The sequence below is a fragment of the Mya arenaria genome, chromosome 11 (genome assembly GCF_026914265.1).
Source record: "Mya arenaria isolate MELC-2E11 chromosome 11, ASM2691426v1".
Taxonomy (NCBI): Eukaryota; Metazoa; Mollusca; class Bivalvia; order Myida; family Myidae; genus Mya; species Mya arenaria.
The window spans coordinates 37,747,238-37,888,300 of NC_069132.1; the positions used below are offsets into that span (position 1 = coordinate 37,747,238).

A 141,063-nucleotide genomic window follows, 5' to 3' on the forward strand; every position below is an offset into this window, starting at 1 on the left:
AAAAGATATCCTTTTTAAAATAAAACGTCCAGTAGCCTATATGGTAAAAGATATCCTGCCTAAAGGGACAGGTCCAGTAGCCTGTATGGTAAAATATATCTTGCCTAAAAGGACAGGTCCAGTAGCCTATATGGTAAAATATATCCTGTCTAAAGAGACAGGTCCAGTAGCCTATCTGGTACAAAATATCCTGCCTAAAGGGACAGGTCCCGTAGCCTGTATGGTAAAATATATCTTGCCTAAAAGGACAGGTCCAGTAGCCTATATGGTAAAATATATCCTATCTAAAGAGACAGGTCCAGTAGCCTATCTGGTACAAAAATATCCTGCCTAAAGGGACAGGTCCAGTAACCCATATGGTAAAATATATCCTGCCCAAAGGGACAGGTCCAGTAGCCTATATGGTAAAATATATCCTATCTAAAGAGACAGGTCCAGTAGCCCATATGGTAAAATATATCCTGCCCAAAGGGACAGGTCCAGTAGCCTATATGGTAAAATATATCCTGCCCAAAGGGACAGGTCCAGTAGCCTATATGGTAAAATATATCCTATCTAAAGAGACAGGTCCAGTAGCCTATCTGGTACAAAAATATCCTGCCCAAAGGGACAGGTCCAGTAGCCTATATGGTAAAATATATCCTGCCCAAAGGGACAGGTCCAGTAACCCATATGGTAAAATATATCCTGCCCAAAGGGACAGGTCCAGTAGCCTGTATGGTAAAATATATCCTATCTAAAGAGACAGGTCCAGTAGCCCATATGGTAAAATATATCCTGCCCAAAGGGACAGGTCCAGTAGCCTATATTGTAAAATATATCCTATCTAAAGAGACAGGTCCAGTAGCCTATCTGGTACAAAAATATCCTGCCCAAAGGGACAGGTCCAGTAACCCATATGGTAAAATATATCTTGCCTAAAAGGACAGGTCCAGTAGCCTATATGGTAAAATATATCCTGTCAAAAGGGACAGGTCCAGTAACCCATATGGTAAAATATATCTTGCCTAAAAGGACAGGTCCAGTAGCCTATATGGTAAAATATATCCTGTCAAAAGGGACAGGTCCAGTAGCCTATCTGGTAAAAATATAATGCTTAAAATGACAGGTCAAGAAGCCTGTATGGTAAAATATATCCTGCCAAAAGAGACAGGTCCAGTAGCATTCATGGTAAAATATGCCCTGCTTAAAGGGACAGGTCCAGTAGCCTATATTGTAAACAATATCCTTCCTAAATTGACAAAGCCCATAAGCCTATATACAGTAATTCTCAATAAGCAGGTGCAAATCGGCGGGGCAAATAACTAAATTTCAAATATGTTCTTATAATTTTATTATATCAAGAATTTATAACTTTGAACCTTTGTCAACAAGAAAATAACAATAAACACATCAAGACAAAATTGTGTTACCTCAATTTAAGGATCGGAAACAAGTGACCATGATAATCAATATTTCATTATAGAATGTTCGTTACATGACACTCTCTTTTTTTAAATATGTTTAAATTTGATTTGTTACGGTTAAATACAAGCTAAAACATAGTCTTTAAGCAGATAATGCCTTGAGCGTATGTTTGACATAAAATGTAATTGAAATAACGCATTATTTTCAAAAATTGGAAGCCTCAAACTTGCAGCTAAATACAACGCCGTTTCTGTTATAAAATGTGAAAAGGATTTTAATTATCTAAATGGTGAAACCAAACATGAACTCTATATATCTCACTACATTCGCGAGAAAAAATACAAATGTAACATAAATGAGTGGTTGGCATGTAACTGTGAAACCAATGGTTCAAAGTTTGGTTTATAAAGCTTTTTATTAACATAAGGCAAAAAGTAACGAACATTTCGTAAAATGTGTTAATTGAACATTGCGGAACACAATTAAACAACACTTGCAAGGGGAATACAACATATTTAAATACATTTGGTTAGTTCACAAAGCTTTAATACCATGATTTTGATTTACTTTATCAGTTGACATACTTTGCAAATTTGAACATCCAACATAAATGCTTCTATCTTCTATAACAGTCCCTATTTCTGTATATGTTGAAGATTATTCAAACATGAGAGGATATAGTAAAGCAGCTTACGGTCCCTACCAGAAAAACAACATTGAACTAAATTAACTGATAACTTATTTAAATCAAATACGTCATATATGACATAATATGGTTCCAACTATATATTGATATGTCCGTTACCGTTTCCAAGGTAATATGCAATATGTAATTCATGCAAACCAACACTATATACAGTGTCCCTTAGAGTATTGCTCAAACATTGTACTTGTCTGTAATTGTTAATAAAGGCAAAATGTTCAAGTAAACAATTATAAATGATTTCATAGCACATAGTCACATCGTCGTAACGAACATTTCCGTTCAGTAACACATGTTAAGTTTTACTTTTCGCTTTGTTCATTAAAAAGTTGTTCAACATCCATTTTTTCTTCATCGGATAGTTTGAATAGCCTCTTTGTCTTTCCGGTTGGAACTGGTTCATTTAATGTTGTGATGATATCTGAACATTTTATCCAGATAATGTCAGGACGGCTTGGCCACTGGAACAAACCTTTTTTCCTTTCCATAAAGGATATTTCTACTTCCATATCTTTTTCATCTGTGTCTGTTATTTTACCTATATACCAATTTGAACCATACTTTGCAGCTACATAGCAATCTATTTCAAACGGTACTGTATCCGGTCCATTTGTTGAGTTTTCAGGTGTGTTTTCTCCAAGTCCAACTACAACACTTTCACTAGTTTCAGTTGCACTAGTGACCTTACTTTTCACCTTCTCTATGGTTTCTCTTCTCCATGATCCGCATGTTAACTCCTCGGACATGCAAACTGAACAATAACAACTGGTATCGCGAACAGATACTTCAGAATTACCCCGACCTGTAATTGCATGAATTTTCATTGTCCCACTTATTGCTTTTATGTCTCTCTTCTGGTTCAGTTGAACAGCCTTCGCCTCACATTCTCCCTTTGCAACGTAAAGAAACTTTATGTTCTGCAAATTACATATCTCTGACTGTGTCCATGCATAGAAGTCCTGGGGATTTTGAATTGTTGCTTTCCCAGTGTTAACAGCATCGTCTGCCATCCTCTTAGTTACTCCTCCAAGGCCGTCGCAAGGTCCTTTCCCGTGGCCGGACTCAAAATAGTTCCATTTTGCGTCACAGCCATGAAACTCCTTGTGGTTTGCAACTTCCAGAAAGATGTACTTGTTCCTGTACTGGGAAGTAGGACTATCTGTCCAGTAGTGAATACATGACACATCCGAGCAGATAAGTCTTACTTCCCTTAGGATAGATTCTATGAACGTTAATACAGTATTGGAGGAATGAGCAAGTTCATCAGACACTATGACAAAACTCTTGTGTTTCAGGTCAGTTGTTCCAGATGGTCGATAATAGATGACAAATGGGTGCAATGTTACACTTGTCATGTTCCAGTATGCTGATTGGATCTCATTCAGCGTTTTGCAGCTATAATTTTCAGCAAAATCCATTTGCACGATTACATTGTTTTCAGGCAAGTTGTCTTTCAAACGTCTGATTTCCTCGTATTGTACTCTAACTCGATTTACATGGGCTTCAAAGTCTTCTGTTTGAGCTTCTGTATGAGCTACAAAGTCCTTCTTTGTCATTTTTTGTTCCACTATCCTCATAACCATTTTCTTCTTTCCCTTTTCTTCAACTGCAATGCGTTTCCACTGACTCACAACTATTTCGTCATTGTTCACTGTATCATTTATGTCTTTAATGAAGCTTTCTTTAGTGTCAAGCATTTTTTCTGCATTCACTGATACTTTAACATTCTCGTTTCTGGCCGCTTTCAATGTGAGAGACATATTCTGATATCGAGTACACAGACATGTCGATCTGTTTATAAAGGAAGCTAGTAATATGTTTTTGGTCGAATTCTGCAAAAAGAGGCAAGCGACAATTTGGTCGTTGGGTTTTCCGCTAAAAACTTTTGGTGCACATTCGACATGTAATCAAGACTCGTCAAGACTCGTGATTGTTTCTTCTCATTATCAGCCTTTTTAAAATCTTTCTTCCCAGGCATCATTCGACTATTGTCATCTCTTTCCATAAAAGAAATTACCTTCTCTTTGTTCTTATAAATTTCTCTTCGTCGTCTTAGCCGTTCGTTTGATATGCGTTTAGTCGAAACACGACCTAATTTGTTTCTGCATAATCCGGTTCGTTTACTCGCCATCTTCACACATCTGTACTTCTTCAGAATCTTACCCCCAATAAGACTATACAAAGTATGTCTACGGTGTTTCTGTGCCTGCTCTCTCGCAATCTCAACCTCTTTACAAAGGACATTGCTAAACAACAGTTGTTTTCTAACTGCCTTGGATTGAGTTTCATTCAACCCAAGATGTCTTACTTGCATGTTTGTCTTTGATCTTGGAGTGAGTTGATTTCCATGAACCTTTTTAGATCTCTGTAATGTTCTCAGTCTGTTTCTGTACTTCTTTTGAAGGTTCTCGTATTTCTGTTCTAAGGATTTAACCTTTTGTTTGTATTTATTGAGATTGTTTTGCATTCTAACTCGTGACCCACGAGCACGTGCAGGAAAGTTCATTTGTACCACAAATCGACTGGGTCCTGCTTCAGGTGTCACTATAGACGATGAGCTGTCGTACCCGCTAGTACTTAGAACGTCATGTTCATTGACGTTATTGTTTACCTCTGCTTGTTCCAGCACCTTCTTCTTCTGTCTGTATGTTTTCAAATAGTCTCTATTCTTTTTGTTTCTCTTAGCACGTTCTGCTCGGCTGAGTAGACTGCTTTGTATATACGTTGCCTTTCTTCTTTGTCTTTCCTTCGATAGATACGTCTCATTGTTTTTTTCTTTTAACCTTTGCCTATAGGCCTTCTGAATTTCGGCTCTGGACTTCCCCATTATGTCTGAAAAAGAATTTTTTTTTTTTGAAATGTTCGTTACTGACATTGAAATGTTCGTTACTCATCTTAAGAAGAAAATGTAGCCATTGTAACAACATGAAACCATGCCGTTGTACTGCACAGTAATTAAAAATACATCGTTCAACGACATCAGATAAAAAATAAGTGGACTTAAGAGGGTTAATGTACAAACGATCCATCAATATAAAAAGGAATGTAGCATATGCGTTTTTTTTTAATAGCATCGGCCAACTGCTGATATTTTATTTATATATGGCAGGTATAATTAGGGTTTTTTTCTATCTAAAACCACCTTATAAAAGGGTTAAGAAAAAGAAAACATAGTTGTATTGTATGAGCATAGTTCACTACATATTTGATTAACAAAGTAGCAACAGCAAAATATTTGAAATGTTCGTTACCATGCGGTAACGAACATTTCACTATAAAGCACATGCTTTAACCAGTATTTACGTACATGCACTTCCATGGTAAATCTAAAAGCGGTACAAATGAAGATTTCCATGACCATTAAAAAGAAAAAATGTTTAGGATCACAAGTAACAAATGCCATTAGATGTATGTAAATGAACCTACCTTTGCACCAGCAAACAATCTCGTGTAAAAACTTGTTTACGACAAGAACACAGAAGCGTCGGCCATATTTCCCGCTCGAATGACGAAAGTATGACGTCATAATGAATCATCATGATCGTACAAAAAAAATACACCCATTTATTTACATTTGAGTAACGAATATTTCAGTAACGAACATTTCAAACGATTGTATGACATAAAGTTTTGAGAGAGTTGAAAGCTTCACCATGTTAACTTTTAAATATGTAAAACTTCATGCACAAGGCTCAGCGTCAACGAGTTAAAAAGCAGTACTGCTAGACTGTAAAGTTATGTAAAGTACGATAACGAACATGTCAGTTTGATATGGAATTCTTCAGTCGGCATTGTGCAAAACAACATGTAACAAACACTTTTTTCGCTAAATAACTGATATGTTGCATATGACTTGAACGATGTTTGATTAAGATAAATATGTGAAAAGTGTAAATCTGTAATAGATTACCAGGATCATTTAACCTTATTAATTTATAGTAACGAACATGTCAGTAAATTCGGCGACATTGTTTTTTCTACATTTAAAGGGCAGCATTTGACTTCAGTCCTGGCGCACTGACGTAATTTAACCGAGCAAAGTGGTTGTGTCAATGTATTATATGAGAATAAACACTTTATTTCCTTATGTGTTTTAATAATATGAAGTTAATATGTAGGAACGTTGAGCCTTTTGCTCTGGCGACAGTAACGAACATGTCATTTAAGCACATATAAAATCTTTTTTTTTCACTAACTTTAAAGCTTCAAATCATTTTCTTTGCCCATGTTCTTAACAAACATTAAGCACATTACATGCATACATTAACGATTCTGGAATCTGATAAATCGCGCCCAAAACCGCCGGCGACACTAATTGCACCTTCTTATTGAGAATTACTGTATAGTGTAAACAATATCCAGCTGAAAAGGACAAGCCCAGAGGCCTATGTTGTACACAATGTCCTGTTTAGAGGGATGAGCTCAGTAGCCTATATTTTAAACGATATCCTGTTTAAAGGGACAAGCCCATTAGCCTATATTGTTAAGAATATTCTACTTAAAGGTCTAGTAGCCTATATTGTTAAGGGTGCATGGTCAAGGTCACTGTTACTTAAATAAGAAAAGAAATGAGACTGATTAATTTAGTTAGGGTTGACATATTGTGACCAACCGTAGTGTATAGGATCAGTTTCTGGAGACCTTTCATGGGATTTCGTTTTGGTCCCATTGGGCATGGTCACTTTTTCACTCGTTAAAAAGATAGAGATTGTAGAAATTTCATGGGTTTGCGTTTGAGGACCTTACGGTAAAGGTCAAGATCACTCTTACTAAAATAGAAATAGAATAGCCATATGGCGACTAAACGTGGTATGGACGAAGAGTTTATGGAGGATAGGACAAAGCGGCGTATCTTCGAGCGTGCTCTCCGATGACAGCTCTTGTTTAATACAGTTGTCTGTTTTAAATTGGAGCATCCGTGCAGCCAAGCGGGACTGATGTCAGTCGTTGGCACCTATAACTTACAATCGTTCAGGTGATTTCCTTACAAAATGTGCTATATTACATTCCCAAAAGACATACATATTACAATTAACTACACGAAAGCTGTTGGGACATTATATCGGAAAGAACTTGATGTCCGTTGCATAATGCCAAGATTAATTTTAGCTAGGTACGCGACATTTCAATGAGCATTCAATATAAATTTACTTCTTAGTGGGTGATCCAAACAATCGGAAGAGCCATAATATGTTGGTTAAATCTTAAGTCCCGAAAAGCGAATAGCATGTTCTAAGTACCGATAAACTGCTAAACTGAGTCATGAATAAGATTTAACACAAACTAGTTCATATTTAAACCTGTTTAATCGGGCATTCTTGGTTGCTTATTTTGGTATTGCATCCCAAACCCTTTTATTTGTCATCTTACTAAATATATACTAGATAAGCATCTTAAATGTTGTTTTCTGTTCTAATATATTGAGGATCACATTATTAACTCAATTTGTCACATAAAATGATAATGGCACCTCGTGTTATAAAAGAAATTGATAATTTTTCTTAGCACCAAGGAGGAAAAAATGCTTCATATATTTTACAAAATGTAATGAATGGATGCAGTTGGGCTGGTTAAAGTGTGTGGAGGCCGTACATTGAATGGATACACTCGTGGTATGTTGTTTGTCTAAGGTTATATGCGACAAGTATTTCAGATGAACTTGTTTATATTAAAATATCTGAGAACATCATCATCTTTAACGTTAACAATCTAACCAACAATCTACCACTGGGTATACCTCCCAACAGTAATTGCAGAAGGACATGTGCTGGTTACAATGTTTACGATTACTTGCCCTTATGTTTGATCAACATACTCCATTTGACATCTTTTAAGTTACCGTTGTACAAAATCTGCAAAAAATGTTTGAAGCTTCAGGGCTGGAACGGTATCCGAAAGAAATTGCTCTTATGAGTAAAAACAGTGGTATTTGGAATTTTGTCCGATGTTCAATATGAGATTTGTCAAAAAAGATGATGTCACGCAGATTAGAAAGTGTTGTTATAATTGTAGTTAGTAATGTGTCTGGTTACAAAAATGCAAATATATCTCACAAAGTACCGGTATTCACACAAAGCCGCAAACAAATATTGATCGGGCAGTCCTGTCTTTTTTGTACAAAACAGTTTAATTTTGTATAGAGACATTTTCGTAAGAATGTAAATGCTTTTTGATCGAAAATCAACATTTACCATACAAGTTGCTCAACTCCTACACATGTTGCAACGGATGTATGTATTATGCTTGCAAAAGATTGAATTTCAAACCTATTGTTTTGAAACATTTATTGTTTGGTCCTTCAAACTAACGTTTGCATTGTGGAAGGCCCTTAAAGAATTGCAAAGGTAGCTATACCTATTCACGGGAAAACCCCCTGTAAACTGTAACAAAAACATCACTGTTCATGTCGAGATGATGTTCTGTAGTCGCAGTCGAGTCCGAGCATAGACCATTATGAACTTCAAGTATTCCACTTCACATTAGTAGTACAACAATTGTATTATGTTTTGTTTTAAAAACAACATGAAGGTGTGCTGATAATTTAAAGATCTGATGGACGGATGTGTTTATTTTAAACCTTTGCATGAACATACTCTTAATGTACATAATTTATATATATATATATATATATAATTTTATTATGATATATGGCCTCCGGCCCAATCATTTACATAAACATATATATATAAATCAATACAACAGGTATGACAGGTCATGAAAATCATGCAATTCAATATTCATTATTCATAACGTAATTTAGATATTATAGATTGGTTCTATTTTACAAACATATCAGTTTAAGTACATAGCCATATTTAACAATGTGCATCATTTCTTATAATTCAACACATATGAAGGTAATTTATACAAATACAAACAATTAACAGCACAATATGACACCATTATATGCACCATTAGTTAATTTAAAAGCTTCATGTGTAAGGTCATTAATATGATTTGGAAAACAAATTAATAGATAAAGAAAAACATATTGGTTCGGGATAATCATAGTGTAAGTGTATCATCGATATAACGTAATGTACATGCTGTTTATAATGCATCTTTTTTAAATATGTCATTTCTATTAAATGATTGAATTAAACTCAATCAACATAAGATACTGATCATAACATTCATCGCATACAATGCAACAATTACACTATTAGTGGTAGTTATAAATGTATTAGCGATCCCGGTTACCGACCTTTACATTCGAATCACATGTTACTATGTATTTCCGGCCTTTTATAATCAAGTGCGTTGGTCGAATGAAATATGTTTATGATGTGGGTAATCAATAACCATTTTCAATGTGTTCGCGTACACAATACTAGGAAAACTAAGTGAAGACGTCGTTTACTCAACAGGCGTTCGGCAATAAAAGTTCAGACTCTGCCCGTTTCAATATTTGTTAGAATAAGTACATTGTTAATACATGTCTCGAACCTTTAAACAACAATTAAAGGTGATTATAATTTGCGACGACTTCTGCATAAGGCGGTGGCTCCGCCATGTTGTTGCTGAGGGGAGAGCTCTGTACCATATTTCCGGTTTGAAGGGATAGCTCGTTAGAATAATTATATCTCCCTAGTTCATAAGGTGGTGGCTTCCCTATGCTGTTTCCCGCGTCAAAGATCGACTGCATATTAACGACTTGGTGGAATGACTCGCTAGAGTAATTTGCTCCCAATAGCTCATATGGTGGTGGATCCTGAAACGCTATGTCGTTTCTAACGACATTGCCTGAAATGACCTGAAGGGGGTGGAGAGGCAGGGCCCGGTTAGGCTGCTGACATACGGACGCTGTTTCCGTTTGGTCTGAAAAGCATCGTCAGAGAATCATATTAAAACTTCGCCCATACATTCAAATGTCCAGTGAGACAAGGCACTTTGAAAATTGTAGAAAAAAACAATCCAGGATTTCTACCAGATGAACATTCACATCATAAACATACATCACTAAGCAACGCAATAATTCACCTATCAACACATGTAAGGATACCTACGTTAAATCAATTTCTATATAAACTCCAAACATTAAACCATCTGTAAATGACAATTCTTTTCAAATGGACTGTTATCTTGAATTAAGGACTGTCAACCGCCGAGGGGACGGTTAAGGGGTTAAATCAACCTTAATCAACATTTTGGTACTCATTGTTCAGCGCCGTTATAGGTACAGTGTCTGTGCACTGTACCCTGAAAATAAACCAGTTGGTATTCGGTAGATAAACTACTTATTGAAGCATTTCAAACGGGATGTAGTGTCCAATCCATTCGCAAAAAAATATGAAATAGTTAGTTAGGTATTTGCATTTATTTGGTTGTGCTTGTCCCAGTAGTTATTTTCATTGTTTTCATAATATCGTCAACCATGTACTTTCAACTAATGCCACAGGAGTCTAAATTGATCTCATCCAAAACAATTATATTCTTGTACCAGACAAAATATTCATGTCTAGGAGTGTGTTCAACAAGATATGTTTGTTCAACAGTTATTAATTGTGAATATCATGCATTCTTTAAATGTCCTTAATTCGATATTATTCGTGGACAGTAATATTTGAATTGGTTTTCATCTATTATTGATTTAAGTGACTTCTACTCTTAAATGTCTACTGAAAATGATAATACAATATCAAAGTGAACAATCTATGTATACCATCTGTTAAACAATAATAATATGTAAGTCTTATGTTGCAACTATATACTATGTTGTCGTTTTTGGAGTTTTTGTGTACATTGGTGCGGTAGCAAGAGAAGAAACTAAAACAATCAACGAATCATACTGTGTGTTATGTAACTTGCTTTATATCAATATTATGAGCAGATTTCGATAGTATTACTCATTAGTTGTAGTTTACAGTTTTCCTCTTATTATCAATAGAATAGACTACGGCACAAAATGCTGTGATCAAAATCTGAAATAACCTTCATGTTTCAAACAGTACCATCATCAATTTGTACCGGTGCAAATGTACTCTTGTATTAACTGTTCGGAATGAAGTGACCATCAAAAGACACTCAATTCTCCGAAAACTGTTTTAATAGGTTCCAGTATGTGCTAACATGTATTCGGGAATCGGTTAAAACAAATAAAATGTATGTAGGACGAGTTTATATTAAATAGCACAACGATACTCAATCGGGTGGGATTATACTCACCGGTGTGTGCTTGTGTTCTACGTAACTTCTTCATACAGCATATACAACAGCAAATGAAGACGAATATAATGACCAGAAGCCCGCCGATGCCGCTTCCTATTTCAATGAACACAGGCCTAGTTCTAGGTGGGTTGAAGTTATAATATCTGAAAATAAATACAATAATGTCTAAGTCCCATCTGACACTTGGTGTCCCTTAAAATGGTATGAATATACTTGAATTGCTATTATTCTTCAGGGATATACAATTAATTTTCTAAACTTATAAAACAAAATTATACAAAGTCATCAATTAATTGCTTTTACATTTAGCAAACAATCATTAGAGTCGGTCAATCGACTTTAATGGGAAAGGGCCGTAATTGATGTTTGAAAAAACTCTAGACTAATATTTTCGCATTTCTTAGTGATATGAAAGTAAACGTTGTTACAGTTCACTGTTTCTATCTCACTGTCCTGTTTGTCTTCATCATATACAGTACTGCGTTAAAGCATCGCCATGCAATAAAATATAATTATGTCACAGTTTAGATTGTAACATAGTTATCTGAAATCCTTTACTGTCTGTCATTTCTTCGTTTCTATGCCTTTTCTAAAACTTCATATGTCAGTCTTCATTTCATCGCATCACCCCTCATTTAACTACCTGCATGCATTTCCTATAGTTAATTTACTGCACTGTGACCGTTTAACACCCGATTTGGTTCTTAGGCACTCACACACAAATCATATTATTCCATCTGATAGGCGCGACCTGTCCATTGTTCATGGACAATAAATGTTCTTATAATCAAATAGTCTGTGTTTCCAGCCCATATTACTAAAGATAACCCAGTAGAAGTCGTAACGAACTCTGGCAACATGTATACCGAGTTTCATTTGAATATCTTGAACGCTTTTTCATTTATGGCCAAAGTAGAAAAAAATGTTGCACAACAACACTGTTGATAACACTAAGGCTATGATAGTACCTCATTTGGACTGACACCAAATGTATGATTCTATCTAAACCTGGCCGACACCATGTCAATGACAAGTCCTTGTCTTATCGAACACCAAGGCAATAACAAAATTCCTTGTCTTGGCCGACACCATGGCAATGACAATTCCTTGTCTTGACCGACACGATGGCAATGGTAATATCTTGACTTGGCTAACACCATGGCAATGTCCGACACCATGGCAATGACAATACCTAGACTTGGCCAACACCATGGCAATGACAATTCCTTGTCCTGGTCGACACCATGTCAATGACAATACCTTGTCATGGCCGACACCATTGCAAATTACAATACCTCGGCTTGGCCGACACCATGACAATGACAATACCTTGACTTGGCCCACACCATGGCAATGACAATACCTCGACTTGGTCGACACAAAGGCAATGACAATACCTCGACTTGGCCGACACAAAGGCAATGGCCGACACCATGGCAGTGTCAATTCCTTGATTTGGCCAACACCATGGCAATGACAATACCTCGACTTGACCGACACCATATGGCAATACCTTGACTTGGCCCACACCATGGCAATGACAATACCTTGACTTGGCCGTCAACTTGTCAACGACATACCTTGATTTGGCCAGCACCATGGCAATGGGAATACCTTGACTTGGCCTACACCATAGCTATGACAATACTTTGAATAAAACTTTCATGCAAAAAGTTTAAATGTTTAAACAGGAGGTAGCCTCAATTCTGATTTCCTGTTATTCACTCAATTATTAAGGATTTCAGAGTTCGACTTATAATGGTATGCTATTTAATACAGAAACACTATATAATCAAGAATACTTTCTTTATCATTGACAGCGAGAACGCAGTTTATTTTAAATACCCTCGGAACAATATATATATTTTTTTAAAAAGAATCAAAAGGAAACAACCTCTCACAACATTTCCAAAAGCCTGGGAAGTCGTTGTCATAGCAACAACCTGCAGAGCACTTTACTCCATTCAATGATCCATCTTCGCACGTGCCATATGCGCTCACTGAAAGCAAAAACACGTTCTCCCTCATTACCAATGTTAGAAAAAAGGAATCATAGAATTTCCTCCATCTAATTTTGTATTAATAATATCTGTCATGTGTTCCCGTTCCGGATAGAAAAATCTGACCCGAGGGCACCTGCGTTGCCTGGTAACAAGGCTTGCCGAGTTACCGGCTACGCAGCGTGCCCGAGGGTCGGATTTTTCTATCCGGAACGGATACACATGATAGATATTTTTTCTATCATACCTTAATTATTTTGTTTGTGAAGAAACTGCATAAACAAAGCTCTTTTTTGTACATTTCACCAAAAAGTGCGTGTGATAATGTTTACTGACGTCATGACGCGCAGTAATTTTTATTCACTGTCAACGTCAATAAGTTCCTTCGATATCAAGTCTTCGAAGGGTTATTTCGTTTTGGTGTGAAGATATATTTTTGCAAAGTTAATGTTTATGAAACTCATCTATTGAAATCTCATAATTATGGTTACTTAAAGTATATAATAAAAGAAATAAAAAGTATAACGTCACAGCGCGTGACTCATCTTGGGGGATGCCAGATGGGATTTTCCAGCACGGCTGACGTCACCGGAAATGCCTATCCGGTGTGCTAGAATAATCTGTATATCAGAAATGTGTTGTTATTAGACAAAATATTTCCAATAAAAGATAGTACATGAATAGTGTATGTTTAAACTTATTTTAGATCGGTAGAACGGGTACCTCATAATTTTAACCATATTGATTAGTGGCAGAACCAAAACTGATATTGTAATGAAATACATGTATTAGCATGACGTAGCATGCAACGAAAAAGCTTGTTGACTTTTTTGTATGTTTTTGAGAGGGGAAATGGAAAGGGGTCAGAAGGGAGGCAAGTTAATGCCGCTTTGTGAATATTATGAATTTCCTGACTATATTGAACTGTCTTTGTGGAATTCATTTGAAATTATATAACGAAGTGCTATGGTTTTCTTTATATAATCCAAATGGTGTTTCAACAAAATAATTTGCAAGGTTACTTCAGCAGTGAGTGCAACCCAGTTCCAAATAAATAGCTAGTATCGAATATTACTATTTCCATTCGGGCTTTGCACAGAAAAAAATGAACTGTAAACACGTGGGCTTCTTTGAGGTTGGGACAAAACCGTTCCTACTATTTTTTTATTAATTGAATCCTTTCTTTTTCGAATAATGATATTTTGATTTGATAACGCTGCCTTAAAAAGGCCTAATAGATCAGCAAATTCTCCAAAAATAGAAATATTTATATGAAAAACTACAGAAACAAGAACAGAAGTTGAAAGTTTATACAAACACCCCGTTTAATGACACAGCGTCAATGCCAAAGACCATATAACACAAAACAAACATTCACAAACCAGAAACATGGAACAACATTGCAACACTCCACAAACAACGCACTACATATATAATATATAAAAAACTAGGGGTGTTTATCAAGGATTGTTAGGTACCGCGTTTGAACGGTCAATAAAATGTAAATTTACCGGGTATTTAGACAAGTTTGAGTGTACAACCTCACTCTTTTCCGAACAATCGCAAATATAATGAAAACATAAATGGTAAATCTTATCAAAGTATGTATGAACTTGAGGAAATTTAACAATAAAAGAAATAATAATAAACTCATCGGAAAACCCCATGTACTTTTATAATAAGGGACCCCAACTATATTTGCAGACGAACGAACACAAGTCATGTTCTTGCAGTTATAATAAAACATGACCCTTAAATAATGCAAATATTATTGGCATTGACTGCTCCTTCACCAAAACATAATAGATTTATTAAAATGTTCCTTCCTTTAATTTAAATATTATTATTTTTTCATTTAATTATCTTACCAAAATGGACCATCAACGCGATCCATATTGTAAAATATAAACAATCCACCATTTTGTTTAAACATTCACCAAACGATGTACATCGTATCTGTCATAACTTTCTGAATACTACCTGACTGTGAAATACCTTTTGCAGTCATTATAAAACCATTTGGAATAGAAACTTATTGTCCCATTTTATATAAATACAATAAGCGTAAATCGATTTAAGTATCTTATTTCATTTTTCGAAATGGTTCAATGAAATAAGTTTGCTCCAAAATAGTTTATCGCGATTATTTTGAAAATGAAGTTTCTTTACACTCTCAAAACCTTTTTAAATTGGAAATTTTGCGTAATTTATGAGAAATCAGAAGAGAAGTGTCCTTATATTGATTATGTTATAAGGTAAAAAGTAAAATGTACTGCAGGTTTAAATCAGTTTGTGTGCATAACCTCACTCTTTCCCCAAATACTCCGAATAAATTAAAAATGTAAATGGTAAATCGTATCAAAGTATGCATTTAATTGCGGAAACATTATAATAAAACAACAGTAATAATAAACTAATAGATAAACCCCAAGTACTTCTATGATAAGGGGTCCCAACTCTATCTGCAGACGAAGGAATACAATTCTGAGTTCTTGAAGTTATGATAAAGCATGACCTTTAAATAATGCAAATAATAATTGATTTCTCCTTCACCAAAACATGATAGATTGATAAAATGTTCCTTTATTTAATTTAAATCATATTATTTTTTCAATTAATTATCTTACTAAAAGGAACTATCAACGCGATCCCTATTGTAAAATATAAACAATCCATCATTTTGTTAAAACATTCACCAAACGCATGTACATCGTATCTGTCATAACTTCCTGAATACCACCTGACTGTGAACTATCTAATGCAGTCAATATAAAACATTTTAGAATAACAACTTATTGTCCCTTTTTAGGAAAATACAATAAGCGTTAGGCGATTTAAATTTCTTATTTCATTTTTCTAAATGGTTAGCTAAAATAAGATTGCTCCGTAATAGTTTATCGCGATCATTTGGAAAAAAATGTTTCTTTAAAATCTGCAAACCTTTTTATATTGGAAATATTGCGTAATTTATACGAAAGCAGAAAAGAAGTGTTCTTATAAAAACCCTTCTACTTCTTATGATAGCTGCAGTACGTTTTGATCTTTTATATACAGTCTTAAGTACATGTTGAAATGAGAATCATCCCTTAGCAATAAATTTTGTGTTGCATCTTTATCATTTTAAGGATTCAGGTCTAAATATTGACCTCTATGGCATGGAGGTGCAACATCCCTCTTTATGCGATAGAGATGCACCGCTTCTCATAAAGATATACCTTTATTTTATTATTTAGATCTTCACATCTAAAATAGAGATGCACCTATATTTTATTATTTAAATCTGCACTTCTTAATAATGAGATGCACCTCTAATTTATTATTTAGATCTGCTCTTTCTTATAAAGAGATGCACTTCTTCCTTGAGGAGAGATGAACCTCTATATTTAGAGGTGCACCTTTAGGTTATACATATCAACCAGTAGATGAGGACATTTGACCCAAATGGTACGTCATACTTTTAAGTTAATATTTTACTTCCCTCTGAGTCACAAATAAACTGAGGGAGTTTGTAAAATTTTTATACAACTGGTACGAATTAGTTAGGGTAGGTTGTATTGTTTAAGATAAATGTATTTTCGAATAGATTTCATGCGGAAGCGAAAACTATATAGCCATTATAAAGTTTGATTGAGATTCTGATTAACACTAAAGACATGTGAATCATCGCCAACGCCCTTTGCAAAGACTTACTAGGTATATTTATCGTCGGGTAATAAAATGATCCTACCAAATGATCCAAACGGACCAGGCCCCGATTTCTCGAAACTTCTTAAACTGCTTAGATTAGCAACGAGTTTAAACCCGTTATTCGGTTTAACTAAACCGCTTTGTTAAACCGAATTTCACGAAAGCGTTTAACAACCGGTTTAACTAATCGAGTACAACGCGATTATCTTTTTGGTAGTTTGGGTTAAAAGCATGGATACTCTTCAAATAGAGGTAAAGCTCGACCAAACATCATAAAACTGTCAAGTCGTCTGTTTACAACGATGGCGTCCTGCAATAAAATAGCGAAAAAAAGGTGTGCAAACTGGACGGACAAGGAAAAGGCAACGGCTATTGGTCTGATTGTGGAAGAGGAGGGCAGAGGACTGTTCTCAACGTTCCGTGGGGCCTCTCAAGGTGCACACGAGAAAAAACAAATGTGGGAGAACATCTGCCAACGCCTTAACGCGTACGTACATGCATCTTTTAATGACTATTTTTTCCATGTTGAAATTGGCTTAAAACTCTTGTTTTGTAAACAACCAATGCTACATATTTCGATCCAGTTAATCAATAATTTTAGGATAATAGTATGTTAAATCTCGAGGTACGATAACATGTATTTTTGGTCCAAGGGCAAACAGGATGAATCAAACTGGGTTTGTGTTTTAATTTCAGATCAGGACTTTGTGTCGAAAGAAGGTATGTGGAGGACATCAAAAGTATGTTCAAAAACAGTAAATCTCTCGGTATGTATAAATGTCAAGTTCTTTGAATAATGTCTCATTAAAGTCTTGAAAAAACGCTTGTTCAAACAAATATCATGAATGATTGAAAGATCATAACACAACTTCTGATTTAAACTGATGTAATTAATTATGTTATAACAACTGAAATCAGTCCGCTGTATGTTTGCACCACATGAATAATTATGTCTTTTTTCCAGTAAAAGGCAAATTAGATGCAGCGAAAAAAACAGGGAGTGGTGCTATCAAACTCTCACCAGCTGAAGAGGTCTTGGCAGACCACCTAAGGGATGTCAACCCGCGACAAATAGACGGCATCCCTGGGGGTGTTGAAACGTATGTTACAGGTATAGAACACCCTACTTCTTGAAAATAATTCAATAAAACATTTTAAGCTGCAGAACATATCTTCAACCATAACTGCAGCAATTAAACTGTTATATCTATTCAATCACCTTTTTCAGGATTTAAATGAGAAATACAATATCCCTCCTTTTTACAAAATGTATATGTTAGCATAACAAGTCATGTATTTGTACTAAACAACTATGTATTTAAAAAAAAAAACAAAAAAAAACATGTATTGCAGTTTCATCGGTGCCAGAAGTTAACATGCCTTATACTCCAACGGAGGATGTTACTGTTATGCCATTGGGTAAAATTGTACTTTATTCCTTTGTTCAACATACACCTTATCACATCTTATCCACGCAGAACATGCTTTAATATTTACAATCGATTTCAACATTAAATTGATTTTACATCTTATAACACATGCTTGTTTATACTGTACAATCAGCCATTTTGTACTCTTGTTGTACTGGTACCTACTTCTGAAGCTAATTATAAATATTTCACTGACAACGTGTACACAAATACTATATGCAGCAAATGAACAACGTAATATTCCAATTTTGCACACAATGACCAAGTATAGCACCCACAAAATTTCTCTTGCAGTGTTCTCTGTATCAGCTGTACTTGAAACTGCGTCACCTGACCAATCACAGCCACCAGTTTCTTGTCCTGGTACCAGTCAAGAATGTGACCCTGCAGAGGCTCTTGAGAACAGTTTTGTCTATGATTCCCCAAGTAACACGTGAGTTACATTTGAATCTTGAATATACTTTAATTGTTTATTAATGTAAATTTAGAGACAAAGGATTCTGATCATATCTTGTATGCATGCTCAGTCATTTAAATTAGAATTTCGGATGAACAAGCCCGGATTCTTTTACTATTGCATGAAATCATATTTATGAACAAGCCCTGCTATATAAAATTCAGAATTTGAGCAAGTCCGGAAGACATTTTACCAGTGCAGGGCTTGTAGGCTTGTGTTAACTGTGCATGCTTAATTGGTTTGACTGCATTTTGGGAGAGAAGCATAGTTTCACTGAAAGTGAGTTATTCTGTGGCAAGTGTTGAAGAGGGTATGTGTATCTGTTATCTTTATGTTAGTAATTGTAATAATTTTAAAAATATTTCAGGTATCAGATTGTCATGGACGGTGCAAGTGGAAGTACAGTCGAAAAAACAGACTTCCAGAAAGGTAACAAAATATACCTTTTAAACCTTTTGTTTGTTATGCAACAATAAATTGTTTGTTTGTAAAAAAGAAGTATTTTGGTATTAATAAGACTTTTAAATATATTTAATAAAGCCAGCATCTCTTTTATCAAAATAAAATAAGGAAAGACAATGAAATTCATGAGCTAAACAAAAAAAACCCTTCTTAAAAGAATAAATGAAGAATAAATGTGTTCAATTTGATTGCTAGACGCCAATATCTTGAAACTTCTTAAGTCTCTTATATTATAAACAGAACTAAGCTAATCACACTGTTTTTGTTGTTCGATAAGATGCATTATATTTAATTCTTAAAGAGTTTTAAGAAATTATGTAGAAATAACCTATATAATATCAGAATAAACCATTTTTCAAAATCCATTTTCAGTACGTTTGAAGGCTTATTGAAATAAGAGACTTAAGCTTGTTAAGCCTAAGATGTTTCGAGAAATTTGGGCCTGAATATTTGAATTAACAGTTGTACTCTATCCAATTTAGATATCATTTAATTTGGTAATTTAAGAAATATAAGAAAAAGTTGATTTGGCCATTTATGCATACAATTCAATTTTAAATATTAACTCACAATATAACATATCTCAAATATTCAGAAGCTGACAAATTTTGTATTTGTTTCAAATTTCTATTTGATATTTTGTTAAAAGGGTTCTGTCACTTATTTAAAAACGTACAAGCAAAAATTTGTATTAAATTTGTCTGATGCGAGAAATAGAAAGTTGACTAATCAGTACTTTGGTGAAACTACAACTTAAAATTAAGACTGCAATATCATAATTTGATGTGATGTCTTATGTAAAAGAAATGGAGAATGTTTGTTAAATTCAGTTTAAGATAGTATTTTATTTCACTTGTGTCAGAAAAAAACATATTTTCACACTGGTGAATTAAGTTACTATGAAAAGTATCATATACCTTTGTCATAACTTAAGGTATTAAGTGTGTCCCACATACAACAACAGAAGTTATAAAGAAGCTTGTCGTACATACATTTACATTTCGAAATTATTGTCGAAATGAATCTCATTACAAATATTTGCATTGTAGTAAGAAATAAGAAAGTAGCTCAAATCTGTAAGTTGCAACCATCTATGTTACAAATACATGGTTTTAATGGATTGTCACAATTATGGAATTTATTAAATATAAAAGATTATTTTATAGTTTAATTACATGTAGTAAGACCTATTTCAAAAACAATGTAAAGTAAAAAAAATACACATCATTAACTCATTTTCTGAATTGCTGTCATGTATCGGTGTGTGACTTTCATTTTCAAATAATGTTGGAAAAATTAATTTCTTTTTTTTAAATTAATTTACTTTTCCATATCAATTTTTTACGAAGACTTTCGTTAGTCATTCTAATTTTGATTGAGTGTTTTGCGTCTTCTTCTTAATCATAATCAATTCAATTATCTTAGATCTTATAAATAAACCTTACTCTTTGAGATTTGACACTTCTCAATTATATCTAACTTAATCTTTTGTAAATTTACTTTTGACAATAGTTATTTTTGAGTAGCACTTCATTAGCTTTTTATCACTTTTTTTCTCAGTGGTAACTACTACTCCTTGAAATAAGTATATATATATATATATATATATATATATATATCACATGGGCTTTTTGGGCATATTAATTACACTTAAAGTTGTTAATCAAAGTCATAGATTGAACTTAAATGACCTGATTAGCCTTGAATATTGGTATAAGAGATTAAGGTGAAGGTATTGATTTGAATGATTTTGAAATTTTATTTTGCTTAATTGCTTGTCAGAATAGAAACACTTCAGATTTAATTGAATTGATTTGTTCCATCTGGTCATTATAATCATCTTTTATGTGAAAACACAAATGCGAAAAAAATATTTTTTTGTTTAAAATGTTATGTGATTCACATTCAAACCCATTAAGTTATCATTTTATATATGTATAATTGAATGTAATGAGGAATACGAATCAAATTACTTAAAAAATGTATTGAATCTCTAATATCTTGTTGTTTATAACCAAAAGCCATATTTGATACCCAAGAAGAAATACACTTCTTTAAAAAATATCATCATGATTGAATGGTTAATGTCCCAAAATGGTTTAAATATAGACTAAAATAATCAGTGTTCAAATGTTTATTTCATTTTCTCATGTCATTTCTTAAACACTTTAAATGACTCATTATATCAAACATTCACAAACCATCCCAAGCTCTACAAGTATATGGTTTACACAATTTCTGAAAAATGTGTCATACTTTTTGAACATGAAACGCCTTCAACATGAAACAACATTCATGGCACAAATAGAGAACAAAAGAGTGTGTGATTTTTAAATAAAATTTTACATTTTGCAAAGACATTTATTTGCAAACCAGTTCAATTGGAAGAGGATCATAGTTTAATACCGGTAATTAAAGAATTACTTCAGATTTGAAAGAACCATGTGAAAACAGCACTTATAAATTTAAGAAAAAAATCATGAACATGTCTCTAAGTATTACAAAAAAACAACTGGTTTCTAGAGTATTTAGAGAATCATTTAAACAACAAAAATGAAATATGACACTACTGCTACTATGGGAGAACGCAGCTTTAAGACTTCAGAATTCTTTAACAATAATTACTGATAACAAGATTGAAACCAAGTATTATATAGCTAAAACCTACAAATATCAATTGACTAGGGAGTCCAAAAATATTTAAGTGATTAACTATTGTCTAATAAGTTAGAAAAATGCAACAGTGTTTTTTTTAAATTTTTCTTCCACATTAAAAATGATATCCTGCATAAGAACCATTGGTTTTGACATGCATTCATCCTTCAATATTTAATATTCATTAAACATAAATTTTAAGTGACACATCTTGAACAACTTACCAGGTAATGAATTTTTTTGAAAATATCAATTACTAGTAACAATATTGTAACAGTGTATTGAGTCGTTGAAAACTTTAAAAAGAAATCAATTGATTGGTAAATGCTAAAAGATTTTAGAGATCTACTATAGTCTCATAAGGTAGAAGTTCTGTTCATTCTGAATATTTTTTTCAAACTGAACAAATCCTCCATTAGAACCATTGTTTTATACATAGATTCTTCTTTTTGGGTATGTTTAAACACATGTATAAATTGTGGTACATATTTTTTGGGAGTTATAGTGCATCTTTAAGAAGTATAATATTTACAGTACATCTTAGGTGGAAGTCAAGAGTTCATCTTTTAGGCAAGCATATCCCAAATTCAAAAGTACTGCTCTGCTAGAATGTCTCTGTACAGCAGACCATTTCTTGTTCCTTCAAAGTTCAATTGGACCTCTGGCTGGTCATCATTAAAGTCATCATTTGAGTCCAAGGTGTCCCCATTACTCAATCCGAAATTGTGCAGAAACACACATGCCACTATGATTGTGCAACAAATCTCAGGCTCCACTCTAAGTCCATAAGACAGACAGGGAAACCTCCTCTTCAGGATCCCAAAGGACTGCTCAATCACCACATGCGTTCGTACTTGTGCTCTGTTGTACCTTTAAAAGTATATATGTTAAATAAAATAAGCCGTTTTCAACATGTGAATACAAATTGAAATGAACAATTTTAAGCATTTAGTTGATTATTACATTGCAATTGTTCACACACATTTGTAAAAATTTCCATATCAATAAGCAAAATGGTTTCACATTTAAATATAAATTTTCAAGACTATCCATATTTTACTACTTTTTCATGTCTAGAATTACTGAATTGGAGGCACTGTTGCCAAAATCAGCTCTGACATAATTTAATTTCTTATGACAAATGTCATAATGTGAAAGTGCAGCTCAAAGAGCATACCACTAACATACATGTTTGGAGAGTAGGTCTTAATTTAATTCAAGGGTTCTTGTCTAAACTAGATTGATATCTGTCAAGTTGAGATCATAAATAAAAAAAAAAGATGTGACATTTGATTCAAGTAAATATTACCTCTCCTGTTTTTGGCTTCTGGTTGCCAGGTATGGTGTCAACAGGTACGGCTTTGAGGGGTAGCCGCTGTCACCCAAAATATATCCATTCAAAGCACCTGAAAATGTGGAAACAAGATAATATTTGGAATGTTAAGATAATATTTGGAATGTTAAGAAAACACTGGAATTGCTCTTTCAGTTAAATAATAAGTTATTTTTACATAAAGAGGTTGAATCCCAGCCAAAATTCCTCAAGATGGCATATAAAAAGGAGATGGAACAGACATGTTTGTGTACATTATTTTTCAATGTACCAGCTTAAGTTTCCTTCCAAATAAAATATAACTATAATATAGTTATATTTTATTATATCTTCATTTCATTCTTTCATTCATTTTCATTATCAAGAAGTGAACTATTTAGAATGATATGTTGTGAACTACCGCACTGAAAAAATATGACTGATTCCCTAACTACAACACTTTCTATTAAAGCTGAACTCTTACAGATTTACCAGATTTACAACTTTTTTATGTTTTGTCTTAGAAGGAACTAATGTTTGCACAATTATCTGCAAACCAGTGATAAAAGACTACTGACAAAATAATAGATCGCTGATCTCATGTATCCATTCCAAAATTAAGGTTTTATGGCTTCTTAAACCATTTCTAACAATTAAAGAAAACGCATAATTTTTTTTTTAACTTCAATATAAAAATCTGCAATCTTATTTTATTTGTCACCCGTCTTATGTGACTGGTTTTATTTTAGCATAAATTGGCTCATTCCAAGTAAAAAAGAAGTTGTCACAACGTTCAATCTATGAGAGTGCAGCTTTACGGATAATAGTAAAATGTTTCACTCCGTTAAGGGGTGCTAACTGAAAAATAAAACGGACTGTTATATTCAAAATTAGGAACATTAAGTAGATATGTATACCTGACTCAAGTTGTTGGCAAAGTTCCGACTCTCTAAAAATCCTGGCATCATGGACACTTCCCGGCCATTTTGCAACAACATTCAAGAACCGAAAGCTCGAGTCACAAACCATCTACAAAATTCATAGATGAAAATTATGCTTTATAGATGGGAGTTAATTCTGCAAAGTTCTTTGAAGAATGATACATTGATGAATATCAAACAGCAAATTATAAACACAATGTGATATAAACTTTGTTAAATATGATTTGCAGTATTGAAGATTAAATATTGCAAGCACCTCCAATTGCATAATAACCAATGTAAATCTGGTATTATTGATAGTACATTGCATGTACGTCATAATTCCGGTCATTAGTTCCTGATTCATGTGTTATTTCATCTCCACATAAAAGTGTTTGATGTTTTTGAAACAGCTACGGTACTTTAGTAAGAATAATTATGAATTTTAGACTAACTACTTACTTGAACATTGATGGAGTGGTACCCTTTCCGATTAACATAATCCCCTTCATATTCCTGCGGAGCCTGAACCCTGATATGTGTCCCGTCGATAACTCCTATCACATTCGGGAACGCTGGAAAATGTAATTATATCCATCGGTTTGTTTATTTAAATCATGTCTTAACGATTAGAAAAATGGCTCTATGACACTTGGTTACCATTGGGTTAAGAAGATTTACGCTTTGTCTTTCTATTATGCGCCAATCAATTGTAATCGCCCTCCACCCCTGGGTTTGAACCCGGAATGCAGACGCATTTGGCAGTGATTTTATCCGGGACAAAACGTAAGAATTACTGCTATTACCCAAACCTGGGGGGGGGGGGGGGGGGCGTCGGACAGCACGCTGGAGAGATATTGGCACCAATGGTTGGATACAAGGAAGTTCAAGTGCGTTACCCTAGCTTTTTTTTCAAAGCCTTAGTTCTTATCCATGCTTGCTGTAAAGCACCGATGCAGGGAAGGGGTTACCGATACAAGGGGTACAACTTTCCTGGGTTAGACCAGTACTGAGTTGAGTACACCACTTTTCAAATTCAATGACATTTTTGTTTAGGAATGAATACAATACTGTATACTGTATACAATGTTTACATACAGTACCTGGTATAGGCTAGAAGAAATGAAAATAATTTGTTTCCGCCCCATCTAGTATGCCATTGTATTGTTTTCTGGCTAAAATGTATACCACAGTATTGACAAAATGAATAATTCATACCAAGGTCAATATTGTGACAGCTCGACTACTTCCGGAGCTATATCCGCTTGCATTTACCCATTCGATTTAACAGCAAGAAAATACATTGGCCGTCTCTAAGGTGACATACTACCTAGATAATTGACAAGTATAAAAATATAGATTTCAAATGAATACATGCCTGCTATTCGATAAAATTCTGCTTTGCATGCTGCCACATCCGATCTAAATCCTATGGTCCTGCTACCGATCTCGGCGAACAACTTGATGACACCTTTCACCGCCCGGCATACTGAAGAAGGCGAAATCCCATGGACAGCACCCACTACTATATAGTGGGTGCCTGTGGCCAAAAACTGCAGTGTAACAAGCACACTTAGAAGTGGCGGGAGTGGATTTGACCGACTCGTCGGCCGGACCATTGATTGGTACGCCCTGTCAACAAGCTGTATGATAGAGGGTGGCCGGAATCTGTACCGGTTGAAAACCTCTAATTCTGACATCACTTCCAGCGGGTTGGTTCGGTCCTGGAAAACTCGCGGAATCGGCAAACCAGCGATGCGGTTACGAATACGCCGAATTCGGCGTCTGATGTCGGCCATTTTTAATCCATCTATAACGCGTTTAAACCAACAATAAAGCAGGTTTAGCTAACGGGTTTAAGTCAATCGGATTAAGCGCGTTATTTGTTTCGAGAAATGCAACGGAATTACGGAATGGGTTTAAGCCAGTTACTAATCGGTTTTGGCTTAGTAAGAGGTTTAAGAAGTTTCGAGAAATCGGGGCCAGCGAATAAATAAATACACTGTTTAAGAAAACACCTTTAGGAATCACGGGATTATTACGGTGGGGGTAAAATTGGAAATGTTATCGCATAATTTGAATGCCGGGAGGATTTAAAAAAGATCCTAACCGTTTACGTTATTCCAAAATCTTTAACCTCACAATATGCATTGTACAGAACACGCTGTTCATAGGAGTGACACAGACGGGTTCCTTTATCAACAAGACAATTGATGCAAATTTATGATGAAATATATGCAATGACAATACTTTTATGAAAAACTACAGAAACAAGCTCAGTCAACTTTTTTTAATATAAACCCGTTAAATGGCACTGGGTAAACGCCAAAGTCATAGAACACAAAAACAAATTTTGAAAGGAAATCTGCTACGGCACAACGCCAGCCAGTCCAGCCAGATATCAGCAAAATGTACTGTGTAAAATTTGCTGTTGACATTATCATGAGACTGTAACACAACATCGCTATCATGGCAACACAAATAACCATACACGAAATAGAAATACAGCCTTAAATATTTTTATCGTTACATGAAACTAAACTCATACCATTGCCTACTAACGCAAGAAGTGTTCATGCAAATCGCCTGCCAAGCAATGTACCATGATAACATGCATGATGGCAACTGTTCACTCTCACTGAAAGTAATTAAACTGAAGACATCCCCAAACACAAATATAGGATGAAACGTTCTGGACCACAAATGCGCTCAAATACCTCTTTGGACTTGACTAATATGTACTGACAGATATTTTTATGATATGTTGTTTTCCCATATGCAATCCAACGTTAGAACCATTTCCTGGGCGCAAGCAATATGCAGCCCGAAGTTATCTAATGATTGGTTCATGACAAAGGCTTGTGTTCTATGGCAAATTTCATATTTGCAATGACGTTTGTATGAATACTTTATATTGTATATTTTTCAAGTGTTCTTATTATTATCCAAAACCATACTTGCACGAGGAAACTAACCGATACTCTGGTATAACTAAGCATATACATGATACAGAGATTTTCAATTATGATTATAATCTAGAACTGCTAAATGATTATATTAACGTTTTATGAAAATTATCATTCAATTTTTTGCAGTGCATAACTCTTTCATTTTTATTCATCTTATATATATACTTGGAAGCAAGGCAGCTTAATGTACATAATCGATATGTTTAAATGTTTTATATAACGATACCTAGGTGTTACTTATTTATTTGGCATATTTATTTTGTAATTTCGATTTTGTTTATATGTAAATTGTTTGTATTTATCGCTAATTTGTACAACAATACACAACATACCGCTTTCTGATAAATACATGTTGGTTGTGTTCTGTTACTGTGTTGCACCAATAATAAATGCATTCACATTCTGGTGGTTTAACAAAACGCTCATGTGACATTGAAATTGTAATTGTGTAACGGGGGTGGTGGAGTAGTTTGTGCAAAACAGTAAGCATTAACCCAGAACGTCTAATGATGCCTAAGGATTCATTAAAACCCTTCAAGGTGAAAATGATTGGTTTAATCCAGGTAAATATCAACACTCATACTAATTGTTTGCTACATGGCTACTCCGTTAAGGATCTTCCACAATGCAAAAGTGGGTGGGGAAGGCCAAAAATTAAAACCTTTGAAAAGTTCATGTTCAACCTATTTTTAGGAACAATCTTTTTCAGGAGTAGAACAAACTTCCTTTGCAACATGTTTTGGGGTAATAAGGAGTTGAGCAAATTTTACGAAAGAAAGATTTTATAAGATTTTGGTTCAAAGCGCATTTGCATTTTATTCAGAAATATATTTGTGAAAAAAGCTCCAGACAATCTACAATGTCTTGATGATATATTTTCAAATAAGAAGGACATTCAAGAAAATAATGCAAAATAGTGCATTAAACTCATTTTCTGGTTACAAAAAAAGAATGTAAATGCTTTTTGATTGAAAATCGGATACACCATTTACGATAAAAGTTACTCAACTCCTACACATGTTGCAGCGGATGCATGTTTTATGCTTGCTAAATATTGAACCTCATAACTATATATATATATAGATTTTTATTAAACATTAATTGTTTTGTCCTTCAAACTAAGTTTTGCAATGTGGAAGGCCCTTAAAGAATTGCAAAGGCGGCTAAACCGGCTCATGGGAAAAAAGCATAGATGCCAAGAAACTTTAAACTGTAACAAAACAAGTCACTGTACATGTCAAGATGATGTTCTGTTCGCAGTTGAGTCCACGTAGAGAACATTCACGAAGTCCACTCCACTTTAGTAGTACAACAGTTGTAGTACGTTTTTTAAAAAACAACATGAAACCATGCTGACAATTTAAAGATCTGATGGACGGATGTGTTTATTTTAAACCTTTACATGAGCATACTCTTAATATACATAATTTATACAAATACAAACAATTAACAACATATTTTGACACCATTAATTAATTCATAAGCTTCATGTGTAAGGTGATTAAAATGATCTGGAAAGTAAATTAATAAAAAATGAAAGAGAAAAAAATATTGATTTGGGATAAACATGTAGTGTTAGTATAAAAACGATATAACGTAAGGTACATGCTGTTTATAATGCATTTGTTTTTAAATATGTCATATTTCTATTTTAAATTAATGAATTTAATTAACTCAATCAACATTGGATACTGACCATAACGTCATAACCGATCCCGGTTACCGACCTTTACATTCGAATCGCATGTTACTATGTACTTTCGGCCTTTTAATAATCAAGTGCGTTTGTCGAATGATATATTTTTTTAGATGTGGATAATCAATAACCATTTTCAATGTGTTCGCGTACACAATACTAGGAAAACTAAGGGAATACTTCGTTTACTCAACAGACGTTCGGCAATAAAAATGGAGTCTCTCCCCGTTTCAATGTTTGTTAGAATAAATACATTGTTAATACATGTCTCGAACCTTTAACCAACAATTAAAGGTGATTATAATTTGCGACGACTTCTGCATAAGGCGGTGGCTCCGCCACGTTGTTGCTGAGGGAAGAGCTCTGGACCATATTTCCGGTTTGAAGGGATGGCTCGTTAGAATAATTATCTCTCCCTAGTTCATAAGGTGGTGGCTTCCCTATTCTGTTTCCAGCGTCAATGACCGACTGCATATGAACGACTTGGTGGAATGACTCGCTAGAATAATTAGCTCCCGATAGCTCATATGGTGGTGGATCCTGAAACGCTATGTCGTTTCTAACGACATTGCCTGAAATGGCCTGAAGGGGCTGGAGAGGCTGGGCTCGGTTAGACTGCTGACATACGGACGCTGTTTCCGTTTGGTCTGAAAAGAATCATCAGAGAAGCATATTCGGTTTAAATAGGTGCCAGTATGTGTTATAATGTATTCAAGAATCGGTTAAAACAAATAAAATGTATGTAGGACGAGTTTATATTAAATAGCACAACGATACTCAATCGGGTGGGATTATACTCACCGGTGTGTGCTTGTGTTCTACGTAACTTCATACAGCATATACAACAGCAAATGAAGACGAATATAATGACCAGAAGCCCGCCGATGACTCCTCCTATTTCAATGAACACAGGCCTAGTTGAATGTGGGTTGAAGTCATAATATCTGAAAATAAATACATTTATGTCTTTAAACATCCAAGACACTTGGTGTCTCTTAGACTGGCATTAATGTATTTTACATACACTTATTTTGCTATTGTTCTTAGGATATACAATTTTATTTTCGAAATTATAAACACAATTATACAACCTCATAAATTAATTACTTTTACATTTAGCAAACAATCATTAGAGTCGGCTTAACCGACTTAAATGGGAAAGGGTCGTAACTGATGTTTGAAAACCTCTAGCCTAATCATTTCGCATTTCTTAGTGATATGAAACTAAACGTTGTTACAGTTCACTGTTTCTGTCTTACTGTCCTGTTTTTTTTATCTTATACAGTACTGCGTTAATGCATCGCCATGCAATAAAATATAATTATGTGACAGGTTGGATTGTAACATAGTCATCTGAAATGCTTTACTGTCTGTCATGTCTTTGTTTCTATACCTTTTCTATAACTTCATGTCAGTTTTCATTTCATCGCATCACCCCGCAATTACCTACCCCCATGCATTTCCTATATTTAATTTACTGCACTGTGACCGTTTAAACACCCGTTTTGGTTCTTAGGCACTCACACGCAGATCATATTATTACATCTGATAGGCGCGAGCTGTCAATTGTTTATAGACAATAAATGTTATTATAATCACATATTCTGTGTTTCCAGCTATTACTTAAGATATCCCAGTAGAAGTCGTAACAATCTCTGGCAACATGTGTACCAAGTTTCATTTGAATATCTTATAGGCTTTTTCATTTATGGCAAAGTAAACTTTGACAACACTAAGGCTATGATAATACCTCATTTTGACTGACACCAAAGATATGATCTCAACCTTGCCGACACCATGACAATGACAATTCCTTGACTTTGCCGACACCATGACAATGACAATATCTTGATTCGGCTGACATCATGGCAATGACAATACCTTGATTTGTCCCACAACATGGCAATGACAATATCTTGACTTGGCCAACACCAAGGCAGTGGCACTACCTTGACTTGGCCAACACAAAGACAATAACACTATCTTGACTTGGCCGACACCATGGCTATGACAATTCATCGACTTGGTCGACACCGTGGCAATAACAATGCCTTTTCTCGGCAAATACAAAGGCAATGGCAATTCCTTAACTTGGCCGACACCAAGGGTATGACAATACCTTGACTTGGCCGACACCATGGCAATGACAATTCCTTGACTTGGCCGACACCATGACAATCACAACTCATTGTCTTATCGAACACCAAGGCAATTGCAATTTCGTGAATTGGCGAACACCAAGGCAATAACTATTCCTTGTCTTGGCCGACACCATGGCAATGAAAATTCCTTGTCTTAACCGACACGATGGCAATGGTAATATCTTGACCTGGCCAACACCATGGCAATGGCCGACACTATGGCAATGACAATTCCTTTTCTTGGCAGACATAATGTCAATGGCAATACCTTGTTTTGGCCGACACTATGACAATGATAAAACCTCGGCTTGGCCGGCACCATGACAATGAAAAAACCTTGACTTGGCCCACACCATGGCAATGACAATACATCGACTGGGCCGACACAAAGGCAATGACAATACCTCGACTTGGCCGACAAAAAGGCAATTGCCGACACCATGGCAATGACAATACCTTGACTTGGCCGACACCATGGCAATGACAATACCTTGACTTGGCCGACACCATGGCAATGACAATACCTTGACTTGGTCCACACCATGGCAATAACAATACCTTGACTTTGCCGTCACCTTGACAACGACATACCTTGATTTGGCCGATACCATGTCGATATCAATACCTTGTATTGGCCTACACCATGGCAATGACAATACTTTGACTAAAAATCATTTATGCAAAAAGTTCAAATGTTTAAAGGTAGCCTCAATTCTGATTTCCAGTTATTCACTGAATTATCAAAAAAAATCAGAGGACTACTTATAATGGAATGCTATGTAATACAGTAAAACTATATAATTAGATAGTCTTTCTTTATCATTAATAGCGCGAACGCATGTTATTCTAAATATCCTCGGAACAACATATACGATTATTTTAAAAGAATCAAACTGAAACAACCTCTCACAACATTTCCAAAAGCCTGGGAAATCGTTGTCATAGCAACAACCAGTAGGGCACTTTACTCCATTCAATGATCCATCTTCGCACGTGTCATACGCACTCACTGAAAGCAAAAATACGTTCTCCCTCATTCCAAATGTTAGAACAAAGGAATCATAGAATTTCCTCCATATAATTTTGTATTAATAATATCTGTCATGTGTTCCCGTTCAGGATAGAAAAATACGACCCGAGGGCACCTGCGTTGCCTGGTAACGAGGCTTGCCGAGTTACCGGCTACGCAGCGTGCCCGAGGGTCGGATTTTTCTATCCGGAACGGATACACATGATAGATATTTTTTCTAGCATACCTTATTTATTTTTTTGTGAAGAAACTGCATAACAAAAGCTCATTTTTTGTACATTTCACCAAATAGCGCGTGCGATAATGTTTACTGACGTCATGACGCGCAGTAATTTTTATTCACTGTCAACGTCAATAAGTTCCTACGATATCAAGTCTTCGAAGGTTTATTTCGGTTTGTTGTGAAGATATATTTTTGCAAAGTTAATGTTTATGAAACTCATCTATTGAAATCTCATAATTATGGTTACTTAAAGTATATAATAAAATATATAAAAAGTATAACGTCACAGCGCGTGACTCATCTGGCATGGGGGGATGCCAGATGGGATTTTCCAGCACGGCTGACGTCAGCGAAAATTCCTATCCGGTGTGCTAGAATAATCTGTATATCAGAAATGTGTTGTTATTAAACAAAATATTTCCAATAAAAGATAGTATATGAATAGTGTATGTTTAAACTTATTTTAGATCGGTAGAACTGGTACCTCATAATTTTAACCATATTGATTAGTGACATAACCAAAACTGATATTGTAATGAAATACATGTATTAGCATGACGTAGCATGCCACGAAAAAGCTTGTTGACTTTTTTTGTATGTTTTTGAGAGGGGAAATGGAAAGGGGTTAGAAGGGAGGCAAGTTAATGCCGCTTTGTAAATATTATGAATTTCATGACTATATTGAACTGTCTTTGTGGAATTCTTTTGAAATTATATAACGAAGTGCTATGGCTTCCTTTATATAATCCTTTCCACCAAATGGTGTGTTGCTTTTCAACAAAATAATGTGCAAGGTTACTTCAGCAGTGAGTGCAACCCAGTTTCGAATAAAAAACTAGAAACGAATAGTACTATTTTCATTCGGGCGTTGCACAGAAAAATAATGAACTGTAAACACGTGGGCTTCTTTGAGGTTTGGGCAAAACCGTTCCTACAATTTTTGAATTAATGATTTCTTTCTTTTCCGGATACTGATATTTTGATTTGATAAAGAGGGTTCTTATGAGGTATCTGCAGATAACGCTGCATAACAAAGGCTTATTGGTCAAGCAAATTCTCAAAAAAAAAGAAATATTTATATGAGTAACTACAGAAACAATGTCAGACTCGGTTAAATGACTAAGGATCAACGCTTAAGACATTTAACACAAAAAAAACAAACCAGAAACAAACCAGAAACAAAACATGGAACAACATCACAAAACTCCACAAACAACACACTAAATATATAATATATAATAAACTAGGGGTGTTTACCAATGAGTGTTAGGTACCGCTTTGGAACGGTCAATAGAATGTAAATTTACCGGGATTTACATTACTTTCAGTTTATATTAGTTTGAGGGCACAACAAGGAATACAATTCAAAGCCCTTGAAGTTTGAATAAACATGACCCTTAAATAATGCAAATATTAATTACATTGATTTCTCCTTCACCAAAACATAATAGATTGATAAAATGTTCCTTCCCTTAATTTAAATCATATTATTTTTTCAATGAATGATCTTACCAAAAGGAAACAAAACATGACCCTAAAATAATGCAATTTTTAATCACATTGATTTCTCCTTCATTAAAATCATAATAGATTAAAAAATGTTCCTTCCTTTAATTTAAATTATTTTATTTTTTCAAGTAATGATCTTACCAAAAGGAAACAAACATGAACCTTAAATAATTCAAATTTTAAATACATTGATTTCTCCTTCACGAAAACATAATAGATTGATAAAATGTTCATTCCTTTAATTTAATTTATATTATATTTTTAATTAATTATCTTACCAATAGGAACCATCACCGCGATCCATATTGTAAAATATAAACAATCCACCATTTTGTTTAAACATTCACCAAACGATGTACATGTACGTCGTATCTATCATAACTTCCTGAATACTACCTGACTGTGAAAGACCTTTTGCAGTCATTATAAAACAATTTGGAATAAAAACTTATTGTCCCATTTTATAAAAATACAAAAAGCGTAAATCGATTTAAGTATCTTATTTCATTTTACTTAATGGTTCAATGAAAAAAGATTGCTCCAAAATAGTTGATCGCGATTATTTGGAATATGAAGTTTCTTTACACTCTCTTAACCTTTTTAAATTGGGAACTTTGGGTAATTTATGAGAAAGCAGAAGAGAAGTGTCCTTATATTGACTATGTTATTAGGACTCAAAACATAAGTTTTGCCCTGTTTAAAGGCGCAATGCCAAGGCTCTGTTTAAATGTACAAATCAAAGTCCCTGTTCGAGGCACAAGTCAAAGGTTCTGTTGAAAGACACAAGACCAAGCCCTTTATGAAGGCACCATTCAAAGTCCCTGTTTAACGATGCAAGGCTTAGGCTATGTTTAAAAGAACAAGCCAGAGGCCATTTATAAAGGCACACGACCAAACCCTTTATAAAGGCACCATTCAAAGTCCCTGTTTAAAGGCGCAATACAAAGGCTCTGTTAAGATGCACAATAAAAAAAAACTGTTTAAAGGTACGAGCAAAAGGTCCTGTTAATAGACACAAACCAACAATTCTGTTAATAGGCACCAGACAAAAGTCCTGTTTTAAGGCACAAGACAAAACCACTATTTACAATTCACTAGACAAACGCTCTGTTTTAGTCAAATGACAAAGCCCTAATTGAAGGCACAACATCCAACTCTAAGTCTATACAAACGTTAAAAGTTGAAGTGCCTTATTTAAGTGTATAAACAGTATACCGGTTTTATCAATTAGCGCACCAGTGGTTAGTACACACGCTTCTCTCAAAGGCAATCTGGGTTCGATTCTCGGCCTGGGCTCAGTGAGTTTGGTTAGTGGTCAACAAGCCGGACAAGTGGTTTGTTTACGGGAACTTTTTGCCCGCCGACCACACAAGGCCACACTCTCGCGCAATTGGTAATCGAACCACCGAGAGTGACTTAGTATAAGTTATCATAACTTTAATCACAATCGTTGTAAATTATATGATATTTAAACTAAACAAAGACGAGGTTGCAAACGCTATTTCAGACTAGGTTTCACGGCTCATATAGTGTGAGGATGCCTAAGGGAAAAACTTTGAGAGACTATACAAGACATTTTTGCCAAACAAAGCTATCACGGTCTCGCGATGTTTTTCACTATTCAAGTTAAATATCGTCGTGTATCGAAAGCAATAGAAAACTTAAACATGTTTTTCTTTATCCATTTGTATTATGGCTTACTGCCAATTTTTCCAGTAGTAATCTATTATTTAAAGAAGCTTTCAATACACAGGCATAGATAATTGCTATGTTTATGAATAACTTGAATATATTGAACTGTCTTTATGTATTTGTTTTAAAATGTTATGACTAAGTGTTTTGACTTCTTTTTTATAATGTGAGATAATATTTGGAAATGTATCCACCAAATATCTTTTGCTATTTAGCCAAATAATGTGCAACGGCACTTCAGCAGTAAGCGCAAACCAGGTCCAAATAACTTGTAGCGAATGTTACTATTTAAATTCGGGTCGTTGCACAGAAAGATCCCACATTTTTATCACGTGGGCTACTTTGAGGTTGGGGTAAAACTGTTTCTACAAATTTTGTATTAGTTAACTTATTTCTTTCTTTTCCGGATAGCGCTATTTTGATTTGATACATAGAGGATATTTGTTTATTTCAGTGTAAGATCGAATTTTATTTCACGAGTGTCATAGAAAAACATATTTCGGTCGACAATTGCGGATAATCATCATATAGTTTTTCTATTATCACGAATGGAATAAAATACGATCTGTTTCTTTTATGCTTGTTTTCCTAGTTTTATAGAATATTAATTTATTTTCTAAATTACCTCTTTTTTTAAAAAAAGAGTGTAATTACGCTGCTACCCGTGGGGCACCCCTCATGCAAAATTTTAGCTGTCAATTTTCTATTTCCTGTTTGTTGAGACAGAGTTCTCTGATAATCTGTTTTATAGTTTATCATTCCCTCGTTTTTAGTGCAAAGATTTTATAACCAGTTAAAAATGAAGTTTTATAAGTGCATCCTTGTTCCAAAAATAACGAAAACAATATTATTTTAAGCATGGTATGAATACATAACCAAATTACTACGCCGCCAAAACAATTGCAGATAATCATTGGATATAAAAGAATTTTCTTAGTTTAAGAGTGTGTTTCATGATACATGGATATTCAGTCATATTACTGGCAGAGACAAGTCTGTTTGCTTCCAGACAGGTCTATTTCCAGGTGATAATGAGGACCACGCTAGTCTGTTGACAAATTTTTAGGCGCGGGTGGTGTGAAAATAACAGTAAATCTGTTTTGTGAATTTTCCGGGGAGTTCGTATTACGTATTACAACGACAAACAGTTAAAAATACATTTGAACGATGATATAACATTATATTAATTTTCGAACAGTTGTTTTTGTATGTAATTTGTTTGGTATGAAAGCAAACGTTCAAACATTCAGCTTCAAGATCAAGAGAACGTTTAAAAAACGGGTAACCATTTTTCTAATAAACAGTAAGTTATTAATTGCCAAATATATCTATATATAAAATGATTTAACTTTTCTTTAAATTTCAAATACTTTATTTGCAAACATTTCTGTTTCAAAAGGGAAGTGTTCAGAACAGAACGTCTGTTTTAATCAAGAAGAAGTAACTACAATGGATTCAAAAAGTAATGATGAAAGTTGATATTTGCACTTCTTATTTTGCACTGAAAATATTAAATTGATATTTTCACTGTTGTTTTTTTCACTGAAAACCTCCATATTTTATCGAAAAGCATGAAAGAAAGAAGGTTCTTATGTGGTATATTCAAATAACGCTGCCTTACAAAGGCTTATTGATCCAGCAAAATCTCCTAAAATATTTTTTATGAAAAACTAAAGAAACAAGAACAGTAGTTGAAAGATAAAACATAACATCCGTTTTATGACACAGGGTAAACTCCAAACACAAATCAGGACCAGGGAACACCATCACGAAACCTCACATACAACCTACTATACACATAATATACAATAACACTAGATGTGCTTATCAAGTATTATTAGGTTCCGTGTTGGAACGGTAAAAAGTAGATTTACTGCAGGTCATTATAAAACATTTTAGAATAACAACTTATTGTCCCTTTTTATGAAAATACAATGAGCGTTAGGCGATTTAAATATCTTATTTCATTTTTCTAAATGGTTCACTAAAATAAGATAGCTCCGTAACAGTTTATCGCGATCATTTGGAAAAAAAATGTTTCTTTAAAATCTGCAAACCTTTTTAAATTGGAAATATTGCGTAATTTATACGAAAGCAGCAAAGAAGTGTTCTTATAAAACCCCTTCTTCTTCTTATAATAGCTGCAGTACGTTTTGATCTTTTATATACAGTCTTAAGTACATGTTGAAATAAGAATCATCCCCAAGCAATAAATTTTTAGGTGTATCTTTATCATTTCAATGATTCAGGTCTTAATATAGACCTCTATGACAGGGGGGTGCAACACAACTCTTTATGAGGGAGAGGTGTACCTCTTAACATAGAGATATACCTCTAATTGATTATTTAGATCTTCACATCTAAATATAGGGATGCACCTCTAATTGATTATTTGAATCTGCACTTCTTAATACAGAGATGCACCTTTAATTGATTATTAAGATCTGCACTTCTTAATAAAGAGATGCACCTCTTCATTGAGGAGAGATGAATCTCTACATTTAGAGGTGCACCTTTAGTTTATACATATCAGCCAGTAAATGGGGACATTTGACCAGTACGTCTTCCTTTAAAGTTAATATTTTATTTCCCTTATCAACGCTTAAGACACTGAACACAAAAAACAAACCAGAAACAAACCAGAAACAAAACATGGAACAACATCACAAAACTCCACAAACAACACACTAAATATATAATATATAATAAACTAGGGGTGTTTATCAATGAGTGTTAGGTACCGCTTTGGAACGGTCAATAGAATGTAAATTTACCGGGATTTACATTACTTTCAGTTTATATTAGTTTGAGGGCACAACAAGGAATACAATTCAAAGCCCTTGAAGTTTGAATAAACATGACCCTTAAATAATGCAAATATTAATTACATTGATTTCTCCTTCACCAAACATAATAGATTGATAAAATGTTCCTTCCCTTAATTTAAATCATATTATTTTTTCAATGAATGATCTTACCAAAAGGAAACAAAACATGACCCTAAAATAATGCAATTTTTAATCACATTGATTTCTCCTTCATTAAAATCATAATAGATTAAAAAATGTTCCTTCCTTTAATTTAAATTATTTTATTTTTTCAAGTAATGATCTTACCAAAAGGAAACAAAACATGACCCTTAAATAATTCAAATTTTAAATACATTGATTTCTCCTTCACGAAAACATAATAGATTGATAAAATGTTCATTCCTTTAATTTAATTTATATTATATTTTTAATTAATTATCTTACCAATAGGAACCATCACCGCGATCCATATTGTAAAATATAAACAATCCACCATTTTGTTTAAACATTCACCAAACGATGTACATGTACGTCGTATCTATCATAACTTCCTGCATACTACCTGACTGTGAAATACCTATTGCAGTCATTATAAAACAATTTGGAATAAAAACTTATTGTCCCATTTTATAAAAATACAAAAAGCGTAAATCGATTTAAGTATCTTATTTCATTTTACTTAATGGTTCAATGAAAAGAGATTGCTCCAAAATAGTTGATCGCGATTATTTGGAATATGAAGTTTCTTTACACTCTCTTAACCTTTTTAAATTGGAAACTTTGGGTAATTTATGAGAAAGCAGAAGAGAAGTGTCCTTATATTGACTATGTTATTAGGACTCAAAACATAAGTTTTGCCCTGTTTAAAGGCGCAATGCCAAGGCTCTGTTTAAAGGTACAAATCAAAGGCCCTGTTCGAGGCACAAGCCAAAGGTTCTGTTGAAAGACACAAGACCAAACCCTTTATGAAGGCACCATTCAAAGTCCCTGTTTAACGATGCAAGGCTTAGGCTATGTTTAAAAGAACAAGCCAGGGGCCCTTTATAAAGGCACACGACCAAACCCTTTATAAAAGCACCATTCAAAGTCCCTGTTTAAAGGCGCAATGCAAAGGCTCTGTTAAGATGCACAATAAAAAAAACTGTTTAAAGGTACGAGCAAAAGGTCCTGTTTATAGACACAAACCAAAAATTCTGTTAATAGGCACCAGACAAAAGCCCTGTTTTAAGGCACAAGACAAAACCACTATTTACAATTCACTAGACAAACGCCCTGTTTTAGTCAAATGACAAAGCCCTAATTGAAGGCACAACATCCAACTCTAAGTCTATACAAACGTTAAAAGTTGAAGTGCCTTATTTAAGTGTATAAACAGTATACCGGTTTTATCAATTAGCGCAACAGTGGTTAGTACACACGCTTCTCTCAAAGGCAATCTGGGTTCGATTCTCGGCCTGGGCTCAGTGAGTTTGGTTAGTGGTCAACAAGCCGGACAAGTGGTTTGTTTACGGGAACTTTTTGCCCGCCGACCACACAAGGCCACACTCTCGCGCAATTGGTAATCGAACCACCGAGAGTGACTTAGTATAAGTTATCATAACTTTAATCACAATCGTTGTAAATTATATGATATTTAAACTAAACAAAGACGAGGTTGCAAACGCTATTTTAGACTAGGTTTCACGGCTCATATAGTGTGAGGATGCCTAAGGGAAAAACTTTGAGAGACTATACAAGACATTTTTGCCAAACAAAGCTATCACGGTCTCGCGATGTTTTTCACTATTCAAGTTAAATATCGTCGTGTATCGAAAGCAATAGAAAACTTAAACATGTTTTTCTTTATCCATTTGTATTATTGCTTACTGCCAATTTTTCCAGTAGTAATCTATTATTTAAAGAAGCTTTCAATACACAGGCATAGATAATTGCTATGTTTATGAATAACTTGACTATATTGAACTGTCTTTATGTATTTGTTTTAAAATGTTATGACTAAGTGTTTTGGCTTCTTTTTTATAATGTGAGATAATATTTGGAAATGTATCCACCAAATATCTTTTGCTATTTAGCCAAATAATGTGCAACGGCACTTCAGCAGTAAGCGCAAACCAGGTCCAAATAACTTGTAGCGAATGTTACTATTTAAATTCGGGTCGTTGCACAGAAAGATCCCACATTTTTATCACGTGGGCTACTTTGAGGTTGGGGTAAAACTGTTTCTACAAATTTTGTATTAGTTAACTTATTTCTTTCTTTTCCGGATAGCGCTATTTTGATTTGATACATAGAGGATATTTGTTTATTTCAGTGTAAGATCGAATTTTATTTCACGAGTGTCATAGAAAAACATATTTCGGTCGACAATTGCGGATAATCATCATATAGTTTTTCTATTATCACGAGTGGAATAAAATACGATCTGTTTCTTTTATGCTTGTTTTCCTAGTTTTATAGAATATTAATTTATTTTCTAAATTACCTCTTTTTTTTAAAAAAAAGAGTGTAATTACTCTGCTACCCGTGGGGCACCCCTCATGCAAAATTTTAGCTGTCAATTTTCTATTTCCTGTTTGTTGAGACAGAGTTCTCTGATAATCTGTTTTATAGTTTATCATTCCCTCGTTTTTAGTGCAAAGATTTTATAACCAGTTAAAAATGAAGTTTTATAAGTGCATCCTTGTTCCAAAAATAACGAAAACAATATTATTTTAAGCATGGTATGAATACATAACCAAATTACTACGCCGCCAAAACAATTGCAGATAATCATTGGATATAAAAGAATTTTCTTAGTTTAAGAGTGTGTTTCATGATACATGGATATTCAGTCATATTACTGGCAGAGACATGTCTGTTTGCTTCAAGACAGGTCTATTTCCAGGTGATAATGAGGACCACGCTAGTTTGTTGACAAATTTTTAGGCGTGGGTGGGGTGAAAATAACAGTAAATCTGTTTTGTGAATTTTCCGGGGAGTTCGTATTACGTATTACAACGACAAACAGTTAAAAATACATTTGAACGATGATAAAACATTATATTAATTTTCGAACAGTTGTTTTTGTATGTAATTTGTTTGGTATGAAAGCAAACGTTCAAACATTCAGCTTCAAGATCAAGAGAACGTTTAAAAAACGGGTAACCATTTTTCTAATAAACAGTAAGTTATTAATTGCCAAATATATCTATATATAAAATGATTTAACTTTTCTTTAAATTTCAAATACTTTATTTGCAAACATTTCTGTTTCAAAAGGGAAGTGTTCAGAACAGAACGTCTGTTTTAATCAAGAAGAAGTAACTACAATGGATTCAAAAAGTAATTATGAAAGTTGATATTTGCACTTCTTATTTTGCACTGAAAATATTAAATTGATATTTTCACTGTTGTTTTTTCACTGAAAACCTCCATATTTTATCGAAAAGCATGAAAGAAAGAAGGTTCTTATGTGGTATATTCAAATAACGCTGCCTTACAAAGGCTTATTGATCCAGCAAAATCTCCTAAAATATTTTTTTATGAAAAACTAAAGAAACAAGAACAGTAGTTGAAAGATAAAACATAACATCAGTTTTATGACACAGGGTAAACTCCGAACACAAATCAGGACCAGGGAACACCATCACGAAACCTCACATACAACCTACTATACACATAATATACAATAACACTAGATGTGCTTATCAAGTATTGTTAGGTACCGCGTTGGAACGGTAAAAAGTAGATTTACTGCAGGTCATTATAAAACATTTTAGAATAACAACTTATTGTCCCTTTTTATGAAAATACAATGAGCGTTAGGCGATTTAAATATCTTATTTCATTTTTCTAAATGGTTCACTAAAATAAGATAGCTCCGTAACAGTTTATCGCGATCATTTGGAAAAAAATGTTTCTTTGAAATCTGCAAACCTTTTTAAATTGGAAATATAGCGTAATTTATACGAAAGCAGCAAAGAAGTGTTCTTATAAAACCCCTTATACTTCTTATGATAGCTGCAGTACGAATTGATATTTTATATACAGTCTTAAGTACATGTTGAAATAAGAATCATCCCCTAGCAATAAATTTTTAGGTGTATCTTTATCATTTCAATGATTCAGGTCTAAATATAGACCTCTATGACAGGGGGGTGCAACACAACTCTTTATGAGGTAGAGGTGCACCTCTTAACATAGTGATATACCTCTAATTAATTATTTAGATCTTCACATCTAAAAATAGGGATGCACCTCTCATTGATTATTTGAATCTGCACTTCTTAATACAGACATGCACCTTTAATTGATTATTAAGATCTGCACTTCTTAATAAAGAGATGCACCTCTTCCTTGAGGAGAGATGAATCTCTACATTTAGAGGTGCACCTTTAGTTTATACATATCAGCCAGTAAATGGGGACATTTGACCAGTACGTCTTCCTTTAAAGTTAATATTTTATTTCCCTCTGAATTACAAATAAACTGAGGGAGTTTGTAAACATTTTAAACGACTGACACACATTACTTAGCATAGGTTGTATTGTATAGCATTTTCGAATAGATTTCATTCGGAAGCGAAAACTATATAGCCATAATGATGTCTAATTAAGTTTGTGATTAACACTAAAGACATGTGAAACATCGCCAACGCCCTTTGAAACGACATACGCGGTGTTTTTGTCCTAGGGAAACAAAATTATCCTGTCAATTGATCTAAACGGACTAGCGAATTAATAAATACAGTGTTAAAGAAAACATGTGACTATCAACTTTAGGAATCACGGGATTATTACGGTGGGGGTAATATTGGAAATGTAATCGCATTATTTGAATGACGGGAGGATTTAAAAAAGATCCTAACCGTTAACGTTATTCCAAAATCTTTAACCTCACAATATGCATTGTTCATAGGAGTGCCACAGACTGGTTCTTTTATCAACAAGACAATTGATGAAAATTTATGATAAAATATATGCAATGACAATACTTATATGAAAAACTACAGAAACAAGCTCAATCATTTTTTTTTTTAAAAATAAACCGGTTAAATGGCACTGGGTAAACGCCAAAGTCATAGAACACAAAAACAAATTTTGAAAGGAAACGCTTTCGAAAATTACCGGTCTGCTACGGCACAACGCCAACCAGTCCAGCCAGATATCAACAACATGTGCTGTGTAAAATTTGCTGTTGACATTATCATGAGACTGTAACACAACATCGCTAACATGGCAACACAAATAACCATACACGAAATAGAAATACAGCCTTATATATTTTTATCGTTATATGAAATTGAACTCATAACATTGCCTACTAACGCAAGAAGTGTTCATGCTAATTGCCTGCCAAGCAATGTACCATGATAACATGCATGATGGCAACTGTTCACTCTCACTGAAAGTAATTAAACTAAAGACATCCCCAAACACAAATATATGATGAAACGTTCTGGACCACAAATGCGCTCAAATATCTCTTTGGACTTGACTAATATGTACTGACAGGTATTTTTTTTTATAATATGTTGTTTGCCCATATGCAGTCTACGTTAGAACCATTTTCCGGACGCAAGCAACATGCAGCCCGAAGTTATCTAATGATTGCTTCATGACAAAGGCTTGTGTTCTATGGCAAATTTCATACTTGCAATGACGTTTGAATATTTTACATTTTTCAAGTGTTCTTATTATTATCCAAAACCATACTTGCAAGAGGAAATAAACCGATACTCTGGTAAAACCAAGCATATACATGATACAGGGATTTTCAATTATGATAATAATCTTTTTATGATTAGAACTGCTAAATGATTATATTAACGTTTTATGAAAATTATCATTCACTTTTTTCAGTACATAACTTTTTAATTTTTATTCATCTTATATATATACTTGGGAGCAAGGTAGCTTAATGTACATAATCGATATGTTTAAGTGTTTTATATAACGATACCTAGGTGTTACTTATTTATTTGGCATAAATATTTTGTAATTTTGATTTAATGTATAATTGTTTGAATTTATTGCCAACTTGTACAATACTACACAACATTGATCTATCGTTTTCTTATTAATAAATGTTGTGTTCTGTTCTGTACCTGTGTTGCACCAATAATAAATGTATTCACATGCTTTCTGGAGGTTTAACAATACGCTCATGTGACATTGAAATTGGAATTGTGTAAAGGGGGTGGTGGAGTAGTTTGTGCAAAATAATAAGCATTAACCCAAAATGTCTAATGATGACGCAGGATTCAGTAAAGCCCTTAAATGTGCTTCACTGAAAAGTTAAAAAACAATCGAGGTGAAATATTTGGTTTAATCTCGGACGTACATACAATTCTGTGTAAATATCAACATACATACTAATTGTGTGCTACGTGGCTTCTCTGTTAAGGACCTTCCACAATGTAAAACTGGGTGGGGAAGGCCAACAATTAAAAACGTTTGAAAAGTTCATGTTCAACCTATTTTTGAGTAACAGCTTTTTTCAGGTAATAGAACAAACTTCTTTTGCAATATGTTTTGGGGTAATAAGGAGTTGAGCAAATTTTACGAAAGAAAGATTTTATCTCATTTTATCAGATTTTGGTTCAAGAAAAGTCTGTCGACAATATAAATATATATTTTGTGTGAAAAAAAGCTCCAGACTACCTTATTAACAATGTCTTATGGGTTCTTGATGATATCTTTTCAAATAAGAAAGACATTCAAGAAAATAATAAAAAAAGTGCATTTAACTGATTTTCTGGTTACAAAAATGCAAATATCTTTCTCAAAATACATACGTCACCAAAAAGCCGCAAAGACATTGTTGATCGGGTAGTGCTGTTTTTTTATACAAAAACAGTGTAATTTTGTATAAAGACAATTAAATGCTTTTTTATTGAAAATCTGATTCATCATATACCATGTAAGTTGCTCAACTTCTACACATGTTGCAGCGATGTATGTATTATGCGTGCTAAATATTGAACCTCAAAACTTAATAAAAAAGGATTTATTGTTCGGTCCTTCAAACTAACTTTTTCATTGTGGAAGGCCCTTAAAAAATTGCAGACGTGGCTAAACCTGTTCACGGGAAAAATAAGACTACATGCCAAGAAACTTTTAGCTGTAACAAAACAAATCACTGTCAAGATGATGTTCTGTTCGCAATCGAGTCCACGTAGGAACATTATGAACGCACTGACGGACGGAAGTGTTTATTTTAAACCTGTGCACGTACATACTCTAAATATTCATACTTTATAGAAATACAAAATAATAAAATCACATTATGGCACATTAACCAATTTATACGCTTCATGTGTAAGGTTATTAAAATGATTTGGAAAATAAATTATTAAAGAAAAATATTTGTTTGGGATAAACATAGTATTAGTGTAACAAGGATATAAGGGAATGAACATGCTATTTAAAATGCATTTTTAGCTCGACTATTCGAAGAATAGGTGGGATATACTACTCGCCCCAGCGTCGGCGTTGGCGTCGGCGTCTGGTTAAAGTTTTAGCGCAAGTTGGGATTTTCACTTATAAGTCCAATACCCTACATTCAATTGACTTAATACTTCACGCAGTTGTTCAGGGCCATCACATGATGAGGTTAGATAACTCCATATTATTCTTTACACAGATAATGGCCCCTGATTGACTATGGAACTTACGTTAAAGTTTTAGGGCAAGTTGGAATATTTATTAATAACTTCTATACCCTTTGTTCAATTGACTTAATACTTCACACATTGTTCAGGACCATCACACAATGAGGTTACATAACTCCATATTATCCTAAATAGAAGTTATGGCCCCTATTTGACTTAGGTTAAAGTTTTAGGGCAGGTTAAAGTTTTAGGGAAAGTTGGGATTTTCACTTAAAACTCCAAAACCATTCATTCAATTGACTTAATACTTCACACAGATGTTCAGAGTCATCACATAATGAGGTTAGATAACTCCATATTATCTTTTATACAAATTATGGCCCCTGATTGACTATGGAACTTAGGTTAATGTTCATTCAATTGACTTAATACTTCACACAATTGTTCAGGACCATCACCCAATGAGGTTACATAACTCCATATCTTAAATTCAAGTTATGGCCCCTAATTGACTTAGGTTAAAGTTTTTGGCAAGTAAACGTTAAGCGCAAGTTGGGATTTTAATAAAAAAAACTTCTATACCGTTCATCAAATGCACTTGATAATTAAAAATTTATAACGACCATCTTACAACAAGAAACGTAACTCCGTTTTAAGCCTAAATATTAATTATGGCCCTTGATTTTTTTTAAAATTTCATTTTAAAGGCTTTGTTGTATATTCTTAACCACACTCTACAAGATTTTTACAAAATAAACAAAATCTGTTTCAATAGTCAGGTGGTGCGAAGAGCATCTAAAATTAGCGATTCATCTTAGAAACTTGTTCACATTAATACAGTTCACATATTTATTTACACTTAAGCACGATTTTACATGCACATAAAAATTATTAAGTTTCATGTTTTCTGCACACTTATGACTCCATGTTTGAAGATGTTTGAAGATGCTGATCCCTTTTTCTAGTAACATACTCATTAAGAAAAACACATTCGTTTTCAACATACTGGTCTTCCCAAATATAACCAAAACCATTTTTATGCAAATTCATGCGTAAAATAGTAACCCAGTTTTCATAACCTAAACTATCATACAATTTCATCATATTATAACACAATTTTACATATCTATCATGAGGAAGTTTTAAAATTTTAAACCAATATTTTAGACGTCGTTTAGAAGCATGAATATGTAAAAGAAAACTCCCTAGATCACCCAAAAGCGCATCATTGCATGCTTTAAATGATATATTCAAAACCTTTTACAAGCATACACGTGCATATTTTTAATAACATTCATTGGGGTCATGCCCCAAAGTTCAGCACCATATAGCATAATCGGTGGTATTTTTGTATCAAACATTTTAAAAAACACACTAGAGTTAACAAAAGATAAAAGAATCAATGCCTTTAAGCAGGCAATGTAAAGCTTTCTTTAGAGCAGTGCTCTCAGACATTTTAAACAATGACAATGTACTACTCATCAAAATATATCCCCACATATGTAAACCCTGATACTACCTATATGGCTTCATATTATAGTTCCACTTTTCATTTCGAGATAACTGCCCACCTCTTTTAAATACCATTTTGTTGCCTTATTAATATTTACTTGCATTTTATTATCAGAACAAAATAAATAAAGGGAATTCAACTGCCTTTGCACACCGATAACTGTATCCGACAATAGAGCAACATCATCTGCAAACATAATAAGGAACACTTCTATATCGGACGGAGACAGCTGAACATCATGTGTCCCACATCTTTCTATATAATCATTCAACTCATTTATAAATAACGTCAATAGCATGCATCGCATACAATGCAACCATTTCACTATTAGTGGTAGTTATCCTAGCGATCCCGGTAACCGACTTTTACATTCGAATCTCATGTTAATATGTACTTCCGGTCATTTATTAATCACGTGCGTTGGTCAAATAGAATGTGGCGGATCCGTGGTCTATTGGTAACACACTTGACTATAAATCCAGGGGTCGCAGGTTCGATTCCCCGTCGCATCACTAAAATACTAATCGTCTTCCGGGAGGTACAATAAATTGGAGCCCCGTGTAACAGTGCAATACACTGGTGCACGTTAAAGAACCAGGGTAGCTCTAACCAGGGTTACACTGTATGTGCACAATGCTCCATAAAACCTAAATTGACTAACAATCTTAACTCACCAAATGGGAAGGATTGAGTGCGAGTATAAATAAGCTTACATAATCGAATAGAATATATCTAGATATTGATGTTCGCGTAACAAGTTCGAGGACAACTAAGGAAAGACGTTTCGTTTACTCGACAGGCTTTAAGCAACACAAGTTAAGTCTCCTCTCTTTTGTCAATATAATTCTGTTTAAATTAATGTTTCGGAACTAACAGCATGAATCAAGGGTAATTACAATTTGCAATCACTTCTGAATAAGGCGGTGGCTCCGCCATGCAGATGCTTAGAGCAGTGCCCGAGACCATGTTTCCGGTTTGAAGGGATGGCTCGTTAGAATAATTATCTCTCCCTAATTCATAAGGCGGTGGCTCCGCTATGCGGTTGCTGAGGGTGGAGCTCTGGACCATGTTTCCGGTTCGAAAAGTTCTAAGGGATGGCTCGTTAGAATAATTATCTCTCCGTAATTCATAAGGCGGTGGCTTCCCTATGCCGTTTCTTTCGTAAATGACCGACTGCATATTAACGACTTGTAATGGCTCGCTAGAACAATTAGCTCCCAATAGTTCATAAGGTGGTGGATCCTGCATCGCTATGTGGTCTCTAACGACAGTGCATGAAATGGCCTGAAGAGGCTGAAGAGGCTGGGCTCGGTCAGGTTGCTGACATACAGACGCTGTTTCCGTTTGTTCTGAAAAGCATCGTCAGAGAATCATATTTACGCTTCGCCGAAACAATACAAATGTCAAGGGAGACAGTAAAACAATGGCGCTTTGGAAACTTTGGACAATTGGAAAACCCCCAAAACAAAGCAGGATTTCAGCTGAACGTTCACCTCATTAACAAACACCACTTTATTCAATGCAATAATTCACCTACATGTAAGAATACCTACATTAAAGTTTACTTGGTGCAATGGGCAATGAGGATAAATCTATTTGCATGTATAGTCCCAACATAAAACCATCTGTTTCTGTTTTAAAATGGGCCGTATTCGTGATTAAAGGGCCTTTAACCGCCGTGGTGATGATTTTGGGTTGAAATCCCCATTTCGGTACTCATGGTTCAGCACCTACATGTATAAAGGCAATACTTTGGACTCAAAGTGTCTGTGCACTATACCCTGAAAATATCTTTTTTGGTATTCGGTAGATAAGCTGCTTTATTTGTACCGTAATTAGGCCTGAATTGACGTTTTAGACCAATATGCGAGTTCAAAACATATATAAAACCTCGAAATTATATTAAGAATGAACCATTTAAGACGGGATGTAGTGTCCGATTTATTCGCAGTTAACGATTGCTTATTATATTTTTGTCTTATAGTAGTTAGTTAGGTTTTTGCATTTATTTGATTGGACTTAACCCTGTCATTTCCATTATATAAATAATATCATAAACAATGTACTTTCAACTAATTGCGCAGGATTCTGAATGGATCTCATCCCAAGTTTTGATAGTCTTGTATTTGACAAAATGTTCATGGCTATGAGTGTGTTCAAAATAGTTTTATTCAATAGTGTTTTATTGTGAATATTATGCATTCTTTCAATGTCCTAAATTCGATAGTGTTCGTATTATTCATCTGATATTAATTCATATGATTTCTACTCTTTAAATGTCTATTGAAAATCAAAATACAACATTTAAGTCAACACTTAATAGTAAATCTTATGATGGAACTAAAACGCTTTGTTTTTCTAGATAATGTGTATTTTGGGCAGGCGCCTTTGTTAACCTTAATTAACTGAGTTGACAATTGAAATTTATCTTATTTTAGGTCATTGTTTCTATGTATACATTTATGGGATATACAATTTAAAACATGTTCTTGTCTATGACTGCAGGACACGATGATGCGGGTACTTGGGAACCTGCAGACCGGGTACGTTTGGGCGGGTATAAACAAAAAAATCGCGAACCCGACCAATAGAGCAATACCAACATAAGTTTGATTACTTTCCAGAGGGTTTTAAGTCAGCATTCTGGGCAGGTAATCATACCAAATGTAAACAGACCCGGCCATCTTGGATGTGAAAAGTTTTTTTAACTATTTATTCGTTTTAAGAAGAAACTTGGAACAGACATAAAGTTATGAACCTGCTCCTCACTTTTCCACATCTATTGGTACGTCGAGTAGAAACTCATTTAAAAACAGAAGTTACATGTGCATGGGAAATTGAATCGATGTGAAATAGCATCGATTTGACAGGGTAAAGTGCAGTGTGTTTTGCTATTCTCACTGCTTTTTCTTATTATTAAACTATCGAAACTATTTTTCGATTTCTTACTTTTTTGCACAAGAAAGTAATTTTGATGACAAACTTTCCATATATGTAGTGCCATTTTTCATTTGATGAAATCCGTTCATGGATTCTTAATATATCGAATGAGAGATTTGAGGCCCTTTGGACCCACTTACACTTCAAAACTCAAAGGACAAACTATAAAAATCAGCGCCTCATACCTTGTGTTATGTAACTTGCTTCATATTACTATCTTGATCAGTATTAATCATAAGTTGTAGTTGACAGTTTTCTTCAAAGAATCAACAGAACTACGGCACCAAAGGGTATGATAAAACTGTTACTTTTATAATGGTAAATCCGAAATAACTTTCAAGCATATCGTTTATATCAAAGGCAGCTTTACCAATTTGTACCGGTGCAAATATACTCAAGTATAAGCTGTTTGGAATGAAGTCACCATCAAAAGACACTCAATTGGTGTTTAATCTAAAAAACGTCCTGAAACTGTTTTGAAAATGTGCGAGTATGTATTTAAATGTGTTCAGGATTCGGTTTAAACAAATAAAATGTATTTATGATGAGTTTAAATTTATATTAATCAGTACAAGGTACTCAATTTGTTGGGTTGTACCTACCTGTGTGTCTTTGTTTTCTACGTAACTTCTTCAAACAGCATATACAACAGCAGATTGAGCCGGATAAAATGACCACAATCCCGATGCTGATTCCTATGTCAATGAACACAATCCTACCTCTAGCAGGGGGGTTATAGCCATCATATCTGAAAATCAATACAATTATGTCTTAAAACATCCAAGTCATTCCTAACACTCGGTGTCCTTTAAACTGACATGCATGTAGTGTACGGTATTGTTATATCCTAAAAGGATGTTCAATAATTTTTCCAAACTTACATAAACAAAATTATACAACGTCTCCAATAAACTGCATTTACATTTAGCAAACAATCATTAGAGTCAGTCAACCGACTTAAATGGAAAAGGGCCGTAACAGATGTTTGAAAAAAAACACTATACTAATCCTGCGCATTTCTTAGTGATATGAAAGTAAACTTTGTTACAGTTCACTGTTTCTGTCTACAGGTGTTTTTATCATATACTGCGTAAATATATCGTAATGCAATAAATATGAGTACGTCACGAGGTAGATTGTAACATAGTCATCTGAAATACTTTATTGTGTGTCATGTCTTTGTTTCTATGGCTTTTCCTATAACTTTATATGTCAGTTCTCATTTCAACCCATCACTCTTAATTTAACGATCTGCATGCATTTTCTATATATTATTTACTGCACTGTGGCCGTGTAAACATCCGTTTCGGATCTTAGGAACGATAGACGCGAGCTGTCCCTTGTCCAAAGATAATAAATATTCTTACAATCACATATGCTGTGTTTACAGTGTTTACAGCCCATATTAATAAATTGAACCATGTAGGAGTCGTAACAATATCGGTCAAAAGATGTACTGAAATTTCGTCTGAACATCTTGAACGCTTTCTTATTTATGGCCAAAGTACAAAAATATTGCACAACAACACTGTTGACAAAACTAAAGGTATAATAATTCCTTGAATTGACTGACACAAAAACTATGGTTCTATCTCAAACTGGCCGTCACCAATGCAATAACATAACAATACCTTTAAACGGCCGACACAATCACAATGACAATACCTTGACTTTGCTGACACCATGGTATTGCCAAACAATGACTCGGCCGACAAAATAGCAATGTCAATACCTTGACTTGGTCGACAAAATGGCATGCCAATACCTTGACTTTGCCGACAAAATGGCAATTCAAATGCCTTGACTTGGCCGACAAAATGGCAATGACAATACCTTGACTTGGCAGACACCATGGCAATGCCAATACCTTGACTTGGCCGACACCATGGCAATGCCAATACCTTGACATGGCCGACACCATGGCAATGACAATACTTTATCTTGGCCTACACCGTGGCAATGACAACATCTTGACTTGGCCGACACCATGGCAATGACAATACCTTGTCTTGGCCGACACAATGGCAATGACAATACCTTGTCTTGGCTGACACCATAGCAATGCCAATACATTGACTTGGCCTACACCATCGCAATGCAAATACCTTTACTTGCCCAACAAAATGGCAATGGTAAAACATTGACTTTGCCGACACCGTGGCAATGACAATACCTTGAATTGGCCGACACCATGGCAATGAAAATACCTTGACTTGGCCGACAAAATGGCAATGGCAAATCCTTGACCTTGCCGAACCCATATTATTGGCAATAATTTGACTTGGCCGATAATATTGCAATGGCAATACCCCAACTTGGTCGACACACTTTACCTAGCCGACACCATGGCTATGACAAAACCTTGACTTTTCTGATACCATGGCAATGACAATAACTTGACTTGGTCTACACCATGGCAATGCAATACATTGACATGGCCGACACAATGACAATGACAATACCTTGACTTGGCCGACAACATGGCAATCGCAATACATTGAATTGGCCGATACCATGGCAATGGTAATACCTCGACTTGGCCGACACCCTTTACTTGGCCGACACCATGGCAATGACAATACCTTGACTTGTCTGACACCATGGCAATAACATTACCTTAACTTTGCCGACACCATATAAATGACAATACATTGACATGGCCTACACCATGACAATGACAATACCTTGACTTGGCCGACACAATGACAATGACTATACCTTGACTTAGCCGACATCAAGGCAATGTCAAATCATTGACTCAGCCGACACCATGCTAATGACAATACCTTGACTTGGCCATCACCATGGAAATAACAATACCTTATCTTGGCCTACACAATGGCAATGACATTACCTTGCCTTGGCCATCACCATGGTAATAACAATACCTTATCTTGGCCTACACCAGGCGCAATGACAATACCTTGACTTAGCAGACACCATGGCAATGCCAATACCTTGACCTGGCCGACATCATGGCAATGACAATACCTTGACTTTACCGACACCATGGCAATGACAATACCTTGACCTGGCCGACACCATGGCAATGACAATACATTGACTTTACCGACACCATGGCAATGACAATACCTTGACTTTACAGACACCATGGCAATGACAATACCATGACCTGGCCGACACCATGGCAATGACAACACCTTGACTAAAACTAAAGCTGAAATAAAACATATTTTATTATCTTTTAATAATCAAAATAAAACAACCTGCTACAACATTTCCAAATGCCTGCTGAAACGTTGCGAGAGCAACAACCGGTAGAACAGTTTAGTCCATTCAATGATCCATCTTCACACGTGTAATTCGCCGCGCCCACTGTAAACAAAAACACGTTCTCCTTCAGTTACAGCTGAAAAAGGAAACTACAGTATTTTCCCCATCTAATTTAAATTAATCTGATTGTCAGAATTGTGTTGTTATCAGACAAAACATTTTCAGAAAAATGGTACATGTAGGCTGAATATATCTTAACTCATTTTAGATCGGTTTTGACAAAACCTTGTAACTCATAGTTTTAACCATATGGTTTAGTGACGGAACCCAAAACTTATAATAAAATGGAACATTAGTATAACGGTGCATGCCATGAAATAGATCAGCGACGTTTTTGTATGCAAGGAGAGGGGAAATGGGGAGAGGGCAGAAGGGACGCAGGTTTAAGCAGCTTTGTGAATATTATGAATTGCTTGACTTTATTGAACAGTCTTTGTGTATTTGTTTCAAAATTATATATCAACCAAATACCCTTTGCAGGCACCAATGGTGCGTTGCTTAGGAGCGCTATTTGACCAAATAGTGCTATTTTGATTTGATAAAGAGGGTTCTTATGTGGTATCTTCAAATACCACTGCCCTTCAAACGCTTATTGGCACAGCAAATTCTCCAAAAATAGAACCGTTTTTTATGAAAAAAATACAGAAACAGGAACAGTAGTTGAAAGTTTAAACATAATACCCGTCTAATGACACAGGGTCGACGCCAAAGACTTATAACACAAAAACAAACAACCACAAACATAGAACAACATGCTCCACAAACAATACACAACATATATAATATATATGTATAAAAACTAGATGTGCTTATCAAGTATTGTTAGGTTCCGCGTTGGAACGGTCAGGAAAAAGTAAATTTACTGCAGATTTAAACAAGTTTGTGTGCACAACCTTACTCTTTTCCCAAATATCCCGAAAACATTAAAAAAACTTAAATGGTAAATCGTATCAAAGTATGCATTAACTTGATGAAACTTAATAATAAAACAAATAATAATAAACTAACAGATAGATCCCAAGTACGTCTATGATTGAGGATCCCAACTCTATCTGCTGACGAAGGAATACAATTCAGAGTCCTTGAAGTTATAATAAAACATAACCCTTAAATAATGCAAATAATATTTACATTGATGTCCTCTTGACCCAAACATAATAGATTGATACAATTTTACTACCTTTGATTTAAATAAAAATAATAATGATAATAATATCTTACCAAAAGGAACTATCAACGCGATTCCTATTGTAAAATATAAACAATCCACCATTTTATTTAAACATTCACCAAACGATGTACATATACATCGTATTTGTCATAACTTCCTGAATACTACCAGACTGTGAGTTACCTATTTCATTCATTATTAAACCTTTTAGAATATCAACTTACGCGATTGCCCTATTTTATAAAAATACAATAAGCGTAAAGCGATTTATGTATCTTATTTCAGTTTTGTAAATGGTTCAATGATATAAGATTGCTCCAAAGTAGTTTATGGCGATTATTTTGAAAGCAAGTTCCTTTAAAATCTCAAAACTCTTAAAATTGAAAATAGTGCGTTATTTATACGAAAAGCTGAAAAGAAGTGTTCTTATATTGATTCTGTTATGAGGACTCAATACCCAAGTTCGGCCATGTTTGAAGACGTAGTGCAAAGGCCCTGTTTAAAGGCACAAATCAAGGCCCTGTTTAAAGGCGCATGGCAATGGCTCTGTTTGAAGGCACTAATCAAAGGCCCTGTTTAAAGTTGTAAGGCAAAGGTTCTGTAAAAGGCACAAACCAAAGGCCCTGTTTAAAGGCACAAGACAAAGCCCTTTTTAAAGGGCACCATTCAAAGTCCCTGTTTTAAGGGACGATGCAAAGGTTCTATTAAGAGGCACACTACAAAGACCCCGTTTAAATGCACCAGACAAAGGTCCTGTTTGAAGACAAAATATAAAGGACCTTTATAAAGGCCTCATTCAAAAACCCTGTTTTAAGGCGCAACTCAAAGGCTATGTTTAGAGGTAAAACCCAAAGACCTTGTTTATAGGCACCAGACAAAGGCCATGTTTAAAGGCACAAGACAAAGACACTGTTTAAAGCCACAAGACAAAGGACCTGTTTAAACACACAATGCATATGCCTTGTTTATAGGCACCAGACAATGACCTTGTTTAAAGGCGGAGGCCAAAGACCCTGTTTAAAGCCACAAGACAAAGCCCGGTTTAAAGACTCAAGCCAAAGGCCTTGTTTATATGCACCAGACGATGGCCTGTTTAAATGCCCTGTTTAAAGGCGCGATACAAAGACCATGTTAAAAGGCGCGATACAAATGCCCTGTTTAAAGGCGCGTTACAAATGCCTTGTTTAAAGGCGCGATACAAAGGCCCTGTTTAAAGGCGCGATACAAAGACCCTGTTTAAAGGCGCGATACAGATGCCCTGTTTAAAGGCGCGATACAAAGACTCTGTTTATAGCAACAATACAAAGACCCTATTAAAAGGAGCGATACAAAGGCCCTGTTTAAAGGCGCGATACAAGGGCTCTGTTTAGAGCCACGATACAGACACCCTGTTATAAGCCAGGATACAAAGGCCCTGTTTAATGACACAAGCCAACGGCCCTGTTTTTAGGCTCCAGACAATGGTACTGTTCAAGGGCACAAGACAAACCCTGTTTTAAGGCACAACACAAAGGCCCTGTTTTAAGGCACTAGACAAATACACTGTTTTAGGCACACGGTTCTCACAAAGTCGATCTGAGTTCGATTCCCGGCCTGGGCGCATGTGAGTTTGGTTAGTGGTCAACAAGCCGGACAAGTGGGTTTTATCCGGGTATTCTAGGCCCGCCAACCATACAAGGCCACACTCTCGTGCAATGTTTATTGTACCATCGAGAGTGACTTAGTATAAGTTATCATAACTTTCATCACAATCTTTGTAAATTATATAATATTTAAACTAAACAAAGACGAGGTTGCAAACGCAATTTCAGACTAGATTTCACGGCTCATATAGTGTGTGAAGGGAAAAACTTTGGAGAGACTAAAATAGACATTTTTGCCAAACAAAGTTATCCCTGTGTCGCGATGTGGTTCCCTATACGTGTAAAATGTCGCCGTGTATCGAAAGCAATAGAGAGCTGAATAATGTTTCTTTATTCATATGTATTATCGCTTACTACCAAAAACATTTTCCAGTAGAAAGCTATCATTTAAGGAAGCTTTTACTATTCAGGTATAAAAAGTTGCTGTATTCGCTTATTATTATAAAAGAAAAATATTAACTAATTGTACGCTTCAATTACTGGACACCCTTCATGATAAAGATATCTGTTGACCATAATGAAAACAGTGTGGTTTCGTATGGATGTGTATATGTATAACCCTACTTATGTTTTCTATTTCATGCCATTACATGCCAAACATAAATAATGTATTATTAACCCTAAGGATAATAATACACAATGAACACATGCATAGTTTTGTCACGGGATACTTTAATTGGGCTTGTTACCCACAGTACAAATCTATTTGCATAGTTTTACAGCGAAATAAGTTACCATTTCACGTATTATACATTAATGAAAGTGTAAAGTAAACACGGTTGGTTTGATTAATGAAATACATTAATACACGTATAAATTGTACGGTACCATATAGTTGTGTAAGCAATATCTCTTCTCAGGTGAATATGTCAGATTAGAATTAGTTCAAATTGTCCACTAATGGAACATTACGCTTAAACGGCAATCAAACTTCACACCCGCTTATACAGGTATGCAAGGCCAGAGTAAAACCCGAGTTTTGTGTAGTAGTAATAGTTTAGGTGATGAATTTCAATACTTGTTTGAATATCAACATTTTTCAGACGATAGAAAGAAAAATATTAAATTGAACTTTTGTCGTAACTCTAATTGTATTAAGTTAGATCAATTAATGAACAGTAAAAACAAAAAAGAACTTATTAAACCGGCTATATTTTGTAAGTCCCTTTTATCTAATGTCAAATAGTCATTCTCCTTTAAAACAATACGACTTATTTGTCTTAGTATTTCCTATTATAGGAAACTGTATGTAATATATGGCTACTTTGTTTATATATATATATATATATATATATATATATATATATATATATATATATATATATATATATATATATATATATATATATATATATGTTTAATTAATTGTTTGTTAAAGTGTAATTGTTCTGATGACATGGTTGTAATAACCCATGATCTAAATAAATCTTGAAATCTTGAAATCTTGTTTAAACTCTTTAGCCCAGTTATGAAATGTAAACAGCGCTGGGCTGGTATTCTATACTGGTCTTAACTGGATCTAAGAACGATGTAGCTAATCAGATTGCTTGTTATTTATAACTGATCCAATAGAGTGAATGAAGTCAATCATGTATGACCATAAGATTGACTTAAGTTACATATTGAATACCACCCCTGGAAAACTGTACCAAACGCATCGTGCAACGGGTATAAACAATTAAAGGTCTTATGCAATAAATATTCAATCTTAACATATTCAGAGCGACATCAAAATTTTAATTCACGTTAATAAATAATGTCCTTCAATATTTTCGAACTGATCATGTTGGACACACGCACACATTTGAAAGGTTTAAATGAACAAAAGAAGTTCTAAATCATGATAATGTCAAGTCCTTGGTCCATCTGGAGTTTAAAAATGTCTGACACTTTTAACGTGAATAATGACATCGTTCAGAGCCCTTATAGCGTGGAGCGTCGACCACGATAGTTTCCCTCCATAAGGTAACGCCAACGTAGAATGTTTGCGTCAACTGAAACTAATTTAACCACTGGGACTGTATGCAACACAAATTCCAGGTATGGACATTCAAATCTGAGAAAATTAAACAATTTTGAATACGACGTTTAGTAGTACCATTTAAGCGTCGATTGACCAATTCAATACAAAGTTTTATTTTAATGATCCTCAAAGAAACCTTATTTACGCACGAATAATCATGCCTATCATAATCCTATACCGCATATATATCAACTACATATACGTCTATTACGAAAAGGCCCCCGTAATCCCCGTAACCGAATGTTTCAAGTACTTGGTTTGTAAAGCATGAAGTTCAAGTCCCGTTACATGAATTTTTTATTTCCTGCATCTCTGTTCATCTCTTTTTCCGATTTAATGGCACATAGTCACTGTGATGAACCTTGATGTATATAATAGCTAAATAGCAAGTGCCCGGATGTTGTCCAGCATATTTTACATTGCGAATGTTACTTTAGGTTAATATTTTGTGTAAGTCTAAGTAATTCAAATTAATTATTGTTTTATGCTTTGAATTCAGTTACTTACCTGCAATAAGGTAGAAAACAAATCGTAAATATCTCAGAGATTGATATTTTATTTTTCATTTCGTTTTCTCGATGAGAAATTTGCTTTCGGCCTTATGCAAGTGAATTACATAAAAAAACTTAACTGTGCATGACCTGACTAACAAAGTAAGTGAATTTTCTAAGGAGAAACATACCATATAACTTCTATTGCTTCAACTTATTGTAATTAAAATTAATTATAAGAAAACGTATGGTAACTAACAGTATCCTATCAAATGAACCATATACGTGAAACGCTCGAAATGGAAATTTTATATCAGAGGTTTGCATTTCGACATTGCAAAGTATAAGGAATTTAATGAATAGTCTCTAACCTAAAATTGGCTGTTCAACTGACTTGAGTAATTGGAGGGTTTATTCAAGAAATATATTATCCCGGGACATACATATTCAGTTAAGCCAACATGGACCATGCTCAAAGTTATATGATGATAAATATACGTATGTACGTAAGTACGCGAACAATTAAATTATTACACAAATAAACACATCATATAATTTTTTCTCAATTATGTATAACAATCTGATAAAAAAAAATATGTTTATTATAACTGATCATACTAAACACACATACATATGTAATATAACACTAGTCACTTAATAGTGAATAAACATGTTTATGACACTTGAAATAGATTATTCGGTCGACTTATACAAGAGGTATTTCAGTCTCCCCTTTTCAATTAAAAGCATAAAGATAAATACAGCCAAATTTGGTGCGGTTAGCTTGAATAAATGGCCTATCATAGATTTTCACGATATTTACCATGATGAAAGTGCATTCCCTTCACATAATGGGCATGAGTTTGTTTAATGAATCGGACTATTATTAATTAAGATTCGATTAAATTACAAGACCAATCAAATGTCAAATAAAAAGCCGACGTCGACGTCTTTTCGCGTATGGTTTTATCGTTGACGTTGTAACGTCGTACTAAATGCATGTCAAAACTAGAGTTAATAATTGATTAATATAATATTTTACCATCAACCATCGGCTTGTGCATAAACTGCTATTAATGAAATTAATAAAATATCAACACTCACGTACTCGTTGCAGCACGTGCGTGAATTATAATTGAGTGCGCTAAATCGCTTATAATATAAAAGAGATAATACTACATGCGTTCGTATGAAAGACAAACTTTTGAAAAAAACCTTTATGATTTTTACTTAGATTACTACAAAGGTGTTTAATTCAACCATTATTGTTTTTATAATTTGATCGCATAAGTTTATATCGCGATCCACCAAGCAACATTTTATTTATGGCGCGTAGACATTTCCACGTGCTTTTTGCGCGTTCCGTACCTGAACGTAACTACTCGGTCATTTCCGTGACATGAAGAAGTTCTCTCCAAATTCGATAATGTTCCGAGTAACACGATTAAAATGTTTATACTGCGGTCTGAAGGTTATTTCCTAGCGATATACATGAGTACTGTGTATTATTACTAATAGTAATATGTTAGTTTTTAATAACTTTAAAGTTTATCATTTAAGTAATCTAACTTTTACTTTGTCGTTAGTTTTACAAGAACAAAGGTGGCGGCCACTCAGTTTTGTTTAACAGATTGTGTTACACATAGTTTTGCAAAAATAAGAATGTATAGGAAAATGAAGGTCATTGATGTGTATGATTGTTTAAATAAATCGTAATACTTTCCCACGTTTAAACGAGAGAAGGGAAAAACAATTGCGGGAGCTTTTATGTAAAAAAGCAACAACAGCAGGTCATTTAAATGTGGTATTTCATTCGACTTTTTTGGTAAAAAAACCCCTAAAAGTACAAATAAGTGCAAATTCGGTATATTAATATCATCTAATTATGACATACATGCATATATATATACAGTAATGCGTTAACACATTTCAGCATTTATAAACAATACACACGAATCAAATCATATCAGTTATAACACAATGAAACATGAGTTATTTTGCGTAATCCATTAGTATGAATATATATATATATATAGCAAAGCCTTCAGATAAGCAATTACTAGTTCATAATATTAACAAATCATTCCATGAAACAGTTGATCAAATAAAATGAAAAACAACAACATTTTTTGCGTAGTCGTTTAAGGAAGATAGAGTTCAAGAACAATTTAATCGACGTAAGAATCTTTATTCTTCGCCTCTTGTCGCAGCATCCTTTATGTACGAGCTGAAGTCTGTTGGCCATACAACGTTCTCATGACGACCGACACCCAAGTACCAAATCACGCTGGCAACGTGAGAACACGTCCCAACCACGCGTGCACCTACCTTACACAAGCAATACCATGCCGTTACGTTTCTATGGTCGTGTTCTACCCAGCATTTGTATTTCAAAGCAGACGAGTGACGGCTTTGGAGCTGAGCTTGGAGTAGACCGGGGATGAGTTTGGATAGTGATAACTTGTAATCTTTGTTTGTTTCCATGTGCTCTTGTGTGTAAGATTTAGCCAGTGTTATTGTATATATCCCTTAAGTTATCTCTCTTACGGCCTCTTCTGTAAACTTAGGGAATTCAAGGAATTCATATGCTCTAATTTCGGTGGTACATTTTTTTTCCAAGTTGTTTTGATTCATTTAAAGTATCAATTTTCAATTTCAGGTCGTAATGCCGTTTTGAAAGTTGGAAAAGATGAGTTCAAAGAGCAATGTCCGAGACTGGGTCTTCTGTATGTGAAAGTTGGCCTTTATACTTATTGCATAATGCGCATACTATTCTTACAAATTCCCCTATTAAAGGCAAATAAGATGCTGGGAGTGTTTTTTGTCCAAGAGCCTCCATTGTTTGAGTCTAGCATTTGCAGATTCAACTACCCACCGCACTTTTGTTACCAGTCGGGACTCGTTAGCTTCAGTCGTCCCAAGTTGTTTGTTGCCCTTTGGCAAAAATGAAGGCATTTTGGCATCAATACCCATTTTTTCTAGTACGTCTAATGAGTCCCGGAAACCTCGATCCACAACAAAAATATCGCCATTATGTACCCAGTCCTTGACCATTTCAACGTTGTTTTCTAAAACAGTGTTTAGAATACTTGCGTCGTTATTTTTGCCATCAGCGAGAAAAGGCCCAAGGACGGACACGATGTACCCGGAAGTGGATACAATCATCATTGGTTTAACGAGAGACCGTTTCTTGTGAACACTGTATGTTCTTCTCTGGAACTTGTTGTTAATGTATATGTATGTGCCGCCAAGGGCCAATATTGCTGGCGGGCTGCACTCGTTTCTTCCAAATAAGGAAATAGCAAGCGTTCGTGTATATGACTGAATAACGTCTCGGCGGTCTATATGTTGAAATCCGACGAAGTGGGGGACAAAGTATTTCATTAGTTGCTTTTTAACCGAAACAATTGACCTCTGTACTTGACTCTTTGACAGGTTTAAAACAGTGCTGATCAATTTGTCAGACATTCCGGTTTTCACCTTCATTAGAAATACACCGAGTGTTGTTCGTTTGCTTTTTGATGACGAATTTTTACTTGTTTTTAGATAACCGACAAGGTCATTAAATTGCTCCGGCAAAAGCCCCGTTAGGGTTACGTAATCCTCCGATGTCAGAGATCCATCGTCAAAACAGACACGATTGTGCTGAGCGGCTTTTGTTTTTTGCCTTAAATGTTCTAACAGGTTTGAAAGATCAGCATTGCTTATTGTCGTGACATTGCGAATTTTATCTTTTCCCTTGATCAATTGCAAACTGATGTCAGTCAGATATTTGCCACATATATGTTTGGGACAGCATCTAGCGCCGCTCGACAATAAAATATTTTGATCAATGAACAGTTGATGACGAGCGTCTTTTCGGACACGGACTAACTTTGGGCCTGGTTTAACGCAAATAAAACATCGCGAGTGCGTATAATTGTCATAGTAACCTTTGTGGGCAGAACGGAATCATTAAGAACACAACCTTCATGGCGTTCATAAACATGTAAATCAGTCCTAATAATTGGTTGCACAGGCATTTTATTGTCACGTTTGCACGCATAAAACTGTTGCCTGCACTTTCTGCAAGAAACCTCGTTCGTATCATTTTGCAAATGTACATGATACTTTTTAATAAAATAATCCCTCACATCCTGGTTTCTTATTCCTGACAATGGGACCCGCTCTTTAGGTTTTGTGCGTTTTGTGCAAATCACACACTTCAAATGATAATCCATCTGGACGCGCTCGACCTATAAAATAGAAAATAAACGTTCTGCAAGAAATATCAATTTATATCTATTGATCGTATAGCAAAAAGGCACAGGCGCAATTTATTTGCTCTAATTTTCATCACGATTATCGTCTCATTTGTAAAAAAAATGTTAGTTGTGTGTGACCTTTTTTGGCGGGAAATCTGAAAACCTATGCCCTATTATGTATTGGTCATATACCAGGAAATTAATTGGAAAATACCAGAGGCGTGATCAGGAGGGCAAGATTTACGGGTGGCCACGATTGCTTAGCTTCTGAACCTATAGAAACAATTTTCCCTTTTAGTACACATGTATGGTATATATATATAAAAATCGCTCTGTTAATTAGTTTGACAATTGCATAAAAGTGTGCCTAGATAAAATAAAGGTTAATTGTTATCGCCCACGGTATCATATTTAGATGGTGGGTCGTTTTGATATTTTCATATATATTTTCAATTATGACTGGAGAAACGTTTTGTTTAACTAAAATTTGTATATAACAATCGCTGACATTCGTACAGTATTTTGATGGATTTTAGTAACACGTTTGACCGTAAACCCAGTAATCAAACGCATGGGCGCTTGAGGATTTCACGTTGGGAGCAGGTGGCAATTTGGGCGTAAATTACGTGAGCAACTTTATGGCATGTGTCCGTCCATTTGAACCATAATTTATATGTAAGTTTTATAAGTATATTAGCTACAGTTAGTCTGAAGTTGTTAATTTAGAACTGCGTATTATAAAAATTAGTCTTTATCCGAAATTCTACTTTATTGACGACATTCTTATTATAATGAAAACTTGAAGCTTTACGATTGTAAACAATGAGGGCGTACACCCCCACCCCCAACCCTACCACCAACCACTTCTCGTTTCGCTAGGAGTACATAGGAATATAACGTGTTTTCATTTGCAGGTGCACCCTCCCCCCCCACACACACACAAACAGCCTGCCTGTTCGAACGTACATGAGTACTAGTTTAATAATGCATATCAAACTTCATTAAACATTTTATAAAATGTACGACGATCAGATAGGTACATAACTGATTTGGTATTGGGAGCCGTTTCAACTATAACGGTCGTTGCAGTAGATATACTGTAATTAATTGAATTGTAATTGTTGCGGGCATAAACTACTAAATAGACAAAGCAAATCTTGTGTATTATCGATGTATTTATCATTTAACGTATTGTTTATATCTTTTTAAAGAATTACACACTTCGATCTTGAATTATAAAATAAACAGACAGTCCTAAGTATTTTCTTTAATAGCGACTTGTTGAACATTTAAAAACTTAATGATTGAAAATAAACCAGTTTTACCCGTTTCGCCATTTATACAGTACAGGTTTTAACATATAAGTTGAGTTCATTCTAACCTTCAATAAACAACACATAGTTAATACTTTATTACTCCCCCTTGACGTAACTTTTCCATGACACCTTATGTAAACAATGGTATTTGACAGTCACCACGCAGACAACTTTTGCAAAATTAATACAATCCGCATGCAGTAAACTTTACATATTATATATTTCTGCACAGGTAATGAAATATGTATTTGTAATATATAGAAAAGTAAAAGTTTATGGCTTGCGCATACCTTTTATTTCTTGAAATACTGTCGATGTAACCGATTTTCTCGACTTTCGTGCACTTTGCGATTGATGACGTCACAAATATGACGTCATGCACGGTCGTATAGCAAAAAAATGCACGAGTTTATTTTCGCAACATAATTGGCAATTATTTTAAAAAAAACTAATTATATATTTAAAAAACACATTTGTTTTTCATTATTTGAAGCTCAGAATTTATGTTAGTTTGGGCCATTTTACATAACAAACCACACCAAGCCTCTATAAGAAAAACTACAGAAACAAGCTCAGTAGTCGAAAGTTTAAACATAAACCCCGTTTAATGGCACAGTGTAAACGCCAAAGACATATAACACAAAAGCAAACAATCACAAACCAGAAACATTGCATTATTAGGTTAAAACAAATGCAGTTTGGAACATGTACTCGGTCTTTCTCAATGGTATCAGCCTTTGTTACAGTTAAAATGAATATTAGCTAATAAAAAATGTACAATTTCATTTATTAGAACGTGTCTTAAAAATAAATGAATGACTGCATTTACACAGTTAAGTGTTTTTATGGAACCGTTTGATACATACGCAACCATTTGTTTAGTTTTAAGATCATTCGCTTTAAATTGGTCATTCGACGCTCAAACGGGATAAAAATGAATATCGTATAAACATCGTATTCAAAACTGTTAATTTGTGATGCATACAACAAGTTTTGAATTATGTCTCATGTATATTTATCTTATCAGTTTGGCATTTATTATAGCATTTATTGCGGGCCGCTGCAGCAGAGTTGTCTTTCTTACGTTTGTTTTCGGAATGTTTCTGGGCACGTACTTAAGTGCTGACGAGTAAGCTGACGATATAGAAATAGAGTAGAGTTGCTGACCAAGTGCTGACCATATAGACAAAGAAGGAAAACAAATATTTGAAATTAAAGATTTTTTAAGACTGATTTTGTTTAATTTATTTTATATACTCCTTAAAGTGTACGTAAAGACGGATGTTTGTGTATTTTATTGAAAATGGCAGTTCATTGAAATAAATTGAGTAATTTTACTTTTTTTTGCTGGTTTGGTGAAAAGATGAGAAGATATCACGGATTAATTTTCTTTAATAGATGTTTCATTTACAATTGTTTGAGCCAATTATTTTAATTGTAAATGAAACTTTAAATGTTAGCCTCACAACTTGTGGAAAACTATTTGCACTACATCAAAAAACGATCAAAAGAATGTTGTTTGCCAATCCCGTTTCCGGGCACGTACTAAAGTGCTGACGAGTAAGCTGACGATATAGAAATAGAGTAGAGTTGCTGACCATATAGACAAAGAAGGAAAAAAAAAGTTTTGAAATTAAAGATTTTGTAAGACTTATTTTGTTTAATTTATTTTATATACTCCTTAAAGTGTACGTAAAGACGGATGATTGTGTGTTTTTATTGAAAATGGCAGTTAATTGGAATGAATTGAGTAATATTTTTTGCTGGTTTGGTGAAAAGATGAGAAGATATCACGGATTAAATTACTTTTTTAGATGTTTCATTTACAATTGTTTGAGCCAATTATTTTAATTGTAAATGTAGCTTTAAATGTTAGCCTCAAAACTTGTGGAAAACTATCTGCACTACATCTAAAAACGATCAAAGGAATGTTGTTTGCAAATCCATTATTGATCATTTTAAATGAAATAGATTTCTCTTTAAATTGTTGTATTTTCGAAGTTGTTTTGAGAAAAACAAGGCAAACTGTTGCTAATGAAATGTTCATATGATGTAAAAAATAAAGCATGAATCATTAATGGCGAAATAAGTGTAATCTTATCATTTTTATTTATTATTTGTTCATTAACTTGTATAGTCCATTAAGCCTCAAAGGCGTGTTGTCACATTTAGCACAAAGCCCCTCGGAGTGTTGACTTATTGTATGGTCATTACATTTCATGGTGTATATTGATGACCAATTACTGCCTCATTCAGAATTTAATGACCAATTTCTTAGCTGACCAATGTATGCTTTAGGGAAACTCGATACTGCCGTATTGATAAGTTACTGGCCAATTCCTCAGCTGACCAATGTAACATATATGAAAACTTGACTCTGATGCATTGTAAAGTTAGTGTCAATTTACATAGTGATTTAACTAACATGTTATTGAAACTTATTTTCAATATAAGTAACTAAATGTCCCGAGAATTGTTACTGAATATAAAAATGGGTACCAAAATAAAAAAAGTATTGTTACAGCTGTGCTTGTGTAAGAACTGTAACTTTGGTTTGTCTTATTTATGTCTTTTTCCGAGTAAGCAAGAGACATATTGATTTAGTGCTGTCTGTCTCTCACAAAACTTTGTCCCCTTTAAAACTTGTAGTTGTACTGAAACCTGGAAGAAGTGTTTAATATGAACTGTAGTTGTGCATAGACTTATGTTTTACCAAAGTAGGTCTCTTTTTATTCCTTCAAAGCCTTGACTCGACCAACTTCAAACTATTTACATGGTAGATCTGTATGTGGGCCCGCTGTGATACTTAGTATCACAGTTTTTCTTGTTATATATTAATGTTGGTGTTTTTTTAATATTTGTAGAGGGTGTGCTGGTAAGGGCAGTTGCAAGTGCTGAGGAAGTCAATGACATGTCGTTGCATGTCGGTACAGTTCAAACGAATCATTTATAAAAAGGTTCTCAACGGTTGAATAAGCTTTATTTCAGTTGACGCAAACGTTCAACGTTGACGTTACCTTATGGGGGGAAACTGTCGTGTTCGATGCTCCTCACTGTAAGGGCTCTGAACGGTGTCATTAATCACGCTTAAAGTGACAGTCATTTCAAATCCAGATGGTCAATGGACATTACATTATCATAATTTAGGACTTCGTTTGTACATTTAAACCTTTCAAATATTCGCGTGTGCCCAACATTATCAGTTCGAAAATATTTCAGGACGTTATTTATTAACCTGAATTAAAATTTTGATGTCGCTCTGAATACGTTAAAATTGTTAAAATTGAATATTTATTGCATAAGACCATTATTTGTTCATACTCGTTGCAGGATGTAGTGGGTACACGTATTAAGCGCTTTTTACATTTCACAATAAGGCTGAAGTTTAAACTCGGGTTTTTACTCCGGCCTAGTATATCTGTGTGAGCGGGTGTATTTCTCGATCAAAGTTAACTTATTGCTCTTTAAATCTATGTACAATAGATGTGTGCTGCCGATAGCAATACCAATAAATTAGTCTTTGGCAAAACTATACATGTGTTTATTGTGAATTATTATCTTTAAGGTTAATAATACATTATTTATGTTTGGCATGTATTCAATGGATTGAAGTAAGTGAATTGATTAATTAAACTATTTCTGGACAGTACTTAAAATATCCGTTAGCGGTTGACCTTAGCCGTAGTCGATTGATCTCGATGGTACCAAGTATGAGTTTAGCAAAAGCCAGGTCCTTTGATAATTATTATTCAAGTCTTAGGGTCATTCTTAGCATATGCTAAAGCGATTGACTGTTCCATCTATTATCAGAATATCTAATCAACACCTGCCGGTAACGGTAATGAAGCTCTATAGATAATAAACGCTTTGGCATTTTGACCACTTAGTACCTAAAGATAGGAATGATGACCTAAACAGAGATGAATTAATATTGGTGAGGGTCATTGTGTTACATTATATTTTAGAATTAATTAGGTATGTTTGCATAGTACAGAACTTTACTGGGACGACCTTGTTATTTTTTTATTCATAATGATTAATAAAATACTGCACATTTTAGTACTGATTGGTTGCATATTATAATGAGCATTCTAAGGAGGAGACGTAAATGAGATTTGTATTGAACATTGTCACATTAATATTTTACTTTTGCACTGAAAAGATGTAATTTTAAAGTACGATTCGATATTTGGTGCCAGTCCCATTTGGACAACATGTCTATTTTGAAAAACATCTCTACATTATTCATTCGCCCAAAACAAACGCCTTTTGAAAATGACTGCACTCATTGGCTATCAAACTAACATCTCGATATAAAACTTCTGTAGAATATCTATGGAATAAAAGTTGTTTTTATCAAAGTACGTCATGCTCAAAACCTAAGGGCTGCAACCGGCGTTGTTCTTGTGCCCCTCGTGACTGCCGCATACACAAAACATGGCAGAGGCCGTCTCTAAATTACTGACAATCGACCCAATCAAAATTGTTGGACGACTTGTTTGACGACCACCAAGGATAAACTGACGATAACACGACTGGTATAAATTGATGATCCGTCACAACGTTTAATTATCAGATTGAAGTGACAATATAAAAGTGTGAACAAAATGAAAGTATAATTAGATTTTAAGATATACGAGATAGAAGCGTTTATTATAAGCTTACCCATACATATATTCTTTATAATTTATGTGAACAACATTGGACATAATCAACAAAAATAAAAATCATCAACAACACATTTAGAAGTCCCTTTTATTGATATTTAAACATTCATGTGTCAGGTTATTTAAAGGGATTTAAAAAAAACAAAAAAACAATGCATTGTGTTACATTAAAATTTGTTGATTCTAACGAGGATAAAGCGTTATGAAAATGTTGACAATAATACACAATGATTGTTTTGAAGAAAACCTACATTTTTTAAAAATAATTTTTATCATCTCTATTCGCATTTGACAAAATGTGACCATTAAACTACACCGCTAACCGGCTTTTACATTCGGATGAAATGCTTCCTTTTTCTCTCGACCCTTAACTATGTGTTGGTAAAATACAATTATTTTAAATGTTCATTACCAAATATCACAGATAATTGAAATATGTTTGTGACCATTTCAAAAGAGTTCTCTGTTATATTTCGAGCCTATTTTAAGAGATAAGCTCAACAACATAAGAAAAATCTCTTTCAGTAGCTTCCTTTGAAAAAGGATAAAAACAACAACATTGTGATAAAAACAGAGTAAACAGTTCGGAGCCTTAATAATATCAAAGGTAATTATAATCTGCGACCACATCTTCGTAAGCTGGTGGCTCCTCTGTGTTGTTTCTGAGGGGCGTCCTCGGTGCCAGATTTCCGGCTTGAAGTGATGGGCTATTTGGACAAGCAGTTCTCCTTATTTCATAAGGCGGTGGCCTCCCTATGCTGTTTCTCACGTCAATGCCCGGCTGCTTATTTACGACTTGAATGGGTGGCTCGTTGGAATAGTAAGCTCCCAAAACTTCGTACGGTGGTGGATCCTGCATCGCTATGTTAGTTCTAACGACAGAGCCTGAAATAGTCTGAAGGGACTGGAGAGGCCGGGATCGGTTAGACTGCTGATTGTTGGGCCCTTGTTCTAACTGGTCTGAAAAACATCGTCAGAGAATCATATTACAACATTTCTTATACAAGATAAATCTGAACACAAGAAATAAGAGAAAACAGTAAAACAATAATTCTTCCCGATACACTTCTTGAAGGAGCCAAAGTGATCAAAACAAAAGTGGAACAGTTATGTGGTCAACAAAAGAAAATCCTCTTGCATATATAATCCCAACATCAAACCATCTGTGTTTGTTCATATTCAAAGTAGGCTTTAATCAAAACGTTAGGGACGTTCAAGTAAGGTGACTTTCCACTTTTGGTTAGCGTTATCCAGTGCATATTTGAACAATACTGTCAGTGTCTGTATTCAGTTTGCAAAAAAAGCGATTTTGTAGATTCCCCAAAATGACATTTTATCCAAGAAAACGCATATAATACGTGTATAAAACCAGATTACACAAAATAATATGACCATTTCTGACAATTGTAATTTTCTGGAGGATTGTAGTGTCCGATCTAATCTTAACTAGTATATAGTAGTACTGTAGTTTGTTAAAAACATTCGCTTCAGTGAATTACATCTCTGCCAGAGATGGAATACGGATAAATCGTTAAATATTAACATGTCGACATTGCAAGAGACTCCATTATTAATGTTTGTACTATTTGTAATGAGACTGATGTTGACCATGCTCTTGGGTGAATTGTTACTATATGTAAAAAACGTACGACCACATGCCAAACAAAGCGAGTTGGGGAGCGACATGAATGAGTTTGGGATTGTCTCTGTAGTTTGTATGGTATTCTTTATATCATCTACACTGCACTTTTAAATTATGACACAGGGTTGAATCAGACAAATATTAGTCAATATAATTTATCCCTTCAGTCGTTCGAAGTTAATGTACTCTCCTTCACGAGTTCATTCCCTCCTTACTGTAAATAGTGTTTACTTGTGGATCGGATCATTTTATTGATATTTTTGAAACTTCGGAAACTATGAAAAATTGTTTCACATGTTCGGGTGAGAATTATGGTTGTTATTGTAAATATTGGAGTGAAATCTGCATGTATGGCCCCATGCTTTTGTTGCATCATTTCATTTGGGTAATTTTCTTGGCATGTTTTTCGTTATCATTAGTTTTTGCTACTATCTGACTTTAAGCTATTTAAGCCTTTCGATAGTTTCTAACATTGTTAAACTGCACTAATTCATAGTAATTGTGTGGTAGATCGTTGGTAGAAGTGAACCCTTTGATAAGTCTGAAGAAAAAATAAACATTTTAGGTGAAATATCACAATTCTTTTTATGGGGTATATGGCCAAGCACAAGAGCAGAAGTTCATTTCCTTCAAAAATCGTGGATACAACTTCTATACCAAAGGCAGTGGTATATCTCTAGCATATAATATCGTAATAACCTTCATATACCAATCAACTCGCGTGGCGTACTTAACAAACGGTATCATCAACAATTTTACCCCTGCAAAGGACGCTGTCACAATTTTCCTCAAAGTATACAACAAACTCAACACTTAACAAAACCAGATTGAAAACGTTTTGGAATGCAAAAACCAACACCACCTCTCAGTTTATGTTATAACTTGAATACGTCCGGTATGTGTTAGCAAGCATTCACGATTCGGTTAAAATCAAGCAGATTTTACGACTCGCTTATATTTTTCAGTACACTGGACTAAATGGCACACGAAAGAGTTGGTACACCCACCTGTTTGTCTTTCTGTTTTTCGTAATTTCTTCAAACAGAATTTCGCACAGCAGATGAAGATGAGTATTATGACCAGTAGCACGATGACAGGTATTACCGGTACTATCACAGGTGGTGGGTTAGGGGAAAGGGTTGGGGAAACAATGGGGTAATCTTCGTCACCGGGAACAAAACCCTCTTCTGCATATCTGATAATGATACTTTATATACAAATTCAGGTCATTCTTTTCATACCTTGCATGAATATAATTTATATACAATTGTATTATTGCTATTAGAACTTAAAGGAAAAACAATATGTTTTTCCAAACTTGCATCAACACAAGCATAACACATCATACATCAGTTTATGTGACGTTGAAAATCTTTCATGACAGTCGGTCAACACACTTAATGGATTAAAACGGATATGAACCTACCTTTAAGTTGTTTCACTAATAGTCATTTATGCTTAGTGTTTAATCTGAATGTCTAAACAGCACGTAGCCTCAAATTGGAATCTCAAGCATTAACATATTTTTGAAGTTATCCTAATAATGGTATGCTGTGTAATGGAGTAAAACTTAATTAAGAAGTAATATTCTTTTGTATTATTTTAAGCGAAACGCGTGCTATTTAAAGTTTTTGAGAACACCATACTTAATAATCTTTAGACAATCGAACTAAACCAACCTGTTACAACATTTTAAAAAGCCTGGGTTATCGTTGTCACCGCAACAGCCTGAAGTGCAAATTATGCCGTTCAATGATCCATCATCACAGGGCTCATACGTGTTCACTAAAAATCAAAACATGTTTTTCTTCATTTCAAGCATTTAGTGTTTGTCCTAGATTTTTAACCAATGGCACTCCTCTGGTCCGGTATCCACAAAATATGCTTATTAATTTTCTAATTTAAGTTCCAAACATGTTGAATGACATAATAGCTTAATAAATTCTTTGTTTTCGTTGTTTTTACAATACGCACCAATCATTAAACTTGAACCCATCTTTTATTTGAACAAAACATAAACAACAATTAGGAAATGACTTAATATGTTTTACTGAAAGCGGCTCCGATGTTTTATTTCCAGTTTATTAAACTCAAAGGGTACTGCCAGGCTTGAAAACTTATTTTGAGTACCATTCAATTATTGTAACAGTCCAATGCACATCTGTGACCAAACGCTATTCAATGCGGCTACATCATTGTGGTAGAATGTTAGCTCAATTCGCTCGCTACATTAATGCGTCTTATTTCTGACTAGTTTTAAAACATGATAACGTGCAATATTTATTTAAAGCCGCCAATATCGAGCACAGCAGAAATACTGTTAGGGTATAAGCCATTTATTGTATTTTAGCATAAATGTAAGACACTCCTCAATTAACAGTGCAAATAAACTGACATTCTACACTTACGTTTTTTATAAACCGGTATAGCTTTAATATTCAATGCTGGAGAAATAAAAAAGACGTCTCTTTAACATGATATACAACGTGAGGTTATTTTAAATCAATCCTGGTTGTAATATCATTATAGATTACTTAGTTAGTCGGTTTCAAATTTTTAATACATACCTGTTCTGTACGACAATAATAAATGTAAGATTTTGTATATTAGTTTCCAATTTAAGTGTTTAGCTAAACCAAAGTATGTCTTTTTTCATCCTGAATTTAACTTAAACTTTTTTATTTGTTCCAATTAATTTCCTTACCTATAGGTACTATAGTCGCAAACACTATTCCAATACACAAACAGTTCACCATTTTGCTTAAACATTCACCCCGAATGCATGTATATCGTATCTGTCAGTACTTTCTGAATGCCGCACGTCTGTGAAATATTAAGTCATTATAAAGATATTTTGAATAAACAACCATCCTAGTTTATAAAACAACCTAAATCGTAGCCAAATTTAAGTACCTTATTTCATATTGCCAAATGCTCTACTTCAATGGGAATGCACTCATGCTAGTGAATTAACAGTATACCAAACGAAAAGTTTGACGTAATATATTTTTAACGCGATCCCTATATTAAAACATAAACAATCAACCACTTTTTTGATACATTCACAAATCTGTCAATACTTCCTGAATGCAAGTTGACTTTAGTTAAAACCAAGTATTTAAGAATAACAACGAAGTCCCATTATGTAAAAATACCTCACGATTCACGTATCGTATTTCTTTATGTCAAATACTTTTCTTAAATAAGAATATACCAAATTAGTTATTCGCGCTTATCTTTTACGAAAGCAAAAACAATGTGATGATATTTGTTCTGTTATGTGGACTTAAACTTTATCGAAAAATTGGAGCTTAGTATTAAAATGCTTAAGCTATATGTATAAGTAAGAGTTCATTTTAGCGATCAACTGGAAATGGAGCGAGCGCATCGAGGCGTTTATTCGCTGTTCGCTAAGTTGACCCACTAGCTTCACCCTTTATGAAGTCACGAGGTATTTTTGGCGCGAAAGATAAAACGCCAAGGCGTTAATTTCATGAAATGAATGTTGGGCAATGCTAAATTGTCGCGTATATTTTAATATAATATGTAAGCAAGTAAAACTGATTGTCGTTTGTACAAGAATGGAAAATCACCGAAAAAGAACGTTCATAATAATTTTCGTTTACAAATAGTTGATTTTAAGATTTTAAGAATTAACTGGGTATGTTTCCAAAATTCGTTTGATTGGTTGTATATTAAAAAAGAGCATTCTTAGGAAGAGACGTAAATGAGATTTGTATTTGAACATTGTCACATTAATATTTAATTGTGCAATAGATATATTTTAAAATACGATTTGATATTTGGTGCCAGTTCCATCTGGACAACATCTGTCTATTTTGAAAAGCAGATCTCCATTATCCATTGTTAAAAACACACGTCATTTAAAAATGACTGACAGTCATTAGCTATAAACCTAACATCGCAATATCAAACTTCTGTGGAATATTCATTGAGCTGGGCTGTAAACGGCATTGTGACGGTTTGTTCTTATATCCCTCGTGACTGCAGCATATACTAGACTTGGTCAGGATGTCTCTAAATTACTGCCAATTGACCCAATCAAAATTGTCGGACGACTTGTTTGACGACAACCAAGGACAAATGTCTTGTTAAAACTGAAGATAACACGGCTGTGTCAAATTGATAATCCGTCACCACGTGAAATTTGATAACAGACAGCTTTGCGTTGCAAATCATCAGATTGAAGTGACAATATAAAAGTATGACTTATAAAAATGAAATTATGATCAGATTTCAAGATATGAGAGGCAGAAGCGTTTATTTTAAGCTCATCCATACAGATATTCTTCATAAACATAATTAACAAAAATACAAATTATCAACAACACATTAAGAAATCCTTTTTATTGATATTTAAACATTCATGTGTCAGGTTATTTAAAGGGATTTGAAAAAACAAAAACAACATAATATTAAAAACAACAACAATGCAATGAGTTACAATAAAAGGTGTTCAATCTAACGAGGATTAAGCGTTATGAAAATGTTGACAATAATACACAATAACTTTTCTGAAGATAACTAACATTGATTTTCTGAAACCATACTTTATATTATCTTTATATGCATTTAACTTTTGTCTCTACATCATGCGCCCAGTACGTGTGAAAGTTATCTTAACGATCAGCAACATTAGATAAGTCCCTTTCAGTCAATTCTGTTGAAATAAGATAACAACAGCAACATTGTGATGAAAACGGAGTTAACAATTCGAGCCTAAACATTATTCAAAGGTGATTATAATTTGCGACCACTTTTTTGTAAGGTGGTGGCTCCTCTGTGTTGTTTCTGAGGGGATTTATCACTGCCAGATTTCCGGCTTGAAGAGATGGGCTATTTGGACAAGCAGTTCTCCTTATTTCATAAGGCGGTGGCTTCCCTATGCTGTTTCTTACGTCAATGCTCGGCTTATTTACGACTTGAATGGGTGGCTCGTTGGAATAGTAAGCTTCCAAAACTTCATACGGTGGTGGATCCTGCATCCCTTTGTTAGTTCTAATGACAGAGCCCGAAATAGTTTGAAGGGACTGGAAAGGCCGGGATCGGTTAGGCTGCTGACCGTTGGGCTCTTGTTCCAACTGGTCTGAAAAACATCGTCAGAGAATCATATTACACGTTTCTTAAAAAAAATCTAAAAACAATAATTCTTCCCGAAACCCTTTTTGAAGGAGCCGAAGTGATCAAAACAAAGTTCGAACAGTTATGTGGTCGACAATAGAAAATCCTCTTGCATATAAAATCTAAACATCAGACCATCCGTGTTTGTTCATATTCAAAGTAGGCCTTACTCAAGACGTTATCGAGATTGAAGTAAGATGAACTCCCATTTTTGGTGAGCGAGATCCAGTGCATATTTGAACAGTGTCTGTATTCAGTATGCAAAAATGCGTTTTTGGTAGATTTCCCCACAATGACATGTCATTCATGAAAACATATAGAATACTTTTATAAAACCAGATAACACATACTAATTTGACCATTTAAGACTTTAAATGATAAATTTCTGGAGGATTGTAGTGTCCAATCCCATCTAAACTAGTATAAAGTAGTACTGTAGCTTGTTGAAATATTTTCGCCTTAGTGGATAACATATCTGCCAGAGAAGGGATACGGATACATCATTAGATATTAGCATGTCGACCTTTCAACAGACTCCTTTTATTAATGTTTGTAATATTTGTAATGAGACTAATATTTATGTGAAAAGCTACAGAAACAAGTTCAGTAGCAAAAAGTTTAAACAAAAACCCGGTTGAATGGGACTGGGTAAACGCCAAATACATTGAAAATAAAATCACAAACAAGAAACATGGAAGAACAGCACAAAACTGTTGGCCATTCTCTTTGGTGAATTTTTACTACATGCAAAAAAAGCACAAACATATGTCAAACAAAGCTTTGCAATTTTACGAGTTGGGCAGTGACATGAATGAGTTTGGGATTATCTCTGTAGTTTCAAATGTATTCGTATTATCATCTACACTGCACTTTCCAATTATGCCACAGGGTTGAATCACACAAATATTAGTCAATATAATTTAACACTACAGTCGTTCTAAGGTAATGTACTCTCCTGCATGGCTCATTCCCTCCTTACTGTAAATAGTGTTTACTTGGGGATCGGATCATTTTATTTGATATGTTTTGAAACTTCCGAAACGGAAAAATTCTTTAACATAAAAGTATGATCAGGTGAGAATTATGGTCGTTATCATTAGTTTTTGCTACTATTTGACTTTAAGCTATTAAAGCCTTTCGATAGTTTCTTACAATGTTTTACTGCACTAATTCGTAGTTATTGTGTGATAGATCGTTGGTAGAAATGAACCGTTAATGAATCTGAAGGAAATATCACAATTATTTAACGGGGTATATAGCAAAGCACTAAAGCAGTTCATTTCCTTCAAAAATCGTGAAAAAACTAGTATACGAAAGGCTGTGTTATATCTCTAGCATATAGTATCGTTATAACCTTCATGTACCAAGCAACTCGCGTAGCGTTTCTAACAAACGATATTATTACTAATTTTACCCCTGCAAAGGACTCTGTCACAATTTTCCTCAAAGTATAAAACAAACTCAAACCCTTAACAAAGACATTTTTAAAACGTTTTGGAATGCGAAAGAACAACACCACCTCGCAGTTTATGTTATAACTTGAATACGTCCGGTTTGTGTTAAAAATAATTCAGTATTCAGTTAGAAACAAGCAGTTTGTACGACTTGCTTATATTAATCAGTACACTGGACTAAAGGGCACACGGAAGAGTTGGTACACCCACCTGTTGGTATTTCTGTTTTTCGTAATTTCTTCAAACAGAATTTCGAACAGAAGACGGAGATGAGTATTATGACCATTAGCACGATGACAGCTATTTTCCCCGGTACTATCACAAGTGGTGGGTTAGGGGAAAGGGTTGGGGAAACAATGGGGTAATCTTCGTCACCGAGAACAAAACCCTCTTCTGCATATCTGATAATAATACTTTATATACAAATTCAGGTCATTCTTCTCACAACTGGCATGAATGTTATATATATACAATTGTATTATTGCTATTAGAACTTAAAGGAAACAAACTTTGTTTTCCCAAACTTGCATCAACACAAGCATAACACATCATAAATCAGTTTATGTGACGTTGAAAAAACTTTCATGACAGTCGGTCAACCCACTCAATGGATTAAAACGGATATGAACCTACATTTAAGTTGTTTCACTAACAGTCATTTATGCTTAATGTTTAATCTGACTAGTTATCCTAATTATGGTATGCTGTGTAATTGAGTAAAACTTAATTAAGATTTTTTTTTCTGTATTCTTATCAGCGTAACCGAGTGTTTATTAAAGTATTTTGAGATCGATGTATTTAGTAATCTTTAGACAATCGAACTAAACCAACCTGTTACAACATTTCAAAAAACCTGGGTTATCGTTGTCACCGCAACAACCGGAAGTGCAAATTATGCCGTTCAATAATCCATCATCACAGGGCTGATACGTGTTCACTAAAAACAGAAACATGTTTTTCTTCATTTCAAGCATTTAGTGTTGGTCGTATATTTTTAGCCAATGGTAGTCCTCTGGGCCGGTATCCACAAAATATGCTTATTATGTACCTAACATGTTGAATGACATACTAGCTTAATACATTCTTTGTTTTCATTGTTTTCGTTGTATTCACAATACGCACCTATCATTAAACTTGAACGCATCTTTTATTTGAACAAAACACAAACAAAAGTTTGGAAATGACTTCAGATGTTTTATTAATAGCGGCTCCGATGTTTTATTTGCATTTTATTAAACTCAAAGGGTACTGCAAGGCAAGAAAACCTATTTTGAAGACCATTCAATTATTGTTACAGTCATCTATTAAATATGATATACAACGTGATGTTATTTTAAAACAATCCTGTTTGTAATATCATTATAGATGACTAAGTTAGTCGGTTTCAAAACTCTTTATACATGTCTGTAATAACATACCTTTTCTGTACGACAATTATCGATGTAAGATTTTGAATATTAGTTTCCAACTTAAGTGTTTAGCTTAACCATATTATGTCTTTTTCATCCTGAATTTAACTTAAACTATTTTATTTTTTCCAATTAATTTCCTTACCTATAGGTACTATAGTCGCAAACACTATTCCAATACACAAACAGTTCACCATTTTGTTTAAACATTCACCCCGAATGCATGTATATCGTATCTGTCAGTACTTCCTGAGTGCCGCACGACTGTGAAATATTGAGTCATTATAAAGAAATTTTGAATTAAGAACCGTCCTAGTTAGTAAGACAACCTAAATCGTAGCGAAATATAAGTGTCTTATTTCATTTTGCCGTTTGCTCTACTTGAATAGGATTGCATCTAAATATTTCATCGCAAATACATTGAAATAAAATCTCAAAACTCTAAAATAGAATAACAATTGTAGGTAGAATACGACCGCAAAAATACTGTTCTATTATAAATTCATCAAGTAGGGACTTATGTTTAATCGAGGAATTTGAGCCATAGTTAAAAATTCTATGGGGCCAATATTTTAGAACTTTGTTAAAAGTCAACAAAGATTTTTCAGTCATCGTTTTCAAATCGTTAATGTTTTGAAAGTTTATTTACACGCATTTGATCTGGTAGTGCTGTATGTCTAACAAGATTTCAGACACGCAGATGGTTCAGCAGTAGTTTTTTTTTAAATTAAAAAGGAGTTCATGTGTCCAAATTCAAATTACATAAACAATCAACCATTTTTGTGAAACATTCATAAATCTGTCAATACTTCCAGAATGCCAGTTTACTCTAGTCAATACAAAGTATTCTAGCACACCGGATAGGCATTTCCGGTGAATTCAGCCGTGCTGGAAAACTCCATCTGGCATCCCCCATGCCAGATGAGTCACGCGCTGTGACGTAATAATTTCAGATTCTTTTAAAATACACTTAATGTGATCATAATTATGAGATTTAAATAAGTGAGTTCCATTATCATTAATTTACAAAAATAAACTTTAAAAAACAAAACAAAAATAACCCTTAAAAGACGTGATGTCAAAGGAACTTATTGAGGTATGCAGTGAATACAAATTACTGGCGTCATGACGTCAGTAAACATCATCGCACGCGCTTATTGGTGATATGTACAAAAATGCGCTTTTTTATGTATTTTCTTCAAAAAAATGTAATTTAATGTATGCTAGAAAAAATATTTATCATGTGTGTCCGTTCCGGATAGTAAAATCCGACCTTCGGGCACGCTGCGTAACCGGTAACTCGGCAAGCCTCGTTACCTGGCAACACAGGTGCCCTCGGGTCGGATTTTTCGATCCGGAACGAAAACACATGACAGATATATAAAGAATAACAACGAAGTCCCAATATGTAAAAAAAACCTCTCGATCACGTATCGTATTTCATTTTGCCAAGTAAATTTCTTAAATAAGATTATACCAAATTAATTAATTGTGCCTATCTTAAAAACTATTTCCTTTAGCAACATAAAAACTCTTTAATACGATAGTTTTGCATAATTTATACGAAAGCAAAACGAATGTGATGACATGGTTTCTGTTGTATAGACTTAAACTTGATCGAAAAACTGGAGCTTAATATTAAAATGCTTAAGCTCAATGTATATGTTAGAGTTTATATAAGCGATCCACAGAAAATGGAGCTAGCGCAGCAAGGCCTCTTATTTGGTGTCCGCTAAGTTGACCCACTAGCTCCGCCCTTTATGTACTTTTTTGGCGCGAAAGTTAAACCTCACAGGCATTAGTTTTATGAAATGAATGTCGGGCAAATGGTAAATTGTCGCGATTTTGTGAATATGATATTAAAGCAAGCAAAACTTATTGTCGTTTGTACAAAAATGGAAAATCACCGAAACATGAACGTTTATAGTACTTTTCCATTACAAATTGTTGATGTTTAGGTTTTTAGTATTAACTAGGTATGTTTGCATAGTAGTGTGATGACTTCGTTATTTTTTTATTCATAATGATTAATAAAACCCTGCTCATTTTAGTACTGAATTTGTTAGATTGGTTGTTTATTATAAAGAGCATTTTAAAGGAAGAAGGTTTGTATTTGAATAGTGTCATTAATATTTTAATTGTGGACTGAATCGATGTAATTTTAAAATATGATTTGATAGTTGATTACACAACAATTGTTTTTGGTTTCGTTACATAATCTTCAACTGCCTCCAGAGAATGGCACCCTCAACTGTCAATCATAGATTTTCGCGATGCAATGTAGATACTCATGTGCTATCTTTTGTTTCCACTGGAAGATGTGTATGATCAACAACAAAAACGATTAAGAATGCTTTACCATTTATCATTTACAGTTTATTGTATTCAGCGAGTTATGGTTCATAGCGGTTGCTTATACATAACCGAGTGGTTGACGACGGTACCACTCTTGACCATATTTCCGGTTTGAAGAATTGCCTGAGCTGTGAATGGATGCCAGTTTCATCTGGACAACATATGTCTATTTCAAAAAAGGAAACATTTTTCCATTATTCATTCGCCATAAACACACGTCATTTAAAAAACAACAACACTTACATTGAACGGCTATCATGCTAAAATCGCCAAACTTCTGTGGAATATTCATTGATCAAAAGATGTTGTTTTTTACTCAAAGTATGTCAAACTTCTGTGGAATATTCATTGATCAAAAGATGTTTTTTTTATCAAAGTATGTCAAACTTCTGTGTAATATTCATTGATCAAAATATGTTTTTTTATCAAATATGTCAAACTTCTGTGGAATATTCATTGATCAAAATATGTTTTTTATCAAAGTATGTCAAACTTCTGTGGAATATTCATTGATCAAAAGATGTTTTTTATCAAAGTATATCAAACTTCTGTGGAATATTCATTGATCAAATGATGTTTTTTATCAAAGTATGTCAAACTTCTGTGGAATATTCATTGATTAAAAGATGTTTTTTTATCAGAGTATGTCAAGCTTCTGTGGAATATTCATTGATAAAAGATGTTTTTTTTATCAACGTATGTCAAGCTTCTGTGGAATATTCATGGATCAAAAGATGTTTTTTTTATCAAAGTATGTCAAACTTCTGTGGAATATTCATTGATCAAAAGATGTTTTTTTATCAAAGTATGTCAAACTTCTGTGGAATATTCATTGATCAAAAGATGTTTCTTTATCAAAGTATGTCAAACTTCTGTGGAATATTCATTGATCAAAATATGTTTTTTATCAAAGTATGTCAAACTTCTGAGGAATATTCATTGATCAAAAGATGTTTTTTATCAAAGTATATCAAACTTCTGTGGAATATTCATTGATCAAAAGATGTTTTTATCAAAGTATGTCAAGCTTCTGTGGAATATTCATTGATCAAAAGATGTTTTTTTTATCAAAGTAGGTCAAGGTTCTGTGGAATATTCATTGATAAAAGATGTTTTTTATCAAAGTAGGTCAAACTTCTGTGGAATATTCATTGATCAAAAGATGTTTTTTTTTATCAAAGTATGTCAAACTTCTGTGGAATATTCATTGATCAAAAGATGTTTTTTATCAACGTATATCAAACTTCTGTGGAATATTCATTGATCAAAAAATGTTTTTTTATCAAAGTATGTCAAACTTCTGTGGAATATTCATTGATCAAAAGATGTTTTTTTATCAAAGTATGTCCAACTTCTGTGGAATATTCATTGATCAAAATATGTTTTTTATCAAAGTATGTCAAACTTCTGTGGAATATTTATTGATCAAAAGATGTTTTTTATCAAAGTATATCAAACTTCTGTGGAATATTCATTGATAAAAGATGTTTTTATCAAAGTATGTCAAGGTTCTGTGGAATATTCATTGATCAAAAGATGTTTTTTATCAAAGTATGTCAAACTTCTGTGGAATATTCATTGATCAAAAGATGTTTTTTTTTATCAAAGAATGTCAAAGTTCTGTGGAATATTCATTGATCAAAAGATGTTTTTTTACCAAAGTATGTCAAACTTCTGTGGAATATTCATTGATCAAAATATGTTTTTTTTATCAAAGTATGTCAAACTTCTGTGGAATATTCATTGATCAAATGATGTTTTTTTATCAAAGTATGTCAAACTTCTGTGTAATATTCATTAATCAAAAGATGTTTTTTATCAAAGTATGTCAAACTTCTGTGGAATATTCATTGATCAAAAGATGTTTTTATCAAAGTATGTCAAACTTCTGTGGAATATTCATTGATCAAAAGATGTTTTTTATCAAAGTATGTCAAACTTCTGTGGAATATTCATTGATCAAAAGATGTTTTTTATCAAAGTATGTCAAACTTCTGTGGAATATTCATTGATCAAAAGATGTTTTTTTATCAAAGTATGTCAAACTTCTGTGGAATATTCATTGATCAAAATATGTTTTTTTATCAAAGTATGTCAAACTTCTGTGGAATATTCATTGATCAAATGATTTTTTTATCAAAGTATGTCAAACTTCTGTGGAATATTCATTGATCAAAAGATGCTTTTTTATCAAAGTATGTCAAACTTCTGTGGAATATCTTCTTCTGTGTCCCTTGTGACTGCCGCATACACTAGACCTGGCAGAGGACGTCAATAACTTAAAAACATCGACCAAATCAAAATTGTCGGACGACTTGATTGAAGACTATTAAGGGCAAATGTCTTGTGAAAACGGACGGTTGCACGAATGTGTAACATTGTTGATCAGGTACCACGTATAATTTGATAACAGACAGCTTTGCGCTGCAAATTAATAGATTGAAGTGACAATATAAAAGTGTGACAGAGCAAACTGTTTTTGTGATGAATATTTCAAGATATGAGAGATAGTAGCTTTTATTTTAAGCTCACCCATAAATACATTCTTCATACGGCATAGTTGACAAAAATACAAATTATCAACAGTACATTGAGAAATCACTTTTTTCATGTTTAAACATTCACGTGTCAGGTTATTTAAACGGATTTGAAACCAAAAAAACAATATAAACACAACAACACTGCATTGAGCTACATGATAAGGTGTTCTTTCTAACAAGGATTAAGCGTAATGAAAATGTTGACAATAGTACACAATAAGTTTTTGAAGGTACCTTACATTTGCCATGAATTATATCATCTTTATCCGCATATTTGTCTCTACATCAATGCGACTATTAACGTATTAGTGGAAGTTATCCTAACAATCCCGTTAACAGGATTTTACGTTCGAATGAGATGCTTCCTTTTTCTTCCGGCCCTTAAATATGTGTTGGTCAAATTGAATTGTTTAAGATGATAATTAACGCATATCATGGATAATCAATATATGTTCAGTACCATTTTAAAAGAGTTCTCCGAGGTACCTCGAGCTCATTGAATGATACAGGCTCAGCAACATCAGATAAGTCTCTTTCAGTCGCTTCTTTTAAAAAAGATAAAACAACAACATTGTGATAAATACAGAGAAACAGTTTGGAACTTTTTAACAATAATTAAAGGTAATTATATTTTGCGACCACTTCTTCGTAAGGAGGTGGCTCCTCGGTGTTGCTCGGGTTCACATTTCCGGTTTGAAAGGATTGGTTATTATTGTAGCTAGCCTCATAAGGCGGTGGCATCACTATGCTGTGTCTAACAGCAATTCCCGAATGCATATTTACGACCTGAACATGTGACTTGTTAGTATAATAACCTCCCATGGATGCATATGGTGGTGGATTCTGCATCCTTATGTTTGTTCTAACGACAGAGCCGGAAATAGTTTGAAGGGACTGGAATGTCCGAGCTTGGTAAGGCTGCCGACGGCTGGGCCCTTGTTCTACTTGGTCTGAAAAAAACATTGTCAGAGAATCGTATTACAACATTCCTCATACAAGGAAATGCCCAGAGACACAATCTGAATATAAAAATAAAAGACATACAGCAAAATAAATTTCTTCCAGAAGTGATAAAAATATATATGTTTCTGATATCAATGCAATATATAAATTCATGTATGGATAGGCAGTTTGAAAAGTAATGTTGTCAATAATGGAAAGTCCTGTATATATATATATCAAATTATAAAGGAGTCCTTAAGTTTGTTAAAATGGTTTCGCATCAGTGAATAACATTTCCACCAAGGACGGAATATAGATTATTGTTTATCCCATAACTAAATGTGGTTTAAAAAAGCTTTTAGAATTTAAAATTACTGGTGTCATTTTCCTTATTCAAGACTCGTTCAAATCAAAGTCCTCAGACTGGAGTAGGTCATGCCTTTTGAATCGTTGTAACTACATGTATTTTTACTGCCATATAGATAAGAAGTTAAGTTTAGTAATTGCTGTCTAGCACTTACAACGTTTAAAGCTTCACGATTTAGATTTTGATTTGTCAAATCTGTCGTATCTGTCAATACTTCATGAATGTCACCTGATTGTGAACTATTTAGTCATTGTAAAGAAGTTTTCAATAACGAACCGTCCTAGGTTATTAAACGACCTAAATCGTTACAAAACTTAAGTATCTTATTTTAGTTTGCCAAATGCTCTGCTTGAATAGGATTGCACATACATATTTAACCGCGAATACATTGAAACAAAATCTCAAAATTCTTGAATAGGATACAAATTGTAAATTAAATACGAATGCAAAAATAGTGCACTAATATTGATTTCCGATATTCTAATACATTTGGATGCGTACGGAAATATCAATAAGGGACTAATGTTTGATCGAGGAATTTGAATTAAGCATAAACTTCTATGTTTCAAAACTTTGATAAAAATTAACGACGTTTTTTTACGTCATCGTTTTTAATTATCAAATTGTTGCTGCTTTTAAAGTGTATGGATACTTTTTTGATCTGCTGTATTACTAACAAGATTTCAGAAAGATGGTTCAGATGTTATTGTTTTAATTAAAAAAAAGCTAATGTGTCCAAATTCAAAGACAATGACACTCTGCGGCGAAGAGAGATTTTCACGGATGATGAAACTTGGCTGAATATCTATTAAGGACAAAAATGGGTAGGTGTAAATTATGACGCAACAGAAATGTCAGACGGGTCATGCACGTTCCTTTTGACAGCGACGGCATTGAAGCCCATGTCTCCGTACCTGAGCAAAATAGTGTCACTGGCATGTTTTATAGAGATCATGTTCTCTCCGCTATTATTCACAACAATAACCCAAGCGTAACCTTACCAGTTTGCACGGTTTCAAGTTGCTGCACGATAATGAACCCTCTTTATAATGGTTACATGCTATTTGCAACATTCACCTCTTACCGTCTGTTTGAATCCTCACATCAAGTCATGTCTTTGTGGACGTCGCTTTGGACACGCAGTACCGTTAGAAGTGCCTCATATCAGTGTATAAACAGCATTCTAAACGAAAAGCATTTTCAGACTGGATTTCACGACTCAAAATGTGTTTGGATGCCAAGGGGATATAACTGTCGGGACTAAAAAAGACATGTCTGCCAAGACAAACGACATTAGGGTGTAGATGAAATGGAAAACATAAAGAAAAGTATTATGTTTTGTTCTCTAATATCAGTAAATTAAAAAAAAAACTGAATTCGCCAGTAAGAGGGTAAAGAGGGTCTCAATTCAAGAAGCATTCACTGCGCTGGTATGAAAACTTGTTTATATATGCGAATATAAACTGTAGTACATTTAAGATTAATATCTAAATCATTAATATCAATTCAAATTGATACAACTTCCGTTAGAATGTGTCGATTTATAACGTTATACTTTTATGACGACATGACCTCATAAACCGAGAGGTTCAACAACTTTCCTGCATTTTTCTTTCCACCTTTTTTGGATAAAATAGCGCAAAGTAGATAGCTAATAAGCCTTTTGGTACGTCATAACTAAATGCCATGTGGCCGGAAAATATTGAGAATATGACTTTAGGTAAATAATTTTTTAAGTCGGATGAATGTAAATAACTTATTGTTGTTATTCAAGTTTTTTCTTAGGAGAAACATGAAATATCATTTCGCTTAAATCAATTGGTTTTTAACTGATTTGAGAGATATGTATGGTTACCAAATACGTGAAACGCTAGGAATGGCATTTACCAGTGTGAAATTTGCTCTAATTAATAGTTTGTCTATAAATCAGAAATTGGCTTTTCATACTGGTGTGTCAGGTTTTTTTAACAGGATATGAACACATGAGTCGTGGTAAAAATACATCACATTGTTTTAAAGATAGCTAATATTTCTTAAACCATAAATTATCTAATCATTATCCGCATTTAATGTTTGTCTCTACATCAATACGACCATTAAAGTATTAGTGGAAGTTATCCTAACTATCCTGATAACCGGCTTTTACGTTCGAATGAGATGCTTCCTTTTCTCTGGGTTCTGAAATATATGTTGGCCAAATTAAATTGTTTAAGATGATAATCAACTAATATCATGGATAATCAATACTTTTTAGTACCATTTTAAAAGGAATCTCTGGGATACTTCGAGTTTATTTCATAAGACAAGCTCAGCAACATTAGATAAGTCTCTTTCTGTCAATTCCTTATAAAAAACAACAACAACATTGTCCTTAATACAGAGTAAACTGTTTGGAAAATTTAAACATTAATCAAAAGTAATTATAATTTGCGACTACTTCTTCAGCGGTGGCTTCTATGTGTTGATATGGAATGGAGTTCTGGAAGCCATATTCCCGATTTGAAGAGATGGACTTTAAGAATAACTTGCTCCCCCTATTTCATAAGGCGGTGGCTTTCCTATGCTGTTTCTGAAGTCAATGCCCGGCTGCTTATTCACGACCTTTAGGGTTGGCTCGTTAGAATAGTAAGCCCCCAATAAATCGTATGGCGGTAGATCCTGCATTCTGATGTCAGTTCTAAGGACAGAGCCGGATATACGCTGAAGGGGCCGGGCTTTGTAAGTCTGCTGTACGTTGGGCCCTTGGTAAACTTGGTCCGAAAAATATCCTCAGAGAATCATATTACAACATTTCTCATACAAGGCAAATGCCCAGAGACACAATCCGAACACAAGAAATTAGAGAAATCATTCAGTGATAAAAATACATCATTGATATTAATATATCCTGTGCTGAACAGGATATGTTTGTTCAACACATTTTTTCATGATCCGAGTTTGTCTGAATTTGAGGTCATTGTTTCTATGTAGACATTTCAATGATATACAATTTAAAACATATTCTTATTTAAGGCAAATTGATACTAGGGTATGATGCTACTGGTACAAGGTGTCATGGATCCCGCGGGCCGGGTATGTTTTGGCGGATACAATAATACAATTAAGATACCCCTTCCCGGCCAATAAAGCAAAACCATTTGATGCATGATTCTGTTCATAAACTGATTTAAGCCCTTGTTGTTTGTCATATACAAATCAAACTTAGATTTTAAAAAAAATAAGCCAAAGTGATGAAACTTGTTGGTCATTATTTCACTGTGTGTATAGGTGTCCGTACTTGTTCATCATAAGTTATAATTAACAGTTTTTCTTGAATAACTGACAGATCAGACCATGACACAAAGACTCCGTTACTCTAAGTTAAGCGGAAGTTATCTTCCTAACTGTGTAACTCGCGTTGTGTTTCTATCAAAAGGTAACATAGGTCAACTATGGCTTAGTCCCATTTTCCCCCAAATTTAAAAACAAAGTCAACATTTTATAATCTCTCATATAAAACTGTTTGGAATGCAATAACTGAGTTTGTAGCAGATCTTATTAACGCGATGGAAAATTAAGCAGTTTTCAGACCTGGCTTTTGTGTTAAGCTATTCTCAAGGTTGACGGGGATTTGGGTGGGATGAGGTTGGGATAGTTGTTGGAATGACCATGATGGGATGGGTTGAATTTGAGGTGTTTTTCTAGGGGTGACAGGGATGGAGGTAGGGTAAGGTTGTGGTGGTTGTTAGGAGGTAACAGGTCATTGGTAGTAGAGATAGGATTGATTGTCGAAGGTGGCGAGGATTGGGCGAGGTTGGGGTGGTTGTTGGGGGTGACGGGGATAGGGCAGGGATGAGATTAAGGTGGTTGTTGGGTGTGACGGGGATGGGGCAGGGGTGAGACTGAGGTGGTTGTTGGGTGTGACGGGGATGGGGCAGGGGTGAGATTGGGGTGGTTGATGGGTGTGACCGGGATCGGGCAGGGGTGAGATTGGAGTGGTTGTTGGGTGTGATGGGGATGGGCAGGGTGAGATTGGGATGGTTGTTGGGTGTGATTGGGATTGGGCAGGGGTAAGATTGGGGTGGTTGTTGGGTGTGATGGGGATGGGACAGGCGTGAGATAGGTGTGGTTGTTGGGTGTGATGGGGATGGGACAGGCGTTAGATGGGGTGGTTGTTGAGTGTGACCGGGATGGGACAGTGGTAAGATAGGGGTGGTTGTTGGGTGTGATGGGGATTGGGCAGGGGTGAGATAGTGGTGGTTGTTTGGTGTGACGGGGATTGGACAGGCGTGAGATATGGGTGTTTGTTTTGGTGTGACGGGAATGGGACAGGCGTGAGATAGGGGTGGTTGTTGGGTGTGATGGGGATGGGACAGGCGTGAGATAGTGGTGGTTGCTGGGTGTGATGGGGATGGGGCAGGGGTGATATTGGGGTGGTTGTTTGGTGTGACGGGGATGGGACAGGCGTGAGATAGGGCTGGTTGTTGGGTTTGACGGGGAATGGCATGGGTGAGATTGGGATGTTTGTTTGGTGTGACGGGGATGGGACAGGCGTGATATAGGGGTGGTTGTTGGGTGTGATGGGGATGGGGCAGGGGTGAGATTTTGGTGTTTGTTTGGTGTGACGGGGAACGGGACAGGCGTGAGATAGGGGTGGTTGTTGGGTGGGACGAGATGGGACAGGGGTGAGATTGGCGTGGTTGTTACACCAACATGTTCGTCCTTGTGGTGTACGTGACTTCATCACACAATATATCTAACATACGAGGAAGACGGCAATGACCAGAGGCACGTTCCCGGCTGTTCCTGCAATGATAGTGTTTGGGGGCTTAGTGGTGAGGATCCCAGGCTCATGATAAGAGATGATGATATCATAGTCTGGAGCAAAGTTCTCTTTTCCATAACTGAAAATCAATACCAAGCTGTTTCTGCATATTTACATCATTCTTGTCATTCGAGGTCCAAAACCCTGGCATGAAAATAATAAACCTTTACTTTTGTTTTTTGAGATTCACTGATTATGCAAGCTATATTACAGTAAAACTTAATTATGAGGTATAGTGTCTAAAATATTAGGTAATACGCATCTTAACATGGGATCAACAAATTATTCTTAAATAAAAAACAAGCTTAAACCTGCTGCAACATTTCGAAAACCCTGGGTTATCGTTGTCCCCGCAGCAACCGTAAGTGCAGAATAAACCATTCAATGTTCCATCGTCACAGATATCGTACGTGCTCACTGCACAAACACATGAGTAGTGGCATTGTATGAAAATTGGCGCTGTAGGAGTAGTGGCATTGTATGAGTCGGGTGTTGTTTGAGTGGCGTTGTTTGAGTAGTGGCATTGAATAAGTAGTGGCGTTGTATAAGTAGTGACATTGTATAAGTAGTGGCGTTGTATTAGTGGCATTGTTTGAGTGGTGTTGTTTGAGTAGTGGCGTTGTATAAGTAGTGGCGTTGTATAAGTAGTGGCATTGTATAAGTGGTGGCGTTGTATTAATGGCATTGTTTGAGTGGCGTTGTTTGAGTAGTGGCATTGTATAATTAGTGGCGTTGTAAAAGTAGTGGCGTTGTATTAGTGGCTTTGTTTGAGTGGTGTTGTTGGAGTAGTGGCATTGTATAAGTATTGGCGTTGTATTAGTGGCATTGTTTGAGTGGCGTTGTATGAGTAGTGGTGTTATATGAAAAGTGGCGTTTTATGAGTAGTGGCGTTTTATGAGTACTGGCGTTGTATGAGTAGTGGCGTTGTATGAGAGGCATTGTATGAGTGGCGTTGTATGAGTGGCGTTGTATGAAAAATTGCGTTGTATAAGTGGCATTAAATGAGTAGTGGCGTTGTATGGGTAGTGACGTTGTATGGGTAGCGTTGTATGATTGGCGTTGTTAGAGTGTCGTTGTATGAGTAGCGTTGTATGAGTAGAAGCGTTGTATGAGTAGCGTTGTATGAATGATGTTGTATGAATTTTGGCTTTGTATGAGTAGTGGCGTTGTATGAGTGGTGTTGTTAAAACAGTGGCGTTTTATGAGTGCGTTGTATGAGTAATGGCTTTTTGAGGTTGGCATTATATGAGTAGTGACGTTGTATGAGTAGTGGCGTTGTATGAGTAGTGGCGTTGTATGAGTTTTGGCATTGTATGAGTAGTGCCGTTGTATGAGTAGTTCGTTGTATCAGTGGCATTGTAGTGGTGTATAGACAATAATTACAGAGACTGATCCCTTGTACCTATCGAGGTAGGAACCTCGCCAGTGAACGCTTAACTGAAAGCTTGCTTTGCCATTCAGTACTTCACCTCCTACTAAGTTAACTTAAGAAGTGTTATTCCACTGGAAATACCACTGGTTCATCGAAATTACGCGCTTAGAGTTTTAATACCTTGTGATATAAACATGGCGAGTAACAGTATACAGTTGTTGCATGGCCATTAGTGTAACAGCCAAAACTAATGTCCCGTGGTGGAGGGGATGACTTCTTAACTGCTGCCCCGAGGTAAAGCAAATACATGCATCTTATAATGACAAAATACCATAAGAAGAACAATTAGCTACTAGGCCAAACATCATTTGATAGCATAGGAGGATACCAGTAATTGAGGAAAATAACACGGAACCGGCAAGTCAGTAATTAAAAGGCCGTGACCACGCTGATGAGTTCGAGGACAATGAATCTATTTACTGCCATCAATACCAGACAGAAAAGTCTGAATACAACCAGCAATATATTAAAGTGTCATAATTTAAAAATAATGAATATGACATAAAGTATATTTATTCAAAATATAATTCGATTTTTTTTAAATATCCTTTCCTACCCTTACCAGACTTCTGTTACTCTTAACAACAAATTACTTTTGCTAGGACTAATCTTACCTCCCTGAATGATTGAAAACACAATATGCCATTATAAAAGTTTAGGAATGTTGCAAAATCACATAAACAATAAACATAAACATACAACGCCCCTACAATTAACAATAAACAGCATCTTTTCGAATATAGGTAACACTTGTACAAATGTGTTGATGTATAACTCTCTACTCCTATTACGAAATAGCCTCTGTACTCTGTAACCGAGCGGTTCTAGTACTTGTTTGTATTATAGTTACAAGCTGATTAAGGGGGGGGGGGGCGCATTCGCATTCTCCGCCCCCCGCACTAAAATCATCAATGTTTACTTTTTATTACAGTTAAGGAGATAAGAGTAATAAAATACACCCAAATGCACCATTTCGGACAAGACATTTTCAAGAGGGAGTAACCCAAACCCCCTGTTAACACTTTATCGATATACATTTCCGGGGGACAATTCAAACGGTTACACACTAAGTTACACTCCTCTCACGTGCAATCCTGGACCCGCCACTGATAGCGGTAACATGAAGTTCGTGCAACGTTACATGAACTTTGATTTTCTGCATCTCTCATTATATCTGTGTTCCGATTAAATTGCACACAGTTTATTGCTGACTTAAGTCCCAACTGACTTGAGGCTTTTCTCTTACACTATTTACAGCTGTCAACTCCGATATCAGTTAACACTGAAGAAATTGGTTGGTTATGGCCTTTGACACATAATTGTATACAGCAGTGTTTTTCATATATTTGTAGTGATGTAAAGTGCAAATAGGTCATTAAACACACATATGAAAGGGTAAACTACAATGTTGTACAGTTTAGTAAGTCATAGACGTATCAATCATTTTTTAAAGGTTCAATTAAAATTGAAAAAATAACAAATGTTCATTAAAATTAAATAATCTCGGTAAACGTTAGCGAGTTTTGGTATGAAATATCATCAACAGGACATTATGATTAAAAGCAGAACGTTGACTTTGTGTTACACGGTGTAATGTTCTCACTTTTGTTTAAACTACAAGATATAATTAAAAAGTAAGCAATTTGGAATGCTAGAAATCATAGTTTGTTTTTTAATAGGCAATGCCTTTTTCATAAGGCGGTGGGTCCTGCATTCCAGGGTTGCTGACAGCGGTAGTTCCAGGGGCCATATTACCGGTTGAATGGGCGGCTGAGTTGGATTTGGCTGCTGACCGTATGGTGTCTGTCCCATCTGTGATACGTTTGTCATCTGGTCTGAAAAAATCAAATTGCTTTATTATGTATTCATCCACTTCTTTTAAATATATATGACTAAGACAAACAGATTATTGGATACTGCTAAACAAACATTTTTTCAAACCTCTACAACAAATATTTATTTATTTTTTTATTATTATTTTCAAATTAGGCCTTACTCATCACAGAAGGACCGCTAGCTGCCGAAGTGACGATCTGTCCTTGCGTCCTACTTGAGTTCCGCATACAGCAGACACAGCAGAGGGTGACACTGACAACAATGACCACCCGTATCACACAGCCAACCACAATAGCGACGATAACTCCAACACCAAGAACATGACTGGTGGTCTCAAAATCGCTGTCAGCTTGACTGAAAATCGACAAATCAAACATCAGCACCACTGCTGACATTCCCAAAAGCACATGATTGGCCGACGTAAAGGAAACATTTAAACACCCCAATTTTAAGCTTTTAAATTGATTTAAACAAGATTATCGATTAAAGAACGTGTTAGTAGTTTTACTGTAAATGGCACACTCCTTGTTGAGAAGTGATGTGTAATACCGGAAACCGGTAACCGATTATTACACGTTTATCGAAAAGTGAAATCCGGGGATGGTCACATGAGGAATCACTCTAGGATGTCAAGTTTTGTTAAAATAAATTTTCTTACTGTATGCTGTTTAAAGATGTAAAAAGTTTCAGCTTAATAGCTAGCGCCATTCAAGAAAAGATTCTGATTGAACTATTTCTACGCTTGATCGACCCTAGCTCAAAATAAACGTGCAAAAAAACATGCGATAATAACACAAAATATTACAACTGTTTACATGTTAATGCAAACATAGCAAAAAGGTTTATTTTCTATTATTCTTAATTTTAAAGGAGCTGCAGCAAATGCCATTTGCAACTGATTTGATATTGGACAATTTCATTCTTTTAGATATTCTGCTTTGAGCAAATCAAACCCTGTATTGTTCCAAAATTCATCAGTATGCATTTATATTTGCAAGTCGGGTCAAAAATGACAGAACATATTTAGCATGATTAGAGGATTTTGACCATGGCTTTTGGTTGATAATTGACCCAGTGAAAAACCTTTCAGGCTGATGCATTCGGGCAATTGATATTCTTACTGTGGAAATAATCAACCAAAAGCCATGTAGTACCAGTAGACATAAAACATATGACATGTCCGTAACAGGGTGTCTTATTTTTCTAGACGGTTTGAGAACATAATAGTCAATAGAAGTCTCAGTTGATCCATAGTCGAGACCATCAACGACAAAGGAAAAGGACTAAGCACTTTTCACGATTGTGTAACATTGTCGTGCGACGATCATTCGAAAAAAATAAATCAATTAAAGAAAGAAAAACTGAACCTTCCAATTTGCAGAAGTAAGGGAAATTATAACGTAGATTGACTGAAGCCATTGTAATATATAAACTACTTTTTGTCGTACTATTTTAGCAAGACCTAGAAAGCAGGAACCGATGTAGGTCTAGGAGGGGTGGATTTAAAAGCTAAAGGTAGCGGCAAAAATATTTTTTGAATGACTGTTGTGGAAAGGAATGTCTATTCTGAGAGATTTATGGTCGTAGGATTAAGCCACGACAGTCGCAATTGGGGCCTACAATGGGGAAAATGTCATAGGACATTCATAGGTCTAACAAAGGACTATTGTAGGAAATTCCTACGATTCTGAGGGCCTCAGAAGTCCAAAATAATATAAAAATCTTAGGTCTATCGAAACGTCGTGGAGCATTGAACAACAGACATACGAACTGAACCTGAGGTCGACAATAACCTATGAGGTGGCTGAATAGCGTTTGAAAATCTGAGGCATTAACACACACGACTGCCCATCCAATCTTACCAATGTTCTATGTAAGAAATATTGCATATTTGTTGTACGATATATGTATCAGGGGCATACGCCTAAATGTTGTTTTTTTCAATGCCTTGCTATACATGTTCGATTCAAAGAAGTAAGCCCCTAGTAAAACCAACCTAGGGACGTTTTAATGGCACGCAGTGAGTCAGAGTTGGTAAATTTGTAGAAAAAGTCCTACGACCACAAACGCGTTCACACTGATAAAACACATTAAATAAGTATCCTTCATTTAATAAAAGAGAAGTAACAAGTCTGCATTGGTTTAATAACTAGTTAAAGAATCAGTAGTCTTTTTGTAAAAATAGTTTGGCAGATTGATTGAAGGTGTTTAATAAGAAATCCATTGTACATCATTGGTTGCACAGTTTTAGGAAGGTGTAGACGAAGATTTTTACTTTTGAACTGCAGACAAACTTTACATAAGACAATTGAAATTTCCTTGTCTTTTAATGTAGTTTCCCCCTACCCCCCCCCCCCCCCAAAAAAAAAGAAAAAGAAAAAAAAGAAAAAGAAATAAATAAATATATAAATAAATAAATAAATAAACAAAAAAAAAAAACAATAAATAAATAAATAAATAAATAAATAAATAAATAAATAAATAAATAAATAAATAAATAAATAAATAAATAAATAAATAAATAAATAAATAAATAAATAAATAAATAAATAAAAATAAATAAATAAATGAATGAATGAATGAATGAATGAATGAATGAATGAATGAATGAATGAATGAATGAATGAATGAATGAATGAATGAATGAATGAATGAATGAATAAATAAATAAATAAATAAATAAATAAATAAATAAATAAATAAATAAATAAATAAATAAATAAATAAATAAATAAATAAAAATAAATAATTAAATAAATAAATAAATAAATAAATAAATAAATTCTTCACCTGGTCAATGACGTTTAATGGGCCTAGGTTAAACTATTCTCAAGTAATATTTGTTTTGCTTTGGAAGGGATGTCGACACCTTCATATTTGTGGAAACAGGACCAACTTAAGTTAGTTTCAGTCTGCTTTTGTTTTTGATTGATGAAAATAAAGATGTGAAATTTTTGTTTCAGTTTTATTCTCTTCAAGATATGATTGTGGAAAGCATTATTCAAAATATACTTCAACATATTTTGAAACGTTTATAATATGTACGTAAACATGATATTAGTCATATAAAAGATAAACCCGAGTTTTTTTGCTTTTATCCGTATAATTTCACAGAAGTTGTATCCTATAGATTCAATTTAGGCTTCGTATTATAACAGTTAACGTGTAAGAACAATATCCTTGCCCAAATTTCTAAAAACTTCTTAAATAATTTATAACACGATTAAGCTAAGCTCACTTTTTATAATATGCTAAAATGTTCTTCCTTACGAGTTTTTAGACGTTAAATAGGAATAATATGTATGATAATCCCAATGAACCATTTTTCATTTATCAACACTGATATTAAGTATGTATTAAGGCTAAATAAAATAAGCTACTTAAGCCTGCTAAGCTTATAAAGTTTCGAGAAATTCTGGCCAGATGTTTGGATTAAACCAACGACCGTCAGTTTATTAGCGGAGGGCCAAACCAACTAATTTTACATGTCAAATTCTTAGTCTAAATGCATACTACAATGCTTCAACCATACCGTGCAGTTCAAACCATCAAATTATTCAGTTTGGTACACGCAAGTGACTCGTGAGGCCACTTTAAATTCTCAGTCTAGCGAATATTTGATCACTGCAGTACCTAGTAACATTTGCTAACCACACTGTATTAGTAAAATTGCAAACTGAAACATACATACATTATACCTTGTTCATAATAAAAGCATCGATTTCTACAACGACTTAAATAACTAGCTATTTGCGATTGGTACGTTACCTTAAGCAACTTTTTCATAGCCTGGATACCCGTCCTCTATACACCATCCATAAAAGCAGTATTCCGCCGGAAAGTTATGCTTTTGGTTACAATTGCCACCCGCGCTCACTACCAACAATCAGAATATGACATGAGCTGGGAAATGAATGGTAAAAGCATAAACAGCAAATGAAAGAAGATTGACCTCTTATTTCTCTCTTCTTTTTTTTTCTTTTTTTTTTTTTTAAATCCGGTTCGGACTAGTATTTAGCTTCCTATGACTGTTATCTTATACAAATATACCAGAAAGGATAATACTGCTTTAATTTCTAACAAGCAATAAATATACCATTGCAATAATCCAATGTTTACATGTTCAACAGAAATCAATTTTTTAACTGTGAGGTAACATTAGATAGCAAATTAGTCTACTAATAAACGGATATAAACTTAATATTCATAGTAACTATTTGCATACAAATAAGCAATTAAAAAGAATGGCTTACCAAAAGGAACTATAAACGCCAGTATCAAAACATTGAAAAAGTCCGCCATCTTGTTAACCAATAAATTAGTCTGTATTAACACACGGCTATACGGGTACAAGTATTCCTATTTTCTGAAAATTGCTGTAAACGCTTTCCGACTGATTGATTAAAGTTTTGCGGTTATTTCAAATCATTCTGAATGGGCCGAATACTGATTGTAGTCTGATTGTTATATAACACAGAACGTGTAAGCAAATTATTTAGGGACAAGAATAGCACGTAATTATCTAGTTGGCAAAGCCTTAACAGCAAGGTTTCGTCTTATGGCTTGCTAGTTGTCAATTTATAGCAATTTCGGTAATTTAAGATTTACAATATCACACACTTACTTTATTAAAGTTATTAAAGAGTGAGACTGCAAATCATGACTTTTAATAGTGCAATATTTATGCGAAAAGCTACAGAAACAAGCTCAGTAGCAATTTTTTTAAACATAAACCCGGTTTAATGGCACTGATTAAACGCCAAAGACATATAACATAAAACCACAACAAGAAACATGGAAGAAAAGCACACAACTCCACTAACAGCACAGTGCATAAATACTATATATATAAAAACTAGGTATGTTTATCAAGAATTGTTAGGTAACGGTCAGTAAAATTTACTGGGGTGGGGGGGGGGTAAACTAGTGTGTGTGCACAACCTCATCACTCTTATCCAAAAACCCCTAATAAATCAATAATGTAAACGTTTGAACGCCATCATATTTCTAGGTATTTCATCCAACATTTGCCTCTGCAGTTATTGACATAATAGCTGTTTCAGACGATTGATGTGAGTCCTGAAAATGCGCTTAAATGGGTTTTAAGCAGTGTGATTAAAAACAATCCGCGCAACTGGAAGGGAGTCACCACCTCCCGGAAAAAAAACCCGCCCCCAATACAAAATAGCTTCCGGTGCCTCTGATTTAATATTTGTCGGTTACTAAAAAATCCCACAGGTGGCAGTTGCGTTGTCATGACCACCCCTATGGCCACAACCAAAAACTAAGCTTAAACGAATTTTCATAGCCCGGGTCATTCTCTAACCCCAGTCACCGTTTATGTCGCACACTGCAATGTTAAATCTTTTCATAACACCCCGTTTATTCACAATATTTATTCAAAAAGCTACAAAAACAAGCTCAGTAGTAAAAAGTTTAAACATAAACCCGGTTTAGTTGCACTGGGCAAACACCAAAGACATAGAACACAAAATCACAAACAAGAAACATAGAAGAACAGCACAAAACTCCACAAACAGCACAGTGCATACATACTGTATGAATATAAAAAATAGGTATGTTTATCAAGAATTGTTAGGTACCGCCTTGAAACGGTCACTAAAATGTAAATCTACTGGGTTTTTTAACTAGTTTGTGTGCACAAACCTCACTCTTATCCCAACAATCCTTAATAAAGATAAAACGCAAAAGGTAAATCTTATCAAAGTATACATTAACTTGACGAAACTTATCAATAAAACAAATAATAATAAACGTATAAGTAAACCGCAAGTACTTCTATGATAAGAGATCCCAACTCTATCTGCCGACGGAGGGAAACAATTCAGAGCACCTAATGCAAACACTTTTCAAAGATACGATGCAGTCATCGTTAGAAAGTATATTAAATATAAGGTTTAAACTGTGTGATCATAGAGATTCATAATAAAAAGCACCATGTCGCAGTAAACCGTTTAGACGTTTAGGGATTGACAGATGATCCGCGGGTCCAGAATTTGACATAAGAGGGGGCATATCTTAGGGATGTTGGCATTTGGCTTGCTTCCCAAAGGACCTAAGTTTATTTTTGTTTAAAGTGTTGCAGTAGAGCGTAACACTTTCTAGTCCGAAATGGTGAATTCTGACTGTATATTATTACTTCTTCTATATTATCGAAATAAACTCAACTAGTACCATTTTAAGGGGGAGGGGGCACACGCAGTTGCCGTGTGACATACCCCTCCCCCAAGAGCCGCTAGTGGTGATAAGAAAAATACCGTTTTGATCATAAAGTACTAAAGAGTTGTCCTATTTGTTAACTGTCCATATTCAACAAGCCACTAAAAATGTAAATAAAATGGATAAAATATATGACTTACCCATGGATGTTTGAGACATCCACTTTGGAACATTTATTGTCATTCATCGTTCTACAAAGCACGGTGATTTTGTTTGTCTTCGATTAAAAACAAAATAATTCGTCTGACACATTCGAAATTTCCCAGCAGACAGTATTGATTGCTGTATGTTTGTGTTAAAACGGTTTAAAGTCACATTCAAGTACTAAAAATTAACATGTTAATTTTACAACTCATTTTTCATAATTTCCTTCAAGCAGTATTTTTAAAGTCGGTTAGAAAGAGGAAGAAATGTTATTAAATACACAAAAGTTACATATCACTATTTCATAACTATTTTTGCTGGGTTTTTTTCCAGAAGAAACTATATTTCGGGTATACCAAGTGTGTTTTTTCTGCAAAAACCCACTGGGGTCCGAAATGACGTGTCAATATGCCAAACTTCCAAAATCATTTCGCAAACAAAAAACAACAAAAGTTTACCTTACTGAAGCCTTCTTACTAAATTTTAGGCCAGTATTCGATTGCAACGTTATTAAAGAGTACTTGAAAGTAGTCTGGTGGGCCTATCCAGACCGCGTTTTTACTGCATGTCTATATAAATCGCGCTACGGCGTAACATTATTGACTCTCGGCGTAGCGCTTCCGGATTCAACCGGTCGGGGTCTCTCAGCCGTACAGACGACTTCAAACAGTCAAAGTCTATAGGTGTATGCGTTACTTAACCCGCATTGTTTAAACGAGATAATCTGTTTAATTCATTTTCACAAATTCATCATAGCAAACTATGTTTTAGCTCAACGTCGACTTATAATATGAAAATTTACTTCCATCATATCCTAAATGCCACACAATCATCGATAACTGGATTATCTATATTCTTAGATTCTATAGCTTTTGTTTATAACCCTCTTGAATCATGTTACATCTGGATAAACCCGGGTGTGACAAAGCATTTTGCATCTAATAAAGCTACCTCATAATATAAACAGACGCTACAACGTTTAAGTATTTAAAAAAAACGGATGTTAATAATATATGAATTAGAAATAAGCAGTTTATAAATATTTAAATCTGACAGAACATGTTTTATAGGGTTTAACTATGATGTAATCAGTAGACAGGTATACCCAAAAGTTTAAACTATTAAACATATTTAACAGTGTATCGGTAACGGTTCAGAGCGTTAATCATATATAAACTGAAACAAATCACTCTACATATGTACTGTGTCTGTGGTGCTAAGGTTACTTCACTCGCTAACCATGTGCTCAATGAGGAGGAGGAGGAGGAGGAGGAGGAGATCCATTGATTCTGCGTATAAACAGTTTGAACGATGTGAAGCATTAACATATATGCGCTCTGGCGGTTTAAGGTCGTTCGTCTTTTTTATGGTGATTTTGTACCTTGTGTTGTATTTCTCGAAAAGATGACGGGTAAAACTTGCCAGATTAGCACGAACTGGCTTGACTGTGGCCACAGATGAGGTTGATATGAAAGACGGCTCGAGCACGAGGGATTTCCAGACAACAACAAAAACGTGAATAGGCCAATCAAAAGTAATCTGATGGCCGGATGTATGAAAGCATAAAGCCTATCAATATTACGGAGTTGGCAAATGTATGTAAAGTTTATCATAAAGAAACTAGCTATTATTAGAAAATAATTAATCAGTTGCCAATTGAAATCTATCAACATGAGACGGTTGCTTCTTGTTTCACTCCATGGTAGCCTCCCATTATTTGTAAATAAAGATATGTCAAAGCGTGGTTAGCCTATTTGATTTGTGACTTTGTTTGTCTCTCGATTAGTTCTTAGGCTTTAATCAGTGTGCCTAAAAATCACAAAAGTTTGATGAGAATGAGCTCCTGCTTTGCAGAAATATGATTTGTCAAATACATTAACTAGTATACGCAACGTAGCTTTTTATACTTACTAAGGTTTGCGCACATATTGCACTTCTTGATCACGTAACAGACGCTGGTACGTCTTAAAAGGACGTCTACATTGCTCTCTAAACTCAAAGACGAGGATTATCGGTGATTAAGGGATATGGTCGCAGTTGATGAGTCATGGGTCTACTTTTAAACCCGCCAATAAAGAACAAAAAACAAATTGTATAACAAGTATAAAAATAATGAGCGTTCGCCTAGAAGCAGGCGTGTCAGGCGGGCAATGCATGCCCTATTTTTGGCCACAAACACCGTTATTTTCAAATTAGGCCTTACTCAAAACAGAAGGGCCGCCGCTACAAGCGTCCTACTTGAGTTCTGCATACAGCAAACTTAGTAGAGGATAACACTTACAACAATGACCAAGACCATCACACAGCCAACCACAATGGCGACGATGACTCCAACAGCAAGGTCATGACTGGCCGTCCAGGTAGCGGAGACAATCGATAATGCACCGGCGCATTGCTTTGCACAGGTTACACACTATTTGCATCAACAAACCCTCTAAATCATTCAATAAAATCAAAAGCACCAGGCGACATATAACGATAAAAACGATCGTTTGTTATGCGTGTTCCGATTGCTGTGGAAATACATCAGTTCGCACGAAATCACGCCCTTAGCATTTTAACACGGGATATAAACATGGAGAGATACAGCAGTCGTTGTCAATGCCCAGTACCGTTATAATGCATATTCGTTATGATCGCTTCGCTTTGTATTTAAAGATGCACTCTGACTAAAAAATAAGATTTATTACAATTTATACAATTTTTCTAATATACCAAAAAGGAAGAATAAATGACGAAACATTGGTTCTTATGAAGGACACCGAATTTAATTTGAAAGAAAGGTACAGAAAATACGGTTTGCTACATTATGAGACGATGGTAGATCACAATTAATCTTTTATCACACACCAATCATTAATATTTTGGCGTTTTCGGCTATTACATACAAGGTTACAATGTTTTTTATCAGTAATTAGTATTTTCAATATATGCATTATTTGGTTAGTAGGTCAAGGCTTATTACTCAAAAGTAATGTGTGTTAACCATGCGTATGGATTGATTTTGGATAATAGTGTCACTTTAAAGAACAAGTCACATAACCATGTAAGTGGAGGATTAATTTTATATATTTCAAATGTCATCAGAGTCAAACGGATCATTGGAATGTAACTTGCCTAGTTTGACTCTATTTGGGCTGTATAGGATCACTCACATTTAGGATTCACAATTAATGAAGACATTAAGGTATTCAAAGTTCATGATCATTCTGTGTTTTGCTTTAAATCTTTATAAAGGACATAGCATTGTATTTGTATAAACCTTTATAAAACTTAATGAGTATAGCAAGTACATACATCTTGTGATGACAGACTACCCTCATCAGAACAATGGGCTACTAGCCCAAACATCATTTGGTAGCATTGGAGGATACCAGGATTAAAAGGATGTGACCACGCTGATGATTTGCGAGGTTTCGAAATGACAAACATCTTGAAACTACTGTATCATTATAAAAAAGATTTTTAAAGTATGAAAGAAAAACCCCATTGAAAGCTAGAACTTGATATTCTACAATAAGTCCCTTTACTGCCATCAATAGCTGACAGAAAAGTCTCCATAAAACCAGCAATATATTTAAGTGTTATTTTTAAAAAATAATGAATATGACTATATATGAATATTTTTAAATATACCTTCCTAACTTTTGATAGGACTAACCTTAACTTCCAGAATGATTGAGAACACAATATACCATTATGAAAACTTTGTACTCGGTAATGTTGCAACATCACGTAATCAGTATATATCAATATACAATGCCCCTATGATTAACAATAAACATAATCTATTCGAATATAGATAACTCTTGTACAAATGTGTTGTTGTATAACTCCTTACAGTACTCCTCTCACGAAAAAGTCTCTGTGACCGAGCGGTTCAGGTACTTGTTTGTATTTTAGCTACAAGCGGATCCAGGGCGCACAAGCCCCCCCCCCCCCCCCCTCTAAAATTGTCCATTTTACTTTTTATTTCAAATGAAAGAGAAAACAGAAATACAATCCGCCCAAAATGCACCATTTCGGACAAGACATTGCTAAAATATTCTAGGGGGAATACCCCCAAATCCCCTATTAGCACATTAACCATATATATTTCCGTTCTGAGAGAGGGGAACAATTCAAAAAGTTACACCCTAAGTTTCGCCCCTCTTACGTGGAATCGTCACTGATAGTGTAAACATGCAGTTCGAACAACGTTAAATGAACTTTTCGATTTCCTGCATCTCTCCTGATATCTTGTGTTCCGATTAATTTGCGCAAAGTTCATAGCTAAAGAGCCTTTAATTTACTGTCTCAACTGACTTGAGGCTTTTCTCTTAAACCATTTACAGCTGTCAACTCCGGTTCCAGTCATCTCTGAAGAAATCGGTTGGTTTTGGCCTTTGACACAGATTTTTAAATAACAGTTTTTTTCAAATAGTTCTAATGATGTAAAGTGTAATTAAAACACATATAAAATGGTAAACTATAATGTTGTACTTACTTTGTTTCTTTAGTCATAGACATCTTTATAAAAAAAATTGAATTGTTCTTTGAAAATTGAAAGAAATCACAAATGTTCATTAAAATTAAAAAAATCTCGGTAAACGTTAGCAAGTTTTGGTATGGAATATCATCGACAAAACATTATGATTAGAAGCAGAACGTTGACTTTGTGTTACACGGTGTAATGTTCTCACTTTTGTTTAAACTACAAATATAGGGTCATAGAAAAGCTCCAAACAAATGTTTGGGTTTGTGGAATAAACTTTTCCATTATAAAATGGAAGTGAAGGATTGGTGGGTGTCAAACTCCCCTCATTTTGATATAACGGAATCCGTTTTTTATTCGGCAGTATTCCGGATGTCGAGGTGAGGTACGTCGAATGTCACTAGTTTATCAAACGCGATTCTGATTACATAAGAAAAGAAACAAACATAAAATATAGAAATAAAATTACTTCCATTTAAATATAAATCGTCAATATGGTTACTTTTATCAAAGAATACATGCAAGAATGCAAAAAAATATCAACATATAAACCTGTCGTTTCTCTTACGAGAAAGCCTTGTTCCAAGATATCCGACCCTTTGAAATCCAACGTCAAAACTACGACCGCGGCTAGTCACTCATATTAACAATTGAAATAAAATCTGATAATATTAGATAAGCGAATTTGGCTCAAAAAATATTTAATTAGGTACAGACTGACAACGTAAGTATAATATACATACGTTGTAATTATACGCGGCCTTTAAATGATATTGCTTCTATTTTCCGGCCCTTTGGTGTACCTATAACTTATTTAGCCTTGTATGGTATTCATGTTCGGAGCCTTGAGTGCATTAGACTTTTCAAAATGAAAAGCACTATATGTTTGGGTGTGCAATGCACACACACTTTTGGTCGCTTTCCCAAATATTCCAGCTAGCTCCGCTCGCTGGGCATTTATATGTTGTATCCAACATGTGTTTAAAATTGCTTGCTAAAGATAGGATGGTAGGTATACAATACCCGGGAATATACTACTTAACGCATCATCTATATACCTAAATGCACCTTAAATTAAACTCTATTATATATTTTGGGCCTGTACATGTACGTACGCTATGCGTTAGTTATACGAGGGATGTCCGGAAAGTTTTGAGACTGCGTTAATAAAAACCACACAACTCATAGGATGAATTTTAAATTTTAGCAGCTGATAATTTCATCTAATACTACTCAAAATTTGATAAGGATCACTTGATTAGTTATTTGTAAAATCTTAACCAAATAAGTATGCTTATTTAATTCCAAAGCATTAGTTTTATACCTTCGTAGGCCTCTAGAATGTTCGATGATTTTGATTGTATTTCTACCAGCGCGTGCACGGGCAGCACGGAAAACTGCATACCCACGAAATAAGGCGTTTTGGCATACATGTAACAACTTAAACATGTGGTCATTTCTTGTTTTTCGCTTCGTGTATTCGATTTTTACTCGGACCATCTACCACATTGTGTTCAAAATGCCAAACAGAAGACATTTTACTCCTGATGAAATGCATGTTGGCATTGGAATGCTAGAGGCAGGGTTGTCTCAGAGGACTGTGGCTGAACACCTGAATGTGTCACAAAGTGTAGTTTGCAGGATGTGGAATCGTTATCAAATGAATGGAAATGCTCAACATCGACATGGTGGTGGTCGTGCAAAGGCTACATCTGACGTTCAGGATCGTTACATTGCGGTTTTAGCCAGACGTAACCGCTTTAGTAATGCCACTTCGTTACGTAATGACTTCCAGAATGCCACAAACGTAAGAGTTTCAACGCAAACCATTAGAAATCGTTTGCATAGTGCTGGCTTGATGGCACGACGACCGGCAATTCGCATCCAATTGACCCGATACCACATACAGGAGCGATTGGACTGGGCACATCAACACGTTAGATGGACGTTAAAAGAATGGACAACAGTGCTTTTTACAGACGAGTCAAAGTTTTGTATTGACTTTACAGATCGAAAACAGTCTTACACGTAATTGAAAACGGTACATTGACGGCTGTTCGTTATTGTAACGAGATCCTGGACGTTTATGTTTGACCGTTTGCAGGTGCAATTGGTCCTGATTTCATTCTCATGGATGATAATGCGCGCCCACACAGAGCAAACATCACAAACGAATATCTGGAAAATGCTACCATCGAGAGAATGGACTGGCCAGCTCCTTCCCCCGACATGAACCCGATCGAGCATGCCTGGGACATGCTTCAGAAAGCTGTTTCTGCTCGTCCGGTCCAGCCAACAACGGTCCCTCAGCTCAGAGCAGCGCTTCAGGAGGAATGGGCCAGACTCCCTCAGCAACAGCTCCGGAGGCTTATCAGCAACATGCGGAGGCGATGTCAAGCTGTTATTGATGCTCGTGGACATCACACACGCTACTAACATTGGTTTAATAAAAGTTCAAAGATATTCTGTTGACGTTCACAATTTGTTGACAACCTGATATATGCCTGCTTTTGACCCCTGTCATGTTTAGGAGTCCGTTACGCTTGAACGGAATTGGTTTGGTACTGAATTCTTATGACATTTGAAACCTGAAACAATGCCATTTGATAACATTTAGTGTTGATATATCGCTTTCTTGTAATACGTATGTACTTTATATTAAAAAACATGATCCCTATCAAATTTTGAGTAGTATATAAACAAATCCTGAAAGTTTCAACAATATACTAAGTAGTAAATGTACACAACAAACATTACAAAAAGTAAAGGTCACAAGTCACGGAGCACTTCCTTGTCTCATTGTGTCACGTCATTTTTTTCAAAATACCCTCTTTTTGCAAGTATACACTTATGGTGGCTTTCAACCCATTGCTTAAATATATTTCCAGCTTAAATATATTTCCATAACACTCTTCCATGATATTATGAACAACTGTCCTTTTTAACTGAACAGAGTCACCAATTTCCCTCACTGTCCTCCGCCGGTCTTCTTGTAACCTGTAACGCACTGAATTTACGCCACTTTCACTCACGACTGACAGTCTACCGCTTTTAATCGCACACATTTTCATGCCAGTCACTAAAAACGTCCATGCCAGTGAAATACCAAAGCCCTTGAACATTTTGGCTTTGATTTATCCTGTGTAAGAAACGTACAAGTATTTGTAAGAGCTATCCCGCTGCGAACACCGTGTTTGATCATAGCGCGCTGCTCCGTGTGTGACGTCAACGTTGAAGTTTTTTCGTACATCTTCGAAATACCTCTCTACTTACATTGATTGTTACAAAGTTGTATACAGTAAGATGGCTTTAATAAATTGTGGGGTGATGCAGCTGACCTCATACTGTCGTCATATGTTTTGATGTGACATTTTGGCATCTATTATTCAGACGGAGTAGTATTATATGAATTGTGAACAATTTTCAGAAAGAGTAAAATTCAAAGTGCTCCGTGAAGTGCTAGATGGGTTGTCTTGACAACCATTTTCTTCCATATTATGAGATTATATAATTTTATTTTTCAAAAGAAAACTCGTGAATAGTCTATATACTCAGCTGCTTATTGTTTGTTGATTTATATTAAAAACGTTTTAAAATATAGACACAGTCTCAAAACTTTCCGGACAACCCTCGTATTGTATGGTATTGTATGTTGATTTACTGTCAAAAATAGCTCACATGCAGTTACGACATGAGTGTGTTTGTTCATATACTGTCATAAATAGCGCACTTGTAGTTTTGACGTGAGTACTTATTTTAATCTTCTGTCATAGATAGTGAACATTAAATGTTGACATGAATACTTATATTCATGTCCCTGCAGTTTCAATAGCATTCCCCAATGGTTTGCCAATGCTACTTAAAGTCTGTACTTAGAGGATTAAAAAGGGATTGATAAAGGACATCTTCGCACCAGACCTCAATTGCATCTTATGTGCTTTAGATGTTATTTGCTAATCTATAAGACAGACAGCGTCATCAAAAAAGAGCTGTACAGAAATGTCGTTGTGAAATATTTCTCGGGTTTAGGATAAGGAATTCATTTATATGCTGCCATCAAGAATTAGTCAAATTATTGAAAAAATACATTGAATCAAGCTTGCACAATAAATCATTGAATAAATGTTTTTTACACTTAAACGTTTATTTTATTGTATTATGAACAATTGACTGTGTTTGCTTTAAGTGTTTACACGGTGTTTATGTTTAGCTACTTGAAGGTGATCAAGTGCGATCAATATCCTTGATTTAATTCATGTATGCCTTATCATGTACACAATCAATTCGTTTCTCTCATTTAAATGCATAACGTTCAATATTGCTATGAAAAACGCACGGAACGTAAAAGATAGTTTCACTATTTTGATTATTTCAAACATAAATCTAATATTAAAAACCGTATTGTTCGTCATCCAACCATGCGCGAAGATAAAAACGATTAGTTGAAGGCCAGTTTTGAATGCTCTTCCGGGAAATATATCATTCCCGAAAAAGAGTGTTCCGATATATCTAAGACAAAAATATAATTACATTTATATAAAGTTGCATATTGAACACCACTTCAGTTCCAGCTTAAAGAGAATATAATGACTTCTTTAAAATTTAAGGGAAATCAAAAGTAATCGGAATGTACAAAATGCCAGTGGTATAAGTAAACTGATATAAAAAAGTATGTCCGTGTAATAAATCTGAATTTGACGATAATGATTTATGTCATGTGTTCCCGTTCCGGATAGAAAAGTCCAACCCGAGGGCACCTGCGTTGACAGGTAACGAGGTTTGCCGAGTTACCGGCTACGCAGCATGCCCGAGGGTCGGTTTATCCTATCCGAAACGGACACACATGATATTTATATTCTTCCCAGCATACATTAAATAACATTTTATGTGAAGAAAATACATAAAAAGTCTCTTTTTTGTACATTTCACCAAAAAGCGTATGCGATATGTTTACTGACGTCATGACGCGCAGTAATTTGTATTCACTGCATACGACAATAAGTTCCTTCGATATCACGTCTTTTAAGGGTTATTTTGTTTTGTTTTTAAGATATATTTTTGGTAACGTTAATTTTAATGGATCCCATCTTTTGAAATCTCATAATTATGACTTCATAAATTCTATAATAAAAGAAATTGAAAGTATTACGTCACAGCGACTCATCTGGGGGGTGCCAGATTGAGTTTTCCAGCATGGCTGATTTCACCGGAAATGCCTATCCGGTGTGCTAGAAAACATGTTCTGACTATGAAAGCAAAGACTATTTTCTTAAAACCTCTGGAGAAAATGTGTTTATTCTTACAAACCTTTAATCAATATTCTCGTCCTACGTTGACAATAAAAATGAGATAACTTCTTGAAATACCCGTATCAGAATTTCCATGTCAATTTTCATTACATTTTGGAGTTTAAGATTAAACTCATTGAATTAAAACCTGAATACTTAATAAACCTTATTTGTAAAATTGTTCCTTTCTAGAAAGCAGCTCTTGTCAATAGATTCCTGAAAGTTTTGTTTTAAGGGCTTATAAAAGTCATCTATAAATGACCCCATCACATCCAACGACAGTCCTGAGTATTTTACCGTCTGTTAATTTGTATATATGGTTTTCAAGTGACAATGCCAACATCTCGAAATAATTATGCGATCTGGTTGTTTATCGAAAACAGTTGACATTTTATGAACACGTCTGAACATTAACTATTTGAATGCTGTTATCTGTTCTCCGTTGACATTGGCGCAGCGACTGTGTTTGCGGCTAACGTTTTCGATTTAGTTCCCTGCTTATCGACGTTAGAATTAAAATGATTTAAAATGTAATAGTATTTTGAAATAAGATAAATTCTTTCTTCATTGAAAAGTTAACACTCTGGTTAGAAATGAAAGTCGTCACTAATACCATTTACGTTACAAAATTAACGTAAGTGTTTACCCATCATATGAGCTTTCCTGTGAGTGTGCGTCAGGACCATGATCGTGATCGCAAGTGAATGTAGATATAACTTTTTGTCAATAGAAAAATATAAAAATAATAATACATGATTTTACCAAGATCAACCACATTATTGATCTTAGATCGTGTGAAAGATATGTATATAAAATGCAGAGAACTAATGCCGAAATACATCACAAAAGAAAACTTATTGTTTCTAGCATACATGTGCTAATATAAATACGTAAAGTTTCTGGGCCGTCTTTAATCAAACTCTCCAAGGGAATCCCGTATGCTGTTGTTTTTGTTCTGCGTTCCATATAAACATGAACCTGTGGTATGCATATGAGATCACTATTGTTCAACAGAAACCTGTGTCGAATTAACCATGGATATCAAGTTCGCAAACGTTTATTTATCCCGTTTACATATGGACATATAAATATATATATGCTCAGGAAAACCTTCTCGTATGCTCTCGGTTGTATTTCACGAGACTCTCGTCGTTGGAAAGTTGTCATGCGTCTTCTGGGGATATCAATGTCATCGAAATGACTGCGCAAGCCTGCTATAAGACAAACTCTAACATTTATCTGAAAGCATCAGGCCTTTTTACATTTAGCTCTCAGAGCATTTATAAGTTGTGATAAGGAAAGTTGTTATCGCTGTGGTTTGTTTATTTAATACAATGCATATTTTATTTGAGTTGAGAAATGAAGTCGCGTACAGATGTTTACCAATGAGCACGTGGTGATATCTTGAATTAACATTTGACGTCTATTTATTTTGCGAATTGTTTATACAATTCATTTGGTTTGTGTGAAACAGGAAGGGGACAATCATATAACATATAGTATTGACCTATCTCTGTAGTCTTACTAGTATAGGATGTACTTTTTGTACTGAGTGTTTATAAAATAATTTTGTTTTGAGTGAAATAGGAAGCGATATTATGATATCGCATATGATGGGGTCGACCTTGCCCTATGATTTTAACACGATGGCTCGAGTATAGAGTTGTGCCCTTAGCTTATAAAACACCACTTAGCCTGAAAAAAAACTTAAATTAAATTCTTAATTTCAAATATTTTGACACATACATTATAAATATAAACGACCACAGATACACGCCTGAATTTATCAAAGGTTTAAGAACCCTATATACAATACTGTGAAATTGTTGAAGTTGATTGACCGAGATGGGCTCGAAACATGGCGGCATGCTCAGATCGGATGCAGATTGAGTACCACTCTGCCCGGAGGATGGGGACATTCACTGACTGAAAGAACATGAACAAAGTCTCTGACTGGAATATGATGTTCTGTTCTGATTGGAAAATTGTTACATACTCCGACTTGAAGTCGATGGTGACAGGCTCTGACCGGAAGTCGATTGGGAAATACTCTGAATTGAAAAGAAGGTGGAGACATGTTTTGGCTTGAACCCGAAATAGACCATGAAGAAGACCCTCCACTACCGCCAGCAGTCATTACTTGGTGAGATGAACTTGACTTTTATCATGGAAGGAGGAGACTTGGATCACCGTTATTTTACTGAGCGAATTAAAAGAGTTATGATTAAAGCTGCCGCCTAAGTTGTTGTGACCGAGGCTGCTACTACCCAAATACTTCCACCAGCAGCCTGGTAACACTGGTAAATAATTACCTCGTAAGTAAAACCACCGGTAAATTCCGTGGTAATATTACCATGGCGGTAAATACGTTGTATAAAAGAAATTACCAAGGCGGTAAATTTACCAGGGTAAATTTTACCTAAATGTCCCATAATGCAATAGAGTGACGTCATTTTCCCGTACAGCTGTCAGATTGGAGGTATCTTTTTCATATAAATATGAACGTCAACATTCCATTTTTATAAAAACAAATCTAAAAGTCAGGTTTAATGACAAAATTTATTAAATCGGTCCAACAAGTTACTTGGTAAATATTCAACAAAACAGTACAAAATTACAAAGTATTTATAAGCTACTCCCGTGGCTGATCAATAAAACACATGCAACACTTCAAGGGGTAGGTTTATTCTGAATTCAGGGGTGTTACTCTTTACTTCATACAAAACGGTCAACGAATACCGCAGGAAAATGCGAACATTATTGCAATGATATGCAAGTCATAATGACACAATATATCTGAATAATTTAAAAACAGAAATTAACTGACAAGAAACTATACTTGCTTAGACAAAATACAAAATATATCTTTGAAGGAAACTTAATGGCATCGTCCGCTTTTCTCACGCTGACACATAAGGAATTTATAGTCAGTTTCAACTTGTCATAGAAATGATGCACTGACTTTCATAGAATTGATTCTCATTCAAGTGATCAATAATTCATAATTTAATCTAATATGTACCATTGTTTCAATATTCCTTGTATTTCTTAATTAAAGCTGGGAGCCCATTATTATATTTTAAACTGAATTATTGCTGAAATTAAGAATATATGTTAGCAAACACCACTGATTCTTTTAGTGTCAATACAGACACATATTAAAAGTGTACTAAGTATTGATCTTTTCTATATCTCCTATGTGAAATGTCATTTCTTGAAGAATTCCATTTATAAAATGCTGCCTCCAACCACTTTGCAAATTCATAATATTATTAAACTACATGCGACATTTGTATAATATATCAGTTATGTTTATTATTAATTACCAAATGATCTTGAATCTTTTTCTTTGATCTTGTTTGTAGCATATATATATTTGTATAATTATGTTCCTACCCATAGGCTTGCAGTAGCCTCAACTTGGCACTAAAAGTGCAATCAAATATAATTAATTTAATGAAATTATTTTTAGTGTCTGCTTATTTATATCATCATTGTTTCTGTTTATATTAGAATGAAACATGATCTCTTCAGTTATATTCAGCACTATTATGATATTTTTAACGATTTAAAAACTAAGCTGTCCCATTGTTGATGTCAAATTTAAATGTTAGAAATACTTACTCATACAGTCACCATATTTCCATTTTACAGGAGCATTAAGTCAATATACAAGGAGTGTAACATTTATTTTCTATTTTTATTAAACTATAAATGGTCTTAAATTCAAAATCAAATTCAATTCTTACGTAGATACCAATAACCAGAATTAGCAATGTTAAACAGCATATAATACACTAGCCACTCCATGAAGTTCATTCTGTGATGTTTTTTGACAGCACATTTGTCCTATAACCTTGGTGCTCCACTGGTAGCAATCTAAAGAAAAGCAAAATTATTTTGTTATCATTAAAATTATAAGTTGTCTGTGAAATTCAGCTTCATATCTTAAATGGCTGATTAATGAATATTGGGCGCGGATATGGAAATATGCCTTTTTTTTGGGGGGGGGGCGGTGGCTGAGTCCCGGGTGACGGCGTTCCCTAGAGGCCAACGTTTCTATAATTGTGAAAGGTAAGTTAACAAGAGCGTCGGTAAGAGATGATGGCTTTCAAAATAAACAAACCAGTTATCAATATTTTACTTTCACTAAAATGACAGTACTGTATACTGATAATTTACAGAATTACAGAAGACAAAATCAACTTAACATTACCTCACTGCTCTTGGTGTCTTTAATCATGTGCCTGTTATATGTTCTAACATCACACTGGCTCTGCTGGCTTTCGCTGATGAAAAACCTAAAATGATTATTTTTATTCGTTATCACAATCATGAAATTGTTTTGTACAATTGAACATAAACATGTTTATCACAGAACTGTATATGTAACAGTATATTTATATACATTTTAACAAACTCAAAATATCATACTTGTGTATGTTGTCATACCACAGCTGTTGCTTTTGTCAAATACATAGTAAACCTTTATATTATCAATGCACTACACAGTATTTGGTTAGCAATCCTCCAATTGTGTGCCTCTACATATTAAAGAAAACTGTAGAAATAGACTATAGACTGAGGTATTTTTCATAGAAAATGACGTCATTAAGCTGTCATTTATTGTTCAATGTTTACAGGCGGTACAATTTGATTGTAAATATTTGTCTGCGAAATACTTAAAATATGTGCAAAGTGGGATACATTTCAACAAAGTAAGGTCGAGACCTGCATTCAAGTGTTGGTCTTGAACCATTTCAGTGAACTTTGAAAGATTTTTGAATTATTTAAACGCGAAACAAGTAAAATACATTCTTAAACTTCAGATTTCTTGTGTCACTGTGTTTGTCATGAAATTTGTTCGTTGGAATATTTATAATGCATTTATTTGTTCACACATTGGTTATTGGCGATTTCTTACCTCTGTATTCCTGTATTCTATTGATATGGACGTAATGGAACAGTTTTCTAAGCACGAAGTTTCAGTTTGTCTTTAAAATCGACAAAATGGGTTGTGAATCGAGCGTTTGTTTATGTCTGGTCGGCCATCTTGATTCTGGTAACTGAGATGGTAAATCAATTTACCCACCTCTTGGTGGAGGGTAAATATTACCGCGGTAAATAGCTTGGTAAAATCTTAATTTTGTTTTATACAATTGATTACCGCCAATTTACCCGGAAAATTACCGCCGGTAAAATATTACCCTGGGTAAATCTGTTTATACAATTGGCTGTTGAAGTCATTCCCTATTGCGTTTTACTGGTGCGGGAAACATACAGTTTGAATCACGATACACGAACTCTTGTTTTTCTACATCACTTTTTCCTTATTTCTCTCAGACTTAGTGAACCGAATACCATATCTTTAAATTGACTTTCGTCCTTTGTGTCACAATATTTAAGCTTTTAACTCTGCAACCAGTAAACAGAACGAGACGGATGCAGATTACAGGCATTTGTTAAAATAATGTAATCATTAAAATATACGTAAAAAGGTAAAATAATGGTGTACAATTTTATTTCTCTTTAAAATATACCTTTTCAATGATTCAAAGAAAATATATAGAACTATTCATCTGTGTTATACACCTTTGATATTGTTTCTTAAAATTGAAGAATCACGGTTAACGTTAAAAAGCTTTGAAACAAGTGTAGAATATAATTTACAAAACATTATGAGTCCACAAAGCAAGAAAACTGGTATTGACGTTAAGGAAATAGTGCAAAATTAAACTTATTTATTATGCTCGGAACACCAACCATGCTTTATAAAGTGTACCAGTACAAGATTCAGAGATATATTATTTTGACAGAATAACATATTAATTCTTTTAAATTCATTCTTTAATAGCCAACGATGTTTTTTACGCATATTACAGTGCTCTACTCATTAAACTTTAAAAAAAATAATGATTACTATTATATTAAATGAAATACTGAGGTGAAAAGAGAAGTGAAAACATATGCGAGTACTTCCTATGAAAGATATGCGTGAACGGTAGGTATGGCCGACGAATCATCCGTATTGAGCATTACTATAAAAGGAAATCAGCCCTAGTTGTAATTTCCCACAGAAGCGGACTTACTCATGTGTATCACCGCTATGCATTTTACCTTTAATTGTAATCAATTTAATTCTACAAAGCTTAACCGTCGGTAAGAGCTCATTGACATGGGATAAATTTTGTCCTGCAACCGTAAATGTCCAGATGAAAGCCTGCCTTAAAGCATATGTAGTTAAGTAACCATGTCCGTTTAATAGGTATGTTATGCATTTCCTGCATGATTGGTCGGTAAGTTATTGCTAGATGTACGATCGTAATGAAGATGCACATGTTCTCACTTCTGTTACCACCACAAAAAATGATCAGAAAGTTAACGATTTTGAATGCTTTAACGTTAATAACAATTTATTCTAAATGTCGACGACTGTTACATATGACGTTGGGCCCTGCATTCCCGAGTTGTTGACAACGGTAATTCCCGGGGTCATATGTCCGGTTTGTAGGGGCGGCTGAGCTTGGTATTGCTGCTGGCCGTAAGGTACTTGTCCAGTCTGGGCACCGTATGTCATCCGGTCTATAAAATCAAAGAATTATAGTCACGATTTACCAAAGAAATGTTCTTTCAAATTAACATTTTTCAAAAGACGTATTATATAAGACCATGTGGTCAGTAAAAGGACTAAACCAGCATGTATTTTATTAGTAACATCACAATCACATCAAAAACAGTAATATGATAAATCAACCAAATGAAATTCAAAGTTCCATTCAAGGCAATTAACAAACAGCAATGCAACACTTAATAACTTGTCAGAATAGCTGACTTGAAAAAGAAAAGTCATACTCATGATGTAAGGACCGTTAACTGCCGTAGTGATGGTTTGTCCTCGTTTCCCGCGTGACTTTTGCATACAGCAGACACAGCAGACGATGATACTGATAACGATGCCGACCAGAATAACACAGCCGACAACAAAGCCGATGATTGGTCCGATATGAACAACCGAGTATGCGTCACTATAACTAAAATCGACAGACCGAATAAAAAAAAAAACAATTGCAAATGAAAGACAACTCCATCATACCTAGATTATTTTATTTTACACAAACGAATTACGCTATTTTTAAACAAGAAGTCAAGTGTTGTTTATATAAATTTGATGCCGAAATTGTCGTAAATGTGGTTGAATTCGCTTTTACTTAAAATGCAGTATCACTATGATCTTATGACAGGTTGGTCTCAATTCATATGAGTGTTATATTCTAACGACAGAGACACGTGATGTCTCAAGTGATCCATAGTCAAGACCAAACAAGGATATGGATGTCTCACGTGATCCATAGTGCTCATCGGGTTGATTGTGAAATCGAATGACCATCACTGACAAACGCCTAATCGAAACCGATTAAAGACTTTCCTCGAGTATGTGAACTCGTCGTGCGACGATCAGTCGATAGTTAAAACTTGACCTTTGGGTTTGCTGAAGTCAGTGACCACATTTAAGTAACTAGTGAGAATCTGCCTCAATGTTGTATCAATTTGTATTTGATATATATTCGTGCTGTTGATTTACATTAGAATGTGTCTTTCAAGTTTCTAGTCAAACCATCAGAGCATTAATATAATAATATTATTTATAATAATAATAATAATAATAATAATAATAATAATAATAATAATAATAATAATAATAATAATAATAATAATATAAGAAAGCAGTTACCAACCGAGTACTATTACTACTACTACTACTACTACTACTACTACTACTACTACTACTACTACTACTACTACTACTACTACTACTACTACTACTACTACTACTACTACTACTACTACTACTACTACTACTACTACTACTACTACTACTAGTACTACTATTACTACTACTACTACTACTACTACTACTACTACTACTACTACTACTACTACTACTACTACTACTACTAGTACTACTACTACTACTACTACTAATAATAATAATAATAATAATAATACAGCAGTTACCTACTAACTTAAAAATAATATTCACAACTGTGACCATCGCACCCTGGCAAAAAAAACGATATGACCCTTGATATAAAGCCTTCAAGTTGTCGAATACAAAAATGCACTGGGAGCACCAAAAGGCGAATTAAAGGTGGTGCAAAATACACCAACTCGGAAGCGCCTATTCACTGAAACATGCATTATGTCTTAATAAAAGCGTGGTTATACCATGTGAGACCATTAGGTACATTCCATATTTATAGGTTTGAAGCGCATTGGGTCGAAAATTTTAAAAACAGGCTAAACATGCTGGATGTACTTGATCTACTTTTTATTGTTAACGTTTTCACCGCCCTCGTTCACTGGATATGTTCAGTTTTCAAAATACATAGTTGTAAAGGTCAACAATTTTCTATTCATCTTTAAAAAATAATTTATTACCTTTAGACAATTAGATCCTTTCATTAGACCTAAAAATGTAATTTTGCGCTGAGAATTTAACAAAAGTATTCTTTTAAAAAAAGTTTCGTCCGCCATGTTCAGATCTGAAAAACCAATGCGCGAATAGCGCAACCCAGTAATCCATTGAAAACAGACAGTGGAAATTATTTTTTGTTTCAAATTCACTGCATTGAAACGCAGAAAAGATTACGGGGTATAATACCAAAACGATAAGATTTGCACATATACTGGCCTGGGTATCAAAGTAGTCGATAATTAAAATATTAAGGAACAGTAATAAACTAACTGTAAGTTTTACATAGATCCAACAGCATTTGATTGGAAAGACCGGAATACTATGAATAACTTAATATCTAAATGTAAAGAGTGTGGCCTAAATCCTAAATGTTTGTTACAATAGAAATATTAGGGTTCATCTAGTCCAAAGAAGTAGACATTAATTTATTACAAACAATTGCTACAAGTTAATATAAAAAAACACCTAATGCAGCAGTTAATATGGGAACTAGGAAGTAGAATTTCATATATCAATCGATATGAAACAACTGCTAAATACTTTCCGAGTAATTACCAAATAATTAAAACTCTGTATAACCTAACAATTGACGATTGCAATAAAGGATATAGACACTTGGTTTCCAATGTTAAAAGCTCTAAAATAAATATGGTTATGATATGTTTTTTTGATATACCCAATATTGTAATTGTTAATACATTTATAATATAATAAAGTATAAAATAGTAGCTACATTCACAGAGCAATGGTACATACATACATACATACATACATACATACATACATACATACATACATACATACATACATACATACATACATACACACACACACACACACACACACACACACACACACACACACACACACACACACACACACACACACACACACACACACACACACACACACACACACACACACACACACACACACACACACACACACACACACACACACACACACACACACACACACACACACACACACACACACACACACACACACACACACACACACACACACACACACACACACACACACACACACACACACACACACACACACACACACACACACACACACACACACACACACACACACACACACACACACACACACACACACACACACACACACACACACACACACACACACACACACACACACACACACACACACACACACACACACACACACACACACACACACACACACACACACACACACACACACACACACACACACACACACACACACACACACACACACACACACACACACACACACACACACACACACACACACACACACACACACACACACACACACACACACACACACACACACACACACACACACACACACACACACACACACACACACACACACACACACACACACACACACACACACACACACACACACACACACACACACACACACACACACACACACACACACACACACACACACACACACACACACACACACACACACACACACACACACACACACACACACACACACACACACACACACACACACACACACACACACACACACACACACACACACACACACACACACACACACACACACACACACACACACACACACACACACACACACACACACACACACACACACACACACACACACACACACACACACACACACACACACACACACACACACACACACACACACACACACACACACACACACACACCCACCCACCCACCCACCCACCCACCCACCCACCCACCCACCCACCCACCCACGCACGCACGCACGCACGCACGCACGCACGCACGCACGCACGCACGCACGCACGCACGCACGCACGCACGCACGCACGCACGCACGCACGCACGCACCCACACACACACACACACACACATACATACATACATACACGCATACACGCATTCACACATACATACATACAAACATACACGCATAAAATATGGTGGCATATAACTGCCGTAAGATAACCTGTTTACGTTCGCGAATTGTTTCGTGTTAATATCAATTTAATAATTATACCGTGTGTCTGTATCTTGTAGCTTTACGTGCCTTTTATGTAAATCATGAACTATATTATATGTTTGGACAAGTCAAAAAAATGTTTTGTTCATATACACATTTTGACAATATACTGCTGTATAAGTCTTAATACACTGTTTTCTCTCCTACTCTGCTCTGTTCTTATAAACATTATTGAAACCAATTATTGTTAAATTGTGAAAGGAACGTTTATATTTTTTCAAATATTTCATTTTTATTATATTTGTATAAGCATTTTATTACCCTTCAAAACAGATTTGTCGAACAAAATAAATATACTTACCCCCCTTGAACGTACAGTGATTGTTCAAGTGTTCACTTAACACTGGGGTTTTAAACTAGTCCATATGCCCATAGCTTCACACTTTTTCCAAAGTTGTTTATCAATGATTACTCTTTATAAAGTTGTATTCATACTTTAGGAAAGTGAGATCCAGTGTGTACGCATACATAGAATAATTATGACAGCGTGTTGCCTATAACACCCAGTATTGTGTCATTGACATTTTAAAAAGCACTTTCGGTATAGTTCAGCCTTGTAGTTTATCTAAAACAATTAAGGTCCTCGCCTATTTGCCCCGCATGAAGCTACGCCAAAGCAATCGCCTCACTTATCCGGGAGGTAAGTTTGTTTGTGAAAAGCATTGAAACAAATTACAATGTAGTTTAGACCGCATGAATTGCGTAGCCATTTCTAACAAACGAATGATTTGTTTTCTAAAAGTCCAAAATGTATGATTCATTTGAGGAAACAGGTCATCCTGGATAACAATTCTTGGTGTCTGCTTTTGAACATTTATAACTCAATTTCAATTAGCTCTATAGGTAAAACTATATTTCCCGGAGTACCTAACCTCGCCATCTAGAATAAAGCCAAAAGTGGCATCCAACGTACCAAAATTAAGTGTTGAAGAAGGGGGGGCTGGAATTACATCCAGACAAATTGTTGGCTAAATGGTTATGTCTACTATCCGATAAAACTGCATTTAAAAAAAAAACAAACGCTGAGCCACAATTTCTTACAAGAATTATTGAACAAGTACACAGAACTACTTTTACATTTTCGTATTCACTCTCAATGTTAAATTGTGAAGATTTGAATAAAAAATATCTTATATACAAATATCAAGTCAAATATTCATGACAACTTTATACATGTTAATATACAAATAATACGAATTTCTTACCAAATGGAAGCACAAAGCGTTAAAACAAATAAAATATCAGCCATCTTGTTATCCGATTATGAAATTGGCATTCATCACTGTATGTGTATTATACGGGTACTGTAATGACTCAATCTATCTTATCTAAGCTTTCGAAACTTCCTGATTATAAGGGTGTAAAGTAATTGTTTTAAACATTCTAAATGCCAAGGTCGAATCGCGTTAATGTCTTGATATAGAAAAACAATAGGTTTGAATATGTATATCAGGATGAGAACGTCAATTTGTGCCCCAAAATATCAAACGACCACGTTGAGTTCTTTCAGAGGTTTAATAATAAGCTGCTGTTAAAAGTGTGTTTGGGTTACATTAGCTCATAACTCATTTTTTGGATTTCAATCATTGCCATTATATAATGTTTAGAATACAACCTTTGGTTTTAGCCAATGATGTGGGAGATGCAATATATTTAAGTACTTAAGTATTTAAGAATATCATTTGTCGTACGTTTCAGTGTACTGAAACTCATCCGATACATACATACCGTGCCCGATTTGGAGTTGACAATGTGTCAACCAATACAGATTTACTTTTGCCATAACTATTACATAACCCACCTGAATCTGAGTTTGTTGGATAATTGTGAATACTAAAGTCCTGCCAAAATTATTACCATTATACGTTTATGGTTCGCTAACTGGCGCTGGGTCCTCCGTTGTTGGTTCGTTGGACTTTTGACAATCGCAAGTACACACTCCTCGTTAGTTTCATTGCAGTTGATCTATCGTTCACAAGTGCTGCATGAATAATCCCCTTGCTTATGACTATTGAAATGTAGTTGGGTTATAAGAAGCATTAAATAGGTCTAAAGACAAATGGCAAACAACCATGTGATTAACCCTTGATAGTATGCAATATAATTCATGCTCTAACCTTATAGAGGATTGAACGTTGCTTGTGTCACAGTTATCGGTATACCCCGTGAATAAGTGGCTTTTATATCACAAAAGACGTCGCAATAGTAAAATTATGTCATATGACGTTGATTGATTCTAATGTAATGTAACCATTTTTCTTTAATCACCTTCTAATTTTAAAACCTGCAAGCAATACATACCGTATTCCAGCAATTAAATACGGCTGTTAGCAAGTTATATCATGTCATTACAAACTTCGTTGCTCGATTTTAAAATGACTTCATAAAAAAGATCGTGCGTCATTTAAAGAAGACTGTGTGTGATAGCGTGCCTTTAATTGATTCAAATACGTAATGTATATAATGCTATAGCTATTAGTGCATTACGTAACTGGCTTCATGATTGTTTTGCTTTTACTTCCTTTATGATTGTCGTTGAGTGCAATTTTACAATCAAACACATTTAAATGAACGTACAAAAGTTAAACAATGGTGTAATATTTTATTATTCAAAAGTGTTAAATGATTTTTTCATTTTATATTTTGTTAAAAGTTCAATGATTCTAAGTAAATAATAGAACTATCCACCCGTGTTACATGCTAATGGTGTTGTTGTTTAAATTGTTGACTCTCGGAAAACGTTTTCAAATTTTAAATAAGTTTTCATTATAGAATATAGTTACAAAATATTTTAAGTCCGCGGAGCAAGAAAACTGATACACTATTGTCAGTTTTGGATGGAATTGTAACATTAAACATTTATAAGGCAAAGAACTCTGACCATGGTTGATAAAGTGTACCAGTACATGACTCAAATATCTTAAAATAATTGAGACATAAGAACAAATTGATTCTTCTGGAGTCTTTAAAGATAAGGGTAAAGGATGTCTTTTTTGCACCTTACTCTTATGTACTTATTCAACCATTGCAAAAATGCATGACATATATTATATTAAATGTGAAAAGAGGGGTGAATACAAATACGTGTGTTTATTATTTAATATATGCGATGCGCCCAATGTCATAAACGGTAGCTTTGGTCAACAAATCAACCTTCATTGGTCGTTACCATCAAAGTGGTTATTCTAGCTTTTCTTAGGAGAAACATGAAATATCATTTTTTGCTTAAATCAATTGGATTTTAACTGAATTTGAGAGTTATGTATGGTTACCATATACGTGAAACGCTAGGAATGGCATTTTACAGTGTGAAATTTGCCTTAAAAGGAAATTAATAGTTTGTCTATAAATCAGAAATTGGCTGTTCACACTGGTGTGTCAGGTTGTTTAACAGGATATGAACAAATGAGTCGTGGTAATAATACATCACATTTGTTAAAGATAGCTAATATTTCTTAAACCGTAAATGATCTAATCATTATCCGAATTTAATGTTTGTCTCTACCTCAATGCGACCATTAAAGTATTAGTTGAAGTTATCCTAACCATCCCAATAACCGGCTTTTACGTTCGAATGAGATGCTTCCTTTTCTCTGGACCGTTAAATATATGTTGGTCAAGTTGAATTGTTAAAGATGATTATCAACTAATATCATGGATAATCAATACTTTTTAGTACCATTTTAAAAGGATTCTCTGGGCTACTTCGAGTTTATTTCATTAGACAAGCTCAGCAACATCAGATAAGTCTCTTTCAGTCAATTCCCTATAAAAACAACAAAAACAGTGTCCGAAATACAGAGTAAACTGTTTGGAAAATTTAAATATTAATCAAAAGCAATTATAATTTGCGACCACTTCTTCATAAGGCTTAACTTCTCTGTGTTGTTATGGAGTGGAGTTCTCGAGGCCATATTCCCGATTTTAAGGGATGGACTATTAAAATAACTTGCTCCCCCTATTTCATAAGGCGGTGGCTTCCCAATGCTGTTTCTGACGTCAATGTTCGGCTGCTTATTCACGACCTGAATGGGTGGCTCGTTAGAATAGTAAGCCCCCAATAAATCGTATGGTGGTAGATCCTGCATTCTGATGTCAGTTCTAAGGACAGAGCCGGATATTCTCTGAAGAGGCCAGGCTTGGTAAGTCTGCTGACCGTTGGGCCCTTGGTAAACTTGGTCTGAAAAACATCCTCAGAGAATCATATAACAACATTTCTCATACAAGGCAAATGTCCAGAGACACAATCTGAACACAAGAAATAAGATACATCATTCAGTGATAAAAATACATCACTGATATCAATATATCCTGTGTTGAACAGGATATGTTTGTTCAACACATTTTTTCATGATCCGAGTTTGTCTGAATTTGAGGTCATTGTTTCTATGTAGACATTTCAAGGATATACAATTTAAATCAGATTCTTATTTCAGGCCATTGATACTAGTGTATGATACTACTGGTACAAGGTGTCCTGGATCCCGCGGGCCGGGTACGTTTTGGCGGATACAATAATACAATTAAGGTACCCCTTCCCTTCCCGGCCAATAAAGCAAAACCAATTGATGCATGATTCTGTTCATAAACTGATTTAAGCCCTTGCTGTTTGTCATATACAAATCAGACTTAGATTTAAAATAAAATAAGCCAAAGTGATAAAACTTGTTGGTCATTATTTCACTGTGTGCATAGGTGTCCGTACTTGTTCATCATAAGTTATAATTAACAGTTTTTCTTGAATAACTGACAGATCAGACCATGACACAAAGACTCCGTAACTCTGAGTTAAGCGGAAGTTATCTTCCTAACTGTGTAACTCGCGTTGTGTTTCTATCAAAAGGTAACATAACCAACTATGGCTTTGTCTCATTTTCCCCAAAATTTAAAAACAAAGTCAACATTATATAATCTCTTATATAAAACTGTTTGGAATGCAATAACTGAGTTTGTAGCAGATCTTATTAACGCCCGTAAAAAGTTTTGAAAATGTAGCGGTTTGTGTTAAAAAGTATATAAGATTCGATTGAAAATAAAGCAGTTTTCAGAACTGGCTTTTGTGTTAAGCTATCCACAAGGTTGAGGGGGATTTGGGTGGGATGAGGTTGGGATAGTTGTTGGAATGACCATGATGGGATGGGCTGAATTTGAGGTGTTTTTCTAGGGGTGACAGGGATGGAGGTAGGGTGAGGTTGTGGTGGTTGTTGGGAGGTCATTGGTAGTAGATGTAGGATTGATTGTCAAAGGTGGCGAGGACTGGGCGGGGTTGGGGTGGTTGTTGGGGGTGACGGGGATGGGAGAGAGATGAGATTGAGGTGGTTGTTGGGTGTGACGGGGATGGGGAAGGGGTGAGACTGAGGTGGTTGTTGGGTGTGACGGGGATGGGGCAGGCGTGAGATTGGGGTATTTATTTGGTGTGACTGGGATGGGGCAGGGGTGAGATTGGGGTATTTTTTGGTGTGACTGGGATGGGGCAGGGGTGACATTGGGGTGGTTGTTGGGTGTGACGGGGATGGGGCAGGGGTTTGGTTGGGATGGTTGATGGGTGTGAATTGGATGGAGCAGGGGTGAGATTGGGGTGGTTGTTGGGTGTGACGGGGATGGGGCATGGGTGAGATTGGGGTGGTTGTTGGGTGTGACTGGGATGGGGCATGGGTGAGATTGGGGTGGTTGTTGGGTGTGACGGGGATGGGGCATGGGTGAGATTGGGGTGGTTGTTGGGTGTGATGGGGATGGGGCATGGGTGAGATTGGGGTGGTTGTTGGGTTTGATGGGGATGGGGCAGGGGTGAGATTGGGGTGGTTGTTGGGTATGACTGGGATGGGGCATGGGTGAGATTGGGGATGGTTGTTGGGTGTGACGGGGATGGGGCATGGGTGAGATTGGGGTGGTTGTTGGGTGTGACGGGGATGGGACAGGCGTGAGATTGGGGTGGTTGTTGGTTGTGACGGGGATGGGGCATGGGTGAGATTGGTGTGGTTGTTAGGCGTGACGGGGATGGGGTAGGGGTGAGATTGGGGTGGTTGTTTGGTTAGACTGGGATGGGGTAGGGGTGAGATTGGGGTGTTTATTTTTTGTTACGGGGATAGGACAGGCGTGAGATTGGGGTAGTTGTTGGATGTGACGGGGATGGGGCAGGGGTGAGATTGGGGTGGTTGATAGTTGTGACAAGGATGGGGTAGGGATGAGATTGGGGTGGTTGTTGGGTGTAACGGGGATGAGGCAGGGGTGAGATTGGGTTGGTTGTTAGGGGTGTCGGGGAATGTGGAGGGGTGAGATTGGATTGGTTGTTGGGGTGACGGGGATTGGGCACGGGTGAGATTGGGGTGGTTGTTAGGTGTGATGGGGAAGGGGTAGGGGTGAGATTTGGGTGGTTTTTGGGTGTGACTGAGATAGAGCAGGCGTGAGATTGGGGTGGTTGTTTGGTATGACTGGTATGGGGCATGGATGTGATTGGGGTGGTTGTTGGGTGTGATGGGGATGGGGCAGGGTTGAGATTGGGGTGGTTGTTTGGGGTGACGGGGATGAGGCAGGGGTTATATTGGAGTGGTTGTTAGGTCTGACGGGGATGGGACAGGCGTGAGATTGGGTAGGTTGTTTGGTGTGACGTGGATGGGGCATGGATGTGATTTGGGTAGTTGTTGGGTGTGACGGGGATGGGACAGGGGTGAGTTCGGGGTGGTTGTTGGGTGTGACGGCGATGGGGCAGGGATGGGATTGGAGTGGTTGTTGGGTGTGACGGGGATGGGACAGGGTTTATATTGAGGTGTTTGTTTGGTGTGAAGGGGATGGGGTAGGGGTAAGATTGGCGTGGTTGTTACACCCACCTGTTCGTCCTTGTGGTGAACGTGACTTCATCACACATTATATCAAACATACGAGGAAGACGGCAATGACCGGAAGCACGCTCCCGGCTGTTCCTTCAATGATAGCGTTTGGGGGCTTAGTGGTGAGGATCCCAGGCTCATGATAAGAGGTGATGATATCATCGTCTGGAGCAAAGTTCTCTTTTCCATATCTGAAAATCAATACCAGACTGTTTCTACAAATTTACACCATTCTTGTCATTCGAGGTCCAAAATCCTAACATTAAAATAAAAAAAACCCACTTTACTTTTGTTTTTAGAGAATCACTGATTATGCAAGCTATATTACAGTAAAACTTAATTATGAGGTATATTGTCTAAAATACTAGGTAATACGTATCTTAACAAGGGATCAACAAATTATCCTAAAATAAAACAAAAAAACCCAGCTAAAACCTGTCGCAACATTTCGAAAACCCTGGATTATCGTTGTCCCCGCAACCACCGTAAGAGCAGAATAAACCATTCAATGTTTCATCGTCAAAGATATCGTACGTGCTCACTGCAAAAAAACACCAACATTTCCAGCATTTAGTGTTGTCCTTGATATTTGCACAATAGCCAGATAATGTGACGGTAAATAATGAATAGTGGCATTGTATGAGTAGTGGCGTTGTATGTGTATTTGCGTTGTATGAGAAGTGGCGTTGTATTAGTAGTGGCGTTGTATGAGAAGTGGCGTTGTATGAGTAGTGGCGTTGTATGAGGAGTGGCGTTGTATGAGTAGTAGCATTGTATGAGTGGTGGCGTTGTATGAGTGGTGGCGTTGTATGAGTGGTGGCGTTGTATGAGTAGTGGCGTTGTATGAGTAGTGTCAATGTATGAGTGGTGGCGTTGTATGAGTAGTGTCGTTGTATGAGTGTATAGACAATAATTACAGTGACTGTTCCCTTGTACCTTTCGAGGTAGGAACCTCACCCGTGAACGCTTAACTGAAAGCTTGCTTTGCCGTTCAGGACTTAACTAAATCCCCAAGCTTCAAATCCTACTAAGTTAACTTAAGAAGTGTTATTCCAACAATAGAAAGAAGCTCCTCGAAATAAATTTAAACAAGCAAATTCGTTGAATTGATATCCCCCGCCTGATTGGGTTAAGTCTAGGAATGGAAATCAATTGTTGTTGAAATATATATGTATATATATGAGTTTGAGTATGACTGCAACTGTTTGAAATAAAAACAAAATTGTATTATAATGTAGCATTTATAATCGATCAAGAAACTTAGTTAATGACTCCATGTTACCCAGTTCCAAACTAATCTAAGATTTTATCAAGGCAAACATTCTGATCAAGTTTCATGTAGATTGGCCAGATATACTGCAAAAGGTATAGCATCTAGAGAGTTCACAAGGTTTTTTTTTTAAGATTTGAACCAGTGACTTCATTTTTGACCCCACATGACCTACTAGTTTCAAACTCTTTCAAGATTTCATCGAGGCAAACATTCTGATTAAGTTTCATGGAAATTAGAGCAGATGTATTGCCTCTAGAGTGTTCCCAAGACTTCTGTAAGATATGACCTAGTTTTTGACCCCATGTAACCAGTTTTAAAACTCTTGTAAGATTTCATAAAGGCAAACATTCTGACCAAATTTGAACATGACAGACTATTCAATACCAACGTTTGATTCGGGACCTGGTTTCTGACCTCATGTGACCCAGTTATGAACTATTCAAAAACAATCAAGGAAAAAAGTATGATTCAGTTTCATGAATATTAGATTGCCTCTAGTGTGTTCCCAATATTTGTTCTAAGACTTCACTTATTGACCTTGTTTTTGACCCATGTGACCCACTTTTTAAAAAACAGTCGAAATTTAACTTAAAAGCAACATTCTGACCATGTTTGAACATAATCCGACCAATCACCACCGTACAATAGTTTTGGACAACAAATTTGAAAGAACAGTGACATTTTTTTTCACATGTGACCCATTTTAAAACATGTCCAAGAGTTCATCAAGAAAATCATTCTGATCAAGTTTCATGAATAATAGACCATACATAATGTTTCTTATGTGTTTCAAATATTTTTCTAAGATTTGACCTAGTGACCTACCTTTTGACCCCATGTGCACTACGTTTACAAGCGGTCCATATTTCATCAAGGGGTACAATCATGACCAAGTTTGAACATAATCCGACCAATCGTTTCCTTTCCGGACAATTTTTTTCTAAGATTTGACCTAGTGACGAATGTTCGATCATTTGTGACCCAGTTTTAAATAAGTCCAAGATTTTATAAAGGAAAACATTCTGATTAAGTTTTATGAATATTAGACCATGTATAATGTCTCTAGTATGTTCCAATTTTTTTCTAAGATTTGACCTAATTTGAATATTTTCTGATCAATGCCTACTAAGGTATGGCATTGGACGGACGGACGGAATGACGGCAGGACGGACAACGCCAAAACAATATCCCACTCCCGAAACCTTCGATTCGACGTGGGATAATGACTTAGGAAAAGAAATGGATGTAAGCCCCTTAACCGTCCTTTATATATGAAGCCCTCATACTAAAACAGACCCTCGGATTTTCACCATTGAAATTTATAAGCTGTTACCCTGAATACCAGATAGTGAGAATGCTTAAATATCTCAATTTTGGAGGAAAAGCAGGGGTGGAGGCAGACTGTGACGTTTGCAGGGGGGGGGGGGGTAACTTAGAGGCGCAACTTTTTTATTTGTTGTGCCCCTCCCTCCTAACCGAAATGGTTTGGTTTAAAGTGCTGGAACGAGGATTTGTGGGTAGTCCTCCAAGAATTGTCTACAATTCATTGTCCAAAAATGTGCATATCGGGCTTATTCTATTAAATTTTATCTCCTTTATTAAAAAAAAAAGTTAACTTGGAAAGTGTTGTTGTTTTGTTGTTTTTTTGTTTGTTTGTTTTTTTTTTTTGGGGGGGGGGGTGCGCCGGATGCATTCCCCCCTCCCTCTCCTCCCCCTTGGATCCACTATTGGATATACAACCTATTTTTTCAAACATTTCTGTATGTATATAGCTAATTGAGTTGCTTAATGCATATGTTTTTGTCTCGACTACAATCAAATAACATTTTGCCTTTTATAGTTTTCAACTTTCAAAGATATGGTTTTACTATATTTAACTTTAACTATCGTATCATTTCAATAAATTATACATAAATGATTAAAAGATGCTGATTTTCTTACCAATAGCTATTATTAACGCGATTCCTATTTTAATAATTAAATAATCCACCATCTTGTTAAAACCATTACCAAACGCATGTATTTTATATATGTAAATACTTCCTGAATACCACATGACTGAAGTAATTTTAAATATAACTTTAACTTAAACATGATTTAAGTATCTTATTTCATTTTTCCAAATTTCTTACTTAAATAAGATTGCAATGAAATAGTGTATTATGAACCCGAACATCTTACCAAAAGGAACTATAAACGCCACTATCAAAACTATCGAAAATGTCCGCCATCTTGTTAACCGAAAATTTAGTTTGTATGAACATACGGGTACAAGTATTCTAATTTTCTTAAAAAATCTGTATAAGTTTCCCGAATCTGAATGGGCCGAATATTTCGTATCCTATCTGAATGTAATATAAGGCAGAACGTGTAAACAAATTATTTAAGGACAAGAGATGCGAGTTTTTAATCGAGGAGTGGGTAAAGCCTTAACAGCAAGGGTATCTTCTTACGGATTGCTAGATCTCACGTATATAGCAATTTCGGTTATTTAAGATTTACAATATCATTCACTTACTCTTTTTACAATTCTTAAAGCTTGAGATTGCAAATCATGACTTTCAGTAGTGCACATCTTACTCAAAATATAGTAAAAGATGGTATGTTTGTTGCATGTTAAGTGTTTCACTATTAATCTATCATTGTGATAGGAAAAAATGGTTATTTAAAGTGTTGTTCCAGAACGTTCTAGAATTGTATTTATACATAAAAATGGTTGTTAAACGAATATAATTAAGTTTTTGTTTTGACTCTAGCGTAAACAATCGATGGAGCTTTAATTTCTGTCAATGGAAGATTCAACCAAACTGTTATAGTTTGGATAAGCAGAATATATGCACTTCAGTTGACGTTTATTTGAACTCTTCATATATAGTGCATGCTATTTATTTCCTGGTACCCATATGTTATTGGGTTTCCTGATTTCGGTATTGAATTTGAGTACCGATTATGCAGGCCTTTTGAGGAGCGGGGATGACAGCTTCTGTCAATAAACATTCAATAAAAAAGCCGCTGTTTTAATACTTATGGTACGATGGTCAATGAAAAAATGCATTGTCAATAGAATATCTTGTCTTAAAGTGAAAAATATGCTCACCTATATTTGATTTGCCTGATGAATTTTTAAAACCGCGAGATAAAGCACGACGAGGCATCCCGTTGTTCTCATAAGTGAAAACATGACTTCATAACATGAGATCAAATAATACAGTTGTTGTCATTATTTATATTATTATAAAACTAAAATTTAATGAATGACTCGTGTGCAGGGCCTTTCAATTTTGGTGACCTGTGCCGAAACTTATTATGTGGTAAATTGCCTGGGTTCGAAACTGTTACGTCGCAGAGGTTCATTCCGTGAAAACAAATGATTGAGGACCTAGACGTAGATGAGCCTACACTACCCAGACGAAGGAAAATGCCACGGAGATTCGAACAAGAAACTGCCCCGGCAGAGTTTACAGCAACCGAAACGGACCTCTACCGCCAGATCAACAACGAGGCACTCGATCTTGCCATGACAACCATCAAGAACCGCTTAGTGCTACAAGGCTACAATACATACAGACACATATAAGACATGCTGCTGAGGAGTGTGAGAGGGGATGCATCGTTCCGTGACGACATGGAATACAATGTAAATTTCTATGGTTGCGATCTTAACAGAATGAGACTCCTCACGCAGCTTGAAACGTTGTCACATTGTTAGTGAATTAAAGAACATATCCTTTGAATCTCGTGAACTGTTCAGTGAAGGTGTGATTGTAGTAAAACTTATCATGGCTATGCCTGCAACAAACGCAACAAATGAGCGGCCATTCTCTCTGTTACGCAGAGAAAAAACATACCTCAGTTTGTGTCTGAAAGGAAGACCCGTATGTCTACCTTTGGAAAGTTTTGACAGTCGAAATATTAATATCCTTGATATGTATGTTTGTCATGATTTCAACATTTATTCAAGTGGTGATGTCAACATAGTTTTATGTATTTACGTAATAAACGGTAATATTATACGACTATGTTTTTTTAATGTAGTTTAAAGTTTAATTATCAAGAAGTTGAAATAAATGGTATAACCTGCAGTTTTCGTTATTTAAAGCTGTTTCAAATGTGAGTCTTAAAAATGCGCTAAAATGCGTTTTAAGCAATGTGATTAAAACAAAACCCGCGCAACTGGAAAAGAGTCATCCCCTCCCGGACACACCCCGCCTCCCCAATACAAAATACCTTCCGGTGCCTCTTATTTAATATTTTTCGACAGATTTTGGAAGGGGGTGTGGCCATAGAGTGGTTGATGTCAACGCAACTGCTGCCTGTAGAACATTTAGTTTGTTTAACTTCAATATCTCGCTATATCAAAAAAGTATAGACAGTCTGAAATTTTATTTTTTAATCAACAAGCCTGATGATTTCCTTGCCAGTCGGGCTATCTTAAGCGAATTTTCATAGCCTTGGTCATTATCTAACCATTTATGGTCACCGTTTATGTAGCACACTGCAATCTCAACACTTTTCATAACACCCCGTTTTTTCACAAAATCGTTTAGACGTTAAGGGATTGGCAGATGATCCGCGGGTCCAGAATTTGACATATGAGGGGGCATATCTTAGGAATTAAGCTTTTCACTTGCTTCCCTCAGAACCAAAATTTATTTGGTTTAAAGTGTTGCAATGGGGGTAACACTTTCTAGTCCGAAATATTGACTGTATATTATTACTTCTTCTATAATATTGAAATATAAACTCAAGTCGTACGATTTTTGGGGGGCACACGAAGTGACCGGGTGACATCCCCCTCACCCAAGAGCCGCTAGTGGGGATTAGAAAAATACCGTTTTGATCATAAATTACTAACGAGTTGTCCTATTTCATAACTGTCCATATTCAACAAGCCAGTCAAAAATGTAAATTAAATGGATAAAATATATGACTTACCCATGGATGCTTGAGACATTCACTTTGGAACATTTATTGTTATTCATCGTTCTACAAAGCTCGGTGATTTTGTTTATCTTCGACGAAAAACAAAATAATTCGTCTGACACATTTGAAATTTTCCAGCAGAAAGTATTGATTACTGTATGATTGTGTTAAAACGGTTTAAATTCACATTCAAGTAGTAATAATTCAACAAATTTACACCCTATTAACATGTTCATATTACAGCTCATTATTCATAATTTTCTTTAAAGCTTTTTTTTTCAAGTCGGTTAGAAAGAGGAAGAAATATTATTAAATACACAAAGGTTACATTACACTATTTCATAACTATTTTTGCTTTTTTTTCTCCCGTAAAAGACACTATATTTCTGGTAAACCAAGTGTGTTTTTTCTGCAAATATCCACTGGGTTCCGAAATGTCGTGTCAATATGCAAAACTTCGAAAATCATTTCACAAACAAAAAACACCAAAATCTTACCTTACTGAAGCCTTCTAACTAAATTTTAAGCCAGTATTCTATTGCATCGTTATAGAAGGGCCCTTGAGGGTCGTCTGGTGTGCCTTTCCAGAACACGTTTAACTACATGTTTATATAAATCCGCCTTCTTGGACGGAGTAGAAAACAAGTCGCTCATCGAGCGTGCTCCGGCGTAACATTATTGATCCGGCGGCTCCGGCGTAGCGCTTTCGGATCAAACCGGTCAGAGGCGGTCAGCCGAGCAGACGACTTTAAACCGTCAGTCTATAGGTGTATGCTTTACATAACCCGCATTGTTTAACCGAGATTATCTGTTTAATTCATTTTCACAAATCCGACATAGCAAATAATGTTTTAGCTCAATATCGGCTTATATATGAAACATTATTACCATCATATCCTAAATGCCACACAATCATCGATAACTCGATTATCAATATTCTTAGATTCTATAGCTTTTGATGATAACCCTCTATCTTAAATCATGTAACATGTGGATTAAACCGGGTGTGACGAGACATTTTACATCTAAAAAAGCTACCTCATAATATTAACAGACGCTACAACGTTTAAGTATTAAAAAAACTGGATGTTAATAATATATGAATTAGAAATAAGCAGTTTATAAATATTTAAATGTGACAGAACATGTTTTATAAGTTTAACTATGATGAAATCAGTAGACAGGTATACCCAAAAGTTTTAACTATTAAACATATTTAACAGTGTATCGGTTACGGTTCAGAGCGTTTATCATATATAAACTAAAACAAATCATTCAACATATATACTGTGTCTGTGGTGTTAAGGTTACTTCACTCGCTAACCATGCCAGAGGTCCTGGGTTCGAATATTGGAGCGGATCGGGGTTAAAAACTAAAAGTAACAAAATGTGTTCACTCTTCAATGTTATAATCTAAGTACGAGTATCTTATCTAACAAATATGCAGAATCAATGAAACGTATCTTTTTCCTATGCGCTCCCTGCGGCACTCTCGGCGCTTTTAGCGGTGCTCTCGACGCTCTCTGTGGCGGCGGCAGTGCTCTTGGCGCTCACGGTGCTCTGTGAGAATAAGGAAGAGGAGGAAGAGGAGGAGAAGGATGATGATGAAGAGACGGCGCTCCATGTGTTCAACGAGGAGAAGGAGGAGGAGGAGCTCCATTGATTCAGCGTATAAACAGTTTAAACGATGTGAAGCATAAACATATGGGCTCCGGCGGTTTAAGGTCGTTCGTCTTTTTTATGGTGATTTTAGACCTTATGTTGTATTTCTCGAAAAGATGACAGGAAAACCTTGCCAGATTAGCACGAACTGGCTTGACTGTGGCCACAGATGAGGTTGATATGAAAGACTTCCAGAGCACGAGGGATTTCCAGACAACAACACAAACGTCAATAGGCCAATCAAAAGTAATTTGATGGCCAGTTGTATGGAAGCATAAGGCCTATCAATATTACGGAGTTGGCAAATCTATGTAAAGTATATCATAAGGAAACAAGCTATCATTAGAAAATAATTAGTTGCCAAGGGAAATATCGTCCCATTAGAGCAAAAAGGTACCAAGTGACATTTTGCAAGTTTTGAGAAAAACGGCTTTAAAGGTTTGAACCTGCATATAAAATCAGCTTTTGATGATCAAATTATCACACATACTTTGTTAAACTTGTTGTATACCCAATTAGATTTTAAGAAAAAATGAAGTCAAAATGTCCAATAGTTATTGATATTTTATTGATTTTGTTCATGGTCCCTTTTTGCACGATAGCTTTTTTAGAATTTTAAAATGCAAAAAGGTACCATTTGATCACTTGGTACCTTTTTGCACGACTTAATAAATGAAATATCTATCATAAACAAAGTAAAAAGGTACCATTTGTAATACCGTTAAAAAGAAAATTAATAAACTATGCATAATAATAAGCAAATATCAAACATTCCTGTTGCTTAAATGTAAACTATAAGCATCTTTTCTCATTTTGAGTTCATTCGACTACTGTTACAGAGTTTAAGAATTAATCCGTGTCCTCCTCCTCGGAATCCAATGGTACATAGTCCTTCTGTTTTCTGTCAGTTGGCAGGGAACTGAAATAACTGTGAAATTCTTCCGGGATAATGTCTTTCTTACACAAGTTCACCAAATCATTCTTTTTTAGAATTGATATTGGAAGCTTTTCACTGTAGCAGAAGTTCAAGTCTTTTTCATTTTCTGGCCATTTTGAGTCTCTGCCTTTCACCCTCGTTGCTTTCTGAACTTGAATCTCCAAAAATGCACTTGTGTCAAACGAATAGTTCACAAAGACGGATTTGGGGCTTTCTCTTCTCACTTGTATCCATTTCACCTGCAGCCAATTGACTTTTTGACCATCAGTGGTTGTTTTGAGATTTTTACAATGTTTGGAAACAAAGTCCTTGAAATCAACTACATGGTTATATTTCAAAGGCACTGTGATATAAGGTTGTGTTTTTCTAGCCATTGAAATAAGTGTACACCACTGAGACGGTACGTACACTGGTGTTATCTTCTTTGCTCCTTCAATGGTAGAATGGACACTGTCACACTCCATCTGTGAATGTCCAGACACAAGGAATTTGTGGCTTATTCTTTCCAGTTGCGGCGCTTGTGACAAAGTGTACAACAGTGACGCTGTAACATACTGATTCCTGTTTTGCCCGCCACAAGAGTCCGAAAAGTACACAATTTCTTTTACAGTGCTTGTTTTACAAACCGACAGTGTGTTCTTCATTAAACAAGTAGCAATTTCACATGAACCTCTTTTAGCCTGACTTTCATCCCACACATGACAAACTACGTTCTTGTCGCCGAGTGAGTAGATTGTTAGGTTGTAACAGCACAACTTCCTTGAATAGTATAGCTCACTTACTAAAGTACAGGGAGTTGACAGAACGGCCTGTAAATCAAATGTAGCTACATATACACTTTTGTCAGTTTTTGACCTTAGTTTGTCGCTTTCCTTTTCCTTCCTTGCTTGTTCTTTCTTGATCTGATGCTCGTCATATTGTTTCTGTAGTGTTTCATCCAGTGATCCTGCTTCTCGTTTTCGCATGTACAGTGTGCATAAAGAACATTGGTCTTTCTTGGGCTTGTAGAAGGAAAGGTTATAACATTCACAAAATATTGTGCGGTACATTGATAGCGTAACATATGGAATGTCTTTCTTCTCACATTCTGTTTTGTAAAGCTGCCACATTTTCTTTATATTTAACTCGAGGGAAAGATATTCCTTTGTAGATTGTTTCCTTGCGTAATGCGACTCCATTTTGGGAAATGATTCTATGTGTCGCTTCACAGAATCAACAAGGCTTTGGTCTAATTTGTTTGCAGAAGAGCTTGTCCCTCGCATATCTTTTCTACCGTAAGTTCCATGTGTTTTTCTTTGTAAAGAGTAATCCACAGTCTTTCTCCCTATGTCCAGTGTTTTCAAAAAGAAATCTCTGCACACACGCACTTTCTTTTCTTCATTCACCAGGTGGAACTTTTGGGATACTTTTTTCTTGCATTTGCCTTTTCTGGATGGCTCTTTTCTCTCCACCATTTCACAAATGAACTGCCTCTGGCGCTCATAATTCCCCAAACCATAATAACACGTAAATATACTCTGCCTCTGCTCTTCTGTAAAGTTTTGTCCACACTTGAATTTACATTTTGAACAAGTATGAGGTTGAACTTGTTTTGCATCAACAGTTCGACCTGTTGCAGACGTATACGCCTTGCCACTACTTCGTTTTGCCTTTCTGATATTTTTTTTCCAAGACCCTGGATCACGTTTCCTTTTTCGGCTGGAGTGTTTCTTTTGAGGGCTTTGGTACGATGCCCTCTTATGTGGCGTTGTTTGGACGGGGTCCTGATTTGACTCTTTACTTTTGTCAAAAGATGCTTGTTCTTGCAGTTCATCTTGTCTTTCATTCCTTGATAAATCAATGACTTCGTCGTCGTCAGTCCCAATATTAACAATGGCGTCATAGTGTTCATGTCCTTGAACAGAAAGGTATGCTAAGTTCACAAGGTTTTCTGCTGGTTGGTCGGGTTTTATATCAATAACTGGAGCAGATATTGAACTTGAGTATATCCGAATGTTGCATGTAAACTTATTTGATAGAGCCATCGGTATCACGTCTGCTATGTCCATATTCCATGTTCCACTTGACTTGAGCACCTCTATTTTATCCAGAAATGGTTGAACATTGGCTGGATTGTCACTTCTACAGAAAGGAGCATATTTTTCTACCTGTTCTGTCATAAGGTCACACACCGCTGTCCGTATGTTGTCAATGCTGTCATTGATTTGTCCACTTTTCTTCATTGCCGCAAAAATACAATTGCCGTCACCATATACACCGACTCTTTTTAGTTCATTGCTGGCTAACATTGCATCCAACCTTGCAAGATGTGACCGCCGTACAAAATCTCTAACAGACTGCATTCTCTTGCTTTTCTCTTTGGCCCTTTCTAAGTCACTTCCACAGTGTCGTTTCCTTCGTTGTCTTAAAAGCTTAAGTGTTTCACTTAGTCTTTTTGCAACCTCTGATTTACCCCTTTCTTTTAATTTAGGCACTTTTCTAGTTTTTATCCGGGTTGGCTTCTTTTTCCAACCTTTCATTCTTTGTCCTTTCACTTTAGCAGAGCGTCTTTTACCTAACTCAGGAATCACATCTTGTTCTGAATCACTTGAGTTTATATCTGCTTTTGATGGATTGTATGTTTCGTCATCAAAGCTGTCATCCTTCTCCGACTCACTGTCACTTGAATGTATCAACTTTCTCTTCACTGGTCTCCTTTGTCTTGCAAGCTTTGACAATGGAACATTTTCAGAATCTGTACTGGTGTTTCCGTCGCCTTTTGTGTCTATATCAATGGAATGGTAGAACTCTTCATCTGACCACACCGTGGCCTCGTCCTGAAATGTAGATGAATAATATTATAATAAATTTAAAGCAGTTGGCATACTATTTTGCCAGACATCGTTTTTCGCCTAAGTATTTATATACCTACGAGTACATGTATATACATACAAAAGTTGATACCATTCAATATTATTTATCATGTATTTCATAAAAAGCTAGTATTAGCAATATTATTACTCATTACTGATATTATTTGAATTTTAATAGTCTTATGTGTATGAAATATTATAAATATGTACTCACATTTTCCATATTTTCCATGATTGTATTCTCAGTCTATTTCCATCTTACTTTCGAGGAAGGCTCTCATAAAATGCAAGGTTTTAAGCTTGATTATCACAATTTCATTGTATACACACCCTCTTATCTGCAATACAATGGACATTGTCCGACACCTTATCAGTAAACCAGCATCTGGTTTGTGTATTCAACTCTGTGCCTAAAGGTACCATATGAACTGTTTTGTATGTATAAATGCCACTCAAGTTTACAAAATAGTAAGTGCAAAAAGGAGCCATGTGTCACTTGGTTCCTTTTTGCATACAACTATAGCAAAGTTACAAAAAGCGTTGGAACAAAAAGGTACCATTTGACATATGGTACCTTTTTGCCTGAAACACTGTGCACATGGTACCTTTTTGCAGAAACTTAAAGCTTGATTTTCACTTGGTACCTTTGTACCCGATGCAATATCGTTTTTAATCATCTAGGTACAAACTAGATTTTTATATATATTAAAGATTGATTAAAAACGGTTCAGAAAATGCCAAAAAGTCAATTTTGACCAAAATGTTAGTTGGTACCTTTTTGCTCTAATGGGACGATATATCAACTTGAGACGGTTGCTTCTTGTTTCACTTCATGTTGGCTTCCCATTATTTGTGAATAAAGATATGTCAAAGCGTGGTTAGACTATTTGATTTGTGACTTTGTTTGTCTCTCGATTAGTTTTTAGGCTTAAATCAGTGTGCCTAAAAATCACAAAAGTTTGATGAAGATGAGCTCCTGCTTTGGTGAAATATGATTTGTCAAATACATTAACTAGTAGAGGCAACGTAGCTTTTTATACTTACTTAGGTTTGCGCACATATCGCACTTCTTGATCACGTAACAGGAGCTGGCACGTCTTAAAAGGACGTCTGCATTGCTCTCTAAACTCAAAGACGAGGATTATCGGTGATTAAGGGATATGGTCGCAGGTGATGACTCATGGGTCTACTTTTAAACCCGCCAGTAAAAAACAAAAAACATAAACAAATTGTTGGAGTATAAATATAATGAGCGTTGGCCTAGAAGCAGGCGTGTCAGGCGGGCAATGCATGCCCTATTTTTGGCCACAAACACCGTTATTTTCAAATTAGGCCTTACTCAAAACAGAAGGGCCGCTAGCTGCTGAAATGACCTTTTGACCTTGCGCCCTACTTGAGTTCTGCATACAGCAAACTAAGTTGAGGATGACACTTACAACAATGACCACCAGTATCACACAGCCAACCACAATGTCGACGATGACTCCAACAGCAAGGTCATCACTGGCCGTCCAGGTAACGGGATGCGCGGAGACAATCGATAATGCACCGGCGCATTGGTTTGCACAGGTTACAGAATATTTGCAACAACAAACTCTCTAAATCATTCAATAAAATCAAAAGCGCCAGGCGACATATAACGATAAAGGCGATCGCTTGTTATGCGTGTTCTGATTGGCTGTGGAAATACATCAGTTCGCACGAAATCACGCCCTTAGCATTTTAACACGTGATATAAACATGGAGAGTTACAGCAGTCGTTGTCAATGCACAGTACCGTTTTAATGCATATTCATTATGATCGCTTCGTTTCGTATTTAAAGATGCACTCTGACTAAAAAATAAGATTTATTACAATTTATACAATTTTTCTATTTTACCAAAAAGGATGAATAAATGACGAAACATTGGTTCTTATGAAAGACATCGAATTTAATTTAAAAGAAAGGTACATAAAATACGGTCTTGCTACATTATAAGACGATTGTAGATCACAATTAATCTTTCATCACACACCAATCATTAATATTTTGACGTTTTCGGCTATTACATACAAGGTTACAATGTTTTTATCAGTAATTAGTATTTTCAATATATGCATTATTTAGTTAGTAGGTAAAGTCTTATTACTCAAAATTAATGTGTGTTAACCATGTGTATGTATTGAATTTGGATAAGAGTGTCACTTTGAAGAACAAGTCGCATAACCATGTAAGTGGAGGATTAATTTTATATATTTCAAATGTCATAGGTGTTCATCAGAGTCAAACGGATCATTGGAATGTAACTTGCCTAGTTTGACTCTATTTGGGCTGTATAGGACCACTCACATTTTGGATTCACAATTTATGAAGACATTAAGGTATTCAATGTTCATGATCATTCTGTGGGTTTTACTTTAAATTTTTCTTAGAATGAAAATGAGAAGATGAACTTTATAAAGGACTTACCATTGTATTTGTATAAACCTTTAGAAACTTAATGAGTATAGCAAGTACATACATCTTGTGATGACATACTATCCTCATAAGAACAATGGGCTACTAGCCCAAACATTATTTGGTAGCATTGGAGGATACCAGGATTAAAAGGATGTGACCACGCTAATGATTTGCGAGGTTTCGAAATCTTGAAACTACTGTGTCATTATGAAATGAAAGAATTTTAAAGTATGAAATAAAAACCCCATTGAAAGCTAGAACTTGATATTCTACAATAAATCCCTTTACTGCAATCAATACCTGACAGAAAAGACAGCAATATATTTAAGTGTTATCATTTAGAAATAATGAATATGACATTAAGTATATTATTTCAAAAAGAAATTA

The 141,063-nt window shown here is 35.2% G+C and overlaps 9 protein-coding genes and 1 long non-coding RNA gene across 19 annotated transcripts; all 10 read right to left on the bottom strand.

The window, feature by feature from the left end:
- Positions 1-8,394: 8,394 nt before the first annotated feature.
- Positions 8,395-15,263, bottom strand: LOC128209598 (uncharacterized). Its single transcript, XM_052913695.1, has 4 exons — positions 15,147-15,263; positions 13,173-13,278; positions 11,276-11,421; positions 8,395-9,928 (listed from the first exon to the last, which is right to left on the bottom strand). The coding sequence occupies exons 1-4, from the start codon at positions 15,196-15,198 to the stop codon at positions 9,570-9,572; spliced, it is 663 nt and encodes a 220-aa protein (XP_052769655.1). The 5' UTR covers positions 15,199-15,263; the 3' UTR covers positions 8,395-9,569.
- A 7,293-nt stretch (positions 15,264-22,556) lies between these two features.
- LOC128208512 (putative nuclease HARBI1) lies at positions 22,557-26,000 on the bottom strand. Its single transcript, XM_052912074.1, has 5 exons — positions 25,580-26,000; positions 24,664-24,776; positions 24,199-24,310; positions 23,279-23,375; positions 22,557-22,839 (listed from the first exon to the last, which is right to left on the bottom strand). The coding sequence occupies exons 1-5, from the start codon at positions 25,998-26,000 to the stop codon at positions 22,557-22,559; spliced, it is 1,026 nt and encodes a 341-aa protein (XP_052768034.1).
- A 1,709-nt stretch (positions 26,001-27,709) lies between these two features.
- LOC128209309 (uncharacterized) lies at positions 27,710-34,333 on the bottom strand. Its single transcript, XM_052913291.1, has 4 exons — positions 34,048-34,333; positions 31,911-32,016; positions 29,668-29,810; positions 27,710-29,513 (listed from the first exon to the last, which is right to left on the bottom strand). The coding sequence occupies exons 1-4, from the start codon at positions 34,097-34,099 to the stop codon at positions 29,155-29,157; spliced, it is 660 nt and encodes a 219-aa protein (XP_052769251.1). The 5' UTR covers positions 34,100-34,333; the 3' UTR covers positions 27,710-29,154.
- Positions 34,334-46,697: 12,364 nt separating this feature from the next.
- Positions 46,698-54,959, bottom strand: LOC128209667 (uncharacterized). Its single transcript, XM_052913804.1, has 4 exons — positions 54,831-54,959; positions 53,543-53,651; positions 50,918-51,063; positions 46,698-48,724 (listed from the first exon to the last, which is right to left on the bottom strand). Exons 1-4 carry the CDS (start codon positions 54,880-54,882, stop codon positions 48,258-48,260), a joined length of 774 nt encoding a protein of 257 aa, XP_052769764.1. The 5' UTR covers positions 54,883-54,959; the 3' UTR covers positions 46,698-48,257.
- A 14,077-nt stretch (positions 54,960-69,036) lies between these two features.
- On the bottom strand, positions 69,037-73,871 carry LOC128207310 (uncharacterized). Of its 9 annotated transcripts, XM_052910155.1 has the most exons (6): positions 73,720-73,867; positions 73,511-73,629; positions 73,215-73,250; positions 72,486-72,591; positions 71,814-72,001; positions 69,037-70,124 (listed from the first exon to the last, which is right to left on the bottom strand). In XM_052910155.1, exons 2-6 carry the CDS (start codon positions 73,560-73,562, stop codon positions 69,766-69,768), a joined length of 741 nt encoding a protein of 246 aa, XP_052766115.1. In that variant the 5' UTR covers positions 73,563-73,629; positions 73,720-73,867; the 3' UTR covers positions 69,037-69,765. The 9 variants fall into 9 exon arrangements, 8 of the variants coding, with proteins under 8 accessions (XP_052766115.1, XP_052766120.1, XP_052766117.1 ...); XM_052910160.1 differs by lacking the exon at positions 73,215-73,250 and having other exon boundaries at positions 72,486-72,534; positions 73,720-73,865; XM_052910157.1 differs by lacking the exon at positions 73,720-73,867 and having other exon boundaries at positions 72,486-72,534; positions 73,511-73,710.
- Positions 73,872-75,071: 1,200 nt separating this feature from the next.
- On the bottom strand, positions 75,072-79,070 carry LOC128209708 (uncharacterized). Of its 2 annotated transcripts, XM_052913878.1 has the most exons (4): positions 78,957-79,070; positions 78,234-78,339; positions 77,613-77,803; positions 75,072-75,913 (listed from the first exon to the last, which is right to left on the bottom strand). In XM_052913878.1, the coding sequence occupies exons 1-4, from the start codon at positions 79,006-79,008 to the stop codon at positions 75,558-75,560; spliced, it is 705 nt and encodes a 234-aa protein (XP_052769838.1). In that variant the 5' UTR covers positions 79,009-79,070; the 3' UTR covers positions 75,072-75,557. The 2 variants fall into 2 exon arrangements, 1 of the variants encoding a protein (XP_052769838.1); XR_008257053.1 differs by lacking the exon at positions 77,613-77,803.
- A 9,782-nt stretch (positions 79,071-88,852) lies between these two features.
- On the bottom strand, positions 88,853-93,081 carry LOC128208513 (uncharacterized). Its single transcript, XM_052912075.1, has 2 exons — positions 93,007-93,081; positions 88,853-89,716 (listed from the first exon to the last, which is right to left on the bottom strand). Exons 1-2 carry the CDS (start codon positions 93,079-93,081, stop codon positions 88,853-88,855), a joined length of 939 nt encoding a protein of 312 aa, XP_052768035.1.
- A 186-nt stretch (positions 93,082-93,267) lies between these two features.
- On the bottom strand, positions 93,268-97,426 carry LOC128207317 (uncharacterized). Its single transcript, XR_008256678.1, has 3 exons — positions 97,341-97,426; positions 96,856-96,963; positions 93,268-93,441 (listed from the first exon to the last, which is right to left on the bottom strand). It is a non-coding gene; the product is annotated as an uncharacterized LOC128207317 (long non-coding RNA).
- Positions 97,427-114,826: 17,400 nt separating this feature from the next.
- On the bottom strand, positions 114,827-121,163 carry LOC128207124 (uncharacterized). Its single transcript, XM_052909890.1, has 3 exons — positions 120,967-121,163; positions 116,086-116,264; positions 114,827-115,815 (listed from the first exon to the last, which is right to left on the bottom strand). The coding sequence occupies exons 1-3, from the start codon at positions 121,008-121,010 to the stop codon at positions 115,652-115,654; spliced, it is 387 nt and encodes a 128-aa protein (XP_052765850.1). The 5' UTR covers positions 121,011-121,163; the 3' UTR covers positions 114,827-115,651.
- A 2,830-nt stretch (positions 121,164-123,993) lies between these two features.
- Positions 123,994-126,572, bottom strand: LOC128208514 (uncharacterized). The gene is made up of 2 exons (XM_052912076.1): positions 126,103-126,572; positions 123,994-125,733 (listed from the first exon to the last, which is right to left on the bottom strand). The coding sequence occupies exons 1-2, from the start codon at positions 126,380-126,382 to the stop codon at positions 124,922-124,924; spliced, it is 1,092 nt and encodes a 363-aa protein (XP_052768036.1). The 5' UTR covers positions 126,383-126,572; the 3' UTR covers positions 123,994-124,921.
- Between the last annotated feature and the right edge of the window lie 14,491 nt (positions 126,573-141,063).

Coding starts and splice junctions, on each gene's coding strand:
- LOC128209598 (XM_052913695.1), bottom strand. CDS start 15,198: ATGGTGGATTGTTTATATTTTACAATATGGATCGCGTTGATGGTCCAT. Junction 13,279..15,146: donor CGCGTTGATGGTCCATTTTG/GTAAGATAATTA, acceptor TTTTGCTTTCAG/TGAGCGCATATGGCACGTGC. Junction 11,422..13,172: donor TTTTGGAAATGTTGTGAGAG/GTTGTTTCCTTT, acceptor ATTTATTTTCAG/ATATTATAACTTCAACCCAC.
- LOC128208512 (XM_052912074.1), bottom strand. CDS start 26,000: ATGGCCGACATCAGACGCCGAATTCGGCGTATTCGTAACCGCATCGCT. Junction 24,777..25,579: donor AGAATTTTATCGAATAGCAG/GCATGTATTCAT, acceptor TACATTTTCCAG/CGTTCCCGAATGTGATAGGA. Junction 22,840..23,278: donor AGAAGCCAAAAACAGGAGAG/GTAATATTTACT, acceptor ATACTTTTAAAG/GTACAACAGAGCACAAGTAC.
- LOC128209309 (XM_052913291.1), bottom strand. CDS start 34,099: ATGGTGGATTGTTTATATTTTACAATATGGATCGCGGTGATGGTTCCT. Junction 29,811..31,910: donor TTTTGGAAATGTTGTGAGAG/GTTGTTTCAGTT, acceptor ATTTATTTTCAG/ATATTATGACTTCAACCCAC. Junction 29,514..29,667: donor TAGAACACAAGCACACACCG/GTGAGTATAATC, acceptor GATTCTTTTCAG/ACCAAACGGAAACAGCGTCC.
- LOC128209667 (XM_052913804.1), bottom strand. CDS start 54,882: ATGGTGGATTGTTTATATTTTACAATAGGAATCGCGTTGATAGTTCCT. Junction 53,652..54,830: donor CGCGTTGATAGTTCCTTTTG/GTAAGATATTAT, acceptor TTTTGTTTACAG/TGGGCGCGGCGAATTACACG. Junction 51,064..53,542: donor ATTTGGAAATGTTGTAGCAG/GTTGTTTTATTT, acceptor ATTGATTTTCAG/ATATGATGGCTATAACCCCC.
- LOC128207310 (XM_052910155.1), bottom strand. CDS start 73,562: ATGGTGAACTGTTTGTGTATTGGAATAGTGTTTGCGACTATAGTACCT. Junction 72,002..72,485: donor TTTTTAAAATGTTGTAACAG/GTTGGTTTAGTT, acceptor TATCATTATCAG/ATATGCAGAAGAGGGTTTTG. Junction 70,125..71,813: donor AAAAACAGAAAGACAAACAG/GTGGGTGTACCA, acceptor GATGTTTTTCAG/ACCAGTTAGAACAAGGGCCC.
- LOC128209708 (XM_052913878.1), bottom strand. CDS start 79,008: ATGGTGAACTGTTTGTGTATTGGAATAGTGTTTGCGACTATAGTACCT. Junction 77,804..78,233: donor TTTTTGAAATGTTGTAACAG/GTTGGTTTAGTT, acceptor TATTATTATCAG/ATATGCAGAAGAGGGTTTTG. Junction 75,914..77,612: donor AAAAACAGAAATACCAACAG/GTGGGTGTACCA, acceptor GATGTTTTTCAG/ACCAGTTGGAACAAGAGCCC.
- LOC128208513 (XM_052912075.1), bottom strand. CDS start 93,081: ATGACAAACGTATCACAGATGGGACAGACACCATACGGTCAGCAGCCA. Junction 89,717..93,006: donor CTCAGCCGCCCATTCAACCG/GTAATATGGCCC, acceptor GTACACCACAAG/GACGAACATGTTGGTGTAAC.
- LOC128207124 (XM_052909890.1), bottom strand. CDS start 121,010: ATGGCTGATATTTTATTTGTTTTAACGCTTTGTGCTTCCATTTG. Junction 116,265..120,966: donor ACGCTTTGTGCTTCCATTTG/GTAAGAAATTCG, acceptor TGTCGATTTTAG/TTATAGTGACGCATACTCGG. Junction 115,816..116,085: donor TAACGGTCCTTACATCATGA/GTATGACTTTTC, acceptor TTGATTTTATAG/ACCGGATGACATACGGTGCC.
- LOC128208514 (XM_052912076.1), bottom strand. CDS start 126,382: ATGCCCCATCCACGTCACACCAAACAACCTACCCAATCTCACGCCTGT. Junction 125,734..126,102: donor ACCCCTACCCCTTCCCCATC/ACACCTAACAAC, acceptor AACAACCACACC/AATCTCACCCATGCCCCATC.